This window comes from Cyprinus carpio, chromosome B24 (assembly GCF_018340385.1).
Source record: "Cyprinus carpio isolate SPL01 chromosome B24, ASM1834038v1, whole genome shotgun sequence".
Taxonomy (NCBI): Eukaryota; Metazoa; Chordata; class Actinopteri; order Cypriniformes; family Cyprinidae; genus Cyprinus; species Cyprinus carpio.
Window position 1 is genome coordinate 2,434,234 of NC_056620.1, and position 144,179 is coordinate 2,578,412.

The 144,179-nt window shown below is 36.6% G+C and overlaps 10 protein-coding genes across 16 annotated transcripts in view; 6 read left to right on the plus strand and 4 right to left on the minus strand.

The window, feature by feature from the left end:
- rreb1a (ras responsive element binding protein 1a) overlaps positions 1–25,715 on the minus strand; it is a 51,533-nt gene extending 25,818 nt beyond the window's left edge. Inside the window, exons 1-2 of one of the 3 annotated variants that reach the window (XM_042752073.1) lie at positions 25,481–25,715; positions 5,934–6,025 (exon numbers count right to left, since the gene is read on the minus strand). Coding sequence is in view for 1 of the 3 variants with exons in the window: in XM_042752072.1 (XP_042608006.1) it covers positions 25,481–25,520 (40 nt within the window). In the remaining 2 variants the exon portion in view is untranslated. Of the gene's footprint in view, positions 1–5,933; positions 6,026–24,728; positions 25,458–25,480 lie in introns of those variants that run through there. The other 2 variants (XM_042752072.1, XM_042752075.1) reach the window with 2 other exon arrangements.
- Positions 25,716–29,683: 3,968 nt separating this feature from the next.
- ly86 (lymphocyte antigen 86) lies at positions 29,684–31,523 on the minus strand. Its single transcript, XM_042752052.1, has 5 exons — positions 31,151–31,523; positions 30,527–30,613; positions 30,312–30,440; positions 30,165–30,217; positions 29,684–30,058 (listed from the first exon to the last, which is right to left on the minus strand). Exons 1-5 carry the CDS (start codon positions 31,293–31,295, stop codon positions 29,975–29,977), a joined length of 498 nt encoding a protein of 165 aa, XP_042607986.1. The 5' UTR covers positions 31,296–31,523; the 3' UTR covers positions 29,684–29,974.
- A 2,028-nt stretch (positions 31,524–33,551) lies between these two features.
- LOC109049393 (coagulation factor XIII A chain-like) lies at positions 33,552–51,416 on the plus strand. Of its 2 annotated transcripts, XM_042752171.1 has the most exons (15): positions 33,552–33,737; positions 34,912–35,081; positions 35,171–35,362; positions 35,493–35,744; positions 35,888–36,006; positions 36,976–37,083; positions 37,164–37,341; positions 37,459–37,597; positions 43,732–43,835; positions 43,934–44,022; positions 44,139–44,292; positions 45,045–45,323; positions 45,447–45,607; positions 50,310–50,446; positions 50,721–51,416. In XM_042752171.1, the coding sequence occupies exons 1-15, from the start codon at positions 33,628–33,630 to the stop codon at positions 50,863–50,865; spliced, it is 2,337 nt and encodes a 778-aa protein (XP_042608105.1). In that variant the 5' UTR covers positions 33,552–33,627; the 3' UTR covers positions 50,866–51,416. The 2 variants fall into 2 exon arrangements, with proteins under 2 accessions (XP_042608105.1, XP_018922642.2); XM_019067097.2 differs by lacking the exon at positions 33,552–33,737 and having other exon boundaries at positions 34,950–35,081; positions 35,280–35,362.
- Positions 51,417–53,064: 1,648 nt separating this feature from the next.
- LOC109049394 (cell death activator CIDE-A-like) lies at positions 53,065–57,019 on the plus strand. Its single transcript, XM_019067098.2, has 5 exons — positions 53,065–53,155; positions 54,017–54,155; positions 55,039–55,194; positions 55,710–55,882; positions 56,540–57,019. Exons 1-5 carry the CDS (start codon positions 53,115–53,117, stop codon positions 56,640–56,642), a joined length of 612 nt encoding a protein of 203 aa, XP_018922643.1. The 5' UTR covers positions 53,065–53,114; the 3' UTR covers positions 56,643–57,019.
- Positions 57,020–57,612: 593 nt separating this feature from the next.
- Positions 57,613–61,788, plus strand: LOC109049395 (tubulin beta-5 chain-like). Its single transcript, XM_019067099.2, has 4 exons — positions 57,613–57,759; positions 58,439–58,547; positions 58,919–59,029; positions 60,599–61,788. The coding sequence occupies exons 1-4, from the start codon at positions 57,703–57,705 to the stop codon at positions 61,660–61,662; spliced, it is 1,341 nt and encodes a 446-aa protein (XP_018922644.2). The 5' UTR covers positions 57,613–57,702; the 3' UTR covers positions 61,663–61,788.
- A 6,061-nt stretch (positions 61,789–67,849) lies between these two features.
- On the plus strand, positions 67,850–83,190 carry LOC122134013 (divergent protein kinase domain 1C-like). The gene is made up of 4 exons (XM_042751878.1): positions 67,850–68,652; positions 77,726–78,460; positions 80,621–80,785; positions 82,778–83,190. Exons 1-4 carry the CDS (start codon positions 68,467–68,469, stop codon positions 83,027–83,029), a joined length of 1,338 nt encoding a protein of 445 aa, XP_042607812.1. The 5' UTR covers positions 67,850–68,466; the 3' UTR covers positions 83,030–83,190.
- A 25,786-nt stretch (positions 83,191–108,976) lies between these two features.
- Positions 108,977–125,807, minus strand: LOC109049662 (uncharacterized protein C18orf63). 3 transcript variants are annotated; one of them, XM_019067318.2, is made up of 14 exons: positions 125,704–125,807; positions 125,332–125,512; positions 124,392–124,470; positions 123,306–123,362; positions 122,465–122,576; positions 121,499–121,540; positions 120,441–120,517; positions 119,536–119,642; positions 119,185–119,281; positions 117,475–117,560; positions 115,939–116,122; positions 112,720–113,334; positions 110,695–110,769; positions 108,977–109,348 (listed from the first exon to the last, which is right to left on the minus strand). In XM_019067318.2, the coding sequence occupies exons 2-14, from the start codon at positions 125,457–125,459 to the stop codon at positions 109,226–109,228; spliced, it is 1,782 nt and encodes a 593-aa protein (XP_018922863.1). In that variant the 5' UTR covers positions 125,460–125,512; positions 125,704–125,807; the 3' UTR covers positions 108,977–109,225. The 3 variants fall into 3 exon arrangements, with proteins under 3 accessions (XP_018922863.1, XP_018922864.1, XP_042607972.1); XM_019067319.2 differs by having other exon boundaries at positions 125,332–125,460; positions 125,704–125,801; XM_042752038.1 differs by lacking the exons at positions 123,306–123,362; positions 125,704–125,807 and having other exon boundaries at positions 125,332–125,508.
- Positions 125,808–126,111: 304 nt separating this feature from the next.
- LOC109049666 (cytochrome b5-like) lies at positions 126,112–129,786 on the plus strand. The gene is made up of 5 exons (XM_042752039.1): positions 126,112–126,376; positions 127,077–127,205; positions 129,226–129,255; positions 129,347–129,375; positions 129,626–129,786. The coding sequence occupies exons 1-5, from the start codon at positions 126,242–126,244 to the stop codon at positions 129,708–129,710; spliced, it is 408 nt and encodes a 135-aa protein (XP_042607973.1). The 5' UTR covers positions 126,112–126,241; the 3' UTR covers positions 129,711–129,786.
- Positions 129,787–135,545: 5,759 nt separating this feature from the next.
- On the plus strand, positions 135,546–138,460 carry ppp1r3g (protein phosphatase 1 regulatory subunit 3G; the record flags this gene model as incomplete). The annotated part of the gene is made up of 1 exon (XM_042751890.1): positions 135,546–138,460. A coding segment is annotated over one exon (849 nt), but the record flags the coding sequence as incomplete, so codon positions are not given.
- Positions 138,461–139,316: 856 nt separating this feature from the next.
- LOC109049668 (LYR motif-containing protein 4B) overlaps positions 139,317–144,179 on the minus strand; it is a 48,160-nt gene continuing 43,297 nt past the window's right edge. For both annotated transcript variants that reach the window (XR_006158470.1, XM_042752203.1), the window contains one exon: positions 139,317–139,580. Coding sequence is in view for 1 of the 2 variants with exons in the window: in XM_042752203.1 (XP_042608137.1) it covers positions 139,512–139,580 (69 nt within the window). In the remaining variant the exon portion in view is untranslated. The remainder of the gene's footprint in view (positions 139,581–144,179) is intronic.

Genomic DNA, 144,179 nt, shown 5'->3' on the forward strand with positions numbered 1-144,179 from the left:
CTGTACTTGTCATAAGATTCTCGCTCTCTTGCCGGGAGAGATAGTGCGGGTGGAGGGAGTTGGGGGGCTGCTGTTACTACATCTGTTCCCACCCATCACTCTCACTTTCCTGCACACACACACAAACACACACACACACGACAGAAAGAGCTTCTTGCACATCCTTGTTAAAACAACTCAAACAAAAGACAAACGGTGGGAAAGCAGAGGTGATTTTGGGAGACTATGAAGAGAGAATATGTTATGGGCGTGCTGGCGTGTGCGTTCGTGTATGACCGTATGTGAGCTTTTTGAGCGTTTGTGTGTCAGTCAGAAGCACACAAGAGTGGAAAAGTCCTCACACGGTGCCAAACCGAGCAAGCAAGAATGCCTCTGCTGCTCCCTCTCTCTGTGTCTCTCCATCTTGTTTCGTCTCCATCAAATATCCTCTAAAATAGTCGGAAATGTGAATGCCTTCCTTTGAAAAGTTACATAAACAAAACTACTTTAAAATGCTAGAAATCTTTGCAAACAAAAAATGTTTCACAACAGGGTGTCAGTTGGAAAAATCTTAAACGAGGCATTACAAAATTAGATAAAATATAGTCACACTTTATTCTTGCTATTAACGAACCATTAACTTTGACTTTTGCCTAAAAAAACCTCCTAATGTGTTGCTTATTAATAGTTAGTAATGTAGTTGTTAAGTTTAGGTATTAGGGAAGCAGAACATGGTCATGCAGAATATGTGCTTTATAAGTAATAATAAACAGCCAATATGTTAATAATAGGCTAATGCTAATAAACAACTAGTTAATAGTGAGAATTACTAAAGTGTTACCTAAAATATTTACTAGACTAATACACTAGGTATTCAAATCATTATAGCTATTTCTGCAAATGTGCATTTATGCAGGCCTTGTAGTGCACTGATGCTAGCCAATATATTAATTTTTGACACTATTACATTAAAATCAAATCAGTCTAAACCAGACAAAAGCTTTAAAATAAGCTAAAAACAAATAAAAAAATAAGGTATCTCTTTTGATTCACCTCAAAGTCAAACGTCTGTAATTTTACAATTTAATTATTTTAATATTACTTGTAATTAATTTAGTTATTTATTTGAATCTATGAACACTACTAAATTCTATAAAGAAAGAAAGATAGAAAGAAAGAAAGGCCAACAAATTCATGATGCTACACAAATAACCAATCAGTGCAACAAAACATTGGTTTCAGCTTGACATTTCTATCCATCAATGGCTTGTCCTTCCTTCTACTTTAGCACGAGACACACATATGATGCTGCCAAGTCCAAATAGCACCTGACTATTTATTAGAGAAGCATTCCTGATCTAAATTTACCTTAAAACTTGGGCCTGAAGCCAAAGCATCCATTCTAAACACAAAGCTGCCAACGTACGATTTTACTCAAAAACCCTGGCAACCTTGTAAGATACCGACAGTCCTAGCTTACACTCGGTAGGAGCTCTTATAAAGTAATTGGCCTGGTTTCTGGGATGCAAATGACAGAGTCGGGTGGGTTGGGCCTGCGAGGATAGCTCTCAGACAATAGCTCTGAGCCAAACTGCCAAAAATGACACGTGCACTTCAAAAGCAAACAGATACAGAGCGACCGTAGCACCGATTCTCAGTTACCTGGTGGGAAGAGGTCTTGAATGGCTTTTATAAAGGGAAAGGAGAGGATAAAAATATATATGTTCTTCCTGAGTGGGAGAAGGTTTGAAAAAGGGACTACTTTGCTTTGTGGTTTAACTGAGAATAGGTCTGCAATGAGGCGAGGGCGCAGTAAATCCAGTGGCCATATGTTGGCTGTTTATTACAGCCTCCAGTGTCTTCCTTGACATCACAGCGCTCAAAAGGAAACAGGAGAAATCCAGAGTCTCATGTGTGAAATAAGTATTAGGTAACACACATAAATGAGGCGGCAGCGGAAGGAAGCCACAACTCCTGTACGCTCACTGCCCAAAGCTCTCGGTGTAAAAGAAGAGTTTCATAGTAGCTGTTCACAGTGTTGGGGAGTAACTAGTTACATGTAACAGAATTCCGTAATTTAATTACAAAAATAAATATAACTAATCTGTTACAGTTACTGAGAAAAAAAATAAGTGTAATTAAATGACAGTTACTTATGAAAATGTTAACGATTACAAAGGAGGTTACATCTGAATATTTTCACACACATACAGATTTGATTGATAAAATGAAATTATTATAACAAAAAGTATCATTTCGAAAAGTAATCAAAAAGTAATCAAATGTAATCTGTTACATTTCTTTAGTAAAGTAATAGTTGCACCACTTATTACATTTTAAGTAGGGTAACTTGTAATCTGTAACCAAAGTAACCTTCCCAACACTGGCCCTTCGCATCTCTTCTCCCTACCAATCATATGTTTGAGTGCCTCCGAGCGACTGGGGCCTTTCCTCCACCCTTCCATGTCCTGACTTGCCAGACCGAGCAACACAAAACCACACACACAAATGACAAAGTCGGTGAATTCAGTCACCAGTTTATGGACTCCTGAACTTTTCACGTTCGGTCTCTCTAACTCTCTGAGTTATGCAAAGATCAGGGTATCATCGGAGCACTGTGTTTACACAGACCAAGAGAAATGGGGTTGGTCTGGGGCCAAACTTGGACAGAGTGGAAGGAGTATTACTAGTACTCCCTCTCTTACTCACATAAATCACACATTGATAGTCATTCGCCCTGGAGTTGAGTGTTGGGTATTACACAAGTGATGGCTCAGAGGGGAATAAGCCTCTGAACTTTACGTAATGGCCTACTGAACTAGCATTGTGCTCGAGGCAAAACACAACGGGACGTTATAAACCCCATTTAAAGTCAAAAGAAATGTCCTAAGGCATAACATTCTCCTTAGTAGCATGTATTTTATGGCCATCCATGAAAATCACCACAATAAGCCAAATCCTGTAACCTGATCCACAAGAACAGTGGGTTTCCAAGACAATTAAAAGCACGAATTAAGCAACAAAATGTGAAATTTCTCCTGTTAAAGTTGGTATTAATGGACCTTGTGATTGTGGTTTTTGGTAACTGGTGTTTGTAGGGCGGAAATATTGATCCAACACTGCAAGTCAAGCAAGTTTACAACAGATGCACTTTTAGGCAAATTAATAAACAGATGGAGAGCAGCGAAATGCAACAGTATATTTGTTTGTCACTGCAAGTCAAGCAAGTTTACAACATTTCGGCGGGGCTTATTTTTCGCTGTTTATTTTTCGCGTTTGAAGGTTTCAGGTTTCCAATAAAGATTAATAAGACTTATATTTTCTTCCCTTTTGGTTCAATATGAATCCCTATTAGAATATTTCAGTGTTGCTTTGTTTTTAAAGTACCAGTCTTTTCCATAATTTACTGATAAAAGTCAATAAATGACAGAAAATACCCAATTAATGAGACCGCCGGTCCTGTGTGCGTCATTGCAGCATGTTGCGATGAGTCTCTATCTGTTTGGAAGACATGTTCTGGTTTAGAGAGGATGGGTTTCTGGCATTTTTAAGGTGTTACAGAGAGTAACATGAGCCGGACTAACCAAAGAACTACCATACAACATATTTAAACCGTCATAATTCTGCAATCAGTTCCATGTGACCTAAACAGCCTAATCTAGTAGTGTGTGAAAAACAGACCTCTTATTAAATACTTCCTCTACAACATCAGTTCAATGCACCAAGAGCAGAACAGAAACAGATATGCTAAGCAAAAATATAAAAACGAGTGGCTGAGCACAAACACACACTAACACATGCATCAGAAGCATGACATTTTTCAATCTAAAACAAGCTTTTTATTGTCTTCTAATACTCAGAATAATTCTCCAACACTATAAATCCCAGTTTTTTTATTGCAAGGTTTACCACAAGCATAAGTCTTTTTGTGTGGCTGTTGTTTACGGTGAAATCCCGGTATCTCCTTCATCTCTGCAGCCACTCAAACAGGTTTTTGGTGGATGACAGACTGAGGCCTCACGTCACAAAGAGGCCTCAGGCCCACACAATCATGCGTCAGCATCAGCTCAACGTCCTCTCAAACACCCGAGTAAAACAACGCACTGTACCATGATGGAAAAGTCTCACAGAGCAGAAAAGGCGACATCTTTTGGTTGATTTGAGTGCGTTACTGACATTATCTTGGCCACATCTAATGCATTTTGTTATCATTGTTACATGCCCTGCCCGTGTGCGATAAATGGTTGGGTCCTGTTCTGTGACTTTCAACAGATGCGCCACAAGTCTGAGCATGGGAGACTGCAGGCGCTCGAAACAGCGGCTTGAGCAATAGGCCATGACTCACAGGAGTCAGTTATCTGAAAACCAAACATGCTCCTATGAATAGACGTCAGTTTGAGCACATCCAAAGTAACAATCTAACAGCCCTAAGAATTTCATTCCATATTGGCGCAACAAAGATGATAATAAAATTGTGGGAGCAGATGAATGGCAGTCAAAGGCTGCTGTAATTCGTGTAAAAGACTGTATGTCTTTCAGGAGCATCATACTTTCACCTAGATAACACAGCTGTTTTACAGAAGAGAATGTTGACCTTTGACCCCGCTACCTGAGAACACTTCAGAAGGAGAAATGGAAAAGTAGCTAACTCTCATTTAGACTCAACAAACTGTTCAATGAACCACCGAAATGAACAGAACATTAGCTAATGCAATCGTTAAAGTCAAATAATATTTTTTACAGAATGTATTAATCTTAGTTAATAAGTTATGTGTTTTATAAATAATATAAGTTTAACATTTTCCAAATTATTACATGGTATTAAATAAACCAAATGAATTAACATACTATGAACAAACATTATTATAATTTACAACTGTATATAATCAATTATCAGTGACCTACATTAATAAATGCTATAAAAGTAGTACCTTATGCATTAACTAATGTTATTAAAATGTAAGTTCATTTTGTTAATGCTTTACAGTAAGGAATCTTGTTAACTTTAGTTAAATGTATTAACTAACATTAGCAATATATTTTGCACAATGATAATAGTTTGCTCTTTATTGTTTTCTCGTGTTAGTTCACGGTGCAGTATTAATGTGAATCAATACATGCTGTAGACATTTCTGTTCATTGGTAGTACAAACTAAACCTTGTGTGTCACCACAATGGTATTCTCTATCATTAACATGTGACGTTTTTTCATTATTAATGTCTGTACTGATGACAATTTAAATCTACTTCCATTTAGTTTCAGGTCTAGCCTTTGCCTGGTATTTTGTCTTTACATCAATTCGCATTCTTTTTCTTCAAAGCAACAAACACAAACACATTTTTCAGATTCCTTCCTGCATCTTGATGCAAAGTCATTCCATAACCGCCCTACCTGAACCGAAAACGTCTCGTGTTTGCAGCACAGGAGTCTTAAAACAAGACAACGCAACACTGACAGACTCCAGCTTCATGCAGCGCACTTAGCATGTGTATGAAGTGCATGCAACGTCTGAAGAGCCGAAAGCAGATTGAAAGTTCAAGCTTAAAGGTTCCTGTGCAAAATAATAAACTGTGACCTGACAAATAGTAGATTCGTGCACGACTCATTATCAAAAAGATCCAAAGCCCATTAAGCTGCATACGTTAGTGTCACTGTTTGTGCAGTAATGGGCCGCATGCACACTGCAAAAGAGTGGAAGAGCTGAATTTGATGACAGGCAAAGGATGTGTGGCATACTATGAAGTACGAGTTTGGCAGCGAGGATGAACAGACATGTGGATGAAAGGATGAAATAATAGAAGGAGAGATAAAACTCAAAGTTTCAGGTGAAACTTGTGGGCGGGACTTGATAAGCAGGCCAGTCATCCATGCTGCATGTGCAAACAGTGAGGATGCTCACGCGGACAGGCAGCCTCTGCTCGGCTCAGACCGGACGGTGAGGTGGTATATTTACCCGTCCTCAGACGAGGTTGTGTTATTCTGCTGCCGTTCGGGGCTTGAAGAGGGACTGCAGTGCACCTCGTGTGTCAGCAACCACTGCTCACACTGCAGGGAGACCACAAACAGGGAGTTTAATATGCATGCCTATGAACACACACACACACACACACACATGCACTTTCTTTCGGGATGAGACTTTTGACCTTGAAATCTGTTATAAAGTAATAAAAGCATTGCAAAACCTGCTGTGTTGAATCATAGCCCTATGAAAGGACCCGTTCGTACAGACGATCTCGAGCTCAGTGGCTGGAGTTTGACCTGCAGTCATGGTACAATTTAACTCGCATCAGAAAGGCTGCTTTGAATCAATACAAGCTAGTAGTTAAAGTTCTAGAAATCACCCTCGATATGTTTGTTTAGAAAATACTTCAGCCCAGTTAAAACTATATACAGCAGAAATTTGTCAGTTGCTGTAAATGTTTGAGTAATAATTCTATTCTGGCTACGCGGCCGGTGTGGTACAATAATTCTTACAACGATTCAATCAAAAGACTCACGCATTCTGAATTATTCTAACAAATCATTGACTGAATCATTCAAAGCAGTTACTGAATTAACATCTGACTCACTTACTGACTTACTTTCAGTGATACATATTTTATAGGTTTGTGAAATTAAATTTCTTATAGGTTTACTTTAAATATTTTCACATTTTAAAAATCATTTTTCCATAAAAATGTATATATAGTGATATAACACTACCATTTGAAGGTTTGGAGGTCAATTTTTAAAATAAATTAATCCTTTTATTCAGCATGGATTCATTAAATTGACTAAAAGAGGTGGTAAAAGACATTTATAATGTTACAAAAGAATTATATTTCAAATTTTCTTTCTATTTCTAATGTTCTACCCACCAAGGAATTCTGAGACAGACAGACAGATAAATAAATAAATAAATAGAAATTAAGAAGCACAATCATTTTCAAAACTGATAATAAATGCCTCTTGTCCAGCAAATCATACATACAGTTTTCATTATTTTAAACTGTAATATTTGACAACATTAAGACATTATTAATAACTACTAAAAAATTCAAAACAAATAAAAAATGTTTGAACCCCTGCTTTTGCATGGTAGTGAATATTTTCATCTAGAATTCTTAAGAATATTGCAAAAATACATTTTTGCTTATACAGCCCATTTCTATGTACTTTTATGTGATAATACTGTCAGCTATTACTAGGAGTAGACCAGAGCAACTTTCAGTTGCTAAAAATATAAAAAGGGAAAAAATAAAGATCCCAACTAAGAGCAGACTAGACTAATTTTAACTTGCAGCTGCTAAAAATATAAACAGAAAACTTGCTAAACTGTTACTTATATTTTATAATAGTGTAGTTATAATATTTCTGACATGTTTTAAACAAATTCTGCTGATATTCACCAAAAACTATCACAGGAAAACGTTGCATATTCTATCTAGGCCTGCTCCTAATAAACACAATAAGAGGTGGTTAGCATCATTTGTTGCATCACTAATCAGTGATTGGCCCGTTTAACGTCTGTTAGCCGTCCGCAGACAGGATGGAGGGATACAGAGATGCACAGATGAAGAGGAGGAGAGACTTACGTAGCTTTATCCTCTTTGTGCAGGAGCTTTTCAAAAGAGAGGAGACATGCAGAGGGGGTGTCTTTAAATTAGAGAGAGGGAGAGGGGCACATAACTGACTGAAGACAGATGACCATAAAAAGTTCACAGGAAACTCTGCCGTTGGTGGTGGGGGATGGAGACAAGATGGAGAGACGAGCGAAGGAGTCGTGAGAGGAGAGATGTGAGAGAGATGGAGGATGGGATGAGAGAGACAGGACACAGATTATCAGATTAGCGGCTGGTAAGACTGTCTAATTGAGAGGCAGGTATAATGGCCTGGGTGGAGGAGACATTTTAGTGTGTGTGTGTGTGTGTGTGTGTGTGTGTGTGTGTGTGTGTGTGTGTGGATGGATTTAAAGCTCTGCCTCTATCAAACACACCCAGCTTGCGTGTCTTCTCCTACGTTACGCTGCTCTGATGATGATGATGATGACTGTATTCAGCGACTGTTATTGGCTTTGGTGTGAATTGCACAGCAGTCAGAGAAAAGGAGGACACAAAGTGAGGAATACATCAGCAAACGAACAGGCCAGATTGGTTTTACACAGCCAGCATCCCTGATGCATTACAACTGTGATTTAACAAGTGTATTTTTTTTTAATAAAAAATATATAATACATTTGTAGCAAAGTAGCATCCATATTACACCCAAGTCTATTCACATCTTTTAATGAACATTTTAGGATAAAATTGCAAATTTGCATATAAACTAAGTTTATGGTGACACATTTACCAAATACACTACCGTTGATAAGCTTAGGGTCATGACCAGGATGCATAAAACTGATCAAACGTGACAGTAAATAATTTTGCAAGTTTACAAAATTGTATATTTTAAAGAAATGCTCATCTGTTGTACCTTATATTCAAAGAACCCTGCAAAACTGTATCAGAAAAATATGAACCAGCACAAATAGTTTTCAACATCGACAATAATAAATGTTTCTTGAGCAGCAAATAAGCATATTAGAATTCAGATTTTCCATCATAGGAATTTTAACTAAATTAATGCAGCCTTTGTGTCGTCTTTAAAAAAAAAAGAATCTCACCAACGGTAGTGTAGATTCATATGCATCAAAATAGTCATGTGATTTTATCTCCGTCTTGTGACTTAATTTGCCATCACTCCCTTTCATTACTGAATGCAAAATTATACCACCAGGTTTAATGCTGTGGTTATAGAGTTTGTGCAAATCTATAACCTTAAGTATGAGTACCAGTTATAGTGAGACATTCTTTGCAAACACAACTAATAAGATCGAATTAGTCGCAAGATTCAGACTTTAACAGTTCGTTGAAAAAAAGTTAAAGCCCTGCGATGAACCACAATTAACTGCTGCAAGTTAAATTTCATTCTTTCGTGCCAGGAAACAATTTAATTTAGGCTAAATTTATGTTTAATGAGTGCAGGTATTGGCTACATCCATTTTTGGGTTAAACCTGTTTGTGTACGCACACTATGTGATTACCTCCGCCTCCATGTGTGAGTATGAGCACTGTGTGTGTGTGTGTGTGTATGTGTGTGTGTGTGTGTGTGTGTGTGTGTGTGTGTGTGTGTGTGTGTGTGTGTGTGAAAGAATGCTACTGCTCTGTTTCAGGGCTGGATGACAGGCACGGACAAGTGCAGGAACCAACGTGTTTGAGAGCAGTTGGCGCGCTGAGATAGCGCTGCTTTCTGCCTAGCACATCACCCCTCAATATCAGTTTCAATATTGAGAGGCCAAGATAAAAACCTGTGAAAGACAGACAGGAGATGGGACCTGATGCAAAGAGAGGAAGGTATACAGTTTAAAAGAAAGGGTTGAAAAAAACTGATGAATGAAAGGAGCATGCTAGGTGGCGCAGATAAAGATCGAGGTGAGAATCTGGACAAACGGGAAAGGCCAGTTTGCTCGTTTGCTGCTTGAAAGAGCGCACCGAGTTAACTGCTCACTCCCTGGCTTGTTTGCTTTGTTTCTACTAAACACCAGAGACACCGAGGGGAAGAGAGGGGGCGGAGGACGGGAGTTACCAGAACCTGCACCACCCTGAGGTCTCGTATCCTTATCAATGCAAACCGTACACCCTAAAAACCATAAACACACAGCAGGGCTGATACTAATTACTGCAGTTAGACTATGCCACAAAAGACAAGCATTCGACACCAAGTCCTACTTGAACAAAACCTACATTCTAAAGAATGAAGAGTTTGCGAGCATTCGCATCAGAAGTGGGACTTAGGCCAAAACGGTCACGTGGAGATGTAAATGCATAGCCAACACAATGCAATAATGCCATTATATACTTAAAATGCATTCTTATTCTGATGAGGTGTAATTGACCTCCAGTACTCAAGTGGGCGATCTGTGCCATTAAACTGTGTCGACTACATTCGATTTTTTTTTGGTGGTGTTTGCAAGCATTCCCATCAGAAGCGGGTCTTAGGCCAGAGCACAGTCACGTGGAGATTTCAATGTATAGCCAACACAATGCAATAATTCCATTTCCCATTATATGCATAGCATACATTCTTACTCTACTGCGGCATAATTGACCTCCAGTACTCAAGGGGGCGGTCTGTGCTATAAAACTGACTGTGCTTATAGTAAAATTCCTAAATAATAACAGTTTAACTATCTTCAAACAATTGTCTTTAAATGGTTGCTAAGCCATGACTCAAAAAGCATGACCATAGAAGAAGAGAGTCTGTACTAATGTTTGTTACAGCGCCCCTTGTGACAACGTTGAGAATGCAACACATACTTGCTTCAAAGAATGCTATGGCATTACCATCATAATAAAGTATGAAAAACACAATGGTATTATCATGCTTCCATGTCCAAAGAAACACGGTAATACCAAAAATATGGTACATTTCTAGTACAAGTGAGGGGTGAAAGCACCCCTCAGGATGTTTCTCAATCATTCAGCAGAAGTGGCGGCAATGCACTCATAAGCAAAGACATAGCGAATTGAAATCATCTGACCAGCCATTGTGTGGCAACATGTGGAAACTCCAGCGGGGTTTGAGTTCCTTTTACAGTGATGGTTTATATTAGAGCAGAACAGAGAATAGCATTTGCCCATCAAACCAAAGAAGGCAAAAGCAGACACGTCACCAGCCCCAGTTATTTTCTTTTTACAAAATTCACAATTTTCTGCTTCCCAGGCGAATTTGCAATGATGCTGACCTCAACCACTGACAAGACAGCACATCCAGTTTTGTCAGCTGACTGATTTTTCATGGTTACATGACTAACAATAAGAAACAAGAAACTATGAATGCAAAATGTGACGTATCAAAGGAGCAACTTTTGCTTCAGCTTTGAATAAAATGAGGGGTTCTGCAATGAAGTTGCGGCCTCGGTCTGTGTGATCGACTGTTTTACTCTTAAACATCATTCAACACCTGAGTCAAGCATACATCATAACAGGCAACATGCTAAACTGCGCATGAAGTGGCTTTCATTTCCAAATCAACCCTGGCTGCTTCGCCTTGGGGCGAGCTTGCTTCATGCAAACAAGCTCTGTATCGGTGCGAGCATCTCAGATGCACTAAAAATGTTTCAAAGCCTCCAAATCATAAAACACGTTGCCTTTTCTTGCTCAATGGCTTTAAGACAGATCCTTGGAGTGCTGCAAGGATGCACTGGAAGATTTGGTGCACATGTGTTCTTTGGATGTTTTAAGGGGGTTGGGGGACCTCTAGTCCCAGCTGTGGTGCAGGCTCGGTAGTTCCTGGCTCTTCAGAGTTTAAGAGATGATGTAAACAAGCATGCAAATTGAGGGGTCATTGGCAAAGGACGACTTAGCTGTAAAGCCTCACAGGTGCCTGCGACAGGGACAAGTCTTAGACCCTTCGTTCTTGCAGACGGCAGGCCTTTATTTGGGTCTAAAGGACACATATGGTGCCTCGGATTGGCCAGACTTCACAGTGGGGTACTGCGAGAGCAGTCGACTGCTCACATGAGCGAAGTCTGAGGACAGGACTGCCTCGCATTCAGGCTCATCTCCATATCCATGCAAATATGCATGGGCGGAAAGAGAAAGAACTGCTTTCTCTCACAAAAGAGAGGCTGGGTTTGCGAAGATAGAGTTCTTGTAAGCGAAGACAGACGCTGGCTCATGCCCGGTTTCTGTGGAGAGCCGTGGTGTGAGTTACAGAGGAGTGCAGATGCAGGGTCCATGCTGACAGATCAGTGTGTCATTGACAGCTGCCTGGAAAAAGCATACACTGTCCACCCTCATTGCAGATGGTGTGTGTGTGTACAAGTGCTCTCAAAGAATATCGCTGTCCCCACCAATCCGTCTAAGACAGGGCAGCCATTTTAGAACGCTTCCTTGAGATAGAAACAAGAGCAGTGAATGAAAAGAATCACAATGATGCAAGACTACATGGGGACGTTCATCCCAAGCTTACTCTGGTTAAACAGTGCGTGAGGTGTAGAGGACTGGGTGAAAGGAGGATCTGTGCATCTAATCTCCTTCCCTCTTGTTGTTCTTGTTGTTGTGATCGCTCCTTTATTTAGCAGACATGTTCCTGCAGGAAGACCAAGAGATCTTTCCCTTGTCCGACTTGCTAAGATGCCATTCTCACTGATTGGCTTTGACTGCGATCTGTGGATCTGCTTTGTGCAACTGCAACATTTTTTAATTTGATTGATTGAAGGTCTGTATTTTGTACTCAACAGTACAAGTTTTGATTCAGTTTTGTTTCATGTGCAAAACTGGAACTTTTGATTCATCTGTGGAAAAAGAATCCTCTTGGGAAGCAGTCACATGGGAATTCCTCCTATCTCCCGCCCACTTTCCCCCACTCCCCCTCTCTCGGCAGAGCTGGACAGGGTGGCTGCTTTTATGGCAGAAAGGACGCAGTGGGCCCATACCGTTCTCCTTTGACAGTTGTCTATCTGTGCAACAAATGGAACATTCATCGAGGGTCAGCAGTGACAGCTCGGCTCCATAAATCCAGAGGCACCCAGAGGGCTCTCCAAACCTCAATGTGTACATGGCTCACGTCAGAGACTAGAACAACTAAATTAGGTTTGGGTTCTGTAGATGTACAGCTCACATCTACCACTGTTCAACTTTTCTTTGAACATCATTGGCGATAATAAAGGATGCAATCAACAACTGGAGGCAAAAAAAGAATGTTCAATGCATGCCTAAAGCTGATTTTGAGTTCAATTAATACAGAGTGTCCCAGATAAAGAGGCAGGAACATCCAATTTAAAACAAATCAAGTCCTTAAAATCTACTTTCAAAAAGTTTAGAAAAACTTTTATACTATTGTCAACAGAGGTATTAATTTAATATCATTTTACCAAGTAAAAATGTAAAAGTAAAAATCTTTTTTGGTGCACTTAAGTCGGCATGAATGCAAGTGGCCTATTTTTTAAATTAATCTAAAAAGCCGCAGAATGACTGAAGGCTTGGCTTATAAAGTGGTGTCAGCCAAACTGTGCTTTGCAATAAAAGTATAGAGATGCTTCCGATAACAATCTCTCTTTTATGCACCGTTGAGGTATAGGTGTGGCCGCTGGTTTCATGAAGTAGACTCTAAATTCACTGTACACCTGAGAACACAAAGAGACAAGGAGTAGGAAGAGGAGGAGGTGCGTGGGGGTACCTCCAGGCTTTTTTTCAGTCCTGTTAAACTGGCAAGCTCCTACAAGCCATCCTGAAAAAGAGGCCCACGATGCTGTGCACACACATCCTGAAACTGATCTCAGTGAACGCACCATTACTGCAGAGGGATTCCCTCGCATGAAACAGCACTCAAAGCAAACAAAATAGCAAAATCCAACATCGATTATCATTATGGAAAAGTTGTGCAAAGAAATCAGTTTAATTGTGTCTTTTCCCATAAGTGATGAATGTAAAAAGAAGACTTTTCTCATGAGTGCAGATCATAATTTCCTATACTAAGTAACTTCAAAAATCAAGTAACGAAAGAGCACAGTGCAAATGGCATTGTTGAACAAATCAGATTAAAACACATTCTGCAGAGCATTTTAGTTTTAGAACAATTTTAGTTAGAGAACAATTTGAATCACTGTAAATAATGTGCTAGCTGGTCAGGTTTTGAGGCTGGCGAGCTGCCACGGTGGGTTCTCCATTTATTTGGAAGACTAAGAGAAGAAAAACCACTGGAGGGGTGTTTGACAGAGAACTAGGCAGATATGCCTCTTACGGCATGCTATAATAGAGCTCTTTGTGAAGCCAAGAAGAATACAGCCTTCATCAAGCTGATGCTGAGAACATCTCATACGTGCACACATAAACAGACATGCAGTGACCACGCATGATTTGTGGCTGTCAAGGCTGCCTTTTCCCCTCCAGTGAAAAAGAAGCTTGTTGGGTGAGAAAATCTAAAGCAGGATTTGTGAATGCTCTTATTGGACCCAGTTCTGACGCCGATGTTATCGTCAGTCACTGTGCATTACCTCACTCTCTGTTTTTTGCGCTTAATCACTCTATCATTTCTGCACCTCCCCTCAGGCCCCTTTTTGGCTCGTTACAACGTAACATGGCCTAAACTCCAGAGCAAGGATGCAGGCTAAAGTACAAGGCCAAAACATCAGCCAACTGGTGCTGTGACGGCCGTCAGCCACCCACTTTTAAGGCTCCGCCCCCAAAAGCCAACCCATGTGACTCGCTTCGGCCAATCATACCCCGGGCTGCCAGCTGTTTGGTATTGCCATTCGCCTGAGTGACAACCAGGCCGGTGGTTGCAGCAGGGGTCATCCATCACACTCCAGTGTCTGCTGACGCGCAGGGCTTCTCGGCTGAGCCGAAGCGACTCCCTAGCATCACATCACGTACACCCCCCCCCCCCTCCCCTGCCTGAAATAAGAGTCACATTGTTTTTTCCCATTCATACTGCTCCAGAGTCGCTGTGCAGGGCTCTCTCTACATAGGCGGCTGCCTGAGGACGCGCTCCTACAAGGGAGCGATTCATCTAGAATGGGGGGGTGGAGGCGCTGGAACTTCATAGGAGAATTTGCTGGCCCGAGAGCGTTAAAGTCACGATTCTTTCCCTAAATGTGGCAGCTTGGTGTTTAGCATCAGTCTGACCATCCTACAAAAGGCTGCACAGCCTGTCTACAAACAAAGAACAAGCCAAAAGCGAGAACTTTATGTGAGCGGATTCATTCATTCAGTGCATTTTGCTGTAATCACTAGCCTAAATGCCATTCTACACAAGAAAGGGGTCAATTAAGCTTTTACCAAAACTGAAACTGAAAACAATAAACGTATGTACAGAGTAGCCTGTATACGTGACATGATTGAAATCAAAGCTTTTTACACTTATATTTTAGCTAGCCATCATACAATGTGATCATTTAACTCTACAAATGGATCTGCGGAATGAAAACTGTATTTACTGTTATATAACTGTATGCAATTATATTTTACAGTACTTAGTATATTTTACACAGCCTTTTGTGGTTTAGTTATTGTGAAAAGACATTTCACAATCAGCCTTAATTAGATTTTTACTGTAATGCTGGTGAAAGCGACAATTAAATATGTAATTTGGAGCGCCAATCCTTCTACGTTATATATTTTAATTGTGCATTTAAATATTTTAATTCTTACAAAGTGTGTCAGCTTAAAAAAAAAAGAAAAAAAAAAAGTGTCACCTACTATCCCAATACGTATATTTAAACGATTATGTAAAACTCAAAAGACTCAGTTTGGGAGTAATGTACACAAATGTACAATGTTATCCACTAGACATCACAACATGCTGTTATTCATGCTTGTATTGTCCTTTAAGTGTCAATTAGCTTGAAACCACCTTTAAATGACGAATCTGAATGACATCAGCCGGTACAGAAATGACAGAAAGTACACAAGCCCAGCAGCAGTCAAAGGACGGGTGGTCATTACAGACCAATCTCTTTTGTAATTCCATGACAGTCTGTAGAGGCGTTAGGGCACCAGCATCTCGGCTGCAGGGCCGCAAAGGCCTCATTTCCATCTCTATAGGCCCCTTAATGTTTGCCCACACATTGATAAAGAGGGTCCCATCAGACGTAAGGCGGCACCAGAGTGGGTACAGATTGGTGGGTGGGCGACAGCCCCCAACATTGTGAGGTCCTGAAAGGATAAATGGGGTTGGAAGGAACAATTACAAGTTTCAAACAAAGGTGAGCAGGCCGAAACGGTCACATGACTCAACAATGGAAAAAGTTCTGGTTTTGAACTCTAAACACTTTTTTCTTGGCGAGAGGTTCTTAGAGGAAGACCTGATTAAGTATTTAATGTTCACCACTAACAAAAGAGCCAGATTAGCAGAACTGAGGAGAACTTTTCCTGTCTGCTTTGCCCTGGCATATATTGAAACCATCACTTCACTACTTCTGATAAACAATCCCCTAAATGTAGCACAATAGTTATCGTAATTATGAGAACCTGAAAAAACATCCAGTATCCACCGTTTCCTGTTCTGCAGAAGTTTAACAGCCTCACACACAGCCTTGTGGGATAGGCCATTTCCGTAGCAGGCCATGAAACACGCGGTTGAATCACAAACACAGACGTGCGGCTCGAAAGTGAACTACCACCATCCTGACATCATCAAGAACGGTTTTAAATGAAGTAACACCTGAAATCTGGGAACAAATCTATGGTGATCCAAAAGCCAGAACAACGCAAAAAGTGCAATAAATCTTGTGAGATTAATCAAGTTTTCTACAGGATTGTCAATTTCTTTGTAACTTTCTTTATAGCTTCTCAGCAGCTGACCTTGTTCAAAGATTACAGCAGAATGAAACGAGCGCAATCTAGGAGAAGACAATACAGGGACACTACCCACTTTATGACTAGTTACGCAACACTGATTGAGACAAAACAGGCATTTTGCACATCAAACACCAAGGGCGCATGAAGGACTCTTCATTCAAATGAGAATGTTTTAAGTTTTTGAGCTTGATGTGCTGAAGATGAGGACTGTCTGTAAACATCTGCATGAGATTCAAAAGGTTTATGTAATTCCTAAACTTGCACAACCAAAAAACACAAGCTAGTAGTAACCATAACCCATGAGGATGAGTGAAGCAGCCATTCTGTCAGAGCCCTGACGTGCATTTTGTAAAGTCTGTACTTTCATCCGGACCCTTGATCTGGTCTTCCCGTGAGCCAATCAACAGCCTGGTTATCTTCTTTGCTCTCTGATTAAGTTTATTATTGCCTCTGCTCTACTTTTCTCCAAGCACTTCGTCACAAAGTTCACAAGTGGAGTCCTAACTCCCTGGTTAATGATAACACTCCTTGGGTAGACGAGTTTTGCGAGATGCTCCGGATGGATAGTAGATGTGTCCACATGGTTTTCTGATGACTAACTCTAATGAAGATGCTTTGAAATGTGGAAGTTACCACTCATCACCTCTTATAATCTCACTGACAGGCACAGACAGGTCGGATTATACTGCATTCACACAAACAGTTGTTTGGAAGCTCGTTTTTTTTTTTTTTTTCTAGACTGGTTAAATTACATTTTTATTAATCAAAAAGCATGTCTAATTAATTGAAATCACGAAATTTTTTATTTGTTAAAGTGAATTTTTATTAATAAAAAAGTTTTTTTTATTTTTTGAAATCATTATATTTATATTTTAAAGCAATTTGATTAAAAATAAATTATTATAAGTTAAAAAAATATATTTTTTTTTTTCAGTTGTATTTTTTTATTTTATTTATTGATTTGAGTTTTTTTTTTTTTTATTTAGTTGTATTTTATAAGCATCTCTAATTTAATTGATTTTTTATATTCCATTTTAAATATTTCATAGATGTATATATATATTATCTCTAATATATATTGATATATATATATATTTTTTTTTTTTATTTTATTATTTTCTTTATTTCTTTTTTCCCAGAAATACTGTGTTGTGTATTTACATTTTTCTTCTAAACAAATTAGGGGAATTTTTTTTTTTTTTTTTTTGGTAAACATCCCTAAAAAATAATGTTTTAATAATTATTTTAAGTATGAATACCATCATTACATTAAGTAATATATTTGTCACAGTTTATTCAAGTTAACCAAACTTTTATTTTTTTTTTTGGGTTGCTTTTGAGGGGTTGATGTTTATGTTTTCTTTTTGCATATGATTTTTTTTATATATTTTTATATATTTATTTTTTTTGTGTGTTATATATATAGACTGTAAACACCGCAAGCGTCACAGGTGCTTCAGTATGTGTGTAGTAAACGAAGCCATTCATTCACACAGAGACACGCAGAACACAGGATTCATATTTAAATGGTATTTTGTGGCTTAATATTCACAGACACTAGTCCATGTTGTGTTTTCATTTAACTGTTCTGAACTACTTTTGATTTATGTGACATTCCGCATTATACAGTAAATTCCGTTTTTATGACTGGATTCCGCGATTCCATCCGCATCACGGAAATCGTAGGGCCCTACAATAAGACTGGTTCACAAATTGTGAGAGATGGTTTCAGGTTTGTTCACTTGGTGAGTGAAATCTCATGAAAAACTCAAGAAATGTCTAGGTCATTATTCAGACCCAAAGCACAAGAAAGTTAGGCTAATTGAAAGCAAATTGAAAATTAAGCCTAATTTAGGACCACCAAGAATAGCAGAAAATTTTCATAAAACACAGGTTTTTGCTTCCTTTTCAAAACATATTGTCTTATTTTTGGTCTGAAATTCATCCAAGTAGATTGGAACTTTTACATTTTTGATTTGTCTTCATGGTTTTTAACACGTCTTCTGGGTGGGTCCCTTTAGAAACATCCAAGCGTGCAGGCTTGCTGTGAAGTAGGTGTTGAAGGAGGGCAGTGTTTCTGTCTGCTCATTGTGTACACAGCCCCTGATGGGAAAGGCCAGGTTTCAGGAGAAGAAAGAACCCTGCTCGCTGTCTTTTGTGGCGTCTCCTCAGGGGCGCGTCAGCAGAGCCTGCCCCATTGACTCCTTGTTTCCCAAGGGAGCTAGACGGTGTACCATTAACCCCAGACCAGTGAGGCAGACACACCTTTACCTTTCACCTGACCGTTTGAATTCGCAGCCCAAAAACTGGGCTTGAGCGCCCTAGACCTCTCTAACCCAACCCCCTCGCACATCATTTCAGCCGGCTCCATCACAAAGAAGGATTTATTTTGGAAACAGTAGCCAGCATATCAGTATCTCCTATCTCTTCTAATGCTGATGTCCCTAAACAGAAGGAGCGTGTCCTGGTGCCACTTCAGAATGGCTGAGCTGTCACCGAGGAGTGTGATGACTCTGTCACGGTTTAAAGATTGATTCTAGGAGATTTTTTTCTGAGTGGACCGGGTGTGGCTTTCAGGAAGAGCTCTTCAGTATCGATGCTTGCTTAATAACACTGACACGCATCTTAGTCAGACCGTCCTGACTGGAAAAGTCTGGTGGAGATGGCAGTTTCAAAGCCAAATGTGACCAAGTTTTGTCTAAACTTGCGGGTGCAAGACTAGTTTTATTAAAGAAAGTTTGAACCAGGAATGCTGGTGGAGTTTTAAAGCCTTGAGTTCTTCCTCCCTTTCTTGACTTCCCTCACTCCCGTGTCTCCACCTCCATCCCGAGGCCAGTCCAGTAATCTCATCCTCCCTTCCCCCCTACACTCATAGCAGCTGTGCAAAGGGATGCTCTCAGGCGGAGGCCCATGTGTTTGCACAAGAGGTTGCAAGAAGGTGTGTGTCTCACTTCTTTACGAGCTTGAGGTTCAGCAGGACTAGGGGCATGCGCTCCAGTCTCTGTGGATACGAGGTGTGTCCTGTGTTTGCTGAACAAACAACAGTACCTTTTCTGCTCATGAGCAGAGATGGCAGGACATTGTGTGTGTGTGTGTGTGTGTGTGTGTGTGTGTGTGGTTTGGATGCGAACAGGTATGTGTACGGTTCGGTTTTGAAGAAGAGGGTGACAGGGAAGGTTGTTATGAACTTGAATTATCTGTTTCTTATACATCATTGCATAAACAGCTACAGGGAAGCTTGATTACTTGAGTTCGACACGGAGGGACTTCCAATAAGAAGCAGGGATGGACTGAAAACAAAGCACAACGTTCAATACAACACATGGCACTGCACTTTAGTGAAAAATTGCAAAACTCACTGCTATGCCAGGGTGTTGTTATGAGTGTCGTGATGCACTGAAATTAGTTTTTATTTACTGAAACTAAAACTGAAGATTTCATTTAGCCAAAAAAATTAAATAAAATTTGGGTAGTATGGATAATTCTAGTGCATTCAGTCAAAATGCATATTCAGAGAAGTGCTGATTAAACACTGATTTTTACCCTTCGAAGCGATTTCAAACGAACCTTTTTTTTTTTTTTTTTGCTATTTCAGCCACAAAATTTAGGTGCATCACTAGGTGTTTTAGGTTTTTGCCCATGTTACTGTCTTTAACTATTTTAAAGTTAGTGTTGAATTTATCAAATTAACATGTTGACTTAAGATATTGATTTTAATGTGAAACACAAACATATAAGGAATGTATCTGCTTGTCAAGTCAGACATCACACCTCAGTTTCTGTTGTTGTAATTTCTGTAATCCTGTTTTTGCAAAACATTTTATATTTTTATTATTTACTTTAGTACAGTGACAATACAAATTAACATTTATTATGATATACATATTGTCTTAATGACAATCACACTCAATATTTACCTATCTTCCACAGTATAAAGGAGCAACAACAAAAAAATTACAATAATGACCATAAACAGATCTGCTCAACATGTGGTCGACATGTAATGTTTGCCAAGCTGCATCCCAGGATTACATCTTTTCCCATCATGCACTGCTCCAGGTAACATGTCATTAGGGCAGCTCATGCTTGCAGTCTATATTTGTTACCCGTCGAGTGGCAGGGTGGCAGACAGGAGCAAACACACCTCTTGGCTTTCGATTAGCGCCGGACATAAGAACACCAGATTTGCACTGTTTACACAAAGGCCTGTCTGCATGTCCTCAATTGTGCCAGACCCAGAACATGCCACAAAGCTACCCTTTTTGGGATGCACAGCGTCCCAACTCCAGCTCACGATGACGGTTAGTGCAACTGTATCATTTGCCTGCTCTCTCCCTCACACGTAATTAGACAGAAACTGGTTGTGCGATGCTGCTGGCCTCTTTTTTTCTTTCTGCAACCACTCGCGTCTTGTCTGTTCCGCCCTTTCTCCCCTCCCTCCCTCTTATTCTCTCTCGGCCAGCTCCACTGAGCAACAAGTGCTGCCTGTGAGTACCACCCTTCCCCCTTGTCCCAGCCTCCAGAAGCTATCGCAAATCCCGCGAGCAACTGCCAGCTGACAAAACTGTTTAGTCAGCAAGAGAGAGGCAGGCAGGGAGAGAGAGGGAGAGAGAGAGAGAGCAAACGAGAGCCGAGACAGAAAACGAGCCGTACATCAGATTTAGTTTAAACACTTATCTTGAGGAAACAACAAGTAAGAGAGAAAAAAAGTCAAAGCCACTAGTAGGTCTACACTGAAAAAAAAAAAGAAATACTCTTACTTAGTATTTTTGTCTTGTTTCAAGTAAAAATATCTAAAGATTCTTAAATTAAGATGCATTTACTAGATAAGCAAAATGACGTAAGATATTTAGTGTTGTTTCCAAGGAGGGGAAAAAAAAACTAAATTAATCCATTTTGCTTAAAATACGTAAAGTTATCTGCCAGTGGGGTAAGCAAAATAATCTTGTTTTGCACTCAAATTAGACTAAATATCTTACATCTAGTAAATGCATGTTAATTTAAGAATTTTTAGATATTCTGACTACAAGACAAGACAAAAGTACGAAGTAGGATAAGCCTTTTTTGTGTATCCGTCGAGCTGTCTGAATCTCAGAGAGGGAAAACAGCCGTGCGAATAACTCGCTATTGTTCTAACACTTCCTTCATCTCTTCCCCCTCCACCTCAGAGAAGAGGCAAAGTTTCGCTTCCTGTCTTTCCTCTCATCTCGGCTTGCTAGAGCTCCATTTTTTCCTTCCCTGCCCTGTCCTCTCCTCCATTGTGGCATTCTTTCACATCGGTGATAGCCGTTGGGTTAGACTTTGAACTCTTGGCAAATACCAACATTATTTGCTGGTTGGAGCGGCTCGGGGGAGAAGCGGGGAAAGGTGATAAGGCGGGCCGCGGTAACAGGGCTTCAGACGTGTTCGTTGAGCCTCATGGCCCATTAGCGTGATGACTAGTTAACACGGCAGATGATTGGGTCAGTGCTCTGATGAAAGGTTCTTAACAGTCCCACAGCTACAGTGTTTAAAAGCATGATAAACAATCCCTTTCATCTACTGCAACTGCTAGTTCTCCAGCAGCTTCGCTGTTTCTGAACCAAACATGTTTTTCACGTTTTCACAGCCAAAGATAAATGCTGCCTGTGTGGGCCAAGACAACTCCTGCAATCACAGAGAGGATTGGCTGAATTTTTGAGGTTAAGCCTTCAATCCCGTATATGACACATCGAGGCTGTTTAACAATAATGAGCCACGGTGAGAAGGAGGCAGAGCAGCTTCGTCTTACTGCATCAACAAACAGTAGGCCATGAGGGACTTCAACCAGGACAACCACAAATATAGCCGAGGCTAACGTGTCAGCACCCGACACTATTCTAGTTCAGACCTCCAGACAGACGCACACCTGTGTCGCTCTGAAATAAACCACTCGTTTTAATAAAGCACCAGTTCATCTGTGTGCTAATAAAATCAACTCTGCATCTCTAACTAATTGCTTCCATTCTTGAATGCGATGGTGTATTTGAATATCCAGTTCTTTTGTGTGATGCTAATTACAACAGAGTCCTAATTTTTTTTTTATGGATAAACGCCTGATTTGTGGAAACAACTTCAAATCCACCTTAGGGCTCTTTTTCTTCCATCTCTCACTCCATCCAAGCTGTTCCCCCGTTGTGTTCCTGTCTCTGCTATACGCTTTACGGAGGGATGGAATATAATCTTATCTAAAAAAAGGCAGGCTAAATATAGCTCGGGAGCCAAAGGGCCAACCCTTCATGCCCTAGGGCCGAAAGCAGGTCCCTCTCCATCAAGTTGCACATGTTCTCCATCAGATCTCATTTAGACTTCAATAGCATTAGTAACCCATAAAAACACTCAAATGTGCAGCAAAACATCTTGAATGAATGGATGAAGAAGGCATAAACCAGGTAACATTAGTACCTAAAAAGGTATAACAAGATGTTATAATTTAGATGCATCTCGTGCAATTGAATCTGGGATCAATTATTCGCAAGGCATTTCAAGTAGCATGGTCAACCGAAGATAGAAAATCAAATAAAATGAAATGCAAATCTGAGAAAGTCAGTGATGCAAAGCAGAGCTTTAAAGTGTTTATCATTTGGCAGACACAACCGAGGCCTGCTGTGTAGGTATCTTGGGAATTACTATAATGAATTTAGATAATGTCAATACCCAGTACTCTCACTGAGACCTGAGGGAGGGTGATATACTTTTAATTAGCACTAGAAAAAATACCAAGAGGGACTGGAAACCAGATTTCCAAGTGTTTGAGAATGCATGAACAATGCATTCGGTATGCAACATCTAAATGCATTTAAAAACACTAAATAAAAAAAAAAAAAATCACATTGGGGCAGTATGCATTGGTTTCTATTCACTGGTAGCTAAAGTAGAATAAAGTAGAAACTTCCCTGACAGTTCAGCATCAATATCTGTTTCCTTTGGGGTTTAAAAACACTAGACACTTCATAAACTCCATTAGCACAGCTCCAAAAAAAAAATACGTACGACTGCATGCATTTGAATCTCTAGAATGTGCCTTTAAAAATAAAAAAACAACAACTATGAGAGCAAACTTTCCTATTAGCCTTAGCCAAAGAGGAAACAAACAAAACTACATGGAAACATCCTCCTCCTTTAGCCACAACACCATCAAGCTGATCCTTTAAGACTGGCTGCAAGGCCTCCGTATGGTCCTGCTCACAACACTTCCGGTCTCTGCCAAACTCTGACATCACTGATTTGAGAGAAAACCACAGAAGATGTGCTTAGTGGTCCAGCTAAATACATCAGGTGGGGCTTTTATTTTAAGGGGCCGCATAAGATCTTATATTTAGAGATGGAGAGAGGCATGATGTGCGTGTAGTGATAGTACTCCGCTCGTCTCCAGTGTTGAATTTCGTAATGGAATGTGAACTGCTCATCCAGATCCGTCCTCTCCTCCCTGCCTTTAAAAAAAGGAAACTTCTTTAAATGCCACGACCCCAAAACTAGCTCTGGTCATCTAATGTGATTGGTTGAGCAGTGCTGGGACTTTGCAGTACTTGTCCCAGTCCACTCCAGACTAGAGCATGTAAGCGGTGCGAAGCGGAGCGTGGAATGGCTTTTAAAGTCAGAGATGTTTCAATGGAGGAGTGCACAGAGGAAAACCTGGAGCGGAGCTGCAGACGAGAGATTAAAGAGATCTCCGTCAGTGTTTTTGTTAGCTTGTCACTCGCTGACACTCAAAACTAGATGCTTTGGCTTCGATTTGGAACTATTGCTGCCTTGAGAAATTCGTTCCTTTGAATATTGATTTTGTTATTATTACGAAATATCACAAATTCAAGAAGGAAACAGAACCTGGAAGTTGCCTAAAAAAAAAAGAGAGAGACTAACTATATTAGAAAATTATGAAAAATATTAATTTCTACCAACATATTTATTCATGGTACTAACTAAATGTGAAGAAACTGTGAAAATTTAGTGATAAATGCCATTTGCTCCAGACTTGCTTTCCGCTTACTGATCTCTATAATATAGATTATACATACATTATCTATAAATGTCCAAATCAACATGCACCTTCCAACATTACAACTTGGCAACTTCATCTAGAATTATGAGTGTCTCTTTTGAAAACACCACTTGTGTTCAGTTATTATGACAATTTCCGCACATGAAGGACACAACAAATACATCCACAAACTAGCATATGTGTCTGAAATGTATATCACGTGATATTAGTCACGCAGTATCATTCATAAACAATGCTGTTTTGGTATTTTATCGATGATCCCCAAAGGCCTTGTGCCTACCCTTGCTTAAATATTAATAAACAAGATACTTTCGACTGCATCACCCCAGGAAGAGCATCTTAAAGGCGTACGGACACAGCGGGAGGATGCACAAACTGTAGCGCGTGAACTTGCCACGTTTACCTTCGAGTCTCCTGAGTGTCTGCCTCCGAGGAGACGGAGCACGAGCGCCTAGCAACCATCATCCATTCCTTCAGTTCACAGAGACAGAACTTACAGAAACGACATATAAACGACCCCTCGACTTTACTCTGGCGCTGCACATCTCGACAAGCCCCAACCCAGCGATTAAACGATGTGACAGAATCACGAAACGCTTTCGACGATAAAACCAACCGACGTTTCTTCGCTCGAGTTACCTCAGCGACTACCTGAGCAAAAACAGGCCATCCTTAAAGTGATAAACTTTGTTTGTGAACTTTGTGACGCAACAGGTTGTTGTCGGAACTAGACCAAGCGAGCAAAAAAGCAAACAAAACGAGCTATACGCCTCAAAATCGAGCGTTTCGTGAGTCGCTAGCGATCGAAGTGATGCTCGGCGGCGCGTTAGCTTCACGCTAGCTAACAGAAGCAGACTTTGAACCCCATCAGCGCTTAAAACAACTTCTACACAGCTTTAAAAAGTTAGTAAAGATAACCACAAACGTGTGTGCGCACAAACACGCCGATGTCTTAAAGAAACGGCGTTGTTTGGGCATCAGGTCTCTCCTCGCGTAACGAGGAAGCTGAAGTTGGGAAAAAAAAAAGTGTTCTAAACTCCGCATTAACTTTCCCACTTAAACTCCAACGCGAAGTGACGCTAAAAACTCACACAAACACACAAAACCAAAACAACAGGCCCGAGAGATAGTGTTTAGGAGAGCCGTGTAACTTACGCTTGACTTTGTTGGGGTTGGGTTGCTTTCGCCGAGACATGATGATGATGATGATGATGATGAGAGAGAGAGAGAAAACAGAAAGAAGCTGCTAAAGTTGTTCCGGAGAGGAATCAAGATGGCGTTTGTAAAAGATGTGCAAAGTTCGTCAACTTTGCGTTTGAGTTCCCCACTTCTCCCAGATTCCCCCCCACGCCGAGATGCTTTAGGGAGGAGAGAGGAAAACGCTCATTTCGTTTTCCTCCCACTGCGTCTCTCTCTCTCTCTCTCTCTCTCTCTCATTTTCTCTAAAGCTCTCTCTCTCTCTCTCTCTCTCTCCTCTAAAGCTGATAAGTAAGGCGGAGTGTCACGTGCTGCTCTGCTCTAGTCTCCAAGGGGACGCGCGCTACTGAAGCTGCAGACACACACAAGCATCCCGCACACAACTACTTCACAAACTCTTCTAAAACAAACTAACAACACACAGAAGTGCACATTATCTGTATTAACATTATGTCATGTGGACAGGAAGGCACAAAAAAGTTCTTTAAAAAAAAAAATAAAGACAAAAAATACAAAGTAATTAACATTGAAAGAACAATGGGATGTAAAATAATGTAATAAAGGCAGATTAAAAAAAAAAAAAAAAATAATAATAATATAACTAATAAATATATATATATATATATATATATATATATATATATATATATATTAATAGTAGTAGACATAAATCTACCCCACATGGTTAGGAATTAAATAAAATAGTACTACTACTACTACTACTACTATTAAAAATCAAATGAAAATAATAATCATAGTCAATAATAAAATATGGTAAGTAAAATATTAGCAATAAAAATATTATTATTATTATAAAATAAAATGAAAAACAGTTCATGACCAATTATAATTATCTGTATTCACATTATTAATAGAATATAAACAATACAAAGTATTATTTTTTGTTGTTATTGATATAAAATGAAAGTGAAGAATTTATTTGAAAATCAACGATGATTCATTACATGACAACATTCATTCAAAACTATAAATGACTCACAAATAACACTGTATAAATTGATATTTTATAGTTGGTATGACAAATACTTGTACTTTAACAAAAAACGAAAAAGACACAAAATACACAGTAAATGAAAAATGGGGAAATAAAAATAAAAGAACTGACGTTAGTGATGAAGGTGCAAAGAAAATAACTTACATTAATAAAACTTACTTTACATTAAGAAAGTTTTCTGTCTGGCATGCAACAGGCGGTACTGAGAAATAATAACTTATTTTAACTTGAGATGGCAAAAGACGTATTGTATGAAGATTGGATTTTGCAGGGTTTTATCAACTTGAAAGCTTGTTTATTTAAGCTGTGAATTCCTCGTGGTGCTGATAGCAGGATATTAGACCCTCCCCGTCCAGCTCAGGCTGATTAAACTGGACAAACCTGCCCCCGCGACCCCCAGCGAGCATCATTGTGATACTGGATATTATAATTGATCCACTACTGAGAACTTTATCATTCTTCAGTTCTGTTCAATTACGACACAAAACTCCAGCTGTGTTTACTGCTCATATTAAATAAAAAACACTGTTTGGCATTTCCATAGTGTTTTTTTCTCTCTCTAGTTTTGAATGTATGGGTTAAGGAGGTCTTGTAGTCACTATACGGGTCAATGAATAACTAGTTAAGGCGGTTTATCATTTCCTCCCAAAGTCTGCATGTTTGCTGAGTGTTCAAGTCATGCATCTTTGCAGAACACCACCAAAAGTGAAATAACTTCAGTTTATGAGTCAAATATGTTAATTAGCAAATTAAAGCAATGGTTCGTTTCTTTCATTATCATGCAAACTGCACCTACGGGTCTCACGGCGGGTTTGAAGCGCGTTCTGAAAGGCCTACAGATCTACACAGAGTAAGACAAGATGCAACGAGACCTCCATCTCCAAACTAGCCGAAACTTGAGAGTGATGTTATTTATTGACCGTTACCTAGGCTTCCAAATGCAACCCTGTTGCTAGGGAACAACCTTTCACAGCAACAAAAGGTTTCCTTTATCCTCAGTGAACGAGTCTGAAAGAATACCTCAGCAGCGGCGCGGTCTCAGGACACTGACTCCATCACAACACACTGCATAATATGTTAAATTAGATGTCAGTGCATCAAAATGGTGCTATTTCGCCAGTTTAAAAGTGAAAACATCTTAATTAGACCATTAGGGAAACTCCTGGACAAATGATGGATGGCGGGACGAAGCTGCAGCAAACAACACACTCAACAACTCATGCTAGCGGATTACAAAATATGCTTGATCGAAGAGAATTTTGCACACGGATTTAGAGCAATAACTGTCCAAATGCGACAAAACCAGAATACCTGTACTATAAAAACCCAAAAAATTATTAAAAATTAGTTTTTAAAAAAGCACATTGCTTCTTCAAAGATACTTTTGTTGCTGTATTTGGGCCTGAGGAATTAATTCAGTTATCAGTTTATTAATAAACAACATTTACTGACTAAATATATTCACGTTTGTGCATTTATCAGCCATTGAAACATCTGTGGTAATATACATACAAATAAGCTTTGCTAAGGCTGTTGGAAGCTTTATAATGTTGTTGATATAGCAAACTATTGTATTGCATTGCTAAAAAAATATATTTAGTAAACATAATCTTACCAGTTGTTTGCATGCTTGCATGCTAAAAAATATAGTATAAGAATATTTTATTAACATTTTCCTTTAAGTTATGAAAATGTTATTTCTGAAATGTTCCCCAAACGTTCAAGACATCATTTTTAATGTTTTTTCTTGGTTATACAAATGTTAAGGAAATATTCCATATTATAATTTTGAAAACATTGTGAGAATGTTACGTTTGAATGTTCTCTGAACGTTCTGAAACAAGTAATAATAATAATAATAAAAAAAATAGATGATCATCAAATATAAACTATATGATTTTTTTGTGCTAACAATTTTCTATTAATGTTACTGAAAGAGCATTTGTTAGATGTCTAGTGTCTTTCAGTGGCTCTAAACTTATTTTTGGACTTTCTAAAGTTGTCTGCTAATGCTAGATGTGACCACATACAATAAAAGCCTCACTTTGTCTTACGAATCAAGACAGATGATGAACCAGCACGTCTTTCAAGCACAGAATGAACTAAAAGCATTTCCCAAACTGGGCTATGTTTACACTTTCGTTTTCTCAGAAAGTGAACGTTTTTTTGAAGTATAAGCATGTGATGTATAGCTCAGAATGATTATGCAATGCTTTTTCGATGGAAGTTCTGGTCTGTATGAAGCGAAATGAGTAAGTAAATGTATTTGAAATAGGGAAGGAGATCAGTAATCTCCGAGGAAGAGAGAAGACACTGGCATACGGACACTTCAACCAGACCTGCCTGTTTAATATTTCACGTGTACATTAGGACTGTATGTCTCTAGATTATCAGGTCTCATCACTCCAAATGAATGGAAGGTATGTGATGAATGTATGTGCTGTCATTATGAATGGGCCAAAACTGTGTATTTGCCTGTGCTGCTTGCAATTAAACATGGTGTCTTATATCTTGTGCAATTGAAAAAAGTTCCACTTTTCACTTCTTCATTCAGCAGGCCGATTCATTAACTTTGTTTCAATACGTTCTTGGGACAAAATCTAAAAATGTAACATAATATAAGAAACGAAAGTGATATTTATGAGGACATGAAGTGCAGCTGTCTGTGAGAGGATTGGAGTGCAGCAGTGGAACATGGTTAGAAGAGTTAATGGCGCCATCTACTGTGCTACATTTGAATTTGCAAGACTTCTGTGTGAAAATACTAATATTTAGTGTGTGTGAACTGAAGCAGTGTTATTTTAGTATCACTGCGATACTATAACACTTTGTATTCATATTTTGAATCATTTAAAAAAAAAAAACTTTTTTTCGTTTTAATTTTAAAGTTTAAGCTTTTATTAATTTTATTTATTTATTTATTTATTTTTATTATAAAGCATTCCAGTTTTTATTCATTGAAAAATTTCAGGTTTTCCAGAAAGGAACATTTCCATTTCAGTTTCATTTCCACTGTAATTCATACTGTCTGTTGTTGTCATTTGTGGATTGTTTTTTTTTTGTCTTGCTTTCATATTTCATTCATGCTCTTCATATTTTTGAGGAAATTCCAGCTTGTTTGGAAATAAAACATAATAAAGATATGGTATGTTTCTTTATTTTATTCACAGATACTGTCTCATACTTTATTTCAATCATGCTTTTCACTAAAAATGTCCTGTGTAGTTTTCAAGAGAAAAAAAAAACACTTTATTTGTCAATTTTTTTTTTTTACTAAAATAATTTTCACAAAATAAATATTGAAATTAGTATTTTTCGGTAATAATTCTCTCTCTCTCTCTCTCTCTCTCTCTCTCTTCAACAACATGTAATTACCACAATGTAACAGATTTTACAGTTGCTCTCAGCTGAAGAACAAGTCCTCTGCTCTTAAAGGATCAATGAAAGCTGAGCGTTGCATTCACACAGGCAATCTGGAAGCCATCTTGATTTATTGCACGTAGTTTAAGATCAAAATCAGCCTGTGAAAAAACACACGCAAGACATATTGCAAATAAAGGCCATGTTCATTTTCAAAGTAACATGCAGTGAATCAAAGCTGTCTGAACGGAATACAGAAAATCAAACCTTTAAAGGAAGATTCATTTTTGACTTAAATGATGACTCAACGGTGATGATTTCTGGAAAAATCAAAATCGAACACATCATTCCTAATAATGCCATATTGCAATCTATTTATTATAAAACTGTCAAGGGTAGCCGATGCTCACTCACCTCCTCTCCTGCTTCCACAAAACTTAAAACGTGGGAAATGAGGGAGACAGAGGGGCTCGTCCCGTTTCAAGATGGAGTGACCATTTAGCCACAGCTCGTAAGATGAATAAAGCTCATCGATGGACTGCCCTGTGGAAAACACACGGTAACTGCCTGATGGCTTCATGTCTTTAATCTGAAACGTGATATTGTTATGTGCAAAGATGAGAACTCACTCAGAATCAAGGCCAATCTGATTTTTATAAGATCGGTTAATCTCTCAGGGCAAGGCAGGAAAGTAAAACCTACATCCTGCAAAGGGTCTGAGACAATGAAATGGAAAAATGAAAGCAATTCACTGTATGTTTTAAGATGAAAAAAAAAGAACAGAAAGAAAAACACACACCGCTGTTCAAAAGCTTGGGGTCAGTAAGAAAAAAGGAAGTCTCTTCAGTTCACAAAGGCTGCTTCCTTCCATCAAAAATACAACAATAACAGCAATAATACGGGAATATTCCTGTGATCAAAACTAAATTTCCAGCATCATTACTCCAGTCTTCAGATCTTCAGAAATCATTCTAATATGATGATTTGCTGCTCAAGAAACATTTCTGATTATTATAAATGTTGAAAACAGTTGTGCTGCACAATATTTTTGTGTAAATTGTCATACATTCAAATTTTCAGGATTCTTTGCTGAATATAAAGTTCAAAGGAACAGCATTTATTATAAATAACATATAAATGTCTTTACTGTCACTTTTAATTTATTCAGTATATTCAAAGTGAATAAAGGTATTAATTTCTTATAACATATATATATATCTTACTGACCCCAAACCTTGTCACACTGATCTCACCGCAGCTCCTGTAGGTCACCGTGATTCTTTCAGAGTCGCAGACTGTGTGAAGAGGCCACTGGGGATCCTGAGAGTGAACCCCGAACATCTGAACCAGAATCAGAACCAGAACCAGCAACATATTGTCACACAGTCGTGTCTGCATAGCTTGCAGGTCGCTTTAGACCCAGAGTCTGACTAACGTAGGTGAAATGTGTGGTGTAACAGGGCAACTTAACTTCTCATTTGGGTCAAATGCCTCAGACGGTGTCAGCACGTCACAAGTTTCACTTCCCATCTTCATGTCAATACATCTTATTAACATGCCCTAGAGTTACTTCCTAATATCAAATACAACAACATATAGTTATGTAAATTGCATTTGAATATTACCTAAATTATTACACTCTGTAAGAACAGCATCTTATACACCCTGATGCCTCATGTATGTGTTTTGTTTAGTTGTTATTATTAGAATCATAATTATTTAATTATTCTTATAATTTTTTACTTCTTTTTTTTTTTTTTTAGTTTTTTCTATAATTAAATTAAAATCTGTTTCATTTTCCATGTCATTTTGGTTTGCTAGTCTGTTTTAACTCACAGTTTTAATTTGTATTTATTTATTTATTTTAAATTATCTTTTGAGAAATAATTAATAGGTAGAAAAGCAAACTCGTTCTCTTCTTTGTCAGATACAGCATTGTTTAGCACTTTTTATGCTGGTAGTATCAGTATCTCTTTTATTCTTTTATGAGGGATCAAGAGATGATGAGAAGAGAAAGAGGAAACATGATTTGGAGAAGCCACAAATTTGAACATTATTTGGCTAAAAATGTAACACCAACCTGATTCATCATCTCCAATACCTATTAAGGTTTTACCTGCTTTTAACTGTTTTATTTTTAATTTTTTGTTTTTGTTCTGATTATGAAGATAAATAGAGTTAGTGTTCATAGGTTTGGTTTTTGACAAAAAAATACATTTTTTTTCCATTAAGGGACAATATTTGCCCTCTTAAATTTTTAGAACATTTATAAAAGATTTTTTCTCCAACCATATCAAATATATGTGTTAACTTTTATTTTAAATTGTTAAATGCAAGTAATGAATTCAATTACAATAATAAGACACTATACAGTTAACAATCAGATTGAATCAGTATCAGGAGAGAAGCTGCATTTGAAGTCGCATTTAGTCTGTATTTACACATTTACAGTGAAATTTACGTAGAAATTACAATCGCATAAATACTATTATGAGATGAATGTTTAAAATGTAAATTAACTTTCTTTATTGACACATTTAAAATCATTGACATACCTAATTATGTCAATACATACATAATGTTGATGACATGCAGTACTGTATGTTGAATTTCGGGGGCATTTTTGCCATAAAAACCCCAGTAATTTCTGACCCTGCATTAAATCTGTCCTTGGGAATCAAACTAATGTCACTGGTGTTGCATGCTACAGGAACAGGACTGCATTTATTGGAGGTATTTTGATGTGAGAAGGTTTGTTGTTGTTGTTGTTGCTGCATTAAAAGAGCATGAATGAAACAACAAAACAGAGAAATAAAAAAGTAAGGCTACAGTAAAATCTGTTTGGGTAACTGCAAGTGAAGATCACATTAGATTTAATCAGACACAAACATTATGAGTACAGCCAAAGTCCATTTAAGATGAATATTCTATAGTCTTTGGTACAGTACAGTACGAGTATACTAAAATCTGGCTTTTGGGAGTGAGACAAATAACGTATACATTTTGAGTAAAATATTGTTGATATTTTAAAGAACGTCTTTAGTAGTTTAAATTGGTAGTGATCAGCATACAGTAGGCTATGCGTACACATATAGGTCTATCCATCATATCCACAATCATGTGACATATACGTCACATACATTCTAGTATGTGTTGTTGTTCCAAAACACTTTCTTACGATCCTTCAAGCTTTTATACTGGTGTACTGAAGCATATGATTCTTAAACAACACTTGTCTGATGAAGCAATTATATGGAATGTGTAATTTTGGTTTAAAAACCAGATGGCCACATGTATTAATCTATATTTACACTTTATATGATTATGTTTGCTGTGAAATGTCACTATCATTTGTTTGATTGAGTGATTAATCTATCATTTGTGTGAACTGTTGATAATTGTTAATGATTTCTTCAAATCAGCATAGATTTTTTTTCTTTATTCTCATCATTTCTCATTCATTGCTAATTTTTCATTCTTTTTGCCTTAAAATGTATTGAGTATAAATCTTACATTAATTATTTAGTGGTCTTCAAAACATGTGAAAGGACCATTAAACCCACTTTATAACTTTAATACTGTAGGAATTACTATCATACATTATTGTTATCATCGCATATGTTGTTGATGGTCTGAAATATGCTGCTGTCATCAAGAATCAGAAGCGAGGTCACAGATGTGTGAGTCAGACTGACCTGATCTTGGGATCATCTTGACTTGCTCTGGTTCCATGGAGGTGTCTTCCTCCAGTGGAAGAGGAAGTCCTGAGCCTATATTAATCAGAATGGGGCTCCTCTGCCTGGGGCTTCTCAGCAGACCATCTCCTCTTCTGCAGAGACTGTGAGTTCAGCACTTTTAATGACTCTTTGCCATTTTCAACTCTATTTCTGAATGCCTTAGCATTACATATAAGGCAGTTTAGTTGTGGTTTACAATTTGTTACCCTGGAGCACAAAACCAGTCTTAAGTCTCTGGGGTATATTTGTAGCAATAGCCAAAAATACATTGTATGGGTCAAAATGATAGATTTTTTTTTTTTTTTTTTTTATGCCAAAAATCATTAGGATATTAAGTAAAGATAATGTTCCATGAAAATATTTTGTAAATTTCCTACCGTAAATATCTCAAAACTTCATTTTTGAAGAATTGACACTGGTTTTGTGGTCCAGGGTCACATTTATGACTTTCAGCAGACAGACTTGTATACTCCTGCTATGCCTTATACTGTATCTGATGTATCTCAAAGTTTACCAAAGTGTAGGGATGTTCGATTCAGAAATTTTTGGAACTGACTCCAAATGATTCTTCACTGTTGTTTTTCGATCCTGATTTTATTTTATTTGATCTTTTTTAAAGCTTGGAAGAACATGTTCACCTAATCTCACTGTGACTACCTGATATGATGAAATTAGTGAAAAGAATTAGTAGCTATTCATTGTTTATTATCAGTGTATAATTAGCTGCTTATTCTATTTATGTACTTTAGATACCTAGAACTAAGCCACTTTTGTGCAACAGTGTCTGCATTGTGTGTTTTAGGTGCAAAAATGCATTACAAGTCCAAGTCACAGGCTAATCAATATATGGTAACTTACATACAGGATCACAGAATCAAACTGACTACAAACCTCATTAACTTTAGTTAATGAAAGGTAATTCATCAGCAATATGCGTTCACAAAAGCTGAAACATTTGTTTGAACATTTCAGCAGACATACCATAACACAACCAAATATGTATGTGAAGGCATAAAATAATGCCTGCAATTGTTTTTTTAACGATTCATTAAAATGAATTGTACAAAAGAACTGGTTTGCAGTTAGCTCTATTGAAATGAAAAGGGCAACTTTTCCCACAGCTTTTGGAATCAATTTCTTGCTTCCAAAGTGTTGAGAATCAAGAATCGATGTCTTGATTCCCAACGACTTGGAAGCAAGGAATCAATTCCCAGCCCTTCCAACAGGACTGTCTGTATGGCTGCAGTTTTCTAACATAAAAATCATCTTTCATCTAGGATAACGTCAAGACATTTTGTGCATATCATGTCATGTCCACTCTACCCCACTCAGCCCTGCGAACTCCAACGCGGCCGTATTTCCATTGACAGTTCAAACTCGCATGAGTCTAAATCACCTGAGTTTGAGGCTTTTTATGTTCTGAGGCCAAGGGGACCTTCAGGTGAAGGTAAAGTCTTACCCATATTTGCATTTATGCATGCCATTCTGTACTTTACTGTACTGTACAGTTTTTGAAAGCAAGTCTTCTGTTTTTAGAAACAAAAGCTGCAGGTCTCTCAGTATTGAGCATTGACATGTGTGTAAGTGAGAACAAAAAAGCCCACAACACAGACAAGTACAAGTGTTCCACCCTCATTGTGCGCAGGAATAAAGAGTTCACCATCATCATCAAACTTGACCGGGCCTTCAATGCAGAGCAGGATGATGTGCAGATAGAGTTCATGATTGGTGAGCTTTTGCATTTAGTTATAAATTGTAATACATAATAAGCAACATAAAGCATCTGTAATGAAGAAGCAGTATATGAAATTTCTCCATAGCCTAGCACAGGTATAATCTGCTGATCTGCTCATCACAGGCAGTTTACCTAATGAAAACAAGGGCACCTACATTACTTTGTCTATCGGAAAAAGGAAACATAATGGGCACTGGAAGGGCCGTGTGGTGGAAATTCAAGGCCATGATGTGACAGTGGGCATAACACCTGATGCCAGCTGCATCATTGGCCGCTTCCGCACCTTTGTAGCAGTAATGACTGATTTGGGAAAATGGCGCACTCAGAGGAATGTCGACACTGATTTGTATGTGCTGTTCAATCCTTGGGACCCCGGTGAGTAAGACTATAACACAATGACAACAAATTTAATAACGGACCTTTGATAAGTCTGTACATTTGCTTGAAGCCATCATTGGATCATTATCAACTTATTACACATATGATGATGCATGCATATTGTATGTGTTGCTACCCAGCGGATCAAGTGTACATGGACAAAGAGGAAGACAGGCAGGAGTATGTGATGAATGATGTGGGGACCATCTACAATGGAGAATTCAACAACATAACCTCCCGTTCATGGAACTTTGGGCAGGTTGGCAGTAATCTGGAGATGTTCCTTCACATCAGGCATACAAAAATTCTCCCACTGAGCTCACATATACTGTATGTAGCATCATTTAACCTAGGGGTGTCCAATCCTGCTTCTGGAGGGTCACTTTCATGCAGAGTTTAGCTCCAACATCCAACTCTAGCCTAGAAGCCTCAGAAGGACTGGTCTAGGAAGGACACAGCCTCACTAGGATGTAGCCTTCCAATTGAGAATCACCCTAGAGTGTGTCTACTTTGCACTTAGGCTGATGATACACAGGGCAAATTTTTTTGAGCAATGTGAGACACAGGGCCTTACAATCTAAATTATCCAGATATAAATTTGTTACCCATTCTCAATGGGAAAGTGCACAAGCAATGTTGTTAAAAAAAAAAAAGTTGCCACGTGTATCATCAGCCTTATTATCACTCACAAACTTCCCTAAGCATTTCCCCTTAGGAGCATCCCTGCCAACATTTGAGGTACTTTCCACTTCTTCAAGTGGATGAGTGAAGTTTATATGGACAGATCCTCAGCACCTTGACTTTGACTGAGGCTACTCATATGTACACTTCAGGAAACTCCATATACCATAATGCAACATGATTGTGAGACAGCGAATCACACTTAATTGACCCACACCCAAATGTAAATAATAGGATGTAAATTACAAATCATCACCATAGCATATTCCAAGTCAACAAAGGCGTAGGACATTCCAATTCAACCCATTGCAAGGGTTCCGCTATTAGAGGACACTCATGCAACATAGGCAATGAGGTACAACGAGGTTTAGTTAGCATAGTTAGCAAAGGAAGGAAATTAAAAAATTAAACTGGAACACAGCCCAGGTAATCCTGAAGACCTTGATTATCTGATGCAAGTGTGTTTAAAAGGTGAAGGTGGCCCTCCAACAGGATTGGACATTCTTAAATTAACTTCCTATGTGGTTTACTATGTGGTTTACTGTAGTTTGAAGAGGGGGTTCTGGATGCCTGCCTAATGGTAATGGATGCTGGAAAAGTACCACTACTGTTCCGTGGAAATGCCACTGAAGTAGTTCGGCAAGGATCAGCTCTGGTATGATTTCATAATAAGAATCAAAGTATGGACAATTCCATGAACAAGTAACAATTTTATATTTGGTGGTATATTTTCAGCTGAACGCCCAAGACGATGATGGTCTCATGGTTGGCAACTGGAGTGGTGACTACTCCGGCGGCACAGCACCCACTGCCTGGACCGGAAGTCCTGAAATACTGCTCAAATATGTCAAAGAAGGTTGTGATCCTGTGTGCTTTGCTCAGTGCTGGGTGTTTGCCGGTGTGCTGAACACTTGTGAGTATGGTGATGACATGTTCTATGCGGTGTCCGTAAATTTTTTTTCTTCATGATAGTTAAAAATATTATATGAGCATCATCATTCTACTAATTTTTTTTGCAACAACTGTTCAGTAATGCGTTGTCTCGGGATCCCTTCACGGGTCATCACCAATTTCTTCTCTGCTCATGACAACACGGGCAACTTGAAGACAGACATTGTGCTGGACGATGATGGGAAAGTGGACCGAAGCCGAACGAAAGATTCAGTCTGGTGAGATTCCCTCAAAAAGGTGATATCCAAGAGGTCCACAAGTGTGTATTGCAGAAAATTGTTTTGTTTTCCCATTCGTTTCTCCCCGCTCAAATGGAGGAACGAGCAAGATTCATCAGTGTGGCTCAGTCGAGCCCAAGCGGCAACCTCGTGCTCTCTCTCGTGAAGCCAATAAGGAAGTGACTAAAACTGTAATTCATCGACTGGCCGCTTGAGGCTGGCTGCAAAAGGGAGTCAGTCCCATAGACTCCTCATGTTAAAATGCCCAACTTTACAGCAGAAAAAAACATGTTTACAGCCTGGTTCAAAAAATGATTTTGGTCTATATTGCTAATTTTTGCCCTTCATGACAACTGTGAGGGGGGTGGATTTTTTTATAACTCATCCATTTAAATTATATTAAGCCTTAAAGTTCTGCATAACCCAGTGTCGACTTCAGTCCCAGAACTTGTTCCAGTGCCAGCTCCTTGAAAGTGCCTTGCTGTGCTTGCTCCTCTTAAGTACTTCCTTGACCCCCAGTTAAGCCCAGGGAGGGCTCTTGACCCCCAGTTAAGCCCAGGGAGGGCTCCCGACCCCCAGTTAAGCTCAGGTAGGGCTCCCGATTCCCCGTTTAGCCCATGGAGGGCTCCTGACCCCCAGTTAAGCCTGGGAAGGGCTCTTGATTCCCTGTTTAGCCTGGGGAGGGCTCCTGATTCCCTGTTTAGCCTGGGGAAGGCTCCTGATTCCCCATTTGAATTAGCCCGGGGAGGGCTCCTGATTCCCCGTTCGGCCTGGGGAGGGCTCCTGATCCCCAAGTTTAGCCCCGTAAATCCCCCCCAAGGATTTTATTTGGTAGTAATGCTCTGGCCGTAGAGGTCAGGGTGGGGGCTGGGTCCGCAGCCTCGCCATGGCTTCCTGATCTGTTTGCTCCGCCATGGCTTCCCGAGCTCCTGGCTCCACCATGGCCTCCCGAGTCTCCTGATCCACCATGACTTCCCGAGTCTCCTGATCCACCTTGACCTCCCGAGTCTCCTGATCCGCCATGGCCTCCCGAGTCTCCTGAACCTCCATGCCGTCTACCTCCATGTGTCTTTGATAGGGTACTTTTATGGCTTGTTCTGATGACAATATCAGGTGAAAATTCTTATTTGGGTCATATTTCCAAGACGTAGACTAGATTCTGTGGATCCAAAGTACAATATCAAACATTAGATTCATCTGCGCTGAGGCACCGTGCTGACGCACAACCCATGTAGAGGAAATAATTTCGCAAATAACTGCATTGCAGGTTTCAAACAGAGATGGCGACAAAGAGGCAAAACCTACGGACCGGAGGTTTAAGACATGACTCGTATCTGATACCTGTGTTTACATGAATCCCCTCCCAAACTATAACAATTCCACTGGTGATCACTTTCAGCAACCCTTGTGTTTTGAACAGCCATAAATTAAAATGATAGTTCATGTTGGGTGGTTCTTGGATTTTAATGCACACCAGCTGTGATTATGCCATGATCAATTGCACGGATGAGTTAAAACTTGATGACTGAAATGCACTTATAAGTCTGCGAGCCGCCGTAAAGCAAAAAAGACGCGTCAGGCGCCGGATGTTGAGAACATGCATAGGACAGTACGGACATTGCTAAAAAATATATATAAATACATTTCAGTTCACTGGACTCGTCTGCTCTGCATTGAGCAAATGCAGGTGCCAGGTGGGATGCATTCCAGCATCATCCATCTGACAACTTATGTGTACAGTCCTTTCTTACCCACAACATTTAGGGGTTTTCCAAATTTAGACTGGGTCTTTGGCACAATTCCGGGTTTCTTTACACGGACATATGATCCACACTGAAATGAAACATGCTTTGCGCTGCATTTTCTGTCACTGTACTGTTTCATTTTTTCCTGTTTATCTCTCACGTGTGAGGCAAGCTGGTGAGGTGTGGACATTTTGCCTGCAGGTAGCAAGCAAAGACCTGAGACGTTAAGTTTGGTTAACATGGCTCTCTCAAGCAAAAGTTCAGTTTGTATGCACTGTGTTGTGGCATGTGGCGTTGCACGGTATGCCTGCAGAAAGTCTTTGGTGAACTCTTTCCACCCTCTTCCTTTCAGTGAAGCAGTTTGTAAACTATCCTTTAGCTGCGATTAAAGCGTTCGACTTACCCGTTTGCTCTTGGGTAATACACGGATGATGTCCTGTGTATGATTCCTCTGTTTTGCAAGAACAGTTTGAAGTCGTGCGAAGTGAACTGTACTCCATTATCAGAAATAAGCTCTTTCAGATTCCCTTCCCTGCCAAACACTGTAGACAAGAACTGCCTCACAGCGTGGGTGGTAGGATGTGAGACAAAAGCTATCTCAGGCCACTTACTGTAATAGTCCACCAAGGTGACCAGAAAATGACAATCAGCAGTGACAATCTGTGTCAAAAGGACCCATGATGTCTATGGCCACTTTCTCCCAGGCGTCAGTAGGATAAGGTACAGGTTGGAGTGGTGTGGTATGTATGGCAGCCGATTTGTCATGTAACAGACAAGTGACACAAGCTTTGACAGCTGTTTTTACTTGTTTGTCCATGCCAGGCCACCAGTAGAGCTCTCTCAGCCTCCTCACAATGCCCTGATGTGTATCATGTGCAAGTGCAATGAACTTGGGCTGGAGACCTTCTGGAACCAGAAGGCGTGTGGTTCCCCGGACCACACAACCATCCTGGAGTGAAACTTCATGATCCAGTGCCTTTGCACACTTTGGCCATTTTGAGGCAAGCATTCTGCGTAGCTCAGCTTGGATAGGACACAAATCACATGCTGCTTTGAACTCAGAGCTGGTTATTGCAGTGAGCATAGAAGTGAGAGCTACGACTTCCAAATCATGTTCCAGACTAGTTTCAGCACTCGGGAGTGGTAAGTGAGATAGACAGTCTGCAGTCACATTCTCATGCCCTGGCTTATACTGAATAACATCTTGACCTCTATGAGCATACCTGCTCTGCCTTGACCCTTAGATGACAAAATGGTGGTCAGCGGGCTGTGATCTGTACGCAGTGTGAAGTGTCATCCCCACAAGTAGGTCCTCCATCGCTCTGTGGCCCAAACACATGCTAGTACCTCTTTTTCTACCCTGGAGTACTTCCCTTCTGCTGCGGTAAGGGTGCGTGAGGCAAAAGCTACTGTTCTCTCCATATTGTCTGTGTGTATCTGGGTAAGAACACCTCCTATCCGGAGTCTGAGGCATCTGTGGTGACTATAGTAGGTAGTTCTGGATTGAAAATCGCAAGGGCAGTCTTCTGCACAACAGTGTTCATTTCGTTAATGAAGACGACGACGAAAAATATTAGTTAATGAATATTTTTTCTGTGACTAAGATGAGATGTTGACGAGCTAAAAATAATATCTGTTGGCGAAATTATGACGAAATTTATGCCGCGTCTTCGTTAACTTCGTTCATTAAGTGTTCCTGTGGCTCAGTGGTAAAGCATTGCATTAGCAGCGCAAAAGGTTGTGGGTTTGATTCCCAGGGAACACATGTAAGGTAAAACATATTAGCCTGAATGCACTGTAAGTCGCTTTGGATAAAAGTGTCTGCTAAATGTAACTAGACGAGACTGGACTATAATGTTATTTGAGGACTACCGGACATTCAAAATGCATCTTATAGGCTATTGTTCTTCAAAATGTGTGTCCCTGTCATTGGATTGCGATCGGATAAGGGGTGTTTGCATATCTAGTCAGTATAGCAGCCTCAGTGGATGGATAGGCTAATAAAACACGAACTAGCGATCTGAAACAATGGCCTCAGCCCCCGAAGGGGTAGGGATAAGGTAACCAGATGTCCCGTTTTTCCCGGGAGTCACAATTCATTGTCGAAAAACTTAAAGTTAGTGAAGGCGGGATAGGTGGAATCATGCTGATAGAAGTGTTCTTTCTCGCGTGCGCGTTCGTGCACGCTCCACTTCCTCAGTTCTCATATACAGCGCACGATCAGTTCTCAGTGCTCAAATACACACTCAGCAGTCCAAATGTTTATCGTGTAGAGTATCTCACGTAAATACAGTAGGTTATGGATTAAGTGAACGTGAACAGGTGGGTGAAAACTGAACGTGTGTCAGTATTTCATGCATGCCTTCTGTCTTAAAAGGACAGCATTCCAAATTAAATACCTATCTGTCATTAATGTTAACCAACAAAAGATGTTAAATAAATGTATACATGTTAAGTAAAAGCTACTGTATCTGAAAAAAATAAGTTTAATTTGTATCTCTATTGTATTTGTCTTATTGTGCTTCTTTTTAAAAAAAAAAAAAAATATATATATATATATATAATAATAATATTTTTGTAAGTTGCTCCTTTTTCACTACTGTTAAAGGGATAGTTCACCAAAAAATGAAAATTGTCATAATTTATTCTAGTTTTTCCAAATTCAGTCCTTGATTCAAATTTCTCATAAGCTTAATTGATTTGGTCTAAAGAGAAAAGAATTAATGATTATTTTAGTTTAAAGACTACATATAAAAATAGCTACCGAAATAAATTTTGGTAACTACAGTTTGGCTAAAACTATTGACTAAAAGTAATGACTAAAAGTTGACAAAATTGCAATGACTTTTCATCGACTAAAACTAGACTAATACTATGAAAGACTCAAATGATCAAAATGTGACTAAGACTATTAAGCATTTTCGTCTCAAGATAAAGACTAAGACTAAATCAAAAATGCCTGCCAAAATTAACACTGATGTACAATCAGTCTCTTAACGGTCTCAAAGCTCTCCTGAGCCTCAGGTGACCAAATGAATGGGTTAGAGCCTCGTAAAGGCACACGCAATGGCTACACCACTGTAGCATAGTTTGGTATGAATTTAGAATACCAAGACGTTAGACCCAGAAATTAACAAAGGCTAACCTCATCAACAGGAGGTGGTGCATCAGACACCACAGAAACATGGGAAGCATCAGGGTGTAATCCCTTCTCAGACAGGGTGTGACCCAGGAATGACAGTTCTGCTTTTTTGAAGTGGGATTTGCCATGTTCAGTTTGAAGCCTGCTTCATCGAGTCGCTGCAGCACAGCTTGTAGATTTTCATCATGTCCCTTGAGCGTTGCTCCTGCGACAATGATGTCATCTAAGTAACAATGAGCTCCAGACTGACCTTTAAGGATTTCAGACATCATCCTCTGGAATCAGCTTGGTGCTGTAGCAGTTTCAATTTGCCGGGAGACAGTCATGGCTTTCTTAAGGTCGAGTGGCACTTCCAGCAGCAGCCGCTCTCTGATGCGAGATGAATTAGTCTTTTCAACCAGCTGATCGCGTATCATCTCGTCCTCTATCGCGCTGAATTCGCAGGTGGCAGCCAGTTCATGTAGTGCAGCGACATACTGATCTGTGGACTCCTCCACGCGTTGGCTCTGTTGGCGGAAGCGGTAACGTTCAGCAACCACATTAACTTTAGGGACAAAAACTCCCTTATTGCACTCAAAGCAGAAGCGTACGTATAGTCCCCCTGATCACTCACGTTCAGGGTGTAGAACAATCTTTGACCCTCGGCTCCGAGGCAGTGTATCATAAGAGCATGCTTCCTAGCATTAGGCAGCTCCTCGCCCAGGGCCAGCAAGAAATTGTCGAAAGTTTTGATCGATGCTCTGAACGGAATGGGTGGTTCACCCAGTGTTTGCAGGAATGGAGCGGGTTGACTCAGACTCAACGCCATCCTCGTCGCCAATATGTTGAGTGTCTCAATTAAAAGCAAATGCACTCCGAACTCTGTGTAACCTCCTTTATTTCACACTCACGTACTACCCCTCTTGTTATCGCTCTTCCACCTTAACTCAAACACGAGAGCTCCCTCTAGAAGCTAACTCAGAACACCACACTTGGAATTTCAATGGGAATTGGATTTACGTGTTTAGACGTGGTCAGATGTCCATATATTGGATATGTATCTGATTGGATCTCGTACGGATATTTAATTTAACACTTGCAACAATATCTGATCTGTCACATGCGAGTAAAAAAAAAAAATTGTGCCAGTGTAAATGCAACTAAGACACTGTCAATTTTTTTATTATTTAGGTGATATACTATGAAGCCAATGATATTATTGTCAGGTTGGTTGGTAATACCTTTAGATGCAATTCTGTATTTCACAGGAACTACCACTGCTGGAATGAGGTGTATGTGAAGAGGCTCGATCTGCCTGAAAAATACTCTGGCTGGCAGGTGGTCGACAGCACCCCTCAGGAGACCAGTGATGGTATGATCCTTGCCATAACTCCTGCCACATCATACAAGTACAATAGAAGTACCTTTTTGACACAAGTTTATATGAACTATTTTACTTGTCCCATACAGGTCTTTATCGATGTGGCCCAACGTCTGTCAATGCCATCAAAGAAGGAGAGCTCAGCTATCCATTCGATGCAAAGTTTGTCTTTGCAGAGGTAAGAAGAATGTCAGTGTTCTTTGATGTTTTACCCTGTAAATTTAATTGACAAGATATTAAAGTCTTAGCTATATGCAAACGGACGTGGGAAAAAAATATTTTTCCTGTCTTCAGGTGAACAGTGATGTGATATACCACAAGTCTGATAAGTCTGGAAAAATGGAGATTATCTATGTAGACTCTGCGTATATAGGAAAGATTCTTGTGACTAAAAAGAAGGGCAGTAGCACATATGAGGACATCACGTCTACCTATAAATACCAAGAAGGTAAGTTTCATTCTATACAAGTCTACAGAATCAAAAAGCAATATGGCATTTAGATCAGGAGAGCTGCATTCACTGTAGCAATGTGATTCAAATGATCGGCCTCTGACATGATTGACACTCCATTTGTGAACTTCAAGAAGTCATGGTGGCTTACAAGGGCTCTTCCTGAGAAAAGATAATCCTTTTAAGTCTTTGAAACTACATTTGGACATGAGTCTTGGAGAGACTAATCATATTTTTGACTAGAAAGTGATTAGAAAGTGATTAGGAAGTGATTAGGAAGTGATTAGGAAGAGCCTTTTACCTTGCTTAGGTTGACATGCTCGACAGAATTTAAATCAAGAGCCTTGGTTTACTAATTTGACTGGTTTATAGAGCCTGGTTTACAGAGAACTTCATTTGGTCAAAAAACATCTTAAAAGCCTTTAATGTTTATTTATACTACATCCTTTGATATTACCCTGTTGACCAGCTCATATCCAGCTTACAACCAGCTCGGGACCAGCTTAAACCAGCCCAGTGTTGTGTTCTGGATTCTTGGAGCGACAGTTTAAAAACAGTTGGTTTCAATAACACAAGAGCTCTCTGTTGACACTTGCGAGACTCAATAAAGCACTTCAGTTATTTGATTATTCAACAGACTTGCATGAAGACACCAAACTATGGACATGTGCATCAAACAATAGTGTTTTGATTGATGTGAGAAGGAGTGGAAAATGCCAATATATTGACTTCAACCTTTCTGACTCTAGGAAGTCTCAAAGAGAGAGAGGCCATGCAGACGGCAGTGCGTCGTGGAGTTTCTACCAAGGACTACTTGCCACTCACTGAAGCAGGTGTGGACTTCGAGCTCCAGGCTGACACCATCAAAATGGGTGACAACCTCAAGCTGACGCTGAACATTAAGAACCAGACCAGCCATACCTGCACCCTCAGTGCCACCATAACTGGCTGTGTGGTGTACTACACAGGCATCACTAGCACAACTTTTAAGCATGAAAACAAGTCTGCAATTGTGGAAGCCTCAAAGAGTGAGTCAGACACAAGTGTTTCAGTAAATTTGCTCATTTTCTTAGATTGAGTTATAACTTTGTTATAACAAAATTTTATTTGTTTGTGTTTTAGGTTTTTTTGTGATCATATTATCTTTACAGCTGAGTCCCTGACAATAGATGTCAAAGCTTTGGAGTACATGCCCTACCTTGTGGAACAGTCCAACCTGCTCTTCGTGGTGTATGGGCACGTCGAGGAAAGGGACGCATCCCTTTCATCAATGAGAGTTGTCACTCTTAGTCCTCCTGAACTCGCAATAAAGGTAGTTCACAATTGATATTAAAGGAATAATTCACCCAAAAATGAAAATTCTGTCATTAATTACTCTCCTTCATGCGCTGAGCCTTGTTTACATTCAGAGGAAAGCACGTGCATGTGTCGTGGTACTCTCCAAAATGGCGCTAGGGTGACATGGAGGAGAAGAATTGTTGAATAAAGTCGTTCCCCTTCAGGATATCGAGTTGCATCGAAAACACTTTGGGAACGTGTCTGTGTGACCACTCTCTAAATCAGTGAAATCAGTCGAATGGAATGGCAAAACTTCACCGTCGGGGTGATGTAGAGACCAGAGAGCTTAAAAGTGCATCCAAAACAAGCAGCATTAGCTTCTGTGTTTTTAGCAAGCGCTCTGTGTGAAACGTGTCAGTCTTATTTTCTATTGTTTGTGAAACAGTGCACATTCACCTCTATATGGTGTGAATGCACGTGATCGTTGTGTTGTTGTTTGGGAGCGGAGATTGTGTATCGTGCTCCCGCCGGGCACACTTCGAAGAGTATGTCCATGTTTGCATTCTTTACGGTTCCTGTCCCGCTGTTGCTGAGGCAAGGCAGCGATTGGGATTGTGGGGGTCGCATATGAATCTAGCGCTCTCTCTCGAGGTTCGGAAGCCTGCATTGCGGTCTCTTCCCTCTTTGAGTTAGAGCTGTGTGCTGCAGTTATCTTCCTCCAAGTAGGCTGATGTTGTTAGCAATGATGTATTTGGGATTGAGGACTTGCCATCTCAATCTTTTGCATATGAAAAGCATACTGCATTTTAGATCGCTCGTTCACTAGGGGTGGGGATGCACGGGATTTCTGTGTGGTTTGTTTTGGAGTGGAGCATGCACAGTCAACTCTTGAAGGGGCTGGCTGTTTTTATTCATTAAATGTCCCTAAGTGTACAAGTGTACATTACCTTGAATGTTTAGCTCTGCTCCCGCTGACATTTCTTCTCGAGGGAAGAAAGTCTTATGCAATATGGAATCGAGTAGCTTACGCATTGCAAAGGCAACACGTGCATTACGGGTCTGCAGCAAATAATGTCAGGGCAATCTGTGAGCAGACGGGAGGTTCCTTTTCTCTCTCTTTCCCCCAAACGTGTGCAAATGTATAAATGCATTTGCAGGCTATAAATCACAATTCTTTTATATTACATCTTATTATATTATAATCAGACCGTTTTCACTTTTGGTTGTTTGGCTGCATTTAAGTCTGAGGAATTAAATGATGAATTTTCATCTGGCTTTTATAGAAGTTATAGTATAGTATTTTTAGAAGTTAAGTATATATATATATATATATATATATATATATATATATATATATATATATATATATATATTCAGCAGAGGGATCAGAGACAGGCCGCACCCTTTCTCCTCCCTCACTCTCTAAATACAGCGCTCTCTTGGGATACATACATATATATATATATATATATATATACACATACAATATATACACATACAAAAATTGAGTTAGAGCATGGTGTTATACCTCTCTTCCTCTGAGGAGGTTGATGTGGTCAGCAAAGTATGAGGAGTTGGTATGTCGGGACCTACTGGTTTTCCCTGTCTCCACACCGAGGTGTTGAAAGCATGGGTTTAACCATTTTTTATTCCAGCTCATCTGCTCTTTAAGAAGGAAAAAAAAAAAAACTATTTCACAGGCTGAATGAGTAGGTTTATAGGGTGATGTCTATGGTAGGAAAGGTAGGCTATCTGTTCCCATTGCAGCATCACCACTAGGCCTCAACATTTTACAACACTGGACATTGTTCTCAGGAGCTGCTAGGGGGAGCAGCCCTAGCAATGTTCCAGCTCCTCATTTGAGGAGAATCACTTCTCATACTCCCCCAGTATATCTGGAGTCAGAGCAACGCTCCTATGGCCCAGGACTTCTGAGGGCGGGCCCCTCTGGGAAAGAGCGGTGTACACCTCATCATATGATGCCCGTCTCTCCTCAGTGCCCTCAGGAGAATGGCCTGTCAACCCTGCCACCCCCAATTACACCAGAGGTCAGTCTCGAGAGACTGTCGGGTTCTTCCATTCAGTCTGGCACTCTCACCCCACATTTTCACAAAGTGTGTGGATACTGCTCTCGATACTCTGCGACTCCAGGGCATCTGCATACTGAATTATATTAATGATTGGTTGATATTAAGGATATTAAGGATAAGGATCGAGTTGATCCTCCCGGCAGTCAAGAGAGTGAGAGAAGGCAGTCACTCACTGTCAAATAGTTTCAGGAACTGCTGGATCTGATGGCAGCTGCATCCAGAGTGATACCTTTTGGCCTGCTGTACATGAGACCCTTGCAGTGGTGGCTCAAGACCAAAGGGTTCTCCCCGTGGGGAACCCACTTTGCATGATCGAGGTCATGCGGCTATGCTTACATGCCTTAGACGTGGAGAAAACCTTGGTTCCTGTCACAAGGCCCAGTGCTGGAGACTCCTCATCATCGCGTATGCTAACAACAGATTCCTCCCTCATGGGCTGGGGAGCATTCATGAGTGACCAGTCCACCCAGGGTCTATAGGGATTTCCCCATCTCACGTGGCACATGCATTGCCTGGAGATGCTGGCCGTGTTTCAAGCTCTGAAACACTTTCTCCCGGACCTGAGAGGCCATCATGTGCTGGTTCGCACAGACAGTCAATATGGGAGCAGACATCCTGTCGAGGCAGGAGCTGAGGCTCGGGGACTGGAGGCACCACCCTGAGGTGGTGGAGTAGATTTGGAAGAAGTTCGAAAGCAAGCCCAGATGGACTTGTTTGCGTCTCGAGAGGCCTTACTTTGTCCTCTCTGGTTCTCCCTCTCACATCCAGCTTCTCTCAGATTGGATGCTATGGTACAGACGTAGCCGAGGCTGCGTCTGTACGCATTTCTCCCGATTGCTCTGCTCCCGGGAGTTTTGGAGAGAGTTTGCCGGGATGGGGTGTGTCTCCTAAGTTAGTAGCTCCATACAGGCCTGTCCAGCGATGGTTTGCGGACCTGGTAGCCCTTCTCAAGACTCTCTGTTGGAGATTCCCGTCAAAATTGGACCTTCTCTCTCAGGCAGGGGACACATCTTTTACCCCCGTCTGGAGTTGTGGAAACTGTGGGTGTGGCCCCTGAGGGAGCACTGCTCGTAGCTTCCAGTCTCTCAACTAAGGTTGTTAAGACCACACTTCACCCCAGAGCTCCCTCCATGAGGAAATTGTACTATTTGAAGCGGGTTGTGTTCACTTCATGGTGCAGAAATCGTCAGCTGCTCCCATTTAACTTGTTGGTTCAGTTCTGGAGTTCCTGTAGGAATGATTCTCCGCAGGTTGACCCCCTTCCACCTTTAAAGTGTTCGTGGTGGCTATAGCTGCTTACCACGTCCCCTTGGGTGGTCAGTTACTGGGGGTGAAACCCATCAGTACATGTTTCTTTCATTGTGCTTAAGGGCAGGAGAAGAATTTCACACTAGACAGGTATTTGTCATACTTGTTCCCAAAGCGTTTTCAACGCAGCTCAAATTTCTGAATGGGAACGTCTCTAGGTTATGCATGTACCCCGGTTCTCAGAGGGAACGAGACATAGCGTTGCATTGCCATACTTCTTGCATCCCTGTGAGCAACTTGCTTCCACTTATCAGAAGTTAATGCTGCTTTTTTCAGGTGCACTTTTAAGCTCTCTGGTCTCCACGTCACTCTGCCCGTGATGTTTTGCCATTCCACTTTACTGATTTCACATGTGATTCAGAGTGTGGTCACACAAACACATTCCCAAAGTGTTTTCGATGCAGCATCTCGTTCCCTCTGGGAAGCAGGGTTTAATACGTAACCCAGAGATATTATTTTTTCTTTACGCACAAGAAGTATTCTCATACCATCGTAAAACTACGGTTGAACCACTGATGTCACATGGACTGTTTTAACGATGTCTGTACTACGTTTCTGTGCCTTGATCATGGTAGTTCTCTTGCTGTCTATACAGGATCATGGAGCTCTGAGATTTCATCAAAAATATCTTAATTTGTGTTCCAAAGATGAACTGGACCTTAATAGAAAAAAAGGTTTATCATTCATAACTATAAAACACAACAGCAACAGTAAATCTGAAATATTTCATACACCTGCCTTTAAATTTGACAACTTCAGGGGTGCAGTTTTCACAAGCATTCTTTAAGTTTTAATAACAATTGGTAAAGCTGAGTTATGTTGCATTCAATTTCTCATGCCAAGTTCGTATTTACGAGTTGGGAAGTTGTAATTACAATGTCATGTGCAAGTACTTTTTGTACAAAAAGTTGGCATTAAACAGAAGTTGGGTCAGTCTTCTTTCCCCTATTGTGGTGTATGAAATGTATTCTAGAACAAGAAAACTGTAGCATGGGACTTGATTTTGTGCATCGGAAATTGATTGGATTGTTTGATCAATGTCATTTGCTATTGCTGAAAAAAAGAGAGAAAAAAAAAGTAGAACAGAGCTATTATGGTTTCTGCTTACTTTTGTCACATTGCTTGCATCTGGTGTAGACAGAGTTTCAGTTCCTTTAGCAATAACTCAATGACATCTGCTGGATGGGAGTTCCACTATAGATAATATTTTGTGGAGTTTGATTTATTATTAGTTTTTATCTTAGTTACCATTTTCCAAATTTACCTTTATAATTGCACAAAGAGCTTTGTAAAAACAATAAATATTTGTTGCTGCTCTACATTATAATTTATCTACAGATGACTGGATCTCCCCGGCTTGGTAAGGAAGTCATGATCAGTGTGGATTTCCAGAATCCCTATAATTTCAACCTGCAAAACGTTCAGCTCCGCATTGATGGACCTGGTCTGATACCAACCAAATTGAAACATTACAGGTAAACTATATATTTACATCACACTGGCAGGTGAAAAAGCAAACGCAAATAGATGTTGCAATAATTACTACACCATACCCATAAACACGTTCAGACATATACAAAGACAAATATAGTATTTCTTTTGTGCATATAGACTATATCCATATACATTAACTAATTTCTTTCATTTATTAAAATAAAAAAAAATATCTAAAAACATAGAAAACTAAATACACCTTTTGGATGAATTCTCTAAATATTTAGTCTCTTTTGTGTGTGTTTTCACTTGCAGCCAGATATTACCTGGTGCCTCAGTGAAATATAAAGTGTCACTGTTCCCTCAATCTCTGGGGAAGAAGGTGCTGATGGCGTGTCTAGACTGTCCTCTACTGAGACAGGTCACCAATCAGCTGGAATTTGAAGTAGTGCAAGACTAGAGTGACACTGGGAACAAGATAGAGAAAAGACAGGAAAAGAGGAACCGAAGAGAAACACAATTGCAGAGTTCCCTATACCATTGCTTTGCTTCACGAAGCAAATATGTTTTTACCAAGAATTAAATAATTAAATGTTACATATCAAATTACTCCTGATCACCCAACTAAATTCAAAAGAAAAGTTCGCTCAAATGATGCAGACTAATTTTTTTTCAAAACCCTTATGACTTTGTTTTGTGGAACACAACAGATATTTTGAAAAACAGAACAGAAATTTATACAGGTTTGGAAAACATAAGGGTGAGTAAATGACAATTATAATTTTTGGCAGAACTTTCCCCTTTAAATCAGCAAGTGTGAGAACAATAATAAATAATGACCTCCATTGAAATCCCTAGTGATCTGCAACATAGCTAACTTGTGTTTTCTCTGGCTGGAAGGAATTTTAACTAACTTACTTATTAATCACAACGTATTGTTGTTTTACTGTGCTCTAATGCCATGGACGATGTTGTACTAATGCAAATTAACAATAAATGTTAAGCATGAAAGCTTTTTGATGGACTGAATTATTTCAATTTTCATTTGGACACCAACACTCATATTTGCGCACAAGATATATAAAGTTATTTGTAAGAACGGTCATCATTTAGTCTACTCACCTAATGTCTGTCACGATTGTACTACACTGAGGAGCAAGGAGACACAGGAGACTTCGCAGAAAATCTTTATTCCTTCCAACACGGTGTATACAGAGCACACAGAAACACATTTAGCACAAGACATTCACATTCAATACCGGACGAGAGAGAATGGCACAGGCTAGAACTTAAATAAGGCAGATAGGTGAGGAGGATGAACTAATAATGAGACATACCTGGAAACAATGAACAAACAAACGGAAAACTAGGTAACAGTGCAAAAACATGGGGAGCAAAAACACACAGACAGTCCAGAATCCTGACAATGTCATTCCAAACCTGCTTGATTTTATTTTCTTCTGTGAAACAGGAAAAAAAAGTTATTTTAAAAAAAATTTATTGTACTGTTGCTTAACAACGCACCGATTGTTTAGCTGATAAAAAATCTTTGCTGTCTTTGATATCCCACAATCCTGTGGGATTAAAGGATTGTAATTGGTCGTCTTTTATCGGTGGCTTGTTAAAACCTCTTAATTCTAAAGGAATATGTTCCAAAACCATTATTTCTAAATAGTTTTAATGTTAAATAGCCATTAGATTTACTTAACCATTAGAATTTCTGTTTCTGTGTGCCATCTTTCTTTGGTTCCGTGTGATGTGTAGCGGTCACAGTTCTACAAAGATGTGAACAGTTTTATTTAAATTGATATCTCGTAATTTTGGTAATTAATATGGCGTGAACGCACCTTAAGTCTGTCCCTCATATCCTTGTTCGTCTGCGTTGAATTCATATGGCATCTAACCTTGAGATGTCTTAAACGCTTAACTACAAGCGAGCACGTGTTTTCCCTCAAATTACAATATAACATGTGGGCTTAAGTTTGAATTTACGATACTGACGTTATATAGACAATATATATACATTCTACCTGTACAAATCTTCAGTGACATGGCATTGCCTAAAAGTAGACAAATGTTTATAACAGAACGAGTCATATTCCACGAATTCCCAGGTTTTTTTGCGCCCTATTGTGTTTTTATATTTATTTATTTATTATTATTGTTTTTAATCTACTGCATCATGGTTGTTTTCGCTGTCGGTTTAAGCAGGCATACAGACCTTTGAATTTTAATCTACTGCATCATGGTTGTTTTCGCTGTCGGTTTAAGCAGGCATACAGACCTTTGAACAATGTTATTTCTGTATGAATAATGGTTGTTTTCGCTGTCGGTTTAAGCAGGCATACAGACCTTTGAACAATGTTTTTTTTATTTTTCTTTTTTAAGGACAGCATCTCACATGTCATGACTTCTGAAAACTAGTTTAAAGTCTCAGATGAAGAAACAGTTCACACTGTAATTTATTTTAATCCATCCATTTTACCCAGTTGAACTTGAATGAGAACACGACTCATGTCTATGAGTACTGCATGGTCCATCTCAGCAGCAGACCTAGAAAACAACCAATATAGCACTGTGTTAGAAAAAGTCCTGAATTCACTAGTGGGCATTAGTAATCCTGCGGGTCACACGTCTGCTTAGAGCATTAGTGTTTTCAGTTACAGCTCAGTGGATGTGTTGTGGACGTCTCCAGCAGTTCTGTGAAGCATGGAGTACGCCAAAACCTTGGTTCCCACATCTCTAATGAGGTTAGAGACTATTCATATTTTTAGCTTTTAGTGTTAGAGGTCAGAAGGATTTTTGGAGAGTCTCTTGGTTTTTTTGTGTAAATACAAGCTTGAAATTCTTTATAGATTTGTATCGTTTATGTAATCTCTTAATAGTACTATTAAATAGTAAACTAATTAATAGTAACACGATAGTAACATTAATTAATGCAAGTCATGACAGCCTAGTTTTGCATAATTTTAACTCATTAAACCGTTTTAAACAGTTTCAACTTGATTTTTTTAAGTTACACAAGGTTCAACTTGATTTTTTTTAAAAAGTCAGTTTTGATATTAAATTGAAATGACTTATACTTGTGAGTATACCTAAAAATGAAAGGAAATGTTTTTTATATGCAACAAATTGACCCTTATTTTAAAGTATTACCTTTTAAATTTAAAATTTCTCATGCACAAATCAAATAATTAAACCCCTGTAAGTGAAATACAATAAAACTATTGTGAAAGTGATCAGTACTGCAATATACTGTGCTATGAAAGTGTTTTATCAAACACTGCATTATTGCTTCAGCAGCAGACACAGTGAACAGATCTCTTCCTGTTTATATAACCATAACTCACTCTTAACAAACAAGCTGTTATTTCTGGAATTCAGACAAGCTGAAGCTTTAGATTTACCTCTGAATGCTGCATATTACATTAAAGGTACATAGTTTTAAGAACATATCAAGGATATCGCCCCAGTGACAGTTCTGTACCTTTTTCCTAATAGACTATCCTAAGTTGCAGGTCTAGTTTTGACGTTAACCACTCAGACAACAATTATTTCCCTGTGCCATATTAAAGTGTCAGCTCTGATTGTGTGTTGATGTGGTGCTGTAGGTCTGTGTCGTCGGTGCAGACGTCTCTTGCCCAGCGAATGCTGCCCCCTCCTCAGCCCCGTCCGTACAAGGTCTGCACGCAGAACCGCCGCAGGAGGAAAGGCTTCACCGCCACTTCTCTAGCAGACCTCATGGAGCAGGTCAGATCTCTGGATGTCGTGCATGACGCTGCATACTGTAGCAGGTGTTATTTACAAGTTACACTAATATATAGTTAGTTCTACACTATTCAATGCTGCATTCATGCAAAAAACATTACTGAATACATTACTGTGAAGTGCATTATTGTGATGTATTATTACCATTTGTATAACTGTTTTCTATTTTAATATATTTTAAAATGTAATTTATTTCTGTCATGGCAAAGCTGAATTTTCAGCATTTATTTCCAACATAATTTTTCTGCAAAAAGTCTAGAAAATTTAATGCAACCTTGCTGAATTTATTAATTTCTTTCAAACAAACAAATAAATACATATTTTATTGACACCATGGAATGGTAGTGCATTTTAATTTATTATTATTATTCGAATTTCAAAACATAAAAAGATAAAAAGGCTTAAGAAATTGCTAGTAAATTTCATGAATAACTACAAAAACTGGCAAGTAACAGAGTAGAAAGTAGAATGACTGAAATTTTTTGTAAAATGTAGTCTAATAATCAATGTTTTATTTACAACTTATGCATTTGTTTTTTTACGCTTGCCGATCCAGAAAATCAGATTTTCTTTAACTTTGCAGTCATGGAAAACATGCATTATCAAATGATTTAAAAATACGTAAGAGTCTTAGTAATGCACAATAGTCAAATATTAAAAGTCATGGAAATATTTAATGCGAATATAATGCATACGTAAGTGTTTTAGTAATTTTGTTTATTTAGATTTTGTAAGTTATTGATGTATTTTTTTAGATTAATTAATATACTAAATATAATCGTTTGTACCATTTGCACGGCTTGGTACCTGACATGCAAAGTTAAAAATACAGTCATCTGTGGAGTCCTAACATCTCTCTCTACAGGTGGCCAGTTGTTTCTTGATAACGTGTCAGTTCCTCACACTTGTGCTGGAGGATGATGGGACAGTGGTGGACTCTGAGGCTTTTTTTCAGACTCTGCCTACAAATACAGCATTCATGGTCCTGGAGAAAGGGGAAGCTTGGACCCCCAATAAACTGGTACAGCAGTTATACGCATTTGTAATTATAATTTAACAAAATGTAAAAAAGATTTTTGAACTAAGTTATCTTCACTATCTGCATTATATTCAACAAGGCAAAATATTAAATATAAAAGGATTTGTTTTTTTTTTTGTTTTTTTTTTACAGAATGCTATTTATCTACAGTGTAATACTGCATATGTATTTTTATGTTTCATAAGCTGTGCCCATTAAGCAAACAGTGAAAATGGATTTAAATGTGGGTCTTAATCAGGATTGTTTTCCCTAAAGCTGATTAACCGTATCCCATGTGTTTATTCATTTATCAGTTTTGTTGATTTTAAACTTTCATCAGCATTTGTTATTTAAAGCTTATTCATTGCAAGAGTTATATTCACTGAAACAATCTTTGTGTTTTTGCTCCACTAGGGTGCAGGCTTGCATTTACCCTAAACGCTCACGATATAATCGCTTGTTTCAGTCTGTGATTTGTCTCACGGGCGTTTGTTTTGCCCTCAATCCATATTTCACAGGTTCTGCCAAGTTTCAGACAGCCAAGAAGAATTGGAATTGCTAAACTGAGCTTTGACCTGTACAAACTGAACCCAAAGGATTTTCTGGGATGCTTCACGGTTAAAGCCACACTCTGTGAAATATACACACTCTCATATGACATCAAGTGCACCAGAGCCAAGTACTTTCTGAAGTAAGAGACTAACACACACACAAAGATTTCCTGTTGCCAGGCTGCAGTATGAATCATATTAATGTTTGTCTGGACAATCATGTGACCCTGGAGCACAAAAGCAGTCATAAGTACAAAGGTATATTTTTAGCAATAGCCAAAAATACATGGTATGGGTCAAAATGAGCCATTTTTCTCATATGCCAAAAATCATTAGGATATGAAGTAAAGATCATGTTCCATGAAGATATTTGGTACATTCCCTACCATAAACATATCAAAACTTCATTTCTGATTAGTAATATGCATTGTTAAGAACTTCATTTGAACAACTTTAAAGATGATTTTCTCAATATTTAGATTTTTTTGCTCCCTCAGATTCCAGATTTTCAAATAGTCGTATCTCAGCCAAATATTGTCCTCCTAACAAACCACACATCAATGGAGAGATTATTTATTCAAAGATGATGTATAAACCTCAATTTCGTATCGACCCTTATGACTGGGTCACATATAAGCCATAAACATATACAGATGGATCTGACTATTAGTGAAAATGCTTTTATTCTTCTTTCATCATTTAATACAGATGTTTTTCCCATTAAAAATGATGTACTTCAAAGAAAGTGTTCCTTGTTGTTCATGTAAGGTCTGTCTGAAAAGTTTTTCCTTCTTCAGGTCTTTATTGTGGTGTTTCATGTACATGGCCAAACTGGCGGGTCAGGTTCTCCTGTGCGGCTCCACATACGTGCTGCGGTGTATCTGGGATGAGGAATCCTAGCTAAACGTCACTTCGGCTGCTGACAGATCGAAACAGGAAGAAATCAATACTGCACTCACATTTAGTTTTTGCTTAGACAAATATCAATATATATATATATTTGTCCTTGCTACGTTATGTTTTATGTGGCTTATTTCTAAACTGCACTGTTTTAAAAAAAATAATAGTGAACTAAAGGAGAACTGAATATTTTGCATGTCATCTTTTATCAGACTTGTGCTAAAATGATCTGCAGTTGAACTTGTTGTGTGATTGTATTTTTAAAAGACTTATTTAGACTGATTTACTTCCATCAGAATGAAACACCCGAAAGTTAAAATGGTGCAAAATTATGCAAGCACATTTCCGCATTGGAATAATAATAATAAAAAAGTAAGTGTGACTCATTTTCTTGTAACTAAGTTTCTATCTCACAGTTATGACTTTATGATATAAACATGAATTGCAAGAAAAAAAGAGTATATAAATGTTTTCCTCACAATTCTAAGTTTATATCTAGCAATTCTGTTTTTTTCCCCCTGTAGTGGAATAAAAATAAAGTTACATGCAACTTTTTATCTCAAAATTCTGACTTTCTTACAATTGTGAGTTTATATCTCACAATTCAGAATTTTCGTCTCAGAAATATGAGAAACAAAACAAAACAAAAATATCTAAACTCAGACTTCAGAGAAAAAAAACTGAATTTTGAGATAAAATGTCACCATTTGCTTTTTTTAATGTATTTTTTTGTTCTGTGGCAGGCATCCATAAAAAAATAATTCCTAAAGATCCAGTTTCAGTGCATTGTAAAATAATTCCTAAAGATCCAGTTTCAGTGCAAAACTGAAGAAATCTAGCTCATATCTTTAAGACAGAAACTGCTCAGAAATATTGCTGTATTTAAAGAGCAGAATATATAGGCTATTATTTTAGAAATGACAGCACACTTGTGATTGTGCAGCTGATATGTCATTCAAATCCCCACCAATGGAGTCAGAGTCAGAGAGAAGCTCGTGTGTCAGACTGACCTCGCAGCAGAACCAGAGCTCATTCAGAGCAGCACCACACACCCACAGCAATGAGGGAGATCGTCCACATTCAGGCCGGACAGTGCGGCAATCAGATCGGAACTAAGGTTCGTTCAATTTATTTCTGTTCCAATCACACTATGCGTCGATTTAAAAGTTTACATTTTGCATTTTCAAAAACGATTTACTTTAACTTTGATGAATGGATACATTTTGTGGAGGAAATACCTGAAGCTAATGATTATAATGATTTCCAGTAATGGCACTTCTCTTACACGCTCGCTGATTCTACAGTAAGATACACTTTTTTGTTTTTAGTGAATGCGAAATATAGATTTGGAGAATTTTTGTTTTTTTCTCAATCAAATGACTCGTCCGAGTCGGTTCTTCTCAGTGAATCAAATCGTAGGCTACTTTTCAGGGATTGAAAAATACTCCCATTTCAGATTCTTAAGATCCAGTTATTCTTTGAGAATTTCTTTTTGTAAAAAGTCATCTCAATATTTAAGAGGTCTCGCAACGTGAATACGAATGCCATCGCTAGATTTGGTTATATTTACATGTAGTTTGATCAAACTTAAACGTGATCAACCCTTGAGTCATGACAAGCAACAAGCAACCCGCTACATTTGAAGTGCGCATCAGCTGCATCTGGGTGTGTCGAGATGCGTCCTGCTGAGCGCGAGCACGCGGAGAATCTGAACCCTCGCTTCATCTCACAGCTCGGTTTGGGAAACTGTCTGAAATTACATCTAAACTAACGCAAAACAACTGTGACACATCTAGTTCTGGGAAGTCATCAGCGACGAGCACGGCATCGATGCAGCCGGCAACTATGTGGGAGACTCGGTCCTGCAGCTTGACAGAATTAATGTGTACTACAACGAGGCGTCCTGTAAGTATGTGTGTGTCAGTGTGTGAGCATGCATCAGTGTGTGAGTATGCATCAGTGTGTGAGTATGCATCAGTGTGTGAGCATGCATCAGTGTGCTGGTCTCCTCCCCTCACAAACACACAATGACCTTAAACGTTTGAACGGTGCAGTCAGCTCACAGGAATTTCCTGAGCTTCTCTGACTTCACCTGCATAATGAAAATAAATAGGAGTTGAATTATAAATGATAGGCTGGTTGTTTTTTATTCATTAATAAATATTACATTTCTATCATTAATTGATAAGTTAGTTAATTCATGTAACATCTGTTTTAGTGATAAGGTTTCGCTGAATAACTTTTACAGCGCTAAAAGATTTTGTATGTGTGTTCAGCTCACAAGTATGTTCCCAGAGCTGTGCTGGTGGACCTGGAGCCTGGAACGATGGACAGTGTGCGTTCTGGGGCATTCGGACAGCTTTTTCGACCAGACAACTTCATCTTTGGTATTGTGTCAACATGTCAAACTCTCATTTCTTTCAACTAGCCTACTTATTACTTCTAGGACTGATAGCTTCAAGTTTTCATTTACAGGACAATGTTTTCAGCCAAAAACTGTAAACTTTTTATGCATTTTGCCTGTTGGTTTACACGATAACGGCGTTTTGGGGTCTGAAAACGTATATTTTTGAAAACGGGTTTCAAAGTGCAAGTTTTTGAAAACGCCATCGTTATCGTTTCCGTGTAAACACCCAAAATTTTAAAGGCAAGTGCGAACAAACATACACAACAATGGCGGAGTATATGGTAGTGTTGTTGCTGCTCAAGAGTTTGCTAACGCTTCTTCAGCAAGGTGTGGATTTACTTCACCAATATTACAACCAACAGTGGAGACGCATCATATACAACATATAATCATCACTTCCCTACAGGTACTGTTTACTAACAAGGTGACAGCGCCAACTACTGGCCTGGCATACGTCATACAGCGTTTCTGGCCGTTTTCCCGGATATGTGTAAATGCGAATCGTTTTGAAAACGTTTTCGTGTATACGTTTTTCACTACACCTTTGTCGTGTAAACATAGCCTTAGAACACTTGCTTTCAGCTTGAATTCCTTCAAACAAAAAATTGTATTAAACTAATTTAAATTATTCCACAATTCTTCAAAATTAATGATAACATAAGATTCACATTACATAAACATTTTTTCTGTTACATTTTCTCTCTCCCAGCACTTGTTTTGAAAGTGTATTTTGAAGTCAGATTCAGATTCAAAAGAAACTGATTTCATGCAAACATAATATTAATGGCACTACAGTAGTTCATGGGTTGTTTCTTCATGTCTGTAGACATCAACCTAATTTCCCACAGTGCTGCTGAATAGAAAAACAGACAACAGTCAAGTCCTTAATATCTCTATCAGTTATACAAAGTATGAATAGTAATAATCATAACATAACATAATACTTTTATTTAGCAAGGATGGATTAAATTGATTCAAAGTGACAGTTAAGACATTTGTAATTTTTCATAAAGTTTATATTTCAAATAAATGTTCTTCATTAAAAATGCTCCCAGCAAAAACTTTTTTTAACACTGATAATAAGAACAATTAACCCATAATTGAGCACCAATATTTGATAATGATTAAAATAAGAAGTTTTTAAAAACCCATTAAAAAATCTGAATTCCACCTTATTATTCCAACTTTTTGCTTAAAGTGTCGATCATGAGGAACAATGAATAATAGTGTCCAAGTAAATGGCGGGTTGTAAACACAATAAAACAAGCACAATAAATGTTCTGCCATTAATATCACTTCCAAAACTAGTGTGGACAGCTTTTATTTTCAAATGAGGAAACAGACAACGTTCACTTATGAAAATACTCCAGAACATATTTTCATGACACAATGCATCTGGAACGCATCCCAAGAATGAACATAAATGTCACGTAGGCTATGATGAATGCTGCATAAATAATTGCTACACGGCTCCCTATAGCAAGTGGTTAAAAGATTATATTTTGTTTTGAATGCAAACCGATCTTCTCTTATTATATTGCTTTTGCAGGACAGACAGGTGCAGGAAACAACTGGGCCAAGGGCCACTACACGGAAGGAGCCGAGCTGGTGGACGCTGTCCTGGATGTGGTCAGGAAGGAGTGTGAGCACTGCGATTGCCTGCAGGGCTTCCAGCTCACGCACTCCCTCGGCGGAGGAACCGGATCGGGAATGGGGACTCTTCTGATCAGCAAGATCCGAGAGGAGTATCCAGACCGCATCATGAACACCTTCAGCGTCATGCCTTCACCCAAAGTGTCCGACACAGTGGTGGAGCCCTACAACGCCACGCTGTCAGTGCATCAGCTTGTGGAAAACACGGACGAAACATACTGCATCGATAACGAGGCGCTGTACGATATCTGCTTCCGCACACTCAAGCTCACCACACCCACGTACGGCGATCTCAATCACTTAGTGTCGGCGACTATGAGTGGCGTCACCACTTCGTTACGGTTCCCCGGACAGCTGAATGCAGATCTGCGCAAGCTTGCGGTCAACATGGTGCCTTTCCCTCGCCTTCACTTCTTCATGCCCGGCTTTGCGCCGTTGACCGCAAGAGGAAGTCAACAGTATCGCGCGCTCACCGTGCCTGAACTCACGCAGCAGATGTTTGACGCCAGGAACATGATGGCCGCTTGCGACCCAAGACATGGGCGATACCTCACGGTGGCCACCGTTTTCCGCGGCCCCATGTCTATGAAGGAAGTGGACGAGCAGATGTTGGCCATCCAGAACAAGAACAGCAGCTATTTCGTGGAGTGGATCCCCAACAACGTTAAAGTGGCGGTGTGCGACATCCCACCCAGGGGACTTAAGATGGCCTCCACTTTTATCGGCAACAGCACCGCCATCCAAGAGCTCTTCAAGCGCATTTCCGAGCAGTTCTCGGCCATGTTCAAACGCAAGGCCTTCCTGCATTGGTTCACCGGAGAGGGAATGGATGAGATGGAGTTCACCGAGGCCGAGAGCAACATGAATGACCTGGTGTCGGAGTATCAGCAGTACCAGGAGGCTACGGCCAACGATGGCGAGGAAGCATTTGAGGATGAAGAGGAAGAAGTGAACGAGTGAACGACAGATGATTCTTGCAGTTTCTTTTCTGTTGGTTTTTAAGCTGTGATTTTTACGTTTTGTATGTGAAGACTGAAGTCCTAGTAATCAAATAATGCTTGCAATAAATGCTTTTTGAGGACCACATACACTTGTACTGTGAATATTTTTGGTTTTTATAATTATTATTAATTGTTATTATCATTATTATTATTTATAATTATTGGGTATTATATACAGTACACTTGGACTTGATTAATTTATTAATGGTGCTAATAATAAGTATTGAAATATTTGAATCAAATTATTAATTAAACACCACTTAAAAATGTCTTCCAAAATGTAAATAATTGAATATATTAATATAGTGTGCATGTGCATGTGCACTTAGTGTACTTCAAATCTAAAAAGTACTGTTTTTGTTTTTACAGTAAAAAGCTGTACTTGCAGAAAATAAAATGTGATATAATGGAAATAAAAGACAGTCACTTTATTTTAAGATGCCCTTGTTATAGTGTTATTGTACATTTAAGTATTGAGTAATATTAATTAACTACATGTACTCACTATGTTGTTAGGGTTTGGCTTAGGGTTACTTGCATGTAATTATGCTTAATTTATTGTTGTTATTATAACAGTAAGTACATGTAACGTGAAACAAGGACACTTAAAATAAAGTATTACCTAAAAGACCAACAAAGTGTATTAAAGAGAGTACACTTTGAGAAAGTGGGAGAGATTACAGTGTCTTTACACACTTAAGTACACTTTTAAAAAGTTTTACTTTAAAATACTTTCTTTTTGACTAATTTGTTGACTAACATACTAAAAATATTAAATATTTTTAATATCTTAATGTCTTATTTGATATTACAATCAAAGTTAATATATTTTAAATTATTAAATTGCAGCTTTATCACTATAAACGTGCAACTATAAATATATATTTAAATACATGGCATACAAGTTTCGATAAAAATGACATTAAAATATATTTTAGTTTATCATAAATTCTTGTCAGTATATTTGGCAGTACTTATATTAATACTAATATTTAAAGGCAATAGAATTACAAAATTACATATACAGTAACAATGTACTTAAGCCCTACTTAAGTGCAAAAAGTGCTAAAAAGCACTCTAAAGTTCAGCAGATTGTGTTTAATATCAGTTTGAACCATAACACATTTTCATTCCATTGCAATTAACATGCAATTCAGTGCCCGAAAACATTACATTCAGTTTACACTTAAGTACAGGATATTCTTCCAAATGATATTATTTCCATAACAAATAATTATTTTTTAAAAGTACGCAGAAGTATGTTTCTATCTCTTAAGGGTTGGAGCAAATATTGTTTAATATTATATAATGTTGCACATAAAAAGGTACAGAAGCTGTAACAAGGCAGTACATTTTCAAAAGGTTTCCTGTATCTATCACTAAAGGGTGCATTTTGGTACATATTATTACCTAAACTGTACATATTAGTATCTACAGGATATTAGTTCCTTTTGAAAGGATACCATCCCAGCAACAGATTTTGTACCTTTTTTTTTTTTCTCTGAGAGTGTGGTCATAGAGCGTTTGACTTGAGGATAGGTGAGGTTAGAGCCAGTCTTTCTGAATAACACAAGCTTTGTTCATATCCGCTCGTGTCTCATAACACACAGGCTCTTGTTCCAGCCTCGGACGCAAATCCTGCTCACTCACCCTTCTATTATTCTCAACAGCTGCTGAGCAAGCGCTCTACACTTAGCAGCACGTAGCTAACAATAGAGCAGTCCAGTCTCGACACAACTATTTAGAGCACAGTATTAACAAACACAAAGGGCTTTCAGCTGGATATTGTGTAGCATCAGACAGAAACACTGTAATAGGAGTGATTTATAAAAGCTTTGCAAATTTGAATTTTAATCCTGATCTCTGGACAGAAAAGTTGAGAAGCCATTTGGGAAAAAAGGAATTGTTAAATTAAATTAGTCCTCCATAAAATGAAATGGAAATGAATTAAATTTAAATAAAATAAAGGAAATGGAAATAGATTAAATAATCCTTAATAATTTATAAAGCAAAATGTTAATATTAACTATATAATTCTTAATTATATTTAACAACTAAAAATTTTGTAAATATATATATATATATATATATATATATATATATATATATATAAATTTTGTAAATAATGCAATAAAATACTATTTAAAAAATAAAATGTTTGTATATTTTGTCAGGTTGCAAATCAATTTATATTTTTATTTTCAAATTATTTTAATAAGTACGAATGTAAATTTTTAATTCTAAAACAAATTCTTTGTATGTACATATTTCATTGTCAGTTTGCAAAGCGATTAATTTCTATTTTTATTTTCGAATCATTAATTCACATTTTGGTGATTTCTCTTTGCTAAATAATTTACCATTTTACACAGCATTAAAAAGAGTTATATAATTACAAAATAAAATTATTATATAATTACATTTTATTCAGAAAATAAATTAATGATTGTATATATGTATTTAATTGCTTCACATTTTAACAGTACATCTCTCCTAGTCCCCCATAACTTGCTAACAAGGCTAAAGGAGTGATGCAGTCTCTTAACAAAAAACACAAGAGGTCTATGTGTGAGATATTTTGAAATATGAAATGGTTATTCGCAGGATCAGGAAAGGCCGGTTCAGCTGGACGCAGGGGTTTAGAGCTCTTCCTTTGGTATGTTTAACAGCTGAGAGGAAAGTGGGTCAGAGTGTCTCACTCATATTTCCGTACGAACCAAAATGCTGAAACCTCCTGTCCTGGGACTGGGAGGATAGTTATGTGTGATTGGCAGTTCATTTGCTCTGTATTCCCTGTGCATGTTGGAATATCCAGCAGTTTTTAGCTGCAGTGTCACTAACTGTGGGAGTGTGTCCCAGCATGCCCAATAAGGCATCGAAAATGTAGCTGGAATCTACTGGAGTCTCATTTGTTTAAACCAACTAGTCATCCTCAGATATATTCAATGTCGATGCTTAGCCTAGAGATGGGTGCAAAGTAACACTAACTACACAAAGTGCATGGTTAGAAAATATATATAGCTCCTGTGCCTAAACATTTATTTAACATCTTGAACACGGTGCAGGGCTGGCACAGATTCATGTTTCCAACAGAACTGCCGTCTGCAGACTTATTTCACTTCTTTTTGTGGTTTGTTATTCAGAGAGCCATGTTTTAGTGAGCGTAGATCAAACTTTTGCTCCAGTTTCTCGTCTGGATTTTTGAGCTTCATTTCATTCTGTCACCATCCTTAATTTACATTTCATATCATTGTGGGTTATTTTAAATACAGATATGCTGCAACGGCTGTTACGATAAAAAAAAAAACACTGGTTGTGAATATGGAAGAAGTTGGAAATGATGAATTACTGTAACTCTCCTGCTAAAAAGTACACGGACACAACTTGAGAGCTGCTTAATAAGCCTCTCAAAACTAGAGTTGATCTATGCAAAAATTCATCGAAAAAATGCATTTCACAACACTGACATCATCTGGACAGCACCAGAAATATGCAGAGGTCGACTTGACTATGCCTGTGATTTAGCTGGTGCTGGGGAGTTTGATGTAGTTGCTTACAGTAGTAAAAATAGTCTGTAACACTTTACTTGAAGCCTTTATGTCTAATGCATTATAAAAGTAGTTTTATGCATTAAATAGAATGCATTGTACAATCTCATGAATAATTGTAACCACATTATCAGTTAATTGTCACTAGTTGCATTTTAAATTCAGTTATAATTATTTATGAATAATTATAATGCACTATACCCTTTAATAACATGTTATAATGCATTGTATATTTTTTAGTAAATATTTTGCAACTATTAATTTTCCTCCACTGACCAGTTCTCCTCATGTTTAAGACATAAATTATCATGTGTACCATGGTACTGAGATTTATTTATTTAATCTGATTGATACGGTAGTGTTATTCAAAGATTTTCATGTATTACATTTTCCTACTTAAAGCACTATAGTGTTCAAATGTATTTCAAACCATAGATTATTTCCCTGCTGTTTTAATCAATAGAAACCCTCACAGAAAGTGTAATGGTTTTATAGTTATAATAGGAATTGTAATACAACTGTAATGGTCCCCGTGGGTCTCTGCCAGTAATTTACCTTCTATTGGTGACATGTTAAATCAACTAATTCAAAAATAGGCCAAAACAAGCCAAACCTACCCAAATGGTATAAGGTTACGTTAATAGCTTTTGCACCTTTTTTTTGGGGTACACCACCTTAAACAGACAGACAATAAATAACAATATCTTATATACATTTTTCTTATCCTATAACCATGTGATTCATGTTATTATACTAAGGATCATTATTCAAATTACACTGGTTTCATCAAAAATTTTATTTCAATTTCATGTAAATTGAAAATACACAGTTCATGATGTGGATGGACAATGAAAGCAAGACTTTATTTTTTAGTGGCCCTCAGTGGCGTTATAAAATTAAATAGATCTGCCGCCATCTAGTGGACTTTCAGATTATAAGGTTCAACGGGGCTAAAGACGAACCTTAAAGGGATAGTTCACCCAAAAATGAAAATTGTGTCATCATTTACTCACCCTCATGTCGTTCCAAACCTGTATGAGCTGCTTTCTTATGTTGAACATAAAAGAAGATATTTTGAAGATTGCTGGTAATCAAACAGTTGGTGGTTCCCATTGACTTCCATAGCAGGAAAAGAAATACAGCAGGAATGTAGAACACGTTGTGCATGTTAATCATGTTCTCACACAAGAAAGCCGATATCCGTGTATGTGGCTTTTCGAGGAAACTAAGACGTGTGATCAGAAAGATCAGAACCATTCTTCATACAGTAAGCTTGTGCTCAGCTGGCAAAACCAGTCAGACTCTAGCAGGAAGAAGAACATGCCCATGTACAGTAGCTGTCTGTTTACTGCAATCATTTCATCAGTCACTCATCAGCTTCCAGACGTAAGTTTCTACAGGGCATCTATGAGCAGATATCCAGATGGAACAATGGAGGTACATCCAGGTTATTTCATAAGAGCTAAGTTAATGTCTCTTTCATTAAATGACAGTCTGTACTGAGAACACACACAAAAAAATGTTTATTTGACGTAGTCTCCCGTTTACTGCTATAGAAGTTGACAACATTCTCTTCTGAAAACCCAGAAATGTGAAAAGGGTCCGTCACTGAGGAGGGTAAGAATATATTTCTAATATTTTTAATACTTAGGGTTAGGATTTCCCCCTAAAATTCATAAATAACATCCTTGTGTTTTATATTGAAGTAACTGTAATAGGGTCATAATACCACAAGATGGCAGGATTATACTTTCTTTGAGTAAAAAGTCAGTTTGCTTTATCTGTGAACTCCAAAATTGTGTTGTTTATATATTTCTCCGAGCTATAATTATCACTTTACATACAATGCTATATAAATAAATGCTTTTATTCAGCAAGGATGCATTGAATTAAATCAAAGTAAATTAATGCCGTTATTTCAAACTTTCTAGCCCTCAAAAATCTAAAATATAAAAATCATGGTTTTCAACTGTTTTCATCATTAATGTTTCTTGAGCAGGAAATCAGCATAATGAATTATTTCTGAAGATCATGTGACACTGAAAACTGGAGTAATGATGCTGGAAATACAGCTGCGCATCACAGAAATAAATTACAATATTTTCAAATTAGTTACTTTAAATTGTAATAATGTTTCACAATATTACTCTTTTTCCTGATTAAATAAATGCAGCCTTGATGGGCATTTTAGAAACAATAAAAATCATTTGAACAGTCTTTTAACAACTTCACTATTGTATTTCCAAATGACCTCAAGAGCCCTTAAGCAAGACCCTCAGGGTGAAAACCAATACAACTCCACGTGCAAACAATAAGGACTATGAGAGAGCGCAGGAGATCTCAAGAGTGTCTGTGATTTGCTGATAGCTCACAGAGTGCACAATGCTATCTAATTGGCAATTAAAGTAACCCAAGACACTCGTCGAGGTTTATAGAAACACACATAAAACACATGAACGATTCTCACTCTTGGCCACAAAGCACTTTCTTTCATGAGGCGAGTGATTAGGGATTCTGTTCCTGCAGACTCTCACAATCGAAGGAAAAAACGACCGCTGAGATTCCCACAGAACTGCAAGCTCAGCCCTCGAGCAAATCAAAGATATGAGCATTATCACCGTGGGAGAATCCGTCCCTAATCAGAGAACCAGGAATACTGCTACACGCCGGCCTCTTGTTTTGTTTGCAGTGCTTAGAATGCAAATAGATTTCAAGTGAAGTAATCTGAGGGTCTGCGTCCGGCACAAGAGACGGATCTGGCACTGTGCGTCGTCAGGAAAGGCCCGGCTGCCTTGGAAACAGAGAAGAAGGCGACCCAAAGGAGGAAAGCACTCAAGAAGGGGGCGGGAGGCAGAGGGAAAAAAGGTGGAGTGTTGTATGAAGAGAGAGAGCGAGGGAATAGAGAGAGAGCCAGAGAGAGAGTGAAAACACATTGGAGCCTAGAGAAAGAGTGAGTGAATGAGGCAGAGCGAGTCCGGCCTCGACTCTGAGGCGTTCTTCACACTCCAGCGTCGCCTCGCTCATTCACAAAACAAACGCAGGAAGGCGGAGAGGAAGCCGAGAGAGAGAGAGAGTGATATCTGCTCCGTGTAACAGGAGGCAGTGCAGCGGCGGAGAGCAGCGAGGTGCACATCCTCCACAGCACCACAGATGCCACAGACTCCCTCATCCTTGAGTCGAAAGCAGAGGGCTCCTGCCGAAGGGGGTCCCGACAGATGCGGCGGTCCCTGCGCGGGGCCCTCAGGTGTCTGGGGGTGAAGGTGTGCCGGAGGAGCGCTCTGCTGGTCGTCCTGCTGTGGTTGGCCTCATGGCTCTTCCTCAACGGCCTGGTGTTCGTGCACAGGAACATGCTCTCTGACTTCTGCACTGAAGACAAGAGCAAAGAGATCCTGCAGAGGGTGGTAAGGCTAACTCGTTTGTCTTCGCTCAATCAGTATTTTAGCATAAGTATTTTATTTATGGATATGTACTTTATGTATGTGTATAAAGTTTATGGGTGTGAAGTTGAAAAGAGATATTTGCATTTGTTTAGTGTGAAATGTTGCCTAAACTTAAGAGAGAACACCACAGGTGTCTGTCAAGTAGTTTTCATTACTTGAAATAAACATTAACTGAAAAAAAAAAAATCTATTATTTTTATTAGTTTAACTTTACGTACTAAAATAACTAAAACTAAGACTGAAATAATAATAAAAAAAACTATATACATGCATAAAAAAACCAAAACTACTTGAAATGACAAACACTCAACAAAATAACTAAAATGTCAATATAACATAGAAATAATAAAATAATAGAATGTATAAAATATAAAACAGAAAATATAAAATAAAAGCTTATTCAAACTACAATAGAATCTCAACTGTACTAAAAAAACACGAATGAAATATAAATTCTTTGTAAAATCCTTTTGAATATTAATAGGAATTAACCGTTCAGGTAGTTGTATGCAAACGCTTTCAAAGTAAACTTACAGGCTTTAAAGATATGCATTATAATTGAAAACTTCGGATGCAAATAGATACAATGTATTGAATTTGTATTCTGGATGCTTTCTCTTGACTATTCTTCACACTAGAAGCAAAATAAATCTCAAAACCGTCCAGTGCGTGAAAAAACACAGGTTTGCTTAAACTTAACCTTCAGTACTTTTACAACAGATCAATAGATCAATTCAATACAATCCGTGAATCAGCTGTCCTGTCGCAGCTGTAGCGATACCTCAGGGCACTTTGATCAATTTTCCACCAAATGACACAAAAGCATTTCGCAGGATTACTCCGTCAAGCATTGAATCATGGGTAGCAGCAGTAACGCGCCTCCATTAAAGACTTAAGCTTTGTTCCTCGGGGGAAACCTAAAGCTCTTTTAGAGCCACTGGATTATGTGATGTCAAGTGAGCGCTGAAAGAACATTCTGTTTGCTGCCACACTGGGATCCGCAAAATCCTGCTGGCCTTCACACGTGGATTGGAAGATGGTTACTGGTGTCAATGAGTGGGAAAGTGTGTTGGCATGAGCAGATTCAGCGATTTTATTGACTTATTATTGAATTATCAGAATGCAGTTAAAGTACTGAAGAAATATTGTTAATTGGACAAAAAACGATCTATATATAATAATAATCAATATTATTAGCACTAAAATGTCAAATAGTAAAGAACATATATACATAATATAACAATTATTTTTCAAAGCTGAATAAAATGGATTATTGGAGTAAGAAAATATTCCTGTTTTTCTACAAAATTTCATTTCAAAGTAAATCCTACATCAAACTTTCTGTGTAGTATAAATATATATATATATATATAGTTTTATACATCAAAGTTAATAAATGTGTCAGACTAGTTCATTTTAAATCATGCTTTTGAAGTAACGTTGACTGATGCAATCATTTGAGCTGTCATGAAAGTGAAATCTTTGCTCCTGTAATAAGATCATGACACAAAAAGTCATCTTATTCTTAATATTTGGGCAGGCTGAGATAAATATTGTATTGAATTCAACAGCTGCGAGCCGATGGAATGCTGCTGTGTGCCATTATTGTGCAAATGATGACTGGGTGGAGATAGTAACTATGAGGTGCATGTCACTTTGGCAATGAGGATGAAGTGAGAGTAACAGACTGGCTGCTGTAATTGTTGGGTCGTAGTCATTTTTAAATTCTCAGGGATGTTCAGCGCGAATATTTTGGCTCAGGAATCACAGTTCAAGGCTCTACAACGAGTTAATTCCACACAGAGTTTTGTTGTTATTTTCTTTAACTAGCTGAAGAACCTGCTCTTTGCTAAAACATTTTTTTAACCTCTTAGTATCTGCACAGTCAAAAGGTACAATGTTTTTTTTGTTTTTTTCTTTAATTTTTTGAGAATGTAAATAAAACAAATTTCATTGGTCTATTTTAACAAGTCCGAAAATGAAAAATGAAGATCCGCATATACACACCTGAAGACATGTTTATGTTTCCCCCCCGGACGCATGTTTGGCGCTACACTATTTCATCTTAGTACTTTTTACAATAATTTTTTTTTAAAGTTTTTTCTTCCTTTCTAAATTTTCATGTTTCATTCATTGTGTAGCTTGTCATTTCTTTGTGATTATTTTGAAAATTAAAAAAAACTGTTCTTTTCTGCTGCATTTGTAGATTTGGACTTTTATCACTCTATGAAATATAAGATGATAAACATTTTATTTTTGGAATTTTTGGAACTCCTCTCACATTACACTCTTAAAAATAAAGGTGCTTCACGATGCCATATAAGAACCTATTTTTGTCTGAATGGTTTCATAAAGAACCTTTAACATCTGAAGTTTTGTTGTGTGCTCTTGTAATCTTTATTATTATAGGTTTTATTCTTCAGATTATAAAAAGCTAAGAAAGAGATAGTTATTTAATGAATCTTTGACTGAACGGTTCTTTGTGGAACCAAAAATTCTTCTTCTATGGCATCACTGTTAAGAACCTTTTAAGCACCTTTATTTTTAAGAGTGTAGTTCTATATCATCCATTATTTTACAAAGAGGATAGAGCTGTTAGCTGTAGGATGCCAAAATGTTGTTTACATTCATTCATTTAGCAGATGCTTTTATCCAGAGCGGCTTCCAAATGAGAATAATACAAGCTTTCGAGTTTTGATTTGTTTATGCCGTACTCTGTGTCTAATTTTCCACTGAATTATCTTATTAGCGCAGTTCAAAAGTGCAGAGATGGTTCTCATAATTCACATCAGATGTTTATTTGGAAATGCTGCCGAATCAAATCCAACCATAAGTTATCAGCTCGTTTCCTCTTATGACCACACACCTTGTTTTAAACACTTACGGTACATAAAACAGAAATAGTCATGTTTATTTGCAACGAGAGTGATGATTGATAGGTGAATTAATAATTTAGCGCTTTATTGGAGACCAAAACCATTTTAGTTATGAGGTTTTAGTTATGATAACGCCACTTACCCATCATTCATGCCTTATTTGTTACAGTTCCTCTCCAAAACACAAAAGCCTATTTCTCAGTTTATGAATTGTAAAAACAGTCTGATAATCTGCCAAACACTTAGCATTTCTAAGGGCTTCAGCGTTGTAATAAACAGCGGCGAGTGGTGCACGTTCACACAATAAACTGTTTATGGTTTCTGGCAGCGTGTGGCTGAGAAGCTTTGAACTACACGAGACCTTTTTTAATCAGCGGTACCATCTGTCACCTGTGCAACCAGGCCTGTGTGTAATAGAACTGTTGGCATGAGTTCATGAAATGAACCTAACTGTTCTTTTAGCGGTGCTCTCTGCAGGCTCTCGATACAGTTTCATGCTTTGTTTATACTCTAATGTGAAGGTTAAGCACAGATGGTCTTCCATTCGGTTGGTAGACATGGTCCACTGACTTGATGGACTTTCATGCACAGATCATTGTTTGGTAGTAGGATTAATGCTTCGGATGTGTAATTTTGATAGTTTCAAGATAAGAAACCGTAGTGTTGGAGAGAACAAATAGTCATTCTGTAATATACAGCTGTATATAAGGGCCAAAAAGTGTCTTCTGCTCACCAAGGCTGCATTTATTTGATCAGAAGTACAGTAATATTGTGAAATACTATTCCAGTTCAAAATACCTGTTTTTATTTGAATATCTTGTAAAATGTAATTTATTTCTGTGATGCGCAGCTGTATTTTCAGCATCATTACTCCAGTCTTCAGTGTCACATGATCTTCAGAAATCATTCTAATATGCTGATTTGCTGCTCAAGAAACATTTCTGATTATTATCAACGTTGAAAACAGTCATTCTGCTTCATAATTTGGTAAAAACTGTGATGCATTATGTTCAGGATTCCTTGATGAGTTCAAAAGAGCAGCATTTGGTGGTCGGTCACATCGATTTAATGCATCCTTGCTGAATAGAAGTATTAAAACATTTTAAAATTATATCTGACCCCAAACTTTTGAATGGTAGTATATGTAATGTAAAACCCTGATTTCATACATTCACTAAAAAAACAAAACCCCTCTAAAACACCAACTAATTAAAAACGGCTCAGAAAAAAAATCATTATTTGAGCATTCACTTGTTTGCAGATGCCAGCTGATTTAATATTTTGTGTATAATAAAATGGAATGTTTTTAAATGGGGCTTTTAGGGGCCGCTGTATGTGTTTCTTGGCATATAAGAGTATACTGGCGGACAATAGGCCCTTTTCTCATTTTGTATCCCAGTTTTAGTGAGTTTCTTGTAAAGTGAAAATGATGGAGTGACCCAGAGCAGCCTATGCAGACATTCTTGGCATGCTGGGACTGGCCAGCGCTCAGGCCAGATGGCGATACAGCCTGTGGGCAACAGAAATAGACTGCTGTTCTCTGGGGCCTAATGTTTAATCATTACCTTACATGCTCAGAAGCATAAAGAAAATATTGTTTCCCTCTTATTTCATGTTCTCACTCAGCACTGGAGTTGTGCTTGCTTTCTGGCGCGACTCACAGGAGCCTTTTAGTTTTCTGCTCCCTATATATGTCTCAGTATGGTGCCTCCTTCAGTGTGTGTGTTTTCAGTTTTTCCACCAGGTGAAAAAAGTAAGTGCACACATCTTAGTAACAGCACACATCTCCTCAACAATGACTCATGTCTATAGCATAGCACAAACTGTGCAGAATGAGTTATTACCAGGGTTTAATGCTCTATCATAAGCTAGGATTAGTGATGCTTGATGCAAACAGTGCTAAATATATAACTATCAACAGCCTGACTGGATAGAGGATGCATATTTTCACAGTCCTGACTGAAAATAAAAATTCCACAATGTGTATACATGTTGTTAAGCCAGAAATATTCAATGGTTATAGATTTTTCCATGAAAAATAAATAAATAAATAATAATTATGTTAAGAATGTGATGTGTATTTAGTCAATGCAACCAAAAAAAATATAAATAAATTAATAAATAAACAAATACATACATAAATAAATAAATTACTATAGTTAATTTAAAATATTCAGAGTAAAAGCATCAGACAAATGAACCAAAAGTGTGTTATCAGAATGTTCTGCTAATTTTCCCATTAGGTTGTGAAAAGATTATTTCTAAATGTTCTCTTAACATGCTTTATTTTTTTCATCATTCTTTGTTACAAAAATGCTGGAACATTCTATTTTAGAGTTTTGCAAACATTATAGCGAATGTTACTTTTGAATGTTCCCTGAACATTCTGAAATGAGTAGTAACATAAAAAAGCGTTAGATGAGCATCCAGCTGAACCATATTAGAAGAAAAACACCCCAGGAATGATGTATAAATAACATTTTTGTGCTAATGTTTTGAGAACATCATTTAAGACCAGATAAGTTTAAACTAACATTCCTAACTAATCGTTACTGGAACACATTTGTTCATAACTTTGAGACAACATTGCCAAAGCTCTGAGAACTGTCAAATCCAGTACTTAATCTTCTTTCTTGTACCAAATGAAAAAAAAAAAAAGTTTCTGTCATCCTAAGCATTAGATTACAAACACAGCCGTGATTAACAACATACGAGCCAGTTTCTCCGAGACTCTGTTTTCTCTGCCTATACACATTCAGTTCAAATCTAAATATAGTGAGTGTGCTTTCTATACTGACACACAAACATACATTGCATTTGGGCGTCAGAGTGGGAAAGTTTACATGCAAACGAGAGCTGTTGTCCCATCTGAAGAATTAAAACACACAGCGTGTGCGTTTGGCCCACATAAACACTGTGAGAGGGTCTGTAGGGACGAAGCTCGTTCTATGTTTAGACTCAGTCGAGCTGATAACAGACCTCTGAGATTCAAGTGCTTTGTTCGGAGTGTTGTCATGGTAAAGCGACCAACTGGGAGTAATTCAGGTAATTACTGGTGCAGGCTATTATTATTATTATTATTATTACTTGTACGTGTCCACTGGTGCAGAAGAAACACGCTCACATGCTGGAGAGAAAAGTGTACAGTAATCTAATTGTCTCCAGCATGGTCTAAGATTGCTTTCAAAGCACAATCAGAATCAGGAAAATGCTAACTTTACTTAAAAAAGTAAACATGATGTGAATTTAATACACTCTTAAAGGAATAGTTTACCAATATTGTACCAATATTGAAATGTAGCATTGCATCACTTGCTCAGCAATGGATCCTCTGCAGTGAATGGGTGCCGTCAGAATATATTATGATGCCAAAAGCTGTTTGTGAGAAACATATTCATCATTAAGACGTTTTTAACTTCATACCTTTGCTTCCAGGTAAAAATACAAGTCCTGTACTATCAACGCTTCCCCCAGTGAATAGTGTGCTTGTCTGAATCAGGAGAGAAATCTGCACAGATCAAACACTGTTTACAAGCCAAAACAGCTCTAAATAAACATGTGGGTGGATTTTTATGTGAGAGACAACAGGAGATGTACTTTCTCACTGGATGAAGCGTTATTATGGATTATAGTCTCATATTTTAGCCAGAAGTGATGGTTTTAAGTTAAAAACATCTTAATGATGGATTTGTTTGTCATAAACACACAGCTTTTGGCTTTATACTACATTAATTGATGGACTGGAGTGGTGTAAATGACTTGTGGATTATTGTGATGTTTTTATCAGCTGTTTGGACTCTCATTCTGACGGCACCCATTCACTGCAGAGCATCCATTGCTGAGACACTGATGCAATGCTACATTTCTCCAAATCTGATGAAGAAACAAACTCATCCACATCTTGGATGGCTTGAGAACGAGTACATTGTCAGCAAATTTTCATTTTTTGATGAACAATTGCTTTAACACAGCTACAGTTTCATTGAAATTACCAATAAACTCCAGCATTTTTGGTAGAATTGGTAAATGTTTTTATAGACATCATTGCCACTCTTATTTTTGTAAGAAAGGACATTTATAAACTTTTTGATTCCTTCACCATCTGGTTCAATTTTAATCCCACAATGCTTTTACTTTTCTATCTGTTCAAACTTAAGATTTCCGAAGAAACACAAATAAAAAAAGACTTTATGACCTGAGACAATTTGCACATCCACATGATGTTGGCACAGAAGTCTTCAGAGAATGTAAAAATGTAGTATTATCACTGCCATTTTTAATCATACAAATGTGTGAGGTTCAGTTTTATGACACAACAGTAAAGAGCTTTAGCAGGCCTTTTTTACACAGAGGACATATTTTATGTAGGGGGACAAGCAAGGGACGGGAGATCATCCACCAAACCATTATGATTGATAATGATAAGAAAAACATATCGCTAACATGCTACAGTAAAGCCAATGCAGATACTGTAGGAGCTGGACCAGAGCCGGACTGAGTGTGGATAACAGCTGTTTACTTTGGAAGGTGACAGAGGACGATTTGCAGTGTAATCTCTGTGGGACACAAATCATCCGAAGCCCCGGAGCCCCTGAACTGACATATATATGTGCAGACTGCAGCAACAACCAGTAATTACCTCATTTTTCACGAGAGGGTCAAGAGGAAAAATGCAAGAGCAAAAGCAGATCGGTTCTAACACCATGCATAAAAATGATTATTAGACTGTTTTGCAAAGATTAAATATGTGAATTTCATGCATGGCAGTAAAATATGCTGACAGGTGGCATTGGTGCCGTATCTCAACATAGGCACATATTTAATAAGTGTGATATGAGATGGAATTAAGATACCTGTGTTGAATAAAACAGCTTTAACGCTATGGAAATTAGTTTGACATGACACACATCATACCGAGACTATCCAAATTTGTACTTGACTTCCTAGGAATATAAATAATGGTAAAATATAAAGTTATAAAGTTTTTATATATACATATTAAATTATATAAAGTTATAAAGTTTTTATATATACATATTAAATTATTAAAATATATAAAACAAAACATACTTATTCTGAGTTAAAGTTTTTATATATTTATTTTATATTTTTTTTGTTTATAATTTAATTTAGTTTGGTTACTGATCATAGTCCATTAATTTATAATAAATGTTTTCTGCTTTAATACATATTGTCAAATGTAATGTATTCCTGTGATGTGCAGCTGTATTTTCAGCATCATTACTCCAGTCTTCAGTGTCACATGATCTTCAGAAATCATTCTAATATGATGATTTGCTGCTCAAGAAACATTTTTTTTTTTTTATCAAAATTGAAAGCTATGGACAAATTGCAATATAAACTCAGAAATTCCAAGAAATATATTCAGAATTGTGAGATATAAACTCCTAATTGTGAGAAATAATGTCAGAATAATGAGATACAAACTCATAATTGCAAGAAACAGAGTCAGACTTGCGAGATATACAGTCAAACCAAAATTTATTCAGACACCTTCAACATTTCTCACATTATCACAGTTTAATTACTATAGTTTAGAAAACAGTAATAAAATATAACAAGAACTCAAGTTAAACTGTCATAACAAATTCATCTTGATAATGTCAGATAACTCTGATAGAAAGGTATGTAATGAATTGGGTTGAAAAGTACACAATTAGATAACACCAGTTTAGCTCAACCAGTTTCCAAGCAATGCTTCATTTTGTTCAGTCTGTGGTGTAAAAAGGTCGCATTAGCAATTAAAGAAAAAACACTTATGCAAAACATGGTCAGGTCAAAGTGTCTGAATAATTTTGGGTCCCAAATTTTTACCAATTTTACCAGTTAGTCCATTGTATGAACAATTTTTGGGTATAATACTGTATGTCACAGTTTACTTTATTTTGCTATTCTCACTTACATAAATGAAATGTAGTGTCCTGAACCCACTAGTAAAAAAAATATAAAAAATTATATCTGGTGTCTGAATAATTTTTGGTTTGACTGTAAACTCACAATTGTGAGAAACAAAGTCAGTGGTTTTGTGGTCCAGGGTCACATATTTGGTGTCTAAATCTGCTGATAGAAGCCAAACCACAATCACAGTGTAGATATGGCTTCTAATGTGAGAACTGACTGTTCTGTGTCTGTTTCAGTGTGCTGAGTATCAGCAGGGAGTTCTGACCGGTGACCTCTGCGAGGACCTCTGCGTGGCCGGTCGTGTGGAATACAAACGCTGCCTCTATTACGAGAATGGCAAGAAGGTCATGGCCGCCAGCTGGCGTGGGGTGCCTATCGTTCTCAAGTCAAAGCTGGAGAACTTCTCCTCCTATGAGGCTTTAGCTCTGCTGGAGTACCAGGATGCAGCGGGAGGAACGGGAGGCGAGGAGGAGCTCTCGCCGCTGGATGTCGTCTTCTACGCCACGCTGGAGATCAAGAACTCTCTGGGCTTGGAGACGGGAGCTAACTTGACGTTGCCCCGGTTGTGGGGCCAAAAGCTGAAGGAGAACGAGCGGACGTACTCGCGAGCGGAGCTGGCCTCGCTCTGGGCTCTCCTTCAGCAGGAGGAGTACACCTTCCTCAGGGTCCTGCAGGATTTAACCCACCACGTGGCCAAGATCCTGGGCTCCTGCGGTCACTTTTACGCAGTGGAGTACTTGGTGGCCGGACACGCGTGGGACCAGCACATATTCTCGCTGGAGGAGCTGACGCTGAGCCCCTCGCCGAGCCCCTGGAGCGGACAGGAGAAGACGATGACCGCAAGAGATATGGTGCCCCGAGTGGCTCTGAGCTTTCTAGAGATGGTGGAGCATTTCGAGAACGACTTTTCCCACAGCTTACACCTCTGTGATATCAAACCAGAGAACTTTGCTATCAGGAAGGACCTGACGGTGAGTAAACACTTAACAGCAGGGTTTATGAAGGTAAATTTTAGACTTAAATACCTTTTTAAAACCAAGTAAAGAAAATTTTAAGAATAAATAGAATGGATAGGAGAATACATAGAATTCAATATGTAAATATTCTCTCTAAATGTAAATGTCTAGAGAGCATAACATGAGTTGTTTTTTAAAAAAGGGGAAAATATAACTTCCAAAAGATCTCCATTACTTTTTAATTTGTTTAATAAATAAGTAATTTATGGCTTGAATAGCTCTGCACCAAGCCATTAGAATAGAAAACGCTTTCACTGCACTTTCTGATCACACTGCAATAAAAAGAGATGTTTTCCAGTGAAAAGGTATAAAGATTCTTAAATCTTGAGAAACATATTGCAACATTTAATGCCATGACTATACATTTAAGAATTTCTGGCCTTAAATTGTGGGTGAAAAAATTAAGAGTTTTTAATTAAGAAGTTTTTAAGAAAAAGAGAGGGAATAAAAAGAGTGGATATATTTACATTTAAAAGTATGAAAATATGACTTTCAAAAAATATCCATTACTTTTTAATGTTTTCCAGTGCAAATGTCTAAACATTCTTTTACATTTACTTGAGAAACAAAATGACACAGGATAAATTGATCTAAATTAAGCAAGTTTATCAATAAACTAAGAACAAACACCTGTCAATTGGCTCAAAAAACCTACTTAATTCAAATGTTTTCAAACCCCACTTAGATATCTGTTCTTGTTTTAAGTATAAACTCACTTAATTGTGATGAATTTTCTCTAGAAAACATGACTTAAGTATGTTTAGATATTTGTATTTGAAGACAAAACAAAAATAATGTGGAAGATCCATTTTTTGCAATGCAATTTATGAGTTTTTAAGGCCTTAAATTGTGTTTTTTTTGGCCAACATTTTTGGCACAATTTGGGACAATTGTTATAGACATCATGGCAGTTCAAGTTGATAATTTCTCAGTTTTTGGACACCTTCAACAGCTGGTTATTATAGACTCAGACAGGAGTGGCCAACCGTACAAATGTTCTGCCAAATAATTTCATTTAAACAGGAAAGTATGATCTGATGCGACACTTAAGGAGAAAATAAAAGCATGCAGTTTACTGTTCACTACAATGTGATTGTGGTTAAATTAATTATCCAAGGATTCAAATCTAATGAAAACATTATTATCTATTAAGAGTACACTGTATGTCTTTCCAGTATATGATTGGAATAATATTGTTATAATTAGTTTATTGTTATTAGATTATTCTGCAATATTTATTATAGTCAAGTATTGTTATAATTAGTTTTCCATCCTTGTCTCACTGTTAGCAAAATGATGAAATACACTACATGAAAGATGTGTGAAATTACATTTCCTAAAGATTTCCTTATAGAGCTGCTGCCCGAGGCTTATTGGGGTCCAAATACTCCATGTTATTAAGATAATTATGATTGTAATTATTATTAATAATATTTAATAATTACTGTAATTATTATAGTAAGGTTATCATAGCTAAAATATTACATCAACATTGAGTTCTTTAAACACGAGCCGAGTATTTTAGCAATGTCAGTTTACAAGCAAGAGAATTATAAAGTAAACTAAAATATTTTTTCAGATCTCATGAGCACGATGAAAAATTAATATTTAGTCTGCCGATCTATATGTTTTTACAAGAAAATACTATATCAAAATTTCATGTTTAATTCAGTACTTCTTGCTGCTTATTTGTTAAATTTTCTGAATGAAAATTGTTTCAAAGTAATTCCTATTCCATTTATTCAGTTGGTCTATCCATCTGAAATGAATCTTCTATCTCTAAATATCTGTTTTTAATTAATAGTGTTATTTATGTCTAACAGTCTGAGACAACTATTGAAATATTGTCTATTTAGCCTTTTTTATATGCAAATGATTGCATAATGTCAGTTTTAAGATATGGCTTACAGTATCTTGATTATTAGTTTTACAATGCAAGCAAAAACATCTGACATATTCAAAGGAGTTTGTAAATATGACAAAAAATTACTTATTTGATTAGTGTCCTAGAAATAATGTAGAATATTAAATATTTATTCTATAATGATATATTTTCTATTTCTAGGTTTACTATACTTTGCATTTCTGATAATTGTTTTATTTTCCACTGGTCAGGTGGTGGCTATAGATGTGGACATGGCTTTTTTTGAGCCCAAAATGAGAGACATACTTGAGCAGAACTGCACCAGTGACAATGACTGCAACTTCTTCGACTGCATTTCCAAGTGTGACAAAACTAAAAACAGATGTGGGCCAAAACGCAAGAACAGTAACCTTCAGGCGAGTGAGGCATTCATTATTCTGATTCCATTGTATACTGTAATTCTTTAATAATTTGCATCAATTCTTCTATATTTCAGCATTCAATAATTCTATGGAGTATGTGGTTAGAAATGATATATGTGGTAAGGTGCTGAAAGGAAAGTGACTTTGTTTTGGAAAACTGTCACAAAGGAATACCAGTAAAATAGCCGGAGGAGACAATCATATTTCAGCGGTAAACGTTGCCAAGAAAAATGCACGGAATGTTAATCGTTCATGATAACGCTGAAGGGAATCAGATAGCGCCGTCATTTCTGCTCCTAAACACAACGGGGGTTAACAGGGCCAAACAAAGGAAGCAACTCTGATTACGGGCGAGTGACAGATCATCATCAGTTGTGGCTACAGTCAACCGCAACAGGCTGCAGCTCATCTGAGACGAGCTACATTTTGCACATGATATTTGTGTAATAAATAAGGCTGAATTCAAACTGCAAGCCAACAATTAAAATTTGCTAATTTTCTGAGAGTTGTTCACAAGACTTTTTTTTTTTTTTTTATTTAAACCGCACATATTAGATGTTTCTAAACTGACCCGTATGTGTGAAACACCCTAACCTGGAATGTTCACCTGAGTTTTATAGCTTTAGATTAAAATTTTTAAAAGCTAAAAAAACAACAACAACAAAAAAAAAAAACATGTAAGGTGAATTTAAGCCACTAATTACTACACACTACGAGTTAAAATGACAAAAAACAACCAATAAAAACACTATTAAAAAAGTACATTTATCACAGTCATGCAAGCAGCATCAGAGGGTTAAAAGGGATAGTTTAGCGACAAATGAACAGTCATATAAAACCCAAAAATATCTGATTTACTACCAGATATGCAAATGGCTCAGATCAGAAAATGATCATAAAAATATTTTTATAGTTTATTGTCACCAGAAAGTTAAACTGCATCGAGTTAATTGCAACTTTTTATCCCACAGTTATGACATTGATATTTTTACTCACAACTGCAAGTTTATAGTTTATATCTCACAATTCAGATTTTTAGAAAAAAGTCAGAATAGTGGGATATAAACTCAAAACTGCAAAATAAAAGACAGAAATGTGGCAGAAATAAGCTTCCATAAAAACAGATCTGTGCTACGTTAGAGGAAAATAAATTGCAATGAAATTACTAGAAACAGATGATCATAAGAGTAACGTGTAATTATTTTTCTGAATGCTGCCACCGTTATGCAGGTTTCATTGCTACTTTATAACTCAATACTTTTTTCCTTGTCATCTGATATCTCACAATTTTACCTCTCATCATTTTTTCAGAATTCTAAGTTTATATAAATTGTGCAATTATGTCGCAATGACCTTTTTAATAGTTTCTTTCCATGGTGTAAATAAACTTCCATAGAAACCACAGATCATACATACTTATAATTTTATATTTTACATTAAATATTATTTGCAATGAAGTTACTACAAGTAGAGGACAATAAAAACAATTTTTTTGAATGCCGCCACCATTACAAGTATATGCAGGTTTAATTTCTCCATTAGATACTTTGCCACAGTCACGCAACGTCTTTCATCTGTTCATTGCGGTTTGTTCGTAGTCAACACCTGCTGTCAGTGCCAACTCCCTTAAGGAGAACAAGCTAACAGACGAGCTGGTCGCATGAAACCAAGTCCAGCTCAGGGCCACAGGTGGCTGAGACAGATCCTTCTCTCCGTTCCCGATCACTTAACGCAACCCTTGGTGACCTCTGCCTTCCCATTGTATGGCCTGCCATTCAGAACAATGAAGGCTTTGTAACATTCAGGCCTTTGGGTCAAGGAGACCATCGCTTTCAAATGGTACGCATAGCGAATATGGCTGATGATTGCTCCGGAGATGATGAAACAAGACCAGGATGGCGCTAATGGCGCTTTCCTCATCCATACCCGTGCTTTTCCCTTTGGGGTCGATAGCTGTCATGCTTCTCTCTTTCTGTCTCTCCGCAGGTGATCTGTGAGAAGATCTTCAGGCCTTGGATTTCTCCCACACTGCTCGGTGCTAAAGCGGGGCTCCCCCTGCAGGTGGCGCTGCAGCGGGCCGTGCAGGAGTGCGCTGAGATCGACGGTGGGGGGGACGCCAAGCGCATGCGGGCCGTGAGAAAACAGCTACAGGGTCTGCTCGTGGAGCTCATTCAGGAGGACACAGGAAACCAGGGTGAAGGCCAGGAACACAAGATGAGACACTTTATTTCTAAATGAACTCTCGAAATGGCTACGAAAGAACAAACCCAGTCATGTGCAATTCTGGAGAACATCTCAGATGACTATTACAGTCGAGATACATTAGCATAGTTGTTTACTGCTAATATTCAAAACATCTGTGAAACCTCTGGTGCTGTTCAGCAATTTTTGAAAGAAAATTTTAAGTATTTTTTTTTTCTCTATTTTATTTACTTCATCGGAATGGTACAGAACATGGTAAAGTTGTTGGCACTTGCTATGTGACCACACGAAAATCATGGATGTGATTTGAAAAGGTTAAATGGTTCTGAAAAAAATTGTCACACTTGTACTGTTCGTGGCCAAAAATGAACGCACTGGAAACAAACTTCATCTAGTGGAAATGTGTGGTACCAAACAAAAACTGAATGAAGGCTCATTTTTTGAGATAGCAACCTCAAATTTAGAATATAACTTGTTTAGACTTATGGCTTAGATTTTTCAGTTTTAGAGTAAAATATGTTCTGGAAAATATATGTTTCATATAAAATATAAAAAAGAATTTACTATAACTTCTATAAAAAAAAATTTTATTTTACTTCTTTTTTGGTTTTTTAGTTTTCTTTTTTTTGTTTTAGAGTTAATCTAGATGGTGTGTTGGATTAAAACAAGATCAGATTTAGGTTTGTGATAGTTTGAGTTGGAGATTTAATTTTGTTTTATTTGCTCAAAAAGTGGTTAATCAAGATTTACGACAGTTTAAGTTTTAAAAAGTTAAGCCAGCCACCGCCGGCGATTTTGGTGATTTTCACAAAAATTTGATGGTCATGGCCTTCAGTATATTTTGCTGTATGAACATTTGAATATGCAATACACCAAAATAAAGATCAGTGTTATTCTAGCTTAAACCATTCTTTTTTTTATCAACACTTGAATATAGGTGGGTTTTTGTGAGTTTATAAGACTGAGCAATGAGGTGAGATAATGTATTTTTTTTTTAGGTTTAATTATGGATGATTTTTTTTGAGATTATAGGTGAGTAAATCATGTTTTTATCAAAAACTGCATCTGGACAAAGCTTGCACAGACATATACCACTTCTTCAATTTTACTCTGTAACATTATGCAGTTTTTATTTAAATGCTGTCTGTTGCTGATGATCACATTATTTCTCAAGTGTGAAATCTGTTTTACATAAGAGATCGCTAGTTTTTTTTTCTTCCTGTTCACTTGTGTGTTTTTGTTCAAGAGGTTTTGTACTCGTTTTAGAAGATGTGTAATAGCGCCCCCGAGTGGTATAACAGTGAAAACACGAAAAGCTGTAAAAACTCGTCAATGGCAGGGAAGCGTTTTCTTTTAAAAGACGAGATAACTTGTCAATGCCGAGGAAAGAGTTCACAAAAATTAAATGAATCATGACTATTCCATAAATATAATTAAGTACCATAAAATCACCTAAAAATACAAAGCATTAAATAAAAACATTTTTGAAAGTACCATAAAATCACCTAAAAATACAAAGCATTAAATAAAAACAGGCTTAGTCAAGGTATAGTTCAGTCAAAAATTTAAATCTGTTTTTCTCACCCTCATGTTGTTCCAAACCTGTACTTCTTATGTAAACCTGTAGTTTTTTTTATTTTTTATTTTTTTATGTGTTCCATAGAAGGAAGAAATCCATACAGGTTTTTAATTTTGGGGTAAACTATCCCTTTAAGGGTGTAGATATGCTTCTTACCGTAAAGGCCCATTCACACAAGTATTGATAACTATATCGATAGTTATATTAGCGTCCACACCAATGTACAATAACATGGTTTCACACTGCAGTCTTTCTCTCTGCCACTTTAAATACTCAAGCTCTCTAAAGCAGGAGTTCTGATTGGCTGTCAATGTTTTTATCATTCATCAGCTGGAAAAAATCATTTTGTAAGTGGTTCCAACAATATTGTTCCACTATGTTGTTGTAGTTCAGTGGACTTTTACTGTAAATGTGGAACTTTTTTTTTTTGCAACTATATTGTTACTGTTATAGTTATTGTCCTTGGTGTAATGGGCCTTAAAAATAAAAGTGAGTTCATATTTACATTTTTTGTGTTTTTGAGGAAATTTTTTTTTTTGAAATTTAGTTGTTTAGATATGAGTCTCGGTCATACAGATTTACCACGTTGACCAAAAGTAAGCTGCTTGGTTTGATAGTGTCTTCTGTGTGAGCTGCTTCATACATCTCTACACTACTGACAACAGACAATGGACATTTTTCCCGTGAAATTTCGCTAATGTGAATGAACTTTAATGCTCTTAAAAAAAAAACATTGGATCATCTCAGCTAATGTATCTGTTATTTTGAGAATTATTGAGAAGAGAATTTGTCTACCTGTGATTTTGTATAAGCATTTCAATAAACCATGGCTCAGGCACAATACTTCCTTTTGGTTTCTTACCCGCAGCTGCACGCCTTCACGGCACATTATAGTCTGTACGCTCATCAACACTATGCAGGGAATCTAACCGAAAGCTCAAAGATCAAACCAACATTTGGTTCCTATTGACGGAAGAGGAACAATCTGTAGATTTGTTTGGATCTACCTTCAGCATTGTGGTCTTCACAGGAGATCAGGTTTCAATCTGCCTCCAGCTGTCTTTCAGAAGAAGGGGGTTAGAAAGACCAAACACAAGCTTTGGACTATAGGAGGATGAGACCAGTTACTTTTAAAAGTAATGCATATTACATTACTCCCTAAAAAAGTAACTATTTATATAAATTTTTATGGAAAGTAATGCATTATGTTACTTTTTCATTTTTTATTTCTTATCTGGGCTGAGCTTGCTTGTTTGTTTTGAATATACAAACGTTCTAGTTTTGGAAAATGTAAAAGCCCTTTCACACCAAAAGTGAAATGAATGCCCCTCAGGCTGAAGGAGAAGTAAATTCACATCTGTACAGTAGAGGACGCATCTCAAACAAACCTGGATTGCATGAAGAACAGGACACAGAAAAAGAAAGTGCAACTGTCTCCAGCAATAAAATAAAAAACGTTTTTATCGAAGGTCATTTTTGCTTATTAGTATGATTGTATTGAAGGATTGGAGAACTGAAGGTCATGCAGCAGCATAGACACTGATTAATAAAATGGGATAATATACATAAAGGACGTTAGTTTTAACTTATTTAATAATTGCAGGTTTGTGTAATATTCTAAGTTTGCATTTCACAGTTTTTATTTAGTTTGAGGAATACTGAATCTGTTTTAGTGCGAATGTGATGAGTAAATGCATGATGACACTCAGTGTTGGGGGTACAAGTACCGCGAGTTACTTGTTTTTGTTTCTTTTTTGATGTAGGTAGTGGGGTTATTGATTTATTTTTAATATTCAAGAAAATATCGGAGTTACTATTTTTCCCATTTATTGACTGAAAGCTCTCCTGTCCCCATGTTGAGAGAAATAAAAATCAAAAGTAAGATGTTACTTAAGTTCTAGAATAATTGTGAACTTGCATTAATTAATCTCACTCACTTACTCAAAAAAAAATTCAGATTTAGTTTTCCTCTAAATTAATAAAAAACGTTAAAAGCAACTCGTATGACTCAAAGCTGCAAATAATTAAATATGTTTAATAATACAAATATCCTTTATGTATTTAATCCCATTTTATTAACCAATTTGTTGCTGATCTTCGATGATCCAATTCAACCATACTAATAAGCAAAAATTGCACAATATAAACTAAAATTTATTCTTTTTTATTGCTGAAGAGTGTTGAACTTTCTTCGTCTGCATTCTACTGTACACACGTGAATTTACATTTCCTTCAGCCTGAGGCTTTTTGTGTGAAAGGGCTTTTACATTTGGCAAAAATATAACTTTTTATTTTAAAATCAAACAAGCAAGCCCAGCCCAGATTTAAGAAGTAACGCAAAATTAACGTAACGCATTACTTTCAATAAAAAGTAACTAAGTAACGTAATTAGTTACTTTTTAGGAAGTAACGCAATATTATAATGCATTACTTTTAAAAGTAACTTTCCCCAACACTGATAAGATTACAGTAACATCATGCGCTTTCACACTGTGTAGTTCTAGGAAGTCAGTTCAAGAAATAGCCAGCAGGGTGGTCCGTAGAAAACAGTACGTCAGAAGTTCCTACAGATCTGTTTTAGACCCTACTCTGAAGTACTAAAACCATTCTAAAACTAAAACTGTTCTAGGAACTGTGAAAGCATCATGCATCATGTTCACACAGCGCACACAACACCTCTGCACTCCCTCACGATTTTGCGGACAGGAGAGCTTTCAGTCAACAAAGTGACTGGCATTACTTATATAAGTAACTCAGGTATTTTCTTGTACATTTTGAAAGTAACGTGTTACTTAAAAATGACCTGATTACGTAACTTGTGTTATTTTGAATGCATTACGTCCAGCACTGGATGAGACATTGAATGGTGTAGAGACTGTGGCCAGAGGCTATAGGAACAGATCACCTGCTGGAGAACTTCAGCCTTGGTTGGTCTCCAAATGTTTTCCAGCTTTGCTTATGGCGGCCATTAAATTATGCGTCTCCAAGGCAACGACGAGGTCTGGTTTTGATCTGCTCAGACATGAATAACTGACGGCAGTGAGGACATCAATTCAATATCCACTGTTTGTAGAATATTGTGCTTGAATGTATTTAATCAATGATAAAACCAAAACAGAGCAGAAATCAAGAGGATTTGGTTGAGATTCACATAGTTGTTTACTTTGATGTGGATTGGCAATGAATCCTGCATTTTTCAATGGAGATTTAATTATTTCACACTAGCTTTGAAATAATGAAGCATTGTGCCCATGGTTATCGAATGTTTTCACCGCCGCTCCAGTGTTTAGAGGGCTGGAACAAACTGCAGGTTTTCTTATTCGACTGGCCACATTAACAATTGCTTTGTGCTGAATAATTCTGTCTTCAAGCTTTGAGAAATATTGGAGACTTACTCAAAGCTTTGGAAGGCTTCTCAACATATAATACTTTACAACCATGTCCAAAGACTGATGTGTTTTCCAAAGCACAAAAGCCAGAATCATAAGCTGAGCACTGAAAGTCTTTAAAGGAAACATTTTTTTTTATATTTTCCCAGGTAATCATAATTTGCAAAAAATATATTAAAATGATTTGGTATTTTACTGACTCTGTTTTGAAAACTGCAGCAAATTATATATTTGTATGTATAGGTATGTTTTTAAGATTTGCAAGAGGCAGATTTTCCAATGAGTCTGAGTTTTTTATTTTACATGAAGCTAAATTAAAGGTTGTTGTCTACAAGTTGCTTTGAGTAAAATGCCTTAATATTACTGAAATACAGCAAGGAAATTAAAATATAGTAGAAAATAATTCATTACTATTTCAAGATTATTTAAATGCCATCTTCCAATGTCACAATTTTATAAAAAACTTATGTTTTTATTATGTTTTTTAATGATGAAGCATCTGTTTTCAGAAGTTATGAATGCACATTAAAGCAATAGTTTACCAAAAAAAAAGGAAACTTCCTGAAAACCATTACTTCTGGCTAAAGTCATAATATTGCTTTCTCCAGTGAAAACACCGTCTTGTCTGAATCAGTAGAAAAATATGCACAAATCAAGCACTGTTTACAAGCTAAAACATTATTCTAGCCAGAATGGATTTGTTTCTTTAAAAACATGCAGCTTTTCACTTCACAAGATGTTAACTGATGGACAGGAGTTGTGTGGATTACTTGCTGTCTGATAAAGAAACAAACTCAGCTACATCTTGCATGGCCAGGGTTAGTAAATGTTCAGCAAGTTTTTGTTTTTGAGTGAACTATTCTTTAAAACCCTCCCAAAGTCGCATTTGTAAATTCGCCCTCATTAAAGCACTGCCGAACTATGGTAACAAAATTCTGAAACAACATTTCAGAATAATTACTATATATATTTTCTGTGCAAACAGCTGTCTCTTTTTTAAAGGTTTAATTCTAACAGTATATTTTGTTTGTTCCGTCTAGCTTATTTGTGGCTCCTCTTAAAATGTAAAATGAAAAAATGTAACTTTCAAAAAACTGAATTTCCTGCAACATAACATGCTTTGAACTTCCTTTCTGATAAAATTATAGATCTGATATCCCAGCATTTATCCACAGATTCATCATGACAAATCTAAGCCATCTGAATAGCACTCTCATGCTGTAAATTGCTCCCATATTTTCTTGGTTTTTGGTCTACCGAGAGTCATTACATGTCTTTAAACTCCAGATGCAGAGGTCAAAGGGAATGCAAAGCCACGTATATTTCATGTTAAGAGTGACAATCTAATGACAGTACTCCCTGAATTACAATGGAGTGCAGATATCCTTTCATTTATGAAAAGCAGATATTGGGATCATTTCAGACATGGAGGTCTGGAAGGAATTAGCTGCTTTGTAGACAAGCATCTCTGAGCTGAAATATCCAGTATTTGGTTATTGTGCAAAAAGGCAGTGCAGGCCTCAGGGGGGCCATGGTGTGCTGAGCTGTAACTGTACTGCATTCAGGACTAAAAGGGTCAAAACTTTGAATGATTGCAGAGATTGTGTTACTACATCCTGAAACAGTGACGCAACACAAATGGAATTCACACTAAACCAGGTGCGACTTTGAAATGTTTTAGTACACAATGTTTGTTAAATATTTTGTTTGTTATTTTTTTTATTTTTTTAAATGTTTGTGATGATTATGTTAATTGCTTTGAATGATTAGAATCATTAGCCAATTAAAACTACTCAAAAATATGTATTGTGAAAAGCATTATAAAAATAAACAAGAATGTCAATGCTTGATAATAATAATAATAAATAAGTCAATGTAATTAACATTTGTTTCAATTTAAATGAAAACGTATTTTATACAAAAATGATGACGAAACATATCTATGTTTGCTTGTATTAAAGGATATAATGAAAACAAAGCTGTGTTTCTGTCACAAAGGAATAGCTCACCCAAAAAAAAAAAAAAAAAAAAAAAAAAAAAAAGAAAATGAGAAAAAACAAATCCATCAAGATGTTTTAACAATTTGTTGTTTCCGAGTCCATAATTGAAGTTGCAAGTCTTCTGGTCTGAATCTGAAGAGAAATCTGCACAAATCAAGCACAGCTTAGAAGCCAGAACAATCCAAAACAGCTCTAAACAAATCTGTGGGTGAATTTTGATGTGAAAAGACAACAGGAGATGGACTTTTCACTGGAGGAAGCATTATTATGGATAATGCTTACGGACCCATATTTAGGCAAGAAACAAAGTTATTGTGGCAAAATATGGATTTATTACAAACATGCAGCTTTTTGCCTCGCAAGCCAGCAGTTGATGGACTGGAGTGGTGTGGATTACTTGTGGATTATTGTGATGTTTTTATCAGCTGTCCTGTTCTGACGGCACCCATTCACTGCAGAGCATCCACTAGTGAGCAAGTGATGAAATGTTACATTTCACCAGATCTGAAGAAATTTTCATTTTTGGATGAACTATTGCTTTAAACTTGTATGTGTGCAGTCATTGGACACTAAAATGTGGAAGCCTTCCACTTCATTAAGGACTTGTAATTCAAGTATTTTAAAATTGGCAAAATGATCTCCGAGTATCAAATAAAAAGGTTTGGCAAAAATATCATGGTGCCATAAACCTGGAATGATCTGCAAGCCTCTGCAAGACAAAATCAGATCCCTTTAACAACTAACCTGTAATTGTATCTACAGACTACTCCCAAGATGTTAATTCTTAGGTTTTATGATGTTCATAAATTCTTTTAACTTTTCGTTTTGGCAAATGTTTAAACCTGAGATTTTTTGTTTGGATTGTTTTATTTATTTCTTTGCAACTAATCTTTCTGTAATGTCTTCCATGACTTCTAAAGACTGCATTATGTCTATTACAGCCAAACAATGTTAGAAAGTATATTCAGGGTAGGGTCATGTAACGAACTCTGTATTTTTAAGGGTACCTACCGAATTGCGTCTGTACTACAGAGGACCGATTCACTTTAAAGAAATCAGTGCCAAATTTCGGTAGCTGAGAATGCATCTGGGCACATACGCTACAGAGAGAGAAAGAGAGACCCTGTGACGTGATGTCACCCCTGCAACTCGTTCAAACAACACACAGGGCAAGCCGAAATGTTGTGAAGTGTGGTTACAATTCTAGGGCCATATGGTTTCTGCGAAAACGCAGACGGGATCGCGGAGTCCATTTATAAAAACGTAATTTACTTTATAGCGCGGAATGCCACGGAATTCGTAAATTTTTGGACGAATAATTCAAAAGTAGGTCTGCCACTAAATTCGAATCATGATATGAACTAGTGTCTGAGAATATTAAAATGCAAAAATATGGTTTAAATATGAATCCTGCATGTTCCGCTTGCTTTTGTTTGTTTGAATGGCAGAAACGCGGTTTTGTTTACTACACAAATACTGAAGCACGTGTGACGCTCGTGGTGATTTTCGGCCTCTGCGTCTCACTATATGATGGCATGAACACAAAAACTTAATCTCCAGAGCTGCTGTGAGAGTCACTTCGTGAGAATTTTACAGTTTCATTTGAGAGAACTAGCATCATCATACTGTATACACGCAGAAACTTCATGGCAACCTGTCAAAATAAAAGTACGGTTTAACATGTAACAAAAATAGATTACTCTTGTATTTAGGGCAGTCCTCGATTAAGGATTTTTTTGGTTGACTAGTAGCCATTCATTTTGAGCATTAGTCGACTAATTGAACGTTTATTAATAAACAATTTAAATCATTATGATTTTTTAACTGCCTACGTAGCCTAATGTGCACTCAAGTGCACAAATAAAGCTTGCCACAGCACACTGCAGAAGTAATGGTTATGAATGTGTCAGTGAAAAACAATAAGGAGACTGCATTAACATTTAAATAATTTTATAAACTAGTGTTTTCGGTTTAAGAGATGAAGTCGACGACACTGACTCGTCATCTCCGCAGTAGTGGATGTGCCTGTATGCATGTTTCACACGGATTACATAATCTGAGAATTTGTCTTCCATTTGAATTGGTAAATTTGAAAGTAGACATTTCACTCTCTATAGATATATTTTTAAAGATATACAAGGTGTTTTTTGCACTCAAGTTCACAGTGAATGAGATGGCAGAAAGCGCATCCTGTTTGCTTTCATTATTTAACAAAAGTGCGATTTGTTTTTATTGTGAGTGCACACAAATAAACTTAGAGTCTTTACAAATTTGAAAGATGTATTACTCTTATCTGTATGAGCAAAAATGTCCAGTATTTTAAGAGCAAGTGAGTGCAGCGTCCTGTCCTGCAGTGAGCGCGCGCTGCTGTTCAGCTCCACTTTGCTCAGACACTGAATAGTGCACATTTTTCTTGGTTATTTCAGATGATAAGCCATATTTGAGGTTGATGAATGATAGATGAGTGTTTGGATGTCCTGCCCGATGTAGGCCTAATGTATTATAGACCAGCCCTTAATGATCTGTCCATCAAGGACTGCGTGACTTTGCCTGTGGAATTTTTGTTATTATTATTCTTTTTTCTGCGACTAAGCGACTAATACAATTTTGGTCGACTAAGCCTCTTCTGGTTGACTAACAATTAGTCGACTATAAGGGGACAGCCCTACTTGTATTACTTTTGTACAGTATAATGTACATCTTTAAATATTAAATTTTCTATCAAAATTTAAATAAAACAATTAAATAATAAAAATAAATATTACAACCAGATTAATCACTTAATTGTAGAAAAAAAGCCTATTAGCCTATTTAAAAAATGAATATTCACACAATTTTTCTTCCATGTAATAATTTTAACAGTAAACCTAAGTTTGTTTGCCAAAAAATAAAAGGGTTTAATTTTCATTTGATTTAAAATAAATTTAATGTCTTCATTTAATTTTCAGAAAAAATAAAACAAGAGTTTCTGGGAGGAAAAAAAGAAAGAAAAAGTTTGTAGGGCCCTATTGTTCAAAATGTTGAAATTGAGACTTTTGGGCTTATTTTTTTTACTGAAATAAATGTTTTTGTAATTACACTGAGAGTAAAGTACCGATAAAAGTTACTGTTGGGTACCGGCACCAAAATTCAGGTACCGATACCAGTACCATACTGGTTAAAATGTGAACGGTACCCAACCCTAATTCAGGGTTAACAAAAAATACAAGCTCACGCCAACAACCATGCACATACTCCACAGTGCAAATGATAACGTCCATATAAAACAGTGCTGGCAGAAGGTGGATATGCCCTGCTGTGATATGAGCTACTTTAAATAGGACCTCAGACACTGTCATAACAAACATTGGCACCCCACAAGGGTGTGTTCTCAGTCCCATCCTCTACTCTCTGTTCACACAGGACTGTGTTGCCTCCCACAAGGACAACATCATACTGAAGTTCGCTGATGACTGCGGATCACTGGCGGGGATGAAGCGGCCTACAGGAGGGAGGTGGCCAGTCTTGTGACATGGTGTGAGGACAACAACCTCACCCTCAACACAGACAAGACAAAGGAGATGATAGTGGACTTGAGGAAAAAGAGGAAAACTCAACAGCCATTGCTTATCCGAGAACTTGAAGTGGAGAGGGTGAGCAGCTTTAAATACTTGGGGGTCCACATCAGAGAGGACCTCACCTGGACACTCAACACCACCCAGCTGGTTAAGAAAGCACAACAGTGGCTGTACTTCCTGAGGAGGTTGAGGAAGTTTGGCATGTCACATAAGATCCTCAACAACTTCTACAGTTGTGTAGTTGAGAGCATCTTGACCAGCTGCATCACTGCGTGGTATGGCAGCACTACAGTGAGGGACCGCAAACGTCTGCAGAGAGTGGTGAAGACTGCTGAGAAGATTATAAGGACTCCATTGCCCTCTCTGCAGGCCATATACCACCGCAGAGTCCACAGAAGAGCTGCATACATCATTAAAGACCCCACCCACCCCAGCACAGACTGTTCACACTCTTACCCTCAGTACGGAGGTATAGGAGTGTAATTTGCAGGACTTCCAGATTAAGGAACTCCTTCTTCCCCTCAGCTATTAGACTCTTAAACAAGTAGCTAGCTAGTGGACTTATCTATCTCAGAGAACACTCGTCCAAGTTGTTTCATCTCATTTGCACATTTGTAATGTTATTGCTGCTATTACTACCATTGCATATTTGTTAATATTACTCATGTAGCCTCATCTCAATTTGCACTCTGTTACTGTTACTGCTGCTATTGTTATTATGTAGTTGCACTTAATTTGCACGTTACTGCACTTTTGTTTTTTTTTCACATAAGTTAATAATGTACATTTGCATATATAATATACATATATATATATATATATATATATATATATATATATATGGATATACATATTTATTTTTATTTATATATATTTTGATTTATAGATATACATAGTCTGTATTTCAATTTTTCATAGTCTATGTTCCTACTACTGCAGCATAGTTTTTATTATTATGTTTTATTACGTTTGTATGTATGTTTGTGTGTATAGTCTGGTATGTTTGTGTGTATAGTTCTGCACTTGTCTTGGCATTCATTGTGGACAGCAAAGTAAGAATTTAATTGCTCAGGGAAACTTGTTTCCTCACTGGACATATGACAATAAACGCTTTGAATCCTTGAATCCTTTATGCACAGAAACAGCAAAAAAGAAATATGTTTGGATTAAACCATCAAAACAAAGAACTCTTGAAGAATGAAAAAAAGGCATTAATCTTAAAATCTGGTAATTCAATGTGGACAATTTATCAGTCATCCGCCCTGTTTTTAACAACATTAGGCCTTGACAGAATAATGGGATGCAAAGGGGAAAACACTGGAGCAGATAGTGAATGCAGCTTGCATCAGTCTTCTCCGGTGGGGCTGCTGATAAATTAGAGTTCGCTCTACAAGCACTGCCTGGGAAAATGGCAAGAAAAATGCACTGCAGCTGTTTTTTTTTTTGGGATGTTCCTCAAATTACAGCGATTCTCTTGTACAAAGCAAACGCCACTGTTAGTAGGGCGTTTATTGCAAAGGTCAATGCAATTTACTAGGACTGACATTTAAAAAAAAAAAGCCTCACTAAGCATTTCCTGAAGTCATTATAAAGCCAAGGGACTATAGGAGCCTAACAATGTCTACTTTTTTATAATGATAAGAGCAGCTTGGCAACTGTGAAAAAAATAAAATAAAATGAATTCAAATTAATTAAAATAAAAATCACCTGACTCAAACTAACAGTTGCCTTGAGCAAAATAAAATAATAACACTTTACAATTGTTTTGCTCTAATCAATGTAAGCATGAAATTAGAATTAACTTTCTTTTTTCGAAATTCCAAATATTTTCTAAATGCAAGTTATTTATATTATTAAGAATTCAAAAATGTGATTCATTTTTTTTCCTGCCGCTTTCGTACAGTCGACTGCAAGCTTTGATTCTGATCCACCTCTGTCAAAAACCATTGAACAAAATCAAATCCCACCCAACATTTTTTATTTTTCGATAATCTGTTTCACTCAGATGTTTGTCACAAAACAGGAGGAAAGATATGTTTCTACTTCCATTACACTGCAACTTTAAAGATGAAGATGTACTAAGGGAAATGGATTCTTACTCCATGGTCAGAATCAAAGCTTTTTTTGTGAGTTGCTCTGAAAGTGAAAGAAATCATTAGGTCATGGAAAAAGGGCTCATAATGGACAGACAGAGAATAAAGGAAAGAAAGAACTGTGTCTGTTTCCATTTACTATTTGACCTGGAACATGTATCGAGTCTCTGGCCAGGGGAAAATCACCTGATTCAAAATGACAGTTGCCTTGAGCAACAGAGGAAAATATACAGATATGTTGAAGAATTATGATGCATAACTTGTACTGGCTAAACTATCATAGAAGAAAGAAAGTGCCCTGAAGCAACACCCGAGTCTAGTTAGGCTTTTATGTGAGCTGTTCTCAAGAGAACGCCCGAGGTGATCGGAAACCTGCTCTCTTTAAGCTCATAATGGCTTTTATTGCTTCCGGCCAAACTGAACCACCTCCAAAAAACTACCCTAATGTTTGAATAAGGACAAAACACAAATGAATATGAAACACAAACACAAACAATGCATTATAAAAATAATACCACTATATCTAATTATGACTGTATGCAACTACATTTAACTCTCATGTTGTGTTCAGGTCATTTTGACCCGGAGAAGAATTTATTTTTCCCAGAAATACTAGTTAATGTTATAGCATTGGACTGGAACTTACTTCCGTAATTCCATAATTTTCGTACTTTTTGGGGGGATGTTTTTCACCTTATTACACTTCCCGGTCAAAATGACTATTACACTTGTGTAATGCTATAATAATTGGACATCTTTTTTCCTGGTCATTTTTTAAAATGACGGATTGGCCTACGAAAAAAAAAAAAAAATAGCTAATTTCATAAATCTCTCATTTTGAATATACTATCATCCAAATAATGGATTCAAAGTTCTTTTTGAAATGCTTTTTTTCTTTCATTTATGGACTGATGTTTTTACTCATTATTACAAACTTGTTTTCTTTCATTTAGGACTGATTTTTTATTTATTTTTTTTTATTATTAAAAGTTTTTTTTATTTTTATTTTTGTACTGTAAATATACTCAACCACTCAACTATTTAAGGTGGGATTCTCTTTTCTAATGAAAGAGTGCATATCTTATCTTTGATTTTAAAATAACTGAAGGAAACAAACTATTTATGGCTATTTGTTTAACATTCTGAACAGTTGAAATCAAAGTTTGCTTGAAATGGAGACGTCTTATGAAAAAAGTCACATTTCAGTTTTATTGTAAAAAGCAAGTTTCCTAAAAAAAAAAAAGAAAGTTTAGTAAATATGAAGAATAAAAATATTGAGTATAGTAAGCATGAATGTTGATTAGGAGTGCTGATTAAGGTAGTTTGGTTTTTTAGTGTGAGGTATTAATAGGATAAAAGAAAAAAACAGGAAATTTAGGTTTAAAATTAGTGAAACAAGAAAAATGAGGGTTCTGAATTTCGGTTTCTTTTTGATTAATCGTCCAGCTCTATGCTCAGGCAATTAAAAATCCAAGTCCAGTGTGGGAAGAATCAATAAAGATGGTCGTGCAAAGAACTGCAGTCTTGTTCCACTGCAGATGTTTTCAAAATGTCAACGCTATTATAAATCACAAAAGACAGCTCTGAAAAACACGAATGGATCACGAATCACCAACACGAAGCAAAGAAATTGTCCAGGACAACCTGGTGAAGTGGAACACAAGAAATGTCACCCAACAAAACGAAGAGCCTGGCTCAAGGACAGAGAAAGACCGAAAGCACTGCGCTGTTGCCAGTTTCTTTTGTCCACTGACTTTCTAGGCCAGCCTTTCACTGACGTTCAACTGTGCTTTTGTCAAATCTAACAAGGATGAGTGATGCTCACCAAAACATATCAAGTCCATTAATTAACTATATTAGGCACAGTAACTGCACGCTGCAGGTTTGTTGACTGCCACTTTAAAGGAGACCTATTATGCCTCTTTTTACAATATGTAATATAAGTCTCAGGTGTCTTCAGAATGTGTCTTTGAAGTTTCAGCTCAAAATACCCCACAGGTCAGAAATACTGTTTTCTGAGCACACACACAGAAAGCGGCTGTCACGTGGCATATGAGTACTAAACTAAGTTCTCTTTCATGTCGCTTAAACTAAACGGACAGGAAAAACGGCAATACACACAAGTTTATGTTAAAAAAACTGTGTTTGGTTTTAACACATGCTTTACTTGACGGTTTTCTGACAAGTTTATGTTAAAAACACACATGCTTTACTTGAACTTTCGGCATGGCGTTAGAACTATTCCACCGTTGTCGATTTGGAGATTAAAGGGTGTTAATATTATAATAAGATCGCTTGTCTATGTCACAGGGTGAGCAAAATCTGAGTGGCTCATACTTTCATAAGCTTGCAGAGAAAGGCTTACCAAAAAAAAAAAAGAAAATTACTGGGTTGTTCTTTTTCACGTTTTCTGGGTTTGTAGATGCACCATGGACCCAATTATAGCACTTAAACACAGAAAAGTCAGATTTTCATGATATGTTGCCGTTAAGTGCTTATGCTTTTAACAGTTTTTTTCAATTGCTAACAAGCGTTTACCAATACTTAAAGTACTTTTTCTAAACTCTTAACACAGCAACACACCTACATGATATGTTACCGTTATGTTTTTTTTTTTTACCAAAACCACATTTTGTTAAATAAATACAAACTCTACATTTTAAAATGCTGAACACCTTTTTCTACATATACTAACTCTATCAAAACACAGGAAACCCAATTCAAAATTGACAAAACATTAGCACTACATTTCTATCCAATAGGAACATATAGTCAATCATAGCACAGTGACTGTCAAAATACTAACAGATGATGGCTTTACAAAAACTGCATTACTTTCTTGTACATGTTTGACATACATGTTTCAGTTCTACCTGCATATAGACAATATAAAAATCCATTGTTTTTTGTAATTTAGTTACCTTCAACTGAAACCCATTTTACATTTTTAAGTGTTGAATGTGTTCATTCTTGGCAACATACTGTCTAAAACTGAATGAGTCATTACTTTATAGAATTTACAATAGAAAAAACAGGGTCCTCTATGCAGAAATTCAATTGGAACCTTGATTGAAGTTGCTCTCCAGTGGCTGGGGGTTGGATGTGGATGGATCTCCATGGTAGCTGATGCCAGTGATCAACAAAAATTACAACAAACATGGCCTTTGGTTACTATGCAGTAACTTGTTTCCTCCTCTCTTCTTCTCCCTTTTACTAATCCAACTACACCTCTCCCTCCTCCAACTATTCCTCTTCCTCTCCCAGGCATTATTTTTCTCTCTCTCTCTGATTCTTTGTGTTGTTCTGCATCCACAAAACCAATTCAGAGAGGTCTTTTTTACTCTATGTTGATGTAATTAAAAGAGCATCAACACCTGACTATTCCTCCAACTGAGACTGGAATCAGCTATTTCTAAATATTTTTGTGATCTGTTACTTAAAAATGCTTATCCGTTGTAACAATATTTTATAAAGAGATATAAAGAGATACCTATTTTCAATACCTTTGAGTTGCTGTTGTTATAGAAGTAGATTCTTTACATCATATTTAAAGTTTGGAACATTAAGTCTTCATTTCTGTCATGCTGTGTTTAAGCATTTGTAAAAACGATAAGAAAGATCTATGATTTTGGTATGGGGTAAGCTTATGTGAAAAGAAAATGTAAGCATTTTAGAAATGTATTAATTTACTGAATATTGTTTGAAAACAACATGAATTGTGTTAAAGGTATGGTCACAACAGACTGATGTGCTAATTGTGTATAGCGTTTTGAAAATGTGACTACAGATTGGACAAAAGGATGTTAGCAGTTGAAAAAAAACTGTAAAGTCAAATGGATTTTGATTGGATGTCAATGTTTTTATCATTCATCAGGTGAAAAACTTACATTCGTACTGTTTATTATAAGCATGCTCTGCACATGTCATTTGCTACTTTAAATGATGACCTATTTATCATTCATTAGCAGGAATAAGTCATTTTGCAAGTGTCGTTATTGTTATAGCTGTAGTGTGGACTTCTCTATTCTCTAAAAAATTACTGTTACATACTTTGTGAATCATGAAAACATTATTCATATGTCTGAATTACACTTAAATATAACGGTCTGCTGTTCTATAACTAACAATTCGACACTTGGCTTGCGGATTTATTTATTTACAAATAGATTTAAGGGACTCTATCTATCCATCAATCCATCAATCAGTTCAAAGTAACAAGCAGCATAAAGAGCAGTTTTTTATAGCTCAAAATATGTGGAAGCGAATGATAGCGGAAACCACATTTAAGTTACGAATAGCATTGCCTGGACTTGCGTTAAAAATAAGGTGGATAGTTTGGAATGAACGCTGCTCTTCTCTTATTCGGAGGCTTGAATCCAAACCTTTGAATCCAAGCTCAAGTTAACTCAGGTGCAGGTCGAGCCTTGCCTTAAAATGCTTCGAGGAAGGATTAATTCACCTGTCATGCCTGCCTCCACCTGCTCTCTATCTCCATATCCATAACTCGAGCATTTCCCTTTGAACACATTGCACCTAATCTTTTGGAATTGCAATAGGGACAGACATTTCTTTCAGATTCAGCCAATGGATTACAAGGATTGTTATGTAATTAAATGTTTCTGTATTCCAGGTCAAACCAGAACAATCCACGTTTTGTGCTTTTATCAATGAAATAACAGTGTTTGGCACCACAGTTCACTGCAGGGTTTCCATCAATGTCAAAGGGAGTTTCTCAAATGCTTGTGGTGGCAGCTGTTGCAGCGAAGCAACAGGATTTTAAAAGAATATTTCCCATGAACCTGAAAATGATGTCAGCATTTCCTCTTCCTCATGTTGTTTCAAACTCATGGACATATTTAACAGAATAAAACAAAACTAGTGAAAATCTGAACCCTCATGTCATTCCAAACCTTTTGCTTTCTTTATAATGTGAAAAAGTAATGAATTTACTTGGAGTGAACTATCCCTTTAAGGAATATAAAAGAGCTGCCAGTTTCTGCTCATCTGGGTGTTAAATATGGATGAATACTTCCTTCTCTTTGTATTGAAGGTCTAAAGGACAAGCATAGAAATGATCTCTGTCTTTATGACCACAGTCCAGCAGCCGTGATTTCGAATTCTCCTCATTTTGGGAGCGTTCGGGTCAGATGAAGTAGGTGCAGTAATTTATTTTCTCAGAGGAAATTGATTCATTTTGCTCTACACAAAGATCGTCCTTGATCTCTCGTATAAATTTAATCTTTCCCTTTCAAAACCGTACAAGCATGGGGTGAGATGTAGCACGGAAACAAAAATATGACAAGCACGTCCAGCAGGTCGAGAACAAAACATCACATGCATAGAAAAGACATAAATAAACAATGATGGGGGGCGATGTTTTCTTGGCTTGTAAAGAGATGGCAGATATCCTTAGAGAAATGGTCTTTCTGGCCAGAATAAATAAAGTAGAAAAAGCAGTGAGGATCTATTCAGTTCATTTTGATTCTGGAAGGACATCTGCAGTGAATCTATTGACCCTGAAAGAAGATTTACAACTTTACATCTGAACATTGATGGACTGGAGGCTTGACTTGATTGGAACAAATAACCATGAACAAAAAGTGACATCAACTATTTGCTATGAATATAAAAAATGTATATATATACATACATAAATACATACATGTGTGTGTGTGTGTGTGTGTGTGTGTGTGTGTGTGTATATATATATATATATATACTTTATAAGAGTGTGTATATACAGTAATAATCAACATTTAAAGTGGATCAAAAAAGTTATTAAAAGTTGTCCTAAGACAAGAACACATTTTGGTTTTAGGTTTGAGGACAACTTTGATAAAAGGTTTTGATCCACTTTAAATGTTGAATAGTATATATATATATAATTTGAAGAGTATCTACAGTGTGTTAAGAGGCATGAAATGTCTCTCAAGGAGAAGTCTGTATCGAGAAACAGTGTATTATGATGGACCACAGGCTTTTTTTTTCCTTGTCAGAGTCCTAAAGCAGAAGATCAATTTGCTCTTTGCAGGACATAACTGATAGTGTACCTAAACTATGTGGCTTGTAGAATAGAGGTGTGCTACTGCCAGATAAAAAATACCTTAGACATACATTGAAAGAAAATACAAAATGTCACAGACTTGGGCATGAGCTCTTAAGACTTGGGCCTAGCAACCATTCAGAACAACCTAGCAACCGCAAAACACCATGCTGAGACTCACTCAAAACACTTCGTCATTCCGCTGTATGTGGAAACATAAAGGTATGAAATCTCATGCATCATGGACCACGATGATACATATATAAATGAATTTAAACATATATATACCTAAACTATTAATGGAAGTAAACTAGACACATACCTTATATAAATACCTCACATATACTAAACATTTATACACTTCTTGTCATAGTTAAAGCTGCAGTCGTAAGTTAAACCTCTTTGTCACTATCTCTGTTTAAAAACCTGCAGATGCAGTTATTTGCAGAATTATTTTCCTTGCGTGGGTTGTGCACCGGCACGGCTCCGGCGCGGATGAATCTAATGTTTTGAGGTGAATGTGTAGATTTCAATTTCTGTACAGTCTAATCTCTAATTGACATACCATTCGAATTCCATAATAAGACATTCTTTTAACTCAAAAAGCAAATTATTTTTTCTTCAAACTGGTTCTCTATAAAATACAAATCTTGTGTATTAATCCTTTGGTTTTTTATTATTATGGTGTTTTTTTCATTCTCTTGTGAAAAATACATGTGAAAACTGAACTGAAAACTTTTTTCCTCTGCGCATTTATTTCCTGCTTTATGTATTATATTCTCTGCTGTTGTGATATTGTATGTAATAGGTGGCTTTTAGAGGCTATCTGGGTTTAATTACTTTTTGACAGGCTTATTCCTGTCTGGCACCCGAACATTTGGTATGAAGTTAATAAAATAATTTTTCACTAAAACGGTGTACCCGGGTGCCGCCACCGTTACAAAAAGTTAAGGACTGCAACTTTAACTGAAAGTAAAACCGTTCTAAAATATTTTTGTCAGCTGAAATAAAGCAGAAATAACATTAAGAAAAACTAAGCTATATATATACAGGTGCTGGTCATATAATTAGAATATCATCAAAAAGTTGATTTATTTCATTAATTCCGTTCAAAAAGTGAAACTTGTATATTATATTCATTCATTACACACAGACTGATATATTTCAAATGTTTATTTCTTTTCATTTTAATGATTATAACTGACAAGTAAGGAAAATCCCAAATTCCATATCTCAGAAAATTAGAATATTACTTAAGACCAATACAAAGAAAGGATTTTTAGAAATCTTGGCCAACTGAAAAGTATGAACATGAAAAGTATGAGCATGTACAGCATCAATACTTAGTTGGGGCTCCTTTTGGCCTGAATTACTGCAGCAATGCGGCGTGGCATGGAGTCGATCATCTTTGGCACTGCTCAGGTGTTATGAGAGCCCAGGTTGCTCTGATAGTGGCCTTCAGCTCTTCTGCCTTCTTGGGTCTGGCATATTGCATCTTCTTCTTCACAAAAAGAAGAAGAATTTTGCTTTTCTTAAAAGTTAGAAAAATCAATCAATAACTAAAATAAATAAATATAAAAAACAAACAAAAAAAAACTTCCTGAGGTGACCAGTCATTCTAATGCAAATGATTTTAACTGGTATAATACAATGAGAAGTATGCCATTTCTTTATCACTAGCAGCATAAAACTGAATTTCAAACAATAAAATTAAAAGTTTTAAAACAGGTTTCTTAAGACACTTCCACAGCCCCGCTGCCATCATTGTTCAGCCAAACAGGAAGTCCCACCTCAAACTCACACCATTGGCGTAATCAAAAGCGACATGTTAAAGTATTTATGTTCTTCAGGAAGTCAACTTACCAGTGGCTTACTCACAATCACCTCTGCATATTAAACTATAGGGCAGGAGAAAGTACTCTGACATCTGAAAATGTACACATTTGTAGGCATTTCCTTCAGTTTGTCTTGTACTTCCTGGAGTGAAATGTTAACACACACCCATATATCTCTGTGGCTGTAAACTAATGGGCATGAAATCCTGCTGAAACATTTCTTTTTCTTGAGGCGGTCTGCTTCAACAGAACCCATTCTTGCATTGGTGGCACAGTTCAGTGAGTTCAGAAACACAATGGAGCGTTTTTACACACTGACCTCTATAAACCATTCACTCCGTGAGATTCAGACTGAAAGAGTGACATTGTGATATTTCATATAACGAAGCAAAGTGAAGTTAATGGAAAGCATCAGAGTTTCTTCCACTGATTTTTTTTCCCTCAAAAACCTCCAAAAATTCAGGCAAGGGCTGTCAGCATTCTTGTGTGGAAATGGAAACCAGACACCAGGATAGTCAGATGCCAGATGCCTCAAGGGAGAACGCAAAAGCCCTCAAACCACAAACTCTGTAATTAGCTTATGACCGAGTTTCATGAACATTAATTCTTGAAATTGGAACAAAAAAGAAAGCCATTAATCCATGAATTACAGAGTAAACATGTTTCCGTTACTCTGGTTATTCAGTTTGTTATATGGATTTACACACCAAACAAACAGTAACATACATTAAACTCTTTACAGTCTTTGACCCGGATGCACCTCATCTTAGGCATTTTTAAACCTAAAAAGAAACTTTTCCAGCTTCGTATCCATCTAATAAAACATGTAAACACAGCAGCTAAGCTAAAACAATGCACCAAAGCCTTCCAAAGCCTTTAAGCTCCATATTTACTGTATCTTGCAAGCAAAGATGTTTTCGGTTTATTTTTAAGCAATTATGTTGCCATATGGAAAGTTTTGAAATGGTTTGCAGACCTTATTACAAAGCACTTCAAGTAGGCCTGTAGTCGCTTCTGTTTACCGAGTTTTTATGATGCAGTGCTGTGTTCTGACGCATGCTCAAGTTGTGGGCTTTCTGTGCAAAGGGTTCCATGACTTTTCCAGATGTTCCTGATTACTGGGTCAAGATTTTATAAATCATTTTCTAGAGGATGCAGAGCTGAGAAAACAGCTAGAAAACTTGTATTGTCTATAAAAAACTTTTTATATTTAAATAAATAAAATGCTAAATTAATATTTAAATTATCTGAACTGCGAAACATGATATTTTCTCTTAATTTTCATGTTATCACAAAAATACATTTCTAGAATAAATCTGAGGGATTTTTTTTATATTACAAACTTCATGAATGTATTTTTAAATTAAATAACTTGTAATTTTTACATAATTTTTCTTGTTAAATTATTTTTGTCATAATTCTAAAAGAAAATGACTATTTGTTTTCAACAATCAAACAGTTTTTATATTTAAATAAAATTTAATATAATGTTTAGTTAAATTCATAATTTTGAATATTTTGAATGTTAAATTTAGTATGTTTGGTATCTTTTCCCCATTAAATTATATTTTAACGATAATTAATATTTACATTTAATAATGTAATATTTAGAATATTAAATGTATTATTGTACATTTAATGTAAGCTATCTACATAATTAATAATTATCAAATTCCCTGACATTTCTTGGTTTTACATACATGAAGTGCTTAAACCCTGTGTGTCGCAGAACTTAAATGTTACTTAAAAGTTGAGCACCATATAAAGCTAATAACATGTGAATGTGCCAGAGGCTGCACACCTACAGTACGTGACCGACACTTTCACAAACGTTGTTATTATTTAACAAGCACATCCTATCTACAACACTGCAGTGCTTCGTGTTACACTGGGGCTGTGAAGGGTTAAGAGCAGATTTTCGAGCTGAAGACGACCAGCTGCCACCTGCTCCGCTCTGAGGCTCGGCACTGGGAACGTCCCTCTGGTATTTCATACATTAGGGCACATTAAGCACGGAGATCGTTCGCTGCTTGGCAGCAAAACGTAGCCATGTGTTGAGGATGTGAGAGAACTACAGCGTGACCGAGTTGCATTTTATCACGACTCTGTGGGTGTTCAGCTATAAGACATTAACCTGCTCTCTGGAAAAGCATTCCCAAATTTCTGGTATATCTAACCCCATCATCCTTAATATGGCTCCTACTTTTACATTTAAATGTAATAATACACTCAATATTAATAAAACGACAGTGTAATAATTTATTATAATTAACTACAATACAAACTGACCTACTCATTCCATTTGATAACAGATTGTTTTAATTATATTGGATGCTTAAGCAATTTCCTTAAGCATTATAGCAGCTGGGAGAGATTGATTACATTGAGCTGCATAACACGCCTCTTGTGTATTGGCTTGCATGCTTGTGGTATTCTACAATTTGCTTTGACTTCAATTTGACTTTTATTTGGGAAAAATGTATCCACATACCTTTGTCAACTATGTCAGCATATTTAAAATGTAGGAAAAAATGTGAGACCAATTCACTAAAGTGCTGCAGTTTTTGTGCACAGTATTTCAGTTCAAAAACCTTTGTCTTATTTTCCTAACCACCCACAATCCAGTTTAACTAGGTGCTGCTAATAACACTATGCCATTCACATTTAAATTATGTAATTATTATGGTAACACTTATTCACTATTAACTACGACTTCTCCCTCATTAAATTCCTAATTTGCTGCTTATTAATAGTTAGTAAGGTAGTTGTTAAGTTTAGGTTTTGGGTAGGATTAGGGATGTAGAATAAGGCATTAATATGTGCTTGATTAGTGCTAATAAATGGCTAATATTCTAGTAATATGCATGCTAATAAGCAACTAGTTAAGAAACCCTAAAATAAAGTGTTATCATTATTATTTACCTGCTTGAATGATTCAGAATCAATGTTGTTTGTGTATGTTTATGCATTTGTTTTCTAGTGACATAGCATCAGTTATTCACCGAGTTAAGAGTTTTTCCAAATGGGGGGGTTTGCAAATAATTTAAATGTCACATTAAAATAAACAAATGCGGGTGTGCAGTTAATCTAAATAAAAATTAAATAACAATATAACATCAAATTGTGATTATCAAATCAAATGCTGCGATTTAATTGATGTATACTGTCTAGACTGTTGTGGAGTTAATTTACAGTACACACATACAGCTTATAATAGTTCAACCTGCATTTGGAAACAACGTGTAGGTACAGTACACTTAATATACATTTACATATTTCCAACATTTCTGTGGACAGAAATTTATAGCATTTTACCAAAATTCTGTTAAAATAAAGGCTTGAGGATAAATTACTTGTATTGTTTTACGAACAAAATGTATTATTTTGTTATAATAATAACAATTCATAAGTAATCCACATGACTCCAGTCCATACATTAATGTCTTGTGAAGCTAAAAGCTGCGTTTGTAAGAAACAAATCCATAACTAACGTGTTTTAACTTTAACTTTAAACCAAAATACATTGAGTAAGTCCATCTGCTGTTGCCTCTCACATCAAAATCCACCCACATATCTGTTTGGAACTTTTCTGGACTGTTTCCATTTGTAAATGGTGCTTGATCTATGCATATTTCTCTCCTGATTCAGATGAGATAACCTTTTCATTTGAGATCCAATAAAACAAATGGATTATGGCCTGAAGCAACTGTTAAAACGTCTTGATGGATTTGTTTTTTTTACAAACATGCAACTCTTCTCAAGACATTCATTGATGGACTGGAGTCACGTGGATTACTTGTGGATTAATGTGATGTTGTTATCACGACTGAATCATAATACTGGGAATTGCAAAAGAGTGAAAGAGTAAATACAATCTTCCCACATACTTCATGCTGACCGTTTAGCTTGGAATACCAAATGTAACTCCTTTTCATAGTTCAAATAAATATAAAAAATCTGCAATTAATTTAGGTTATCTGCAAATAAATATCCCATCATCGCTTTACTCAATCCAGCGTTTAATACGGTACTTTAATGCTTAATTTGTAAAAGCTCATAAATTACAGCAGCAGACTCCTTGACTCTGTATATTACTCTGGTTGTAAGTATAGTCTGGCAGGTCAGAACTCAGGTAAACAGTGTAAATCAGAGCGGTGGAGGAGTCCTGAGGCCTGTACTGTGAGATGAGAGCATGAACCAGCACGCAGGAGACGGGAATCTTTACCGTGCCTTGTGGCGACTGGCATCTTAACAAAAGTGCATTCAAGGGTGCTCTGATGTCAGTAAATGAACGACAAATAACAGAAGAGCAACCGCATATGAATATATGTATTGTCTCTGAGATGAAATATGACAGACTGATTTAGATAGTGTTTTAAAAACACCATCGACTGTAATATATCATGCATATCAGTCGCTACATGTGCTGATCCAGACCAAAAAAAGGCCTGATTCTGCAAAGCGTGGGAACCATTTTCAAGGAACATTTTTCTTTATCTGTGACGTGAGGTTGAAGACTTAAACCAAGAGTAGATAAATCAACTAACCCCTGTACGCCGCCATAAACAAGCCATACGTCAATTAAACGTACTGATATGAGAAGCCCTTGTGGTAATGAATAATAGTCACTGTGTTAGTCACAGCGTGGTGGGTAGCAAGTCTGTTTCACATTCAAATATTTGATGTGCAAAATGCACGGCACTTTTTCAAGCCTGACAATATTTGCCCCACAGAAGTGCATTCCTGCTTCTGCATGACTTCCTACAGTACTTACTGCAAAGCTTTTCAAGTCAGATGTGTATGGGTCATTAAGCTCTGTCAGTATAAAGAGAAGTAGAGACAAGAATGATCTTGCTCTTTTAAGATACAGAAAGCGGCGTAATTTGGCCCCTATCATTAGCCATCAAAGTGGCTGGGCCTGATTTCCATCTCAGTCAAGAGCCCCTGACTCTACTCTGACTCTTCTCTGGAGTCTGTGGTGTTATTAGGGTTGAGGAAAGCCACCTTGCTTCACTGTTTTCTGCAGGTCCTTCGTTCATTATTGCCAGCTGAAATTCTATGTCAGGCAAGATCACGGAGAAAACATGCTAGAAGCAACATTAAAAACTGCATTTTTTATCCCGATCTCACATGGCTCATCTAGATCTTTTATCATTTTTATAAGATTTCAACAAAATAGTAATGTCTGCAATCAAAAGAAGAGATTTCAAGATAAACTCCCTCGATTCTGTCATTAAATTCCTGAGCTGCTCTTTTCATGAATTATATACCTCTTCTTACTGCATGTCAATAATTGTCTAATTTGTGTCCGATTTTACTTCTAAAGGATTTTAGGAGAAACTTCTGAGACAAAGTTAACGCTTCATCTGGTTCTTTTCCAAAGTCTTGATTAAAGTCAGAGCATAGTTTAACTAAAGGTAAAAGTTTGATCTGATGACAGACAAATGACCAACAAGTTAAGAAAAAAAGGACTACTATACAAAGACATGTTTTTTTTTGCTTTATCTGTAGCTCTTTCCAAACTCTGGATCCAATTAAACAACAGATTTTAGCTTAAAAGGTCTTGCTTGAAAAAATAAAAAGTCTGAAACCAAATGTCATGTGCAATGAATATGGTGTAACTTGTGGGAAACGCATTGAACTGTCAACAGAGTTTGTCAATGGAACAAACAAAAACTCAGTATGCAAAGTCTCTATAGTGTGTGTTTTTTAAGTGAGTAACCAAACCCAACACTCCTAAGTTTCACTCAGACATTTCATGACCTTTGACACCAGCTCCTCTTTCTTTTCCTTTGAGCGCACATTGATCCCTCGACTCTTTAACCATGTCTGCAGAGTCGCCGAGCTGACCTTAGAGAGCTGAAAACAGAAAAAAGAAATAACCTTCCTAAGTTTTGTTTGCAGCTTGAAAACTGATTTACGTTTTTAAACAGCAATAAATAACTGACGGAATCTGCACAATTTCCCTCCACATTGTTTGCACTGATGTTCTACACAATGGATTTAAACATTATACAAATGTGCTCAAATGAGCATCAAGTGCTATATTTACTGGTAGGTGAAAGCATTATAAATTATCCAAAATGCTTAATAAACAAACATGTTAAGGGCAGAGTTGAGACTAATTTTATTATCATTTATTTTGTGCATTTTACAAAACTGTATAAACATATTGCCAATTCTTTATAAATTTACAGAATCGGTGTAGACCAGTAAATTACTTGATATTAAATGGATGAATAAATATTGCTATTTTTTTTAATCGAACAGTACACATAGTAAAATATAGTTAACACAATATTGTATTGTACAATACAGTAATATTGTAAAATATTACAATTTACAATTTCAGTTTTCTGTTTTGATATATTGTAAAAAGTATTTTATTCCTGTGATCAAAGCATCATTACTCCGGTCTTCAGTTTCACACGATCCTTCAGAAATCATTATAATATGATGATTTTCCACTCAAGAAACATTATTATCAGTGTTGAAAACACTTGTGCTGCTTCCTTTTGTGGAAACCATGATACTTCAAGGATTCTTTGATGAACAACAGCATTTATCTGAAACAGAGATCCTTTGCAACTTTATAAATGTCTTCACTGCCAGTTTCAATTAATGGAATGGATTATTTTTTGCATAAAAGCATACGTTTCTTTTAAAAAGAACCCAAACTTTTAAACAGTGGTATATCTTTGTGTAAACCTCTGCTGTACAGAGCTGTAGAAGAGCTGAAAGGCTGTTCACTTGTTATTGCTCCTACAGTTCAAGGTCACCCATCAAGCCATAACCTGAACCAGCCACAGCATCATTACATATCACATGAATTAAAGATCTGATATGGCTGCACCTGTTAGTAGCCTCCATCATAAAGAAAAAATATGAGCTTATCTTCTCTCTTAATGACATTCAATCAAGACCATGAACACATGCCAGACTCGTAATGGGTCTCATTTAGACGATGCGTGCCAATGAGCACTTCACACTGCTGGCCTCTGGACTATAGAAGACTGTTCTGCCCTGCAAAAGTGAAACATGGCAACGACGCCAGCACTCCAACTACAGCTTTGAAGTTTCTGAGTTAAAGATAACATGGTGTTCTTATGAAGACTATTTCTATGGTACATTTTATGTATGTGCAATTGTAAAAAAAAAAGAAAAAATCATAGAAAAACAGACTGTAAGTAATATGCTGAAAGTACCTGATTGCTCGTTGCATATACTTCCACGTCCTGCACACTCTTGAGCCTCTTTGGTTTTGACTCAAACGTGTCTCCCTGAAAGATGTCGAGACAGGATCCATTAGAAACATTACACCAGATTTAATCATTCATGAAGGTTCATCAATTATTTTCAGGAAACTGCGCCGATTAATTTGTCTAGTCTTGCTAAATCAGTGCCCCACTATCCCATGAGAAATACAGCAATTTGCTACCTAAATTTTTACACTTTCCAAGTGAGAAAATGTAAGTGGTGCTTGCCTGTGCAAAACGTACCATGCATTTGCTAAGAGCTCTGTTTTTTGTAAGTTTAGCTGCTTAGAAATTAGGGCCGTATGATTTCTGCGATGCAGAAAACTCGAACAGAATCAAAGAATCTGGTCATAAAAAGGAATTTACTGTATTACGTCAAAGTGTCTGTGAATATTAAATTGCAAAAAGACTATTTGATTGGTCGATTAAATATAAGAAAACTGTCTTTGGACAGTTAGAGCAGCAGAAAGATTTCGGTTTACATTAGAGAGTGTACAACATTTAGTATTTTTAAAACTACACTTAAACTATGGCTTGAGAAAAACCAAGTATGTGATCACTGACCTGATTTTTTTTATTTTATGGAGTGTGATGTGATAATGTATGTGTTGTATGTATTGTAATGTTTGTGACTGAATATTGTAATTTTCTAACAACATCCCGCCCAGGGACTGCAGATGCAAATTAGCTTTAAAGCTAACTCTGGCACAACACTTGTGTTGTTCATTATCCCTGTTAAATAATGTTAAACTAAACTTAACTATTTAAATATGAAGTCTGCATGTTCTGCATGTCTCTGTGCTAATAAGCACCACAGTTTTGTCTGGTACACACATAAGCAAGCATATTTTTTTTAATAATTTATTTTTTATTTTTAAAGGAATAATTTATCATTTTTTTTTTAATTTTTAATTTTGAACTCTGTTGTGCAGCATTTTGTTTGCTAAAAATAAAAGGAATTGCTTAATTTTAATTTTTTTTAAATATGTTTTATGTCTTAATTTGATTACCACCAAATTGATAAATCCCCGAATTTGAGAAAATGTAATGGAATTGGAGAAAAGATAAAACATGTTTCATTGGGCATCTAAAAATATTATTTTTGTTAAACTTTTAATAAACTTTCACAAGTTCGCACTTATGTATAATCAGATTGAGATAATAGTAAGCATATTTGGCGTGCTCTCCTGCGGGAAGGTTCTGAGTCTGGAATATAGTCTGAAACCCTAGAACTCCTCCTGTCCCTAGCATGGACTGAGAATAGTTTAAGAGTGAGGAGCTGGGGTGGAGGAGGGATGCCGGAAAACTGTCATGGGACAGAGGGGAGTCGGCTGTATTAGGGTTAGGGTATAGTTGAGATGCTAGTTAAGATGATTAACTGAATGAGCTACACCTGTGCTGAATCGGTTGATTATCTGATCACGCACCTCCCGATCCTTGTTAATAAAACATCATGTAATTGTTAAATGTGACCCTGGACCACAAACCCAGTCATAAGGGTCAATTTTGTGAAATTCCATCGGTGGTTTGTTAGGAGGACAATATTTGGCTGAGATACAACTATTTGAAAATCTGGAATCTGAGGGTACAAAAAAAAAATAATAATAATTATATTTGAGGAAATCATCTTTAAACTTGTCCAAATGAAGTCCGTAGCAATGCATATTACTAATAAAGAAATAAGTTTTGATATATTTACAGTAGGAAATTTACAAAATATCTTTATGAAACATGATCTTTACTTCATATCCTAATGATTTTTGCCATAAAAGAAAATTTTTTAATTTTGACCCATACAATGTATTGTTGGCTATTGCTTCAAATATACCTGTGCTACTTATGACTGGTTTTGTGCTCCAGGGTCACAAATGGTACATGCTTAATAATTTAAATTTATTGGACATGCCTTTTGATAACTAAAATTTAATTGGAGGGCGGGTGGGTGTAAATCAATAAAATGCACAGCTTACTTACTCCTCTATTGCTGGGGATCTCAGGCATGATGTGGGGCTGCATCAGTACTAAAGGCAGAGTAGGGATAATCACATTGACTCCGCTGTTGGTCTTTTCTTTACTTTTAGAAAAAGGTAAAGTTATCCGCTCCAGGGCTGGAGGCCTGGAGAACTGGTTAGAAGAGGCTGGTGGTGTGAAGCAGTGGGGTCTGGAAGATGATGACAGACAAGTAGATGACAGAGGCCTTATAACTGCTGTTCGCTTCTGCGCTTCCGGCCCCTGCTGCTGTTTCACTGCAAGCATCTCAGTCACGTTCACATGGCGGGTGTGGGATTTGTTTTTAAAGATTGGCACGAGCTTTGGTCTTGGAAGTGCAGATCGTGACTGGATGTGAGTAAAGTGAACATTAGTGTGAGACGAGGAGGACTGAGTTGCCAAGTTGGAGGACGTCCAGTCTTTCTGGTCAACAGACGAATCCAAACTGGATCTCTTTTTCTTTTCAGTCTGTTTTCCAGTTGAGTCACACTGACTGTAGTGGTGCTGCCCTGCGTCCCGTGGGCAGCTGCTGGGAAGCTGGTTCAGTACAGCTCTGCTGCTGTTTTCTGTTGTCACGTTTGAAGGCAGAGAACCAAAGCGCTAAAAATGTAAGGAAAGAGGAGTTTGTGAATAGGGAAATATATGTAAGTGTGCAAGTTTGGTTGATTCTGCGCTGATGTCTACAAAAATAAACTTTTAAAGGTTCACTTCCCAATAAACTTTCATGAAATGTAACATTTCTTAAATTTTGATTATAGCTACTCCAAAATGATATTGATCGATACGTAAAACTCTATTGGGTGGCACTAGAGACATGATATCTTAAGCCAAAATTGACATTAAATATATAAAATGTGATATAGTTTATAAATATTTCAGATTGTTTTAACTACAAAATATTACATTTATTTTATGTAAGAAAACAACTGTAAAATTATAGCACTGTGCATTATTTTTAAAGATTTTTTTTATTATTATAGTATTATTTTTAAGTCAATTTTTTTCTTTTGCCTAAAAGAAATAATCCACTACAGCTACTCATTTAATATTTAAATAATTGTTCATATTTAATTTTACTGATAAAATTGCTCCAACATGCATTGCAACACTTAAATAACCCCGAAACATCCCGTTATATTATGGCAGACTGACTCCACATCTGCTTCAAGAAAATACTTTCTCGATAGCGAAATCTGGAAGGTTTCTCTTAGTTAAACATTTATTTGTCCTGAACATGTATGTTGATAATGATGCTGGCACTAGTATGCTTTTGTTCATCCAACATAAATTAACCAGTCAGTTAATCATTGCTGCCTAATGTTGCCATTATCAATCATTACAGTCTGTGAGATTAATGAAGGCTTCCTCTGTGCCAGCTTTCCATCTGTACTAACAAACAGCACATATAGCGTTTCAAATCACGTGTCACAACATTTGTCAAAGTTTAATAACATCAACCCTCAGCTCTGGCCAGTATAAATTAAATCTTAACCCATCTGGCTGACTGTTAGACTCTCCTCCATGCACCAACAACAACTAAAAGGAAGAAATGATCTAATGTAGCATCAGGTATTGTTCTTACTGGAAACTCTTACTTGTATTCTGTGTAATAAATTTTAAGCGTCAGTTATCTAGCAAACTCAAGGATTGTTTGTGTAGGCAGACAACATCACACCACTTTGCTCACTGTCCATGTAAACACGTCCCATATGTGCGTGATGTCACTCGCTCCACTTTCACTGTGAGTTTAGGCAAGTTATTATATTTTGAGAAAGTTTAAGATTTTGTTATTCATATACTAAACAAGGGATCTTTATTCTTGAACATTTGCAGTTTTATGAAAGGATTTGATACAGGCCACGCCTTCGACTAAATATTGCTGTTTGCTGTTGAAGTGGATGGAAGCTGCAGTCATTAATAAGCATTGCATGTGCATGAAGTGTTTTGAGATGCTGTCTCTTTTGATCACTTATGTGGGCGGCTGATGTATTACGTGTCCAAGTATTTTAATCAGCATCAACATTTCAGATTTATATGAGAGTAAAAGGAAACATGCAGAAACTGGCCAAGATTTCTTTTAATTTATTCACCATAATTAATCACATTTACTAGATTCTAAATCAGGCCATCAAGGCTGCATGCATAAATAAGAAAATTAGCTTTATAAATAATTTTAGTTATAAATGAAGATTTAAATGTATATAATAAATGCACTCCAAAAGTGTGGCTATAGACAATCAGCTTTTAATGGAAAAGTCTTTATCATATACACACACACATATATATATTATATATATATATATATATATATATATATATATATATATATATATATATATATATATATATACACACACACACACACATATATATATATATTTTCCTTTTGTCTCAAAGAAGTAATCTACTGCAGGTCAATTTAAATGTTAATACATTTAATAATTTATAAAACATGGAGTTGCTCCTACAAAAGAGAATGTGCATATCATCTGCCTGTAAATTGGTCCCCATTTCTTTTAATTTATTCGCCAGATTTAATCACATTTTTACTAAATTTTAATTGTGGTATGACAAATAAATTACATCAGGCCATCAAAGCTGCATGCATAATAGTTAAGAAAATTTGCTATCTAATAAGTAATCTACTGATAATTTTCATAAATTTAAATATTTTATTTTTATTTATAAAATAGGAAATTGCTCTAACATATTATGTGTCTGTAACTGGACTTTTTTTTTTTTTTAAACCAGGTCATAAAAGCTGCATATAATAATTCAGAAAAAAACATAAGATGCGGTATCAAATCATTTTTTTATATTGAGAATAGCATGCCACACCAGTCCACATAGCAGCTTTCCAAAAGTATTTAATGTCTTCAAAACATGTTTCTAATTTCATTTAAAAAGGGATTTCTACTGTCTGCATAATCCGCTTGTTTGTAAAATCTGGGTAACACATGCATCTCAATAGTTTTGGAACATCCATAAAGCAACATATCCAGCTGCATCTGTGCTGCAGATGAGCATATTCATAACAAATTAGGCAATGTCAGAAGTAATACTAAGCAGCAGAATGCAGTACTTGATGTCAAATCCAATTGATTGGTACTTTATTTATTGCTATCAGCAGGAGAGTAAGCTGAGACAGCATGTTTGTGTTTATGGACACGTGAGTGTGTGTGTGTGTGTGTGTGTGCGCAGTACCTGAGTGTCTGGTCTGTTCAGTTCATAGCTGTAGTAGCAAGGCTTGCAGGTCATCTGCACTGAAAAACCGCACACACGCTCCAGTCCGGCCTGCAGATCTGATAAGAAGGTTCCCAGCACCCCCTGCAGGTCCACTCTGGGAAAGCACTGTACCGGCTGAGTGCGGATGCAGCACAATGGATATCTGAGCAGGAAGTCAAGGATATTTATTGCCAACATAGAGAAAAACAAAACAAAAACAAAGCAGTTATAAACAAACCAGATCCAAACACAGCATGATTAAAAATGTATGGTTTGTTTATAATCTTTAATTTGTCCCCGCAATGTGTAATGTAAGTGCAGACCTGGTTCATTATGCGCAGAGATCTAGCACAAGTGTGAAAATGGGAGTTATGTAATATTAATAATGAGAAACATGTTTGGGAATAGTGTTGAATTCCCAGAGTTCTGGGACTCATTGCAGTGGGACGAAACACAGTTGAAGGCTGCTCTGACTATTACTTCAGCATAGAACATACTGAGTATAATATGCAGATTTTCTTTATGTGCAGTATTGTTTAAAAGCTTGCTTTTTTTTGAATGAAAAAATAAATATTTTCACTCAGCAAAGATTAATTAAATTGATAAAAAGTAATGACAATTAAAACGTTACAAAATTTTCTAATTCTAATAATTGTTTTCTATTTGATTCAATAATATCCCCAGCTTAAGCAGTTTCTTGAGCAACAGATCAGCATATCAGAATGATTTCTGAAAGATCTTGTTACACAGAAGACTGGAGTAATGATGATAAAAAATACACATTTTACACCACAGAAATAAATTACATGTTAAAATAGACTAACATAGAAAACAGTTATTTTAAATTGGAATAATATTTCACAATATTACTTTTTTTACTGTATCTTTGATAAAATAAATGCAGCTTTGCTGAGACTTTTTAAAAGCACTTGGTCTTCTATTTATGTAGCAACCAGAAGAAATCATTTCTAACATCTGATTCTACTCTTGATCCATTGTTTAATTTTATTGCCATCAGGATTTTCCCAAAATTGGATTAAATATTTAAAATAACCAATGTATCATACTAATGCTTAAATGTTGCATAATGCAAACTGTTTCACATGTTGGCAGTGTTCAGTGTATATACTGTAGCACAGTACGTGATGCCAGTTCTGCAGTCTGAACATTTGGGAGAGAGTACAACCCATCTCATGCCCACTAGGTGTCATTATCACGTTGCATCAATGTCAGTCAAAACAGTCTGCTGTGCTACTTTTCACATTCAATTTGTAATCCAGCAGTGGGATTCATGTCTGAAATACAATTTTTTTTCTACCAAAAATGCCTTCAGATTAATAATACAATAAAATTAAAAGTGTGATGCTGTAAATTGAGCACAAGAAGATCATAAATTGGTGTTTTGGACAAGACTGTACCATTTTACTGAGAGCAAATGTTGTGTTATAAATAGCTTAAATCAATATCTTATTAACAGGGAAGTGATCATTAACTAAAACCTTTACTAAAGGATACGTGAACAGCTTGTCACCTATTGGTTTGAAGTACACACTGCAGTAGACGACTTCCTCTTCGCTTACTGAGGGCAGCTGATATCCATACTAAACCAAGAAAGAGAGACAGTTAAAGAGACAGAGAGATAGGAACATTTATACAGTTTAGTGAAATTAAGTAAAAGAGTTTTTTAATGGGAAGATTATCTTGCATTTGTCTGTGTTTGTGTATATTTGAAAGCAAGCTAGCACTTTTAAACTAAATATGTGGATGTGATTTAGGTTTAAACAGACAATATAAATGAGTAATCGTGCATGTCTGCACATACATACACATTTTGTATGATAAAGCCAAGCCCTACGACTGAGTCTGTTTGTGATCAAAGGTTACACTGTGAACTCTAAACCAAACAGAAGTGGATCAGAGTGCTGAAAACACACACACACACACACACACACACACACACACACACACACACACACACACACACACACACACACACACTAACACACACACACACACACACTCACACACACACACACGCACGCACACACACACACACACACTCACAAGCACACACACTCACAAGCACAAACACTCACACACTCACACACACAAGCACACACACAAGCACGCACACACACACACACACACACACACACACACACACACACACACACACACACACACACACACACACACAGTACTGTATGTGCAAACACACACATATTAACAGACTGGCAAGAGAGTGCAACACTTCCAGAGTCTAAGCAATCTAGCACCAGAATGACAGTCAATTTACAAACTGTAAACAACAAAAGCTGTGTCAGACACTGAGACACCATTAACTGTCAAGCCATGCTGTTTTATTTGAGTGCAGCCCTGTGCATAAATCAAAAATCCTGAAACTCTCTAATGATCTGTAAATTGTTTGCTCTAATTTAACAATGCAGTGAGAACTGTTCTGAATTTGTAGGGGATTAATTATGATGCATAACAATCACATTAACTCACAAGCAACCCATATGACTCCAGTCTGAAAATTAATGTCTTGTCAAGTGAAAAGCTGTGTGTTCGGAATAAACAAATCAATCAAGACATTTTAACTTCAAACTGATTTTCATGATACTGCTTCTCCAGAGAAAAGGTCTTCCTGTCCGAATCAAGAGAGAAATATGCACAAATCAAGCACTATTTACAAGCAAAAACAGCTCTAAACAAATATGTGTGAGGATTTTGATGTGAGAGGACAACAGGAGATGCACTTTTTTCCACTCAAGGAAGCATAGTTATGGATTATGGATTAATATTTTGGTTTAAAGTTGAAACATTTTATTGAAAACACCTTGATGTCTGAATGACAAACACACAGCTTTTGGCTTGACAATACAGTACGTTAACTGATGGACTGGAGTGCTGTGGATTACTTGTGGATTATTGTGATGTTTTTATCAGCTGTTTGGACTCTCATTCTGACGGCACCCATTCACTGCAGAGCATCCATTGCTGAGCAAGTGATGCAATGCTAAATTTCTCAAAATCTGATGAAACATACTCATCTACATCTTGGATGGCCTGTGGGTAAGTACTTTTTTTTATAGAAAATTTTCATTTTTGGGTGAAATATTCCTTTAAACTTCGGTCACTACTTGTGCTACAAACATGAAACAAATTATGGGGCTTATTACGGAGAGGTGTGCACTATTATTTTCTCCAGGTGGTAGTGTTTACCATGTTGTTCCATTGCTTTTGAAACTCCATGTAAGATTGGAATGGGCTTTGCTGTGGAATCCTGCGACTGATGCTAATGATTTGGCCTTTCTTCATACTGTTCACACACACACACACACACACACACACACACACACACACACACACACGAAGAGAAAACAATGAAATAAAAATATTGATTCGTTTGTCTAAATCTGACACTGCCAACAAAGGAGATTATAATTAGGACCTTTCCCTCCATGATGCCCAGTGGAGCAACAGTACAGCTCTAGACAGTGTCTGTTGTAAGAAGGTAACAACACGGTATAAAGCAGTCTACTGACACATGCACACATATACATAAACACATACCTTGGCAGAACGTGGCACCAGTTATTTGGCATGACTATATCCAGCACAGCATCATTATTGTGAAAGAAGTTCTTCACCACAGGAGCAGGAATATCAAAATCCTTTATCTGGCAGAAGACAGATGAGCATAAATTAACACCACACAAGAACAAGAAATATTGCAATCTGATACAAACTTTAACTACAGTTCATGTCTTACTGTGAATAACTGGTCTCATTAATGTCAATTATTATTACAATACCAATCATTTACCAAATTATTTTATGCAAATATTATGATCCATGTATCATAGCTACAGTATATATGGAGAAAGTAGAAATGCATTATTATATTTATACAAGAATGTTTGTAATGAATATACTGAAATATACATAGAATTTGTTACTGAAATTATTATATTTGATTTATATTTGATATGATTTATTTATATTTTTATATGCAAATAGTTTAAATTAATATTCAACTTACCTTAAAGATTTATTAGATGTATTTTAGTATATTCATAACATTTGTGTAAATCGATTATGAATAATGACTCCTTTTTATGCACATGTATATACAATGCATATACAGTACACATATTCTTTATATATGCATATTATTTAAATTCAAATTTGTTGTATACTAAATACTTTACAGTAATGTTTAAATAATCTTGTCAAAATGAATATAACAAACAAGCACACCACCTGGATTCAGCTAGTCATGTGAATCAACATTAACAACAATTAAGAGAAAAGCTTTTCCTTCTCCTGTCCACTCAGCACAATCAGGTTGACATAAGGTAGATATCGGACTCAAGCATAGGACATGAATGGAGGCAAATGTGTAATGCATGACAACGGCAGTAAATTGGTTAGAGGCTAGAATGGAGATTGTGAAAGCAGGCTGGAGGTGTTCTTACCACAGCTGGAGGAAGTCTGACTGTGTTGGCTTCCACACTGACACACAGTTGAGTCTCAGTGAGACTCAGCTCAAGCACTGGGAATGAATATACAACAGTATAGATGTGAGCACGAGCAGGGCTGGGTGATAATTCGATATGAAGAGTTCGATAAATGTTCGATATAATGTTTATGCACCAAAAGTGGAACGGAACAGTGACCACTCACTGCACCAAGGTATTGTGGCAGAAATTTGGGATATTCACACTGAATTTTAATACAGGAGTAATGATAATAATAGTATGCATTTGTGATTAAGCTATAGCATGTGTGCATTAGACTACTGTTTTTCATACAAATATTTTACCTAAAAACATAATAACTGTGTTTAACATAATTTAAATGTATGCTACTATGGGAGACCAATGCTTAATTAAAAAAATAAATAAATAAAAAAAAACCTTGGTCAGAATAAATTTAACCAGAGGTTGCTACAATTTTTACAGATGTTTCTGATTTTGATAATGAACAAAAATTGACCTCTGCATCCTAACTCAAGCTATCAAATGAGCATTTCTAAGAGAAAAAAAAGTTATATTATTATTATTATTATTATTATTATTATTATCAGGCAACCCAAAACTGTTTCTTGATTTGAAACAATATCATTCATTAGAATATGCAGAAACTAAGAAATACATTTTTCTATTTAGATATTTATTTTGTTAAGGAAGATTCATGGTCTGGTTTCTACAACTTTCACTTTGGAGCAAAAACCTGGCTTTAAACTTGAAAGAAATAAAGATGTGACATTTACCGTGATAATTATCGGATATCGACTGATATGAAAAATATTATTGTGATAACTCGGACAAAGCAAAAGAAGTACAGAATGTGTTAACAGTGAGCAAAACTGCACAAAAAAGATATTGTTTTCACTAGTAGAAATGCATTTAGATGTTTATCTATACAAGCACTCAACCACCTTAGTCACTGTGATCAAGAGAAATCACAGTCTAACAATGCAAACACAAACGGCAGTGTCTCTTGCCAAAGTATACAGACGCCTTCCACCTACCAACCGCATTGCGTTTTCCAGAGTCACTGAGGAAATCTTTTCCTGGGAAAGAAGGAAAAATCACTGTTACTCAATCAAGATGATGAAACAAGCTGCATTGAGATTTCTGTGTAATTCATGAAATGCTATGTGATGGGGGACCTGGTAAGATCATTAAGACGAATCTCTGACGATGTGTTTGAAAGAACTCGCAGATTTAATTATAGTGAATTCTTTATGATAGAGGACTCTGTAAGACTTCTGAGAGCCACGAACGCAGCTTAAACTGAGCTCAAGGACGGCACCACACACTTTTTCAAGGCATGGCCTCCAACACAAGGCCATCAAACTGTCCTATCATCTTACCATGCACTCATTTTAACAATTTATTACACTCATCTTATACTGTACATAATTTTTTTAATGCCCAATCAATCTTAGATGAGAAACAAAAGTGAACGACTTTCTAATTGACTCTTGATTAGAAGAATCACACATACTTTCCCGATTAATTACCTATACTTTAATTATTATTTGTTTATTTATTTTAGCTGTGTTTTAGGTTTGTTGAGTTGTAATTGTGGTAATTACTGTCGAACTCCAAAATTTGATGTGTGTGCTCATTTCCATTAAACTGGGCTGAGCTGACACTTGCTGACCTTGAGCCAAGGAAATAAAAATATTAACTCAGTAAAGATGAAAGATCATCCAGTGTTAGACTACATGAATTACTCATGCCTGCACTAGAACGGCGGCTCAAGGTGAAGCGACAGTTAAGATTACACACCAGCTAAATCAGCCACAAAGTGAACTTTACTCTCAGCCTGCACTAGTGAATGACTGCCTTCACATTCAGTGAACAGTAATTGTGAATTTCTATTGCCTCTACCATGCACGGGCAAAATTCAGCTTGATATTTTTTTTTTTAACATGGACATGTTTCAGGCTCTTGTAAGTACACTCTGGCTCTGGGATATTGCCCCTCACCTGCTATTAGATATTGTCCTGCTTTGTTCCATTTAGGGGCCAGTCTAGCAGTCACAGAATAAGACAAACACGTCTGCAGAATGGCAGGAAACACCCTTTGAGGAGGGTTGAGCTACAAGACAAATAGAAAGAGCACAAATGCTGTGTGCACACAGCAGGCAAAAGTGGTCCAACTCTGATTTCCAATTCTGATCTTTTACAATTCTAAATCAGATACAGCTCTTATGTTTTGTGATGTTTTATGATTCTGAATTTTTTTTGATTCTAATTTATATGAGTTCTATGATTTTAAAGAATTATTTATCTAATGTCGCATTTGACATTATTTGCTCATATATGCATTCAAAATAAATCCTGTTCATTTGAACATTTAAATATCACAACTTCCTCATAAATATTATGCAGGTAGTTTTTTTTGCCATGTTTTTGAATGTTTGAATTATTATAATTATTTGTAATGTATCTTGAGCATCAAATCAGCATATTAAAATGATTTCTGAAGGATAATGTAACATTAAAGACTACAGTAATGATGCTGAAAATTTAGCTTTGCATCATATTAATAAATTATATTTTACAATACATTCACACAGGAAACAATTCTTTTTAATAATAACAGTATTTCACGATATTATAGTTTTTACTGTATTTTTGATCAAGCAAACGTTTAAAAATATCTTACTGATGCCAGGCTTTTGAACTGTAGTGTATGTTTTGATGCAGTGGAGACTCAATTCAGGCCAGTCAAATATTGTAGGGTCAGACTGAACTCATGGAGCAACGAATATTTGAGACATTTTTTTCTGGACAAACAATACAGACTCTCTTTCTTTAAACTAACCTGTAGACCATGTTTGTGTGCAAAAGCCTGGATGATACCGCTCTTGTAAAATGCAATCTAAGACAAAGTGCAGGGAACAAAGAAAATCAGAATGGACAGTTAAACAAAAATAGCACGTTTAGGCCACTGTAAATCAAACACCGACCAAAACTAGTGATCTAGCGAAACACACAAAACTTCATTCAGTCTTTTCATTGAGTTGCGTTGATACAAAGGCATGTCGCCCTTCTCCTTTTGGAAGTGCTGATTTAATTGGCCTTAGTTCAGGACAGGAAAGGAGATGACAGAGTGTGTGGAATGTGCCTCGAATATTTTGCTTCGCACGAGACATGCCTTCGCACGAGCTGTGCTGACACGCAGACACACATGCACCCTCAGATGAAAAGTCACGCACATGCAACAGCACAAACTTCACTGACAGGTGCACATGCACGCAAGGTGATGCACATATCACGAACACTGAGGGAAAAAGAAGAACGATAACATGTTTTGACAGGAAAAGCAATATAAATCATAGATGCTTTGCGTGACATGGACTTTTTTAAGATAATCCATTTTGCTGTTAATTCAAATCATCATTAAATATAATTATGTTACATTTTATTGAAAACAATTTTATGAGCAAGAGCACTTGCTTTTTAGGTACTGTATGTACAACTGAGAGACACAAAGAATTGTGGCTGCTAGGTGTACTAAAAATAAATATGTCTTCAGCCTTATTTCTGCATGCATCGTGAATCTATGAAAGCTTGTTTCTACCACGGGATAAAAAAAATGTATACGTCTGACTATTTATCGCGCAATTAATTTTATTTTCCAGCAATTCTGACTTTTTTCTCAGAATTGTAAGTTTATCATCTCTTTCAGCCATGGAATAAAAAAAATAAAAAAGGTAATTGAGACTTTTTCACAATTACTTTTCACAATTACTTTTATATCTTGCAATTTTGAGAGTGAATTGTGAGATGTAAAGCAGGCTGGTTTTCCTATCTAATGTCACAGGACAATTATTAATATAGAATAATATATTAATAACATTTTATATATTAATTAATTAAGTAATATCACTAAATATATCATACTTACAGTCATTATAACAGTAATGCCCCCAAAATTGCCCAACACGGGAGAAGCAACGACGTCTGAATGCAAGAGAACAAGCTCCCTGAAAGACAGACGGAAAAGGTTTTCACACTTCAGAGGTCAAAATAACGAAATATTCTAGATTCGTTTGAGAAAACAGCCACGTGGTCTGTTCAGCTGATCTCACAGGCGGACGCAGAAGTGTAATGTTTTATAGAATTAACCCTGCTGTAAATCTATATAATTAAATCTGAGTATCCTTTCTGTGTTGGGGGTACTGACCCCATCGGTTTCCATTTGCCTAAAAGAAATCAACAATCTGAAAAAAACTAAAGAGTCATATGTATTTAGGAAAATATATAAAACCTATTGCAGCCTGTAAGAGTTTTAATAAATTAAGAATTCCTATTATGTTAAAAAAAAATATTTCTTTTGTAACAGAAGTCAATTTGACCCCAATATTTTTTTTTGTTAAACATTTACTTGATTTTTTTTTTTTTTTTTACAAATAGTATTTATTCCTATTCTGCCTTTTTATGTCTGGTTCTTTTTTTTTTTTTTTTCAAAGTGTCAAAGTTCAGTTTTCACCCTTTTTTTTTTTTTTTTTTTTTGTGAATAGCATGAGATCTTTATTTGTACAGCCTTTCCACATCACACTTGTGTGTCTAAACTTTGCATGCATATTCATGGCCCTAAATAAGAAAAAGCCATAAAACCTCCAAAGGAAATAAAGTTTAACCAGTGTTTCAAGCAGTTAGAAACCGAGTATCGGTCAAAGGGTAGATACATGACGTCAAGCCTCGAAATATAAGGGTCTAACAACAACAAGGGTCTATCGCGCTTTATTTACTTTATTTATAACGTTAGATGAATCTAATCAATATGTGAAGAACCAAAACTACAGTTTTATAACCAGCAGCACACATTACATCTGTATTTTCACCTGCAGGTTTTCACTTGTTTATTCCTCGAGTCCGTTTCATCGCAACTGTTCGGGAAGAACAGATTCACACAACACAGATTCCTCAGCTCCGGAAGACTGAGAAAAACCAAAGACTGTGTCCCACTCATTCTGAAAATGAAATTACGAGGGTAAAACTGGTCGAACCGACACAGTCACTGATCTGTGAACAAAATAAGATATTATTGGTTAACCAGAGACGGTTTTGGTCCGAAGACAATATGAAATTGTGCGCATATTCCGTCAGTAATCACCTCAGATAAGACAAAACTCTGTTATAACGTTACGTTACCTCTGAAAAAGGTTAGCGTATTACGTACATTGTGAAAGAAAGAAAGAAAGGGTTAGTTTTACCTCAGTTTGAGGTTATACAACAGTAAGTGCTGAGGTAACGTTACTAGAGCGCGAGATTTTGGCGGCAAGGGAGTCACTGAGGCTCGCGTGACAATGTTTGACAATGTTTGAAAGTTGTTTGACGGCGGCTATAGTGACTTAAAGGGCAACGCACTTCATCTTGACTAACGGAGATCACTTGGTTAACGTGACGGTTGATAAACGGCAAAGCTTCCGTATCGCGTGACAACTACGCGCTCGTGAACTTTCGTGAACTCCGAGTAACTCCGTGAGCTTTACCGAAACATCTGACCCACTGTGCTGATTGACAGCACTCGGTCCAATCAAAACAGATACGCTAGGCAACGCAAGCGTGATATCGTCCAATCAGATCTCGTCCTGAGCGGAATGGGCGTTGCCTGGCGAGTTGGGAAATACAATTGTTGCTGAGTCCAGTATTGAAGACAAGTACGTGAGCTGATCGATACGCGACTTTGGAGAGTTTTGTAACCCTGTTTTTTTGTAACCCTAAGAACAAATAACACATTTAAACCAACAAATGGAAAACAAGGAAACAGACGGAAAGGATGTTAAATATTATCGATTGTCAGAGGTAGAGGAACGGAACTCTTTTAAAAGCACATGGATTATCATTAATAATAAAGTGTACGACGTCACAAAGTTTCTCGAGGAGGTGAGTTTTAAAACTTCTAATGTTCAGTTTGATGCCAAAAATATTCGCATGAAGGTAGCCTATATTGTCGTTTTGGAATTGTGTAATGCATGCATTATATGTATTGCATTGTGTAAACAAGCAAAGCACCACTGCACTAGATTGTGTAATGCATATTAGGAATAAAATACACATAATGCAAAGAGTTTATAAACGAATACATTTAAAAACGCCTTGCACAAGAGTTTGAAAAGTAAGTATTGAATGGAGTGACCTTTGCCAAGTGCCCTCAAAGTTGAACCGAAAAGATTACAACATTTGGCAATTCATGTGTGAAGTGTGGAATTAACTATAGTGCATTAACCATGCTGAAATGTAGGCCTGTTTAATAAAACCTAATATAATTATAAGATCAAATGCACAGTCATTTTTAATTCAGGTTTATGTGAAGTGAAGCAATAGTTACATTGCACACTACCTGGATTATATAACCACCCAAACCTGACTTTTCACCTCTTTCCATATTATCTAAATCTAGAGAACTACTTAATTTAGTAACATTACTCTTGCTAGATCTAAAAATGCACGCAAGGTTTTTTAAGTTGCATGACTCGGTGCACCGTTGGCAGTATGTTTCAAAGGTCAAAAGGGTATATCATCAGTAAGCATTAGTGGGTTTGCTTTAAACTTGATGATCTGATGTGTTTGCTGGTGTCCACAGCACCCGGGCGGAGAGGAGGTGCTGCGGGAGCAGGCGGGTGGAGATGCCACAGAGAGTTTCGAAGATGTGGGACACTCGACAGATGCACGAGAGATGGCCAGTTCTATGGTCATAGGAGAGCTGCATCCAGTGAGTCTGCCAGAACGCAGTATTACTGTTGAGCAATAGTCTGAAGAAGGCCTTTTGATACAGCATTAAGACATCGGATGGTGTCAGACACAGCTGATTAAGTTCTTATGTGCTTTCTGAGAAACACTTTCAAACATATATTCACAACATGCTCTATTTCTACTCTTATGAAAATAGAAAAAAGCTAGACCGCTCTCAGTGGCTGTAATATTAAATTGCACCATGCATGTTTATCAAAGTCTGTTTTGCACGTTGCTTTGCAGCCATCAGTCAGCGCTGACGTACAAAAAGGCAGAATAGTCATTAAGTCATTATCGATTTATAGTTTCAATGAAAAAAACACACACAATCAAAATAACAGACTTCTCAGTCCCCCTGAGATATCAAAAGTCTTGATTTCTCATCCTGGACAACATCAGACCTGTTGAGTCATAGTTGTATCTCATGAAATCCGAGATGTTTTCATACACATACAGGGGCTTGAGATACTATCAATAACTTGGAAGCCATTTGTATTCCTATTGGAGGATCTGTAACGCTGCCGGATTCAGCACAGATGCTATCAGACGGTTTCTGTGACAGGAATAGAGCAGCACTCTGCACCTTTCATGCAGAACAGTAATTCAGATTTAAAGAAGTAGAATTAAAATAGAAAGAAATTCATAGGACTAAATAATTATTTTTAGGATAGAAAGAAATTCATAGGACTAAATAATTATTAATTTTTTTTTTTTAAATAAATAGCAATAATCTTTTTTTTTAACATATAGAAAATAAAACACACACAAACATATATAATTTATTAGATTACTTTGACTCCTAATATATATATATATATATATATATATATATACATATATATATATATAAAGAAATTAATATTTTTAAAATAAATACTTAAAATATTTTAAATAGTGCTGTCAAATGATTAATCGCATACAAAATAAAAGTTTTTGTTTACATAATATATGTGTGTACTGTGTATATTTATTATGTATATATAAAGACACACATGCATGTATATATTTAAGAAAAATGTTGTTTATATATTAAATATATTTATATATAATATAAAATATAATAATGTAAATATATAAATGTATATACATGTACATATTTTCAAAAATACTGTATGTGTGTATTATATATATATATATATATATATTAAATATATTTATATATAATATAAAATAATATATATATATATATATATATATATAATATAAATAATAAATGTATATACATGTACATATTTTCAAAAATACTGTATGTGTGTATTATATATATATATATAAACAGTTAATACTTTAATTGCTGCATTAATTTAATCAAATTGACAATTAAACGTTTATAGTGTTTCAGAAGATTTCTATTTCAAATAAATGCTGTTCTTTTGAACTTTTCTATTCATCAAAGAATCCTGAAAAAAAGAGATCCGTTTTCATCATATTTATAATAATCAGAAAAGTTTCATAAGCAACAAATCAACATATTAGAATCATTTCTGAAGCATCACGTGACACTGAATACTTGAATAATGATGCTGAGAATTCAGCTTTGATCACAGGAATAAATTACGTTTTAAAATGTACTCACATAGAAAATAGTCATTATAAGTTGTAGTAATATTGTGAAATATTTTAAAATTTTAAATTAATTTTTTTTTGTGTGATATATTTTTTATATTATTTTTTATTGTGTTTATTTATGATTTTTTTTTTACTGTATTTATGATCAAATACATGCAGCCTTTTTTAGCACAAAAAACATAATGTAGAACAGTGATGTGTATTTTTATTTTATATTTATGCGATTGTTGTTTGATATATATATATTTTGTATATTGTTAATTTTTGTTTAGTAGTTATTTTTACAACCACTGTAAAGCTGATTAATGGGTTTTAGTCACAGTGTGCTCGGTAAGACATGCTAATTGATTTGCTTTGTTGATAAAATATCAGTGTGTGGAAAAGCCTGAGATGTTTTTATTGATGCCTCTCCTCCTCTGCATTTCTCTCAGGATGACAGGGACAAGCTTGCCAAACCAGCAGTACGTAAATCATTTTTCAAACAGTTTTCTTTGTTTTGAAGTTGCATTGTGTGGAAACACCTAAACACGCATTTGGTTTTCTGTTTAATAGGATCCAACGACCGTACAGGAAAGCACAAGGTAAGTTCAAATGAACGTCTAGATGCTATTCCTAAGAATAACCCAAGGTTTTTGTATAAAGGTAACGCACACAAAGCTAAGTGTGGATGCTGTAACTTGTAACACACTTCATGTTTTATCATTGTTTGAGTGATCTTAATTTCACTTGAAACTTTCCATTGTAGCACAGAAAAAGCAAGATTCCAATGAATAATTCAAGTTAATTACCAAGTGCTTTGTTCCAAACCTTGCGTTGGGTCTCTTGTTCCAGCTGGTGGTCAAACTGGTTGATACCTGCGGTCGCTGCAGTAATCGTCACGATGATGTACCGTATATACACGGCAGAGGAGCCATGAGGCGCTGGTTCTCTCACTTTCTCTCACTTAATCCATTTCAGGTTTTCCCATTACCATAAAGATTCTACTAATGAAGGCAACTTTTGTGTTATTTTCAATGTGTGTTGTCAGATATCCCTTGAGATTTAAATACTGATATATATACAGATGTTTTTATGATACATGAAAGGATATTTTAGATCTAGCTTTATAAATTGACATACTAAAGATGAAGTTTTGATTGTCTAATTGTTTTCTGTCGTGTAATACTGTGTGTATACCATTTATTCAGTTGAAATGTCTATGCTGAAGTGGGGAATATCCTGAAAATTGTCACACGCATAAAAACAAGATTTTGTTCCTCAAAGAAAAAAATTAGTTTCAAAAAATGTTGTTAATCTTCATGTTTATTTATATTTATAATCAAAATCAAAAGTTTATGTTAAGAAATGAGTTTGGTGAAGTTAAGAATTGTGTTTGTTAGATTTAGTAGTAAATTATGTTAATATTATTTGTAGGGTTGTATTTTTTTATTTATATTTGTGTACTATATATATATAAATATATATATATATATATATATACATACACACACCACACACACACACACACACACACACACACACACACACACACACACACACACACACACACACACACATACACACACACACACACACTGCGTCTTCACACACACACACACTGCCGTTCAAAAGTTTGGGATCAGTAAGACTTGTAATGTTTTTAAAGAAGTTTCTTTTGCTCATCAAGGCTGCATTTATTTGATCAAAAATACAGAAAAAAACAGTAATATTGCAAAATGTTTTTACAATATAAAATAATGGTTTCAATTTTAATATCCTTTAAAGTAATATTTATTTCTGTGATGCAAAGCTGAATTTCCATCATCATGACTCCAGTATAAAGTGTCACATGATTCTTCAGAAATCATTCTAATATTCTGATTTATTATTAGAATTATCAACAGTTGTGCTGACAAATATTTTTTTGGAAACTCTGATACTTTTTTCAGGATTCATGATGAATAAAAAGTTGAAAAGAACAGCATTTATTCAAAATATAAATCTTTTCTAACAATATAAATCTTTGTGATCACTTCTTAACAAGTTAACACATCCTCACGGAATAACAGTTGTAATTTCTTTCAAAAAAAAAAATTGACTGACCCCAAACTTTTGAACACTAGTGTATATTGTTAGAAAATATTTCTATTCTAAATAAATGCTCTTCTTTTTAAATTTATTCATCAAAGAATCCTGAAAAAGTATCACAGATTCCAAAAAAATATGAAGCAACACAACAGTTTCCAGCACTGATAATAAATCATCATATTAGAATGATTTCTGAAGATCATGTGACACTGAAGACTGGAGGAATGATGCTGAAAATTCAGCTTTGTATCACAGAAATAAATTAGATTTTAATGTATATTAAAATAGAAAAACTGTATTTTATATCAATAATATTTTCACAATATTAATTTTTTCCCTGTATTTTTGATCAAATAAATAAAGACTTGATTTGATGAGGAGAAGTCCTGTAAAAAACATTAAAACTCCTGTAAAAACATTAAAAATCGTTCTGATCCCAAACTTTTCATCAGTAGTGTTTGTACACACACACACACACACACATATATACACATATATATATTGCATTATCATAAAGAGAGTGGGAAGAGATTTAGTTTAATTGTCATAAAATAACTTTCTATATTTGTTCTATGCAAAACTATTTCATATTTTTCTTTTGAATTTGGGGTAAAATATGAACATGTTCAACATGTGATTGTACACAACCTAACCAAAAATATAATTCTGTGCTTAGACAATCAGAAGTCACCACATGTTATTATCTGTAGTGAAGAGCAACACGGTTATGATCGTATTTTTGGCTGCCAGTTACACATTGATGTGCCATTTAAATACATATCAGTGTACCACCATAAACGGTGCTTATACATTCCCTTTTTTTCTTTAACAAAAATGAATGTAATATACTTGATATAAGATACATGCAGCTTTCCCATAGAAACATCCTTCCAGATGTTTACTGTGTGTGTGTTCATTGCTGTTTCAGTGCTGCTCCACACTTAAGCGAACGGCTGAGAGAAGGACACATTGTAACGTGTGCCAGTGTTTTATGTCACATTGACTGAATGCAGCAGACATATCATTCAGCTTTATTGTATTCCAATAAACAAAGAAACTGATTATGTGATTTTCTGGAATCTTTTTTCAGTACAAATTTATGCACATGCATTTTTATAATGTAGCATTACATAAGGAAGATTTGTATGTACAGTGGTCCTGCATTTGAAAAAAGACACAATATGAATGAATGGCATTTTATTATGTAACATAAAGATGGAACAAGACCACTTTTCATAATTAAAAAAAGTTAGATTATAAATGATAAAACATGAGATTATGATGTTTCTAATTGTTAAGTGCACATGGATCATGTCCATATTTAATGTAATAATGTACTACACCTGTGAACTTACTTCATACATGAGCTAAAAATCACCTTAAGACCTGGTGGTGAATGACTCAGAAATGTTAAGCTAGCTTTTAATGAATAGTTCACCCAAAAATGTGCCGAACTGCATGTTTATAAGAAACAACTCCATCAAATATCATCCATAACAACGCTTCCTCCAGTGAATACATCCATCTCCTGTTGTCTCTCACATAAAAATACACCCATATATCTGTTTAGAATGTTTTGGGACTGTTTTCACTTGTAAACGGCGCTTGATCTGTGCAGATTTCTCTCCTGATTCAGACTTTTTCACTGTAGAATGCGTTATTAAAGATTATATAGTCATATTTTGGCCAGAAGCAATGGTTTAAAGTTTAAAACATCAGAATTATGGATTTGTTTTGTACAAACGTGCACCTTTTTGCTTCACAAGATGTTAACTGATTGTGTGTTGTCGGTGGATTGGTTGTGTGTTGTTTTGTTGTTTTTATCAGCTGTTTGGACTCTCATTCTGACGGCACCCATTCACTACAGAGCATCCATTGATGAGACACTGATGCAATGTTACATTTCTCCAAACCTGATCCTATCAAGAAACATCATCTATATCATCCTCCTCCTCATCATCATCTTTAAGTGCAGATATCTAGTTTGATATTTTGTTGTCCATTGGAGTGACATTCAGAAGTGTGAAATAGTTTTGATCTCGCCATATTTATATTAGACCAAGAAATGTTACAACACTGACATCTGCTGGTGAAGCACCTCATTGCAAAAACCTTGTTTCATATTCCTCGTTTGGATCTGATGTGGTAATTGTTCTGACTCTTCTGTCCGAGTGTGTTACAGTTAAATAGAGCCAGAATATATGCTCATATTAAATATCAGATTTTATTTTGATTATTAAATAGCCTAAGTCCTCATCATCAGGGATGGGCAGTGTTTATGATACATGTATTTGAAATACGTATTTCAAATATAAAATAGGATTTTGTAATTTGTATTTGATAGGGTTGATAAAAATGGCTTCATATTTTGTATCAAAATACTTTAGTGTTTTGTATTTTTGTAGTTTTAAAGTAAGTCTACATGGTGACATCATAAAAATGCAGAAACTAGATGCTATGAATACAGGAGCCATCAGTTGTCTTCTTATGAATGACTTGTTTGTCATTGGCCTTTTGATACCAAGCACCAAGTAACTAAATTAGGATACAATTATGAGTCATTCTCAGACTGTTAAACATTAAACTGTTGGTTACTTTAAAACTAACCTTCATCTGGGAGATCACAGGGATATGGGAATATTTGATCTGTTAACTGGTTGCATATGTCAGATTTATTGCACAACTTTATGTTGCTATCAAACATTGTTTACTTAATCAGCTGAGTTAGTGTAATATGTGTCCCTGGAGCACAAAAGCAGTCTTAAGTCTCTGGGGTATATTTGTAGCAATAGCCAACAATACATTGTATGGGTCAAAATGATTGATTTTTCTTTTATGCCAAAAATCATTAAGATATTAAGTAAAGATCATGTTCCATGAAGATATTTTGTAAATTTCCTACTGTAAATATATTAAAACTTAATGTTTGATTAGTAATATGCATTGCTAAGAACTTCATTTGGACAACTTTAAAGGTGATTTTCTCAGTATTTTGATTTTTTTTTTTGCACCCTCAGATTCCAGATTTTCAGATAGTTGTATCTCAGACAAATATTGTCCGATCTGAACAAATCAATAAAAGCTTATCTATTCAGCTTTCAGATGATGTATAAATCTCAATTTCCAAAAATTGACCCTTATGCCTGATTTTGTGGACCAAGGTCATATATGGTGAAGGGAGAGATCAAATAAGCCAATCGATTGAAGGTTTGCGAAGAAATTTCATGCTCCTTTGTAAAAGTATTTCTTAGTATTTTTAAAACACAAATACAGTAGTTTATTTTGATACATGGTGTGGCTGCATATTCTGATACACTTAAAGTTAAGGTATTTGGTATTTTATTTGAAAATACCTTTTGATGTATCTTTGCCCAGCCCTGCTCATCATGTCATGTATTGTGCTTTAAGCCTGTAATAACATTTAAACTGCTGTTGGACTATGGGTTTACACAATGCTAAATCCATGTAAACGTCAATCAAAAGCCGTAGGTCAAGTGTATCTGTGAACTCGTGTTGTAGCTGGACATTAATGGTGTTGTAACAGTGTGTTTGTTTTGTCTGTGATAACAGCGTGTTTTGAAGATCTCACTGACCTGCGGACACTAGATGGGACAGCAGCAAGAACTGCTGTACTGACACAGAGACACATATGGACACTTTGTAGCCTGTTTACATGTTTGCTGGTTAAATCTGGGCAGAAACCTGTTGCCCGTTTCCAGCAACTGTTTGAATGTTTCCCTTAAAGCACTTTTACTGAATGTCCATGTCTCGTAGGTGTTTGGTGGTTAGGTTTGTGAGGACAAGGGCATGATTGTGAATGTGATGTTCTTCAATAAACAAGACGTTAATAGTAAACTATATTTCAAAGGAAAAAGATCTGTTAATAAATAGTTTCCTATGTTGTCAGAGCATCAGGTGTTATATATGTCACTAGCAGCACACAGCTCTGGAACGGCATGCTCTGAGTGAGATAAAACAGACAGTTTCCACACACACATACACACAACAGCAAGTGAAAACACACAAGTAAAAGCGCAAGGAATCCCAGAGATGTTATACTGTATATAAAAACTCTTGGAACGCAGCATGAGCTACGAAGTCTAAAGAAGAGAACAGCTGTATAGGTCACTTCAAAACTTCACATTATAGCATGTACTTTTATTCATTTATTAAATATAAAGTACTTTAATGATATATTGAGGAAAATGTTTTTCATTATTTATAAATGTAGTAAATATATATATTTTTTAATTTATTTATTCATTTATTTATTTTCACTCAAATATATTTTGGAGTATATTAAAGATATAATTCCTGAGCTGGTCAGTGAATTAGATAACACATTACACTATAAATTTTTAACATTACTGCATGTAGCACTGTCATGCTATAATCTAGAAATTTTGACAATATTTTAAATTATTTATTTATTTATAAATTGTGTTCTAAATAAATTAAAGTACTGTACTGCTGTAATTATTATATTATATTTTTATATTATGAACAAATGAGCTCAATCATTTATGTCACAAAACAAACAATTTTTTTTATAGCCAATGATTCCAGAAAAACAACAACAACAACTGAATAAGTGTGTATAGTTGATTCTCTCTCTCTCTCTCTGACCCACTGAATTCTCTCATTTATCTGTCTAGTATACAGCAGCGGTGGGCGTGGCATGTAACTGATTACTAGACAAACCACCAATATAGGACCGCGCATATATGGAGAGATTCTCCTGGAACATTCTGTCATCGGAGATTACAAACCTGGGATGATGGACATAATGAACGAGGAGCAGATGGAGAACGGACTGGACTCCGATGATGATCTTCAACCCGAGGAGATACCCGAGTACCTGAAAGACAGGAGAAGAGCCAAGTCCTTACCTGCGTATCCAGAGCAGGCGAACCTGTACCACCAGATCTCCCAGAACTGCAGGAAACGCGTGAAGTTCGCGGACGCGCTCGGCTTGAATCTGGCGAGCGTCAAGCACTTCAGCACCAGCGAGGATCCTCAGATTCCAGCTAAAGTCTTCACCAGGCTAAAGAGCTTCCCTCTCCACAAGGACCGGGAGTTCATGGATGACTTGTGCGTGAACATCAAGTCCTCTCTGGCTCTGGACTATCTGGTCCCGGCGTTCAAGACGCCCGTGGACACCGGCGACTTGGAGACGCGGCTGACGCGCTGCCGCGTCGCGCTGGAGAGCGTCACGGTCATGCAGTTTGATGTCCGTGGGATCATACGGGCGATGGGTGGGCGAGAGGTCGGGGTCAGGTATACTTTCAACGACTGGCTGTCGTTCGTGGATGCGCAAGCCATCCCCGTGCCCACAGAGCACAAGACGCGCGGAGAGCGCTTCTCCTTCACCATGTACACGCCTCCTTTCTTAGGTCCGAGCGCTGCTGTGCATTTCGCCGTGTACATGAGGGATGATATCTCTGAGTTCTGGGACAACAACGATGGGATGAACTATTCCCTGAAGTATCACAGCTCGTCATCCAGCGAGACCGCGGCTTTCCACGCGGTATGAAGGGGTGTGCTTTTACGCAAGGATTCGTTGCGCGTTTCACCGAGAACTGTTACTGCCGTCGAAGAGGTTTCAGCAATCAAGGACGAAGGATATACACCGTGGATTGACATCTCCTAGAAAGAGTTTACAAAAAATGAAATTTCCTTCATCATTTAGTCACCCTCGTGTTGTTCCAAACCCGTTGTTTCTTCTCTGGAAAGATATTTTGCAGAATTTCCAAGCTGCTCATAGAAAGTGGATGAAGGTTGTTGAGCCCCAAAACACCATAAAAGCGCACCAAAAATTGGCCCATATGTCCTGACCGTTATGTTCTAAAATTCTAATATCACATACTTTTATAACTTTTATTTTATTATTTGCCAAAAATCTTGTCTTCTGCAGCCGTCACATTTGAAATGAAGCCTGTTCTGTCATAGGAACAATAAATAAATAAACAAATCAATAAATAAAATGAAATACAAAAAGATAATTACGACTTTTTATCTCACAAGTCAGACTTTCAGAAATGTTCAGAAAACTTAGAATTGCGAGATGTGGACTTGCAGTTCTATGAAGAAAAGTCATAATTGTCATACAAGTTGCAATTATAATTTATTTTTTGTTTTATTCTGTGAAAAACATGGGGGAGTGAGGGAATTCTGAGTTTATGTCTTGCAGTCACAAAAAGTCAGAATTGTGAGATAAAAAGTTACAATTATTTATTATTATTATTTTTTTTTTTAATGCTGTAGCAGAACCAGGTTTCCATACATTTGCCTTCAGGTCCAGACCTTTCAAAAGCATGGACGTGCCTCCAGACACATAGAAGCAATGAAATTTGACACTTTTGACTATTCAAATCAGATATGGGAGCTATAGAGGAGGAGAAGCTTTTCAGTATGTAAATTTCTGACTCTTTTTTCACTCACACAGACTTTATAGACTTTATACTATACTTTATGGTGTTTTTTTTTTAAGCTTGACAGCCCCTCTTTCGGCTGCTATGTGTTTTTGTTGAATGGAAAAGAGCAGCGTGGACATTCTCCCAAACATCTCCTTTTGTGTTCCACAGAAGAAAGAGAGTCACACAAATTGAAATGACATGAGGATGAGTAAATGATGAAAGAATTTACTGTGTTGTATAGTGAAATGATGCAGGGAATCACACACATTACTTTATGCTGGTTTTCCTTCACAAATGAGTCAAGCCATTTATTAATAATGCAAAATGTGTTGTTTCTATCATGGCTCATGCACAATTACTGACACTGTCAAGTTCTTTGGAATGAAGAATGAAATGAGTTATGGACAATCAGCAGTTCCATTTGGGACAAATGAATGTAGTTTGATCTGAGAGTATTCATCATGACATTTGTTAACTCATAATTCTGGGGGAAAAAAAATCAGAATTGTGATACATAAATTCAGAATTCTGACGTTTTTCTTGCAGTTCTGACTTTATGCTGTTTTGTTTTTGTTTTTTCCTGCTGCAGAATAAAAATAAAAGTTCATTAAAAAAAAAAAAACTTTTTATCGTATTTGCACGTTTACATCTAGCAATTATACATTTTTTAAGACTTAAAAAAAGCAATTGCAGTTACCTTTATTAATATTATTATTTTTGTCCTGTGGTGGAAACAAGCTTCCATAGTTAAATACAGTGATGGAAGACATTAAAAATAAATGTTTAGAGTTCTGAGGACAGAGATCGGCTGTGTTGATAGTAAAGCAGGTCTGTAATAAGAGATAAACTATCTGTCATTTTAACCAAAGTCCAGCTTTGCTGCAGTTTCTCCAAGCGTTGTATGCTCTATGCATCTGTTTGACTACGAGCAGTGCAGAGGGAAGGTCTTCTGTTCTGCAATATGCAAATGTTTGTTTGAAAATATGTAAATGTTCTTCATGAATGCAGAAGTGATTTCATTTAGCGGCTGGGATTATACTCAGCAAATGATGCTGGACAAAGTGCAGCACTATGCAGTTTTGTTATGTTACTGTATGCAACCATTTCCTTTTTTTCCGACTTGACACAACAGTACCAGGATGAAATGACAACCATTGAGATGCAATTAAAATATCTTTGGTTATATAGTGTGCATGTTTTTCATTTTTATTTGCATATAGAACATCTGCACAGTCAATGTTATATAAACCAAAACAAAACTCAAAATAAAAAACAAACAAACATTGTGGATGTGAAGTGGATATCAAGGCTGACGTTCCAGATTTGTAAATAAAACAGCTCAAGTAAATATAGATCAGATGTTAATTATGTAAGATTTGGTTGTTAGACAATATTACATAGAGTATACAGGATTTGTCATTTACTATTTAAAAGATGAAGGTCTAATATGTACAATAAGTTGGGCAAATGCATTACATCTTATGGGAATATGAATATTTAAGCTACTAAAAGTAGCAAAACTAATAGTAAACTTGATGAAAAAATACTGAAATATTTGAACAAATATGTATCTAGATAAATTAAAGAATATAATGACTACAAATCATATTCTTTTTTAATATGTTGCTTTAATATCACAATGAAATAAATGTTTAAATAAAAGAGTCTTATTTTAATTCTCTTTAACACTGTATGGATTAATGCAAGTGCTTCTGTGCTTCTATCTGCCTCATGAATTCACGTAATTTAATTTAGATCTCTGTTTACGTGATGCACTTAGAACTGGGCCATATTTAGGCCACGAACATAAGACTTTTAACAAAACTGCTTGCTTTTGCTATACACACTCTGTTCGTAGGCGTTGGGTAATGTGATCTTTATACCTGTCAGCTTTTACTAGGTCATCGCTGACTGAAAACTAACAGAATGAGCTATTTTTAACCGTTTGGCCTTGTCAGACACCTTTACCCTCTGTGAAACCAACCTTTAAGAAACAGATCAATGAAAACCGTCATTTACAGAAAACTCACACAAAGAAATGTGAATGACATGATTTTATTGTAACATTAACCACAAAAGCATGAAAAATACTACATTATGTACAATTCTAAATCATTTGATGGCCCGCAGAATCTTAAATGACTGTGTAAACATGAGGGGACGTGGGACAGACCCATCATGACCGGCCTGATGCAGATGTTTGAAGAGGAAGACCCCCCACCCACTCCAACACATCAGTCGCTCTTCTTTCCCTCCTGTTCAACGACCGTCTTCTGGATCTCAAACATCTTCCCTATGCACACCTGAGGACAAAGGACAGAGATCACGGCAAATTCTGAGAATTGACAAAGTTAAAAAAGCAGAAAGATTAAATATGTTTAACACTATATTATTTACAGTATTAAATAAATAAACGTCCCATACGTACACAGTCTCATGACTGGTTCCTTGTTTAACAGTAAATGTTGGGGAGAGAACTTTTCAATGACTAATTCATTTATAGATTAAAGATAGGACTTTTATCAAAAGAAAAGTCAATTGAAGGCAAATTTTAATGAACAAATCTCAATTTTACCAACAAAAATATTGCACCACTAACACAATACCAGAAAACCAATAATATCTTTGCTCATTTGACATTATTTGGTTCTCATAAAATTATTTATTTTATATTTATACATTCTTATGCACATTCATGTTATTGTATTATATATTTTTGTTTATTTTTTTTTTTGTATTATATGTAAAAAAAAAAAAAAATCAAAATCGTATATATATATATATATATATATATATATATTAAAAAAAAATCTATATATAATCAAAATTGAACAAAAATATAAGTTGTGCTTATATAGGCGACATATATATATATATATATATATATATATATATATATATATATATATATATATAATATATATATATATATTTACACACACACACACACACACATATATATATTGTGTGTGTATATATATATATATATATATATATATAGAGAGAGAGAGAGAGAGAGAGAGAGAGGAGAGAGAGAGAGAGAGAGAGAGAGAGAGAGAGAGAGAGATTTTATGTAACTGTTAACATCCAAAGTAGCGGAACGCACTTTGAAAGGAAAATATTGAGAGGCAAATTTCAGATATTAAAACTCTGAGATTAATTATTGTACCTAAAAACACAAGATTAATCACAGTTAATGTTTTAACCTATTAACACCCCTCCAAAAAACAACAACAACAAAGAACAACATTTGTTCATAAACCTTCAGAAAAACTGATGAGAGGAACTTCACAGCACTTTATTTAAATAAGGCAAAATACAGCGGTGTTGAATGGCAGATATGCACGTAATATCAGAGCAATTGTGTTAGGAAAGTGCACTAAAGTCCAAAGAATATGTTGTAATCTTTGTTTGTCCACTTTTTCAGCAGTTAAATCAATACTGGACAGAGAATCAGGCCAGAGATGTGGCCTTCACGATGAAAGAGGACAAACCGTTTGTGTCTGAAAACTGAGTGTTCGAAACATCCATCACCAACACTGCAGGACAGTACAAACTGATCAAACTGTACGATCAGTCGAACTGCTGAGAATGAATGTGAGCAGCACATCTCTGGAGCATGTAACTCAGAAAGGGCAGTATTTGATCAGTATCTGATAAACAGCTGCTGTTGAAAACGTCTGGTCTAATGTTGGTTATGAATATGTAAAAAGTAATGGTTGAACAATTTGAGTAGTTTTTCATTTTCTAACACTGGTACCAGTAAAATAGAGAGCAGATGAAGTGTGTCGTCAGAAATTTAGATTGAGGCAAATGCATTTGATCACAAATGGCAATAATGGCCGATATAAAGAAGAATCAACTAAGAACGACAGGAGTTCCAAAACTGTGGAAATTAAATTCCTAAAAATTCACAGAATAAATATTGGATGAAAAAGGGACTGCTATTGTGAATAAGTGAAGTGAATCGCTTTCTGCTTTCAGAAGTTTGTTGAAAATGTTAAATGTTAAATACTAGCACAGAATTTAGTAATGGGGTCCAAAATTTGAAGGAAGGCAACATTTGAAAGAAAGGAAGAAAGAAAATGCATTTTTATGAGTTATCAACAAATTATATTTAACACAAATAGGCTAATTAACATTATTATTATTATCTAAATAGAAAAAAAAATAATACCACCCATGGACTTTCTGTGTTTCTCCAAAAAAAAAAAAAAAAAATACTGACTTTGTTTTTAAAATAATTTACTTCAGTCTAAATGACAATACAAAAAACAATGATTTGGTTTTGGGAACATTGTTTTGTCTATATTATATGATATTTAATATTTTCCCCTCACACTGCATATATGGAAATATATACATACACTATATAAAATACAATAAATTGCTTCCTTTAGGTTCCATCACAATCACAAATCTAAATTTATATCGATCTGTCACAAGTAAAGATATTTATCATGTTGGAACTCATGCATGTATCATCAGGTCTGTCTAAAATGAAACAACCCAGAATAAGAGAAGTGATTGTACAGTAGCTGTGATTTCTCAGCAGAAGCATAATCTTTCTCTAATTATCCCCTCGTGTTAAATTTGTTTACAGAGTGCAAAATGAGTCCAGCAGGACCGCTGCAGGTCATCCCGTCCACAGCAGCCTCGTCTGCTCCAGAAACACCGCAGGCCTCCTCTACACCAGCACTTTGTGTTTGACCGATGCTTCGGCTAAACGCAACACACGGCTGCTCTATTAAAGACGTCTCAAAGAGAGTCAAGAAAGCCATCGGTTAAGAAGACGCACCAGAACGTGCGGCAAAAGCCAGAGCGGAAGAAAAAGATGCAAGGTTGGCGAAGGAGGTGCACATGTTCATTTTTCATAGTGATGGCTCAGCAAAGAGGAACATTAAGATCCATTTCGGAGCACGGGCGGCCCTCAGTAAATACTCCCTGCGTCCCTGTGACACGGACCATCTGTCAACTTCAGCCGCTGTCCATAACCTCTCTTTAAAACAGAGGAGAGCGGGGCACTGACGCAGACGAGCGCAGGATCTCGAGGGAGCGCAGCCGGATGACTGATGGGATGAGCAAGGTGCATTATGGTCCAGGTGCCAAACAGAGGAGTCAAGCGGCCAGCTGGTTCGAATTAAGTCAAGTATTTAGTAAGTATAAGGTCAGACTGATGCTAAACTGTTGGTGTAAACAACACTAACACGTAGTCTCAGAAAAAAGGTACAATCTGTGTACAAAATCTATCTATCTTTCGTTATGTCGTTTGGTTGAGATTAAAAGTAACTTTCCCAACTCTTATTGTAGATTTCTTTTGTGTTATGTTATTGTGTTAAATGAGTTAAAATTTTTTTAGTGATATTTGGGATTTGTGTAAGATTTTAGACATGCAAAAACAACACAAAGCAAAAAAAACTAAACAAAAACCAAAACAGAAAATAAAAAAACAACACAAAAAAAACAAAACAAACTATGACAACAACAAAAAACACAAACAAAACTGAAAACAAAAGAACATCTCAAAACCAGAAAACAAAGCAAACAATGACGAAAAAATAAAATAAAAAACAAAAACAAAAAACCCACAAAAACAGAAAAACAAAGCAAAACACAAAAACATAATAAAAACACAAACAAACAAAATAATACAAAAAAAGAATTTCAAAGCAACAACAAAAAAAAAAAGACAACAGAAGAACATAAGAAAATCAGAAAACCAGAGAAAATTGATGATTGATGAAAAACAAAAACAAAAAAAGAAACAAAAACAAAGCAAAACAGAAAACAAAACAAAAACAAATAAAACAGGAAATGATGTCATGAAAAACAATTTTTTCAGAAAGCAAATTGGCAAGTTCTGAAGGGCATGAGTGTAGAAAGTGTGCAAAGGCTTTTCTCTAAGAAAATATTGTTACATATTAAAGGATCACTTACTCAAGAATAATAATATTTTAATGCTTTCAAGACTCTGAACAGCTTTGGTTCTGAGCCAAAATGGATATTCAGACATGAATGTTGTTAATATAGTGAAGAGGACGCTTTTCTTGACCAAGTGAAAAGGACAGCATGGCATGACTCTTGACTCTCCTCAGCACGGGTTTGTGCTCTTTCTGTTTGGCCTGACATCAGCAGTGCATGCTGGGTACATCACACTCCAGGGAGGCACCTGTGCAAACTCATCCAGCAAACACACCCTCTCTCTCACTCTCTCACACACACACTAAAGATCACCAACATCTTCACTCTCTCACACACACATTTTTATTGTATTATATATATATTATATATATATATATATATATATATATATATATATATTATATATCTATATATATATATATATATATATTATATATATATATATATATTATTGTATTGTAGTATATTATTATTACTACTACTACAATTATACATAGTAATGTTACAGCTACAGTTTTTTTTTTCTAATTTGCAGTCAGTTTTATTAAATATATCCGCATCATATTGGCCTTCAGCCACCCTGCTTTCTAGATATCAATATCAAAACTAGCAAAAATAAAATGAAATTAAAAAATATATATATTGTATACATTATTATAATCATTATATTTAATAAAATAAAATGTTATTATATAAGTATATGGTCTCTTATTTGCAGTCATTACATTTTATTAAATATGTCAACTAGATATATCAATATAAATGGCTCTTACTACTACCTTTTTTCTTATTTGCAGTCAATATTATTATTATTATTTTAAATATATCAGCCATCTGCCATCAGCCACCCTGTTTTCTAGATTTATCAATATCAGTGGCATCATCCATCATCACTACTACAATTATGAGTTATTATTATTTTGAATGAGTTCAGTGTATTGAGAAACACTGATGTGCGAGGACTACAAGAGGAGAACATG

Bases quoted from the DNA above. Each gene is read 5' to 3' on its own strand.
- ly86 (XM_042752052.1), bottom strand. From the start codon at position 31,295: ATGCAGACACGACTGTGTGACAATATGTTGCTGGTTCTGGTTCTGATT. The intron at 30,614-31,150 runs GTGAGATCAGTG...TCATTGTCTCAG, and splicing joins GGTGACCTACAGGAGCTGCG to ACCCTTTGCAGGATGTAGGT. The intron at 30,218-30,311 runs GTGAGTGAGCAT...TGATTTTTCCAG, and splicing joins TTGTGGAAGCAGGAGAGGAG to AAATCATCACCGTTGAGTCA.
- LOC109049393 (XM_042752171.1), top strand. From the start codon at position 33,628: ATGGAGGTGTCTTCCTCCAGTGGAAGAGGAAGTCCTGAGCCTATATTA. The intron at 33,738-34,911 runs GTGAGTTCAGCA...TCTTTCATCTAG, and splicing joins TCTCCTCTTCTGCAGAGACT to GATAACGTCAAGACATTTTG. The intron at 35,745-35,887 runs GTGAGTAAGACT...GTTGCTACCCAG, and splicing joins GTTCAATCCTTGGGACCCCG to CGGATCAAGTGTACATGGAC.
- LOC109049394 (XM_019067098.2), top strand. From the start codon at position 53,115: ATGGAGTACGCCAAAACCTTGGTTCCCACATCTCTAATGAG. The intron at 53,156-54,016 runs GTTAGAGACTAT...GTGGTGCTGTAG, and splicing joins GTTCCCACATCTCTAATGAG to GTCTGTGTCGTCGGTGCAGA. The intron at 54,156-55,038 runs GTCAGATCTCTG...CTCTCTCTACAG, and splicing joins TAGCAGACCTCATGGAGCAG to GTGGCCAGTTGTTTCTTGAT.
- LOC109049395 (XM_019067099.2), top strand. From the start codon at position 57,703: ATGAGGGAGATCGTCCACATTCAGGCCGGACAGTGCGGCAATCAGATC. The intron at 57,760-58,438 runs GTTCGTTCAATT...TGACACATCTAG, and splicing joins GCAATCAGATCGGAACTAAG to TTCTGGGAAGTCATCAGCGA. The intron at 58,548-58,918 runs GTAAGTATGTGT...ATGTGTGTTCAG, and splicing joins GTACTACAACGAGGCGTCCT to CTCACAAGTATGTTCCCAGA.
- LOC122134013 (XM_042751878.1), top strand. From the start codon at position 68,467: ATGCGGCGGTCCCTGCGCGGGGCCCTCAGGTGTCTGGGGGTGAAGGTG. The intron at 68,653-77,725 runs GTAAGGCTAACT...TGTCTGTTTCAG, and splicing joins AAGAGATCCTGCAGAGGGTG to TGTGCTGAGTATCAGCAGGG. The intron at 80,786-82,777 runs GCGAGTGAGGCA...GTCTCTCCGCAG, and splicing joins GCAAGAACAGTAACCTTCAG to GTGATCTGTGAGAAGATCTT.
- LOC109049662 (XM_019067318.2), bottom strand. From the start codon at position 125,459: ATGAGTGGGACACAGTCTTTGGTTTTTCTCAGTCTTCCGGAGCTGAGG. The intron at 110,770-112,719 runs GTAAGTAAGCTG...GACATCTTTCAG, and splicing joins AGATCCCCAGCAATAGAGGA to GGAGACACGTTTGAGTCAAA. The intron at 109,349-110,694 runs GTACTTTCAGCA...TTCTGTTTTCAG, and splicing joins TATATGCAACGAGCAATCAG to CTCTCTAAGGTCAGCTCGGC.
- LOC109049666 (XM_042752039.1), top strand. From the start codon at position 126,242: ATGGAAAACAAGGAAACAGACGGAAAGGATGTTAAATATTATCGATTG. The intron at 126,377-127,076 runs GTGAGTTTTAAA...TGGTGTCCACAG, and splicing joins TCACAAAGTTTCTCGAGGAG to CACCCGGGCGGAGAGGAGGT. The intron at 129,256-129,346 runs GTACGTAAATCA...TCTGTTTAATAG, and splicing joins ACAAGCTTGCCAAACCAGCA to GATCCAACGACCGTACAGGA.